A 144,179-nucleotide genomic window follows, 5' to 3' on the forward strand; every position below is an offset into this window, starting at 1 on the left:
CATTCCATTGAATTCCATTCCATTCCATTCCATTCCATTCCATTGAATTCCATTCCGTTCCATTCCATTCCATTGAATTCCATTCCATTCCATTCCATTCCATTCCATTCCATTCCATTCCATTCCATTCCATTGAATTCCATTCCATTCCATTCCATTCCATTCCATCCCATTCCATTCCATTCCATTCCATTCCGTTCTACTCGGGTTGATTCCATTCTATTCCATTCCATTCCATTCGATCCCATTTGATTCCATTCGATTCCATTCAATTCCATTCGATTCCATTCCATTCCACTCCATTCCATTCCATTGAATTCCATTCCATTCCATTCCATTCCATTCCATTCCATTCCATTCCATTCATTGAATTCCATTCCATTCCATTCCATTCCATTCCATTGAATTCCATTCCATTCCATTCCATTCAATTGAATTCCGTTCCATTCCATTCCATTCCGTTCCGTTCCGTCCCGTTCCGTTCCGTTCCGTTCCGTTGCGTTCCGTTCCTTTCTACTCGGGTTGATTAAATTCTATTCCATTCCATTCTATTCGATTCCATTCGATTCCAATCGATTCCATTCGATTCCATTCGATTCCATTGAATTCCATTCCATTCCATTCCATTCCATTGAATTCCGTTGCATTATATTCCATTCCGTTCCGTTCCGTTGCGTGCCGTTCCGTTCTACTCGGGTTGATTCCATTCCATTCCATTCCATTCCATTCCATTCCATTCCATTCCATTCCATTCCATTGAATTCCATTCCATTCCATTCCATTCCATTCCATTCCATTCCATTCCGTTCTACTCGGGTTGATTCCATTCTATGCCATTCCATTCCATTCGATCTCATTCGATTCCATTCGATTCCATTTGATTCCACTCCATTCCATTCCATTGAATTCCATTCCATTCCATTCCATTCCATTCCATTCCATTCCTTTGAATTCCATTCCATTCCATTCCATTCCATTCCATTCCATCCCATTCCATTCCATTCCATTCCATTCCATTCCATTCCATTGAATTCCATTCCATTCCATTCCATTCCATTGAATTCCGTTCCATTCCATTCCATTCCATTCCATTGAATTCCATTCCATTCCTTTCCATAGAATTCCGTTCCATTCCATTCCATTCCATTCCATTCCATTCCATTCCATTCCATTCCATTCCATTCCATTGAATTCCATTCCATTCCATTCCATTCCTTTCCATTGAATTCCATTCTGTTCCATTCCATTCCTTTGAATTCCGTTCCATTCCATTCCATTCCAATCCTTTCCGTTCCGTTCCGTTCCGTTCCGTTCCGTTGCGTTCCGCTCCGTTCTACTCGGGTTGATTCCATTCTATTCCATTCCATTCCATTCGATCCCATTCGATTCCATTCGATTCCATTCGATTCCATTCGATTCCACTCCATTCCATTCCATAGAATTCCATTCCATTCCATTCCATTTGAATTCCATTCCATTCCATTCCATTCCATTCTATTCCATTCCATCCCATTCCATTCCATTCCATTCCATTCTACTCGGGTTGATTGCATTCTATTCCATTCCATTCCATTCGATTCCATTCGATTCCATTCGATTCCATTCGATTGCATTCGATTCCATTCCATTCCATTCCATTCCATTCCATTCCATTCCATTCCATTCCATTCCATTCCATTCCATTGAATTCCATTCCATTCCATTCCATTCCATTCCATTCCATTCCATTCCATTCCATTGAATTCCATTCCATTCCATAGAATTCCATTCCATTCCATTCCATTCCATTGAATTCCGTTCCTTTCCATTCCATTCCATTCCGTTCCGTTCCGTTCCGTTGCGTTCCATTCCGTTCAACTAGGGTTGATTCCATTCTATTCAATTCCATTCCATTCCATTCTACACGGGTTGATCATTCCATTCCGTTCCGTTCCGTTCCGTTCCGTTCCGTTCCGTACCGTTCTACTCGGGTTGATTCCATTCTATTCCATTCCATTCCATTCGATTCCATTCGACTCCATTCCATTCCATTCCATTCCATTCCATTCCATTCCATTGCATTCCATTCCACTCCATTCCATTCCATTCCATTCCATTCCATTACATTCCATTCCGTTCCGTTCCGTTCCGTTCCGTTCCGTTGCGTTCCATTCCGTTCTACTCGGGTTGATTCCATTCTATTCCATTCCATTCCATTTGACTCCATTCGATTCCATTCCATTCCATTGCATTGAATTCCATTCCATTCCATTCCATTCCATTCCATTCCATTCCACTCCATTGAATTCCATTCCATTCCATTCCATTCCATTCCATTCCATTCCATTCCACTCCATTCCATTCCTCTCCACTGCACTCCACTCCACTCCACTCCACTCCATTCCACTCCCTTCCATTCCATTAAATTGAATTCCATTCCATTCCATTCCATTCCATTCCATTCCATTCCATTCCATTCCACTCCATTCCATTCCACTCCACTCCACTCCACTCCACTCCACTCCATTCCATTCCCTTCCATTCCATTCAATTGAATTGCATTGAATTCCATTCCATTCCATTCCATAACATTTCATTCCATTCCATTCCATTCCATTCCATTCCATTCCATTCCATTCCATTCCGTTCTACTCGGGTTGATTCCATTCTATTCCATTCCATTCCATTCGATTCCATTCGATTCCATTCGATTCCATTCGATTCCATTCGTTTCCATTCCATTCCATTCCATTCCATTCTATTCCATTGAATTCCATTCCATTCCATTCCATTCCATTCCATTCCATTGCATTCCATTCCATTGAATTCCATTGAATTCCATTCCATTGAATTCCATTCCATTCCATTCCATTCCATTCCATTCCATTGAATTCCATTCCATTCCATTCCATTCCATTCCATTCCATTCCATTGAATTCCATTCCATTCCATTCCATTCCATGGAATTCCGTTCCATTCCATTCCATTCCGTTCCGTTCCGTCCCGTTCCGTTCCGTTCCGTTCCGTTGCGTTCCTTTCCGTTCTACTCGGGTTGATTCCATTCTATTCCATTCCATTCCATTCGATTCCATTCGATTCCATTCGATTCCACTCCATTCCATTCCATAGAATTCCATTCCATTCCATTCCATTCCATTGAATTCCATTCCATTCCATTCCATTGAATTCCTTTCCATTCCATTCCATTCCATTGAATTCCATTCCATTCCATTCCATTCCATTCCATTCCATTCCATTCCATTCTACTGGTGTCCATTCCATTCCATTCCATTCCATTCCATTCCATTCCATTCCATTCCATTCCATTCCATTCCTTTCCATTCCATTGCATTCCATTGCATTCCATTCCATTCCATTCCATTCCATTCCATTCCATTCCATTCCACTCCACTCCACTCCATTCCACTCCACTCCACTCCGGTACATTCCATTCCATTCCATTCCATTCCATTCCATTCCATTCCATTCCGTGCTTCTCGGGTACATTCCGTTCCGTTCCATTCCTTTCCATTCCATTCCATTCCGTTCCAGTGCACTCTACTCCACTCCACTCCACTCCACTCCACTCCACTCCGGTACATTCCATTCCATTCCATTCTATTCCATTCCATTCCATTTCCATTCCCATTCCATTTCCATTCCCGTTCCATTTCCATTCCCGTTTCTTTTCCATTCCCGTTCCATTTCCATTCCAGTTCCATTACCATTCCCGTTCCATTTCCATTCCCGATCCATTTCCATTCCCGTTCCATTTCCATTCCCGTTCCATTTCCATTCCCGTTCCGTTACCATTCCCGTTCCATTTCCGTTCCCGTTCCGTTTCCGTTCCCGTTCCATTTCCGTTCTCGTTCCGTTTCCGTTCCCGTTCCATTTCCATTCCCGTTCCATTTCCGTTCCCGGTCCATTTCCATTCCCGTTCCATTTCCATTCCCTTTCCATTTCCATTTCATTCCATTCCGTTCTGCTCGGGTACATTCCATTCCATTCCATTGCATTCCATTCCGTTCTGCTCCTGTCCATTCCATTCCATTCCATTCCGTTCCATTCCGTTCTACTCGGGTAGATTCCATTCCATTCCATTCCATTCCATTCCATTCCATTCCATTCCATTCTACTGGTGTCCATTCCATTCCATTCCATTCCATTCCATTCCATTCCATTGCATTCCATTCCATTCCATTCCATTCCGTTCCGTTCTACTCGATTACATTCCATTCAATTCCATTCCATTCCGTTCTACTCGGGTAGATTCCATTCCATTCCATTCCATTCCTTTCCATTCCATTGCATTCCATTGCATTGCATTGCACTCAGTTCCATTCCATTCCATTCCATTCCATTCCATTCCATTCCATTCCATTCCGTTCCGTTCAACTCGGTTACATTCCATTCAATTACATTCCATTCCGTTCTACTCGGTTACATTCCATTCCATTCCATTCCATTCCAATCCATTCCATTCCATTACATTCCGTTCTACTCGTGTACATTCCATTCCATTCCATTCCTTTCCATTCCATTCCATTCCATTCCATTCCATTCCATTCCATTCCATTCCATTCCATTCCATTCCATTCCGTTCTACTTTGGTACATTCCATTCCATTCCATTCCATTCCATTCCATTCCATTCCATTCCATTCCGTTCTACTCAGGTTGATTCCATTCTATTCCATTCCATTCCATTTCATTCCATTCCATTCCATTCCATTCCATTCCATTCCAATCCATTCCATTCCATTGAATTCCATTCCATTCCATTCCATTCCATGGAATTCCATTCCATTCCATTCCATTCCATGGAATTCCATTCCATTCCATTCCATGGAATTCCATTCCATTCCATTCCATTCCATGGAATTCCATTCCATTCCATTCCATTCCATTGAATTCCATTCCGTTCCATTCCATTCCATTCCATTCCATTCCGTTCCATTCCATTCCATTGAATTCCGTTCCATTCCATTCCATTCCATTCCATTCCATCCCATTCCATTCCATTCCATTTCATTCCGTTCTACTCGGGTTGATTCCATTCTATTCCATTCCATTCCATTCGATCCCATTTGATTCCATTCGATTCCATTCAATTCCATTCGATTCCATTCCATTCCACTCCATTCCATTCCATTGAATTCCATTCCATTCCATTCCATTCCATTCCATGGAATTCCATTCCATTCCATTCCATTCCATTCCATTCCATAGAATTCCATTCCATTCCATTCCATTCCATTGAATTCCGTTCCATTCCATTCCATTCCGTTCCGTTCCGTTCCGTTCCGTTCCGTTCCGTTGCGTTCCGTTCCGTTCCGTTGTGTTCCGTTCCGTTCTACTCGGGTTGATTCCATTCTATTCCATTCCATTCCAATCCATTCCATTCCATTCCATCGAATTCCATTCCATTCCATTCCATTCCATTCCATTCCATTCCATTCCATTGAATTCCATTCCATTCCATTCCATTCCATGGAATTCCGTTCCATTCCATTCCATTCCGTTCCGTTCCGTCCCGTTCCGTTCCGTTCCGTTCCGTTGCGTTCCGCTCCGTTCTACTCGGGTTGATTCCATTCTATTCCATTCCATTCCATTCGATTCCATTCGATTCCATTCGATTCCACTCCATTCCATTCCATAGAATTCCATTCCATTCCATTCCATTCCATGGAATTCCATTCCATTCCATTCCATTGCATTGAATTCCATTCCATTCCATTCCATTCCATTGAATTCCATTCCATTCCATTCCATTCCATTCCATTCCATTCCATTCCATTCCATTCCATTCCGTTCCATTCCATTCTACTGTTGTCCATTCCATTCCATTCCATTCCATTCCATTCCATTCCATTCCATTCCATTCCATTCCTTTCCATTCCATTGCATTCCATTGCATTCCATTCCATTCCATTCCATTCCATTCCATTCCATTCCACTCCACACCACTCCAGTCCACTCCATTCCACTCCACTCCATTCCGGTACATTCCATTCCATTCCATTCCATTCCATTCCATTCCATTCCGTGCTTCTCAGGTACATTCCGTTCCGTTCCATTCCATTCCATTCCATTCCATTCCGTTCCAGTGCACTCTACTCCACTCCACTCCACTCCACTCCGGTACATTCCATTCCATTCCATTCCATTCCATTCCATTCCATTTCCATTCCCATTCCATTTCCATTCCCGTTCCATTTCCATTCCCGTTTCTTTTCCATTCCCGTTCCATTTCCATTCCCGTTCCATTACCATTCCCGTTCCATTTCCATTCCCGATCCATTTCCATTCCCGTTCCTTTTCCATTCCCGTTCCATTTCCATTCCTGTTCCGTTACCATTCCCGTTCCATTTCCGTTCCCGTTCCGTTTCCGTTCCCGTTCCATTTCCGTTCTCGTTCCGTTTCCGTTCCCGTTCCATTTCCATTCCCGTTTCAATTGCGTTCCCGTTCCATTTCCATTCCCGTTCCATTTCCATTCCCTTTCCATTTCCATTTCATTCCTTTCCGTTCTGCTCGGGTACATTCCATTCCATTCCATTGCATTCCATTCCGTTCTGCTCCTGTACATTCCATTCCATTCCATTCCGTTCCATTCCGTTCTACTCGGGTAGATTCCATTCCATTCCATTCCATTCCATTCCATTCCATTCCATTCCATTCCATTCCATTCCATTCCATTCCATTCCATTCCATTCTACTGGTGTCCATTCCATTCCATTCCATTCCATTCCATTCCATTCCATTCCATTCCATTGCATTCCATTCCATTCCATTCCATTCCATTCCGTTCCGTTCTACTCGGTTACATTCCATTCAATTCCATTCCATTCCGTTCTACTCGGGTAGATTCCATTCCATTCCATTCCATTCCTTTCCATTCCATTGCATTCCATTGCATTGCATTGCACTCAATTCCATTCCATTCCATTCCATTCCATTCCATTCCATTCCATTCCATTCCATTCCGTTCCGTTCAACCCGGTTACATTCCATTCAATTACATTCCATTCCGTTCTACTCGGTTACATTCCATTCCATTCCATTCCATTCCATTCCAATCCATTCCATTCCATTCCATTCCGTTCTACTCGGGTACATTGCATTCCATTCCATTCCATTCCATTCCATTCCATTCCATTCCATTCCATTCCATTCCATTCCATTCCGTTCTACTTTGGTACATTCCATTCCATTCCATTCCATTCCATTCCATTACATTCCATTCCATTCCATTCCGTTCTACTCGGGTTGATTCCATTCTATTCCATTCCATTCCATTCCATTCCATTCCATTCCATTCCATTCCATTCCATTCCGTGGAATTCCATTCCATTCCATTCCATTCCATTGAATTCCATTCCATTCCATTCCATTCCATTCCATTCCATTCCATTCCATTGAATTCCATTCCATTCCATTCCATTCCATTCCATTCCATTCCATTCCATTCTACTGGTGTCCATTCCATTCCATTCCATTCCATTCCATTCCATTCCATTCCTTTCCATTCCATTGCATTCCATTGCATTCCGTTCCATTCCATTCCATTCCATTCCACTCCACTCCACTCCACTCCACTCCATTCCACTCCACTCCACTCCGGTACATTCCATTCCATTCCATTCCATTCCATTCCATTCCGTGCTTCTCAGGTACATTCCGTTCCGTTCCATTCCATTCCATTCCATTCCATTCCATTCCATTCCGTTCCAGTGCACTCTACTCCACTCCACTCCACTCCACTCCACTCCGGTACATTCCATTCCATTCCATTCCATTCCATTCCATTCCATTCCATTTCCATTCCCATTCCATTTCCATTCCCGTTCCATTTCCATTCCCGTTTCTTTTCCATTCCCGTTCCATTAACATTCCAGTTCCATTACCATTCCCGTTCCATTTCCATTCCCGATCCATTTCCATTCCCGTTCCATTTCCATTCCCGTTCCATTTCCATTCCCGTTCCGTTACCATTCCCGTTCCATTTCCGTTCCCGTTCCGTTTCCGTTCCCGTTCCATTTCCGTTCTCGTTCCGTTTCCGTTCCCGTTCCATTTCCATTCCCGTTCCATTTCCGTTCCCGTTCCATTTCCATTCCCGTTCCATTTCCATTCCCTTTCCATTTCCATTTCATTCCATTCCGTTCTGCTCGGGTACATTCCATTCCATTCCATTGCATTCCATTCCGTTCTGCTCCTGTCCATTCCATTCCATTCCATTCCGTTCCATTCCGTTCTACTCGGGTAGATTCCATTCCATTCCATTCCATTCCATTCCATTCCATTCCATTCTACTGGTGTCCATTCCATTCCATTCCATTCCATTCCATTCCATTCCATTGCATTCCATTCCATTCCATTCCATTCCGTTCCGTTCTACTCGATTACATTCCATTCAATTCCATTCCATTCCGTTCTACTCGGGTAGATTCCATTCCATTCCATTCCATTCCTTTCCATTCCATTGCATTCCATTGCATTGCATTGCACTCAATTCCATTCCATTCCATTCCATTCCATTCCATTCCATTCCGTTCCGTTCAACTCGGTTACATTCCATTCAATTACATTCCATTCCGTTCTACTCGGTTACATTCCATTCCATTCCATTCCATTCCATTCCAATCCATTCCATTCCATTACATTCCGTTCTACTCGTGGACATTCCATTCCATTCCATTCCACTCCATTCCATTCCATTCCATTCCATTCCGTTCTACTTTGGTAGATTCCATTCCATTCCATTCCATTCCATTCCATTCCATTCCATTCCATTCCATTCCGTTCTACTCAGGTTGATTCCATTCTATTCCATTCCATTCCATTTCATTCCATTCCATTCCATTCCATTCCATTCCAATCCATTCCATTCCATTGAATTCCATTCCATTCCATTCCATTCCATGGAATTCCATTCCATTCCATTCCATTCCATGGAATTCCATTCCATTCCATTCCATTCCATGGAATTCCATTCCATTCCATTCCATGGAATTCCATTCCATTCCATTCCATTCCATGGAATTCCATTCCATTCCATTCCATTCCATGGATTTCCATTCCATTCCATTCCATGGAATTCCATTCCATTCCATTCCATTCCATTGAATTCCATTCCGTTCCATTCCATTCCATTGAATTCCATTCCATTCCATTCCATTCCATTCCATTCCATTCCATTCCATTGAATTCCATTCCATTCCATTCCATTCCATTCCATTCCATCCCATTCCATTCCATTCCATTTCATTCCGTTCTACTCGGGTTGATTCCATTCTATTCCATTCCATTCCATTCGATCCCATTTGATTCCATTCGATTCCATTCAATTCCATTCGATTCCATTCCATTCCACTCCATTCCATTCCATTGAATTCCATTCCATTCCATTCCATTCCATTCCATTCCATTCCATTCCATTCCATAGAATTCCATTCCATTCCATTCCATTCCATTGAATTCCTTTCCATTCCATTCCATTCCGTTCCGTTCCGTTCCGTTCCGTTCCGTTGCGTTCCGTTCCGTTCCGTTGTGTTCCGTTCCGTTCTACTCGGGTTGATTCCATTCTATTCCATTCCATTCCAATCCATTCCATTCCATTCCATCGAATTCCATTCCATTCCATTCCATTCCATTCCATTCCATTCCATTCCATTGAATTCCATTCCATTCCATTCCATTCCATGGAATTCCGTTCCATTCCATTCCATTCCGTTCCGTTCCGTCCCGTTCCGTTCCGTTCCGTTCCGTTGCGTTCCGCTCCGTTCTACTCGGGTTGATTCCATTCTATTCCATTCCATTCCATTCGATTCCATTCGATTCCATTCGATTCCACTCCATTCCATTCCATAGAATTCCACTCCATTCCATTCCATTCCATGGAATTCCATTCCATTCCATTCCATTCCATTGAATTCCATTCCATTCCATTCCATTCCATTGAATTCCATTCCATTCCATTCCATTCCATTCCTTTCCATTCCATTGCATTCCATTGCATTCCATTCCATTCCATTCCATTCCATTCCATTCCATTCCATTCCACTCCACACCACTCCAGTCCACTCCATTCCACTCCACTCCATTCCGGTACATTCCATTCCATTCCATTCCATTCCATTCCATTACGTGCTTCTCAGGTACATTCCGTTCCGTTCCATTCCATTCCATTCCATTCCATTCCGTTCCAGTGCACTCTACTCCACTCCACTCCACTCCACTCCGGTACATTCCATTCCATTCCATTCCATTCCATTCCATTCCATTCCATTTCCATTCCCATTCCATTTCCATTCCCGTTCCATTTCCATTCCCGTTTCTTTTCCATTCCCGTTCCATTTCCATTCCCGTTCCATTACCATTCCCGTTCCATTTCCATTCCCGATCCATTTCCATTCCCGTTCCTTTTCCATTCCCGTTCCATTTCCATTCCTGTTCCGTTACCATTCCCGTTCCATTTCCGTTCCCGTTCCGTTTCCGTTCCCGTTCCATTTCCGTTCTCGTTCCGTTTCCGTTCCCGTTCCATTTCCATTCCCGTTTCAATTGCGTTCCCGTTCCATTTCCATTCCCGTTCCATTTCCATTCCCTTTCCATTTCCATTTCATTCCTTTCCGTTCTGCTCGGGTACATTCCATTCCATTCCATTGCATTCCATTCCGTTCTGCTCCTGTCCATTCCATTCCATTCCATTCCGTTCCATTCCGTTCTACTCGGGTAGATTCCATTCCATTCCATTCCATTCCATTCCATTCCATTCCATTCCATTCCATTCCATTCCATTCCATTCTACTGGTGTCCATTCCATTCCATTCCCTTCCATTCCATTCCATTCCATTGCATTCCATTCCATTCCATTCCATTCCATTCCGTTCCGTTCTACTCGGTTACATTCCATTCAATTCCATTCCATTCCGTTCTACTCGGGTAGATTCCATTCCATTCCATTCCATTCCTTTCCATTCCATTGCATTCCATTGCATTGCATTGCACTCAATTCCATTCCATTCCATTCCATTCCATTCCATTCCATTCCATTCCATTCCGTTCCGTTCAACTCGGTTACATTCCATTCAATTACATTCCATTCCGTTCTACTCGGTTACATTCCATTCCATTCCATTCCAATCCATTCCATTCCATTACATTCCGTTCTACTCGTGTACATTCCATTCCATTCCATTCCATTCCATTCCATTCCATTCCATTCCATTCCATTCCATTCCATTCCATTCCATTCCGTTCTACTTTGGTACATTCCATTCCATTCCATTCCATTCCATTACATTACATTCCATTCCATTCCATTCCGTCCTACTCGGGTTGATTCCATTCTATTCCATTCCATTCCATTCCATTCCATTCCATTCCATTCGATTCCATTCCATTCCATTCCATGGAATTCCATTCCATTCCATTCCATTCCATTGAATTCCATTCCATTCCATTCCATTCCATTCCATTCCATTCCATTCCATTCCATTCCATTCCATTCCGTTGAATTCCATTCCATTCCGTTGAATTCCATTCCATTCCATTCCATTCCATTGAATTCCGTTACATTCCATTCCATTCCATTCCATTCCATAGAATTCCATTCCATTCAATTCCATAGAATTCCGTTCCGTTCCATTCCATTCCATTCCATTCCATTCCATTCCATTCCATTGAATTCCATTCCATTCCATTCCATTCCATTCCATTGAATTCCATTCTGTTCCATTCCATTCCTTTGAATTCCGTTCCATTCCATTCCATTCCATTCCTTTCCGTTCCGCTCCATTCCATTCCGTTCCGTTGCGTTCCGCTCCGTTCTACTCGGGTTGATTCCATTCTATTCCATTCCATTCCATTCGATCCCATTCGATTCCATTCGATTCCATTCGATTCCATTCGATTCCACTCCATTCCATTCCATAGAATTCCATTCCATTCCATTCCATTTGAATTCCATTCCATTCCATTCCATTCCATTCTATTCCATTCCATTCCATTCCATTCCATTCCATTCCATTCCATTCCATTCCATTCTACTCGGGTTTGCATTCTATTCCATTCGATTCCATTCGATTCCATTCGATTCCATTCGATTCCATTCCATTCCATTCCATTCCATTCCATTCCATTCCATTCCATTGAATTCCGTTCCATTCCATTCCATTCCATTCCATTCCATCCCATTCCATTCCATTCCATTTCATTCCGTTCTACTCGGGTTGATTCCATTCTATTCCATTCCATTCCATTCTATCCCATTTGATTCCATTCGATTCCATTCAATTCCATTCGATTCCATTCCATTCCACTCCATTCCATTCCATTGAATTCCATTCCATTCCATTCCATTCCATTCCATGGAATTCCATTCCATTCCATTCCATTCCATTCCATTCCATAGAATTCCATTCCATTCCATTCCATTCCATTGAATTCCGTTCCATTCCATTCCATTCCGTTCCGTTCCGTTCCGTTCCGTTCCGTTCCGTTGCGTTCCGTTCCGTTCCGTTGTGTTCCGTTCCGTTCTACTCGGGTTGATTCCATTCTATTCCATTCCATTCCAATCCATTCCATTCCATTCCATCGAATTCCATTCCATTCCATTCCATTCCATTCCACTCCATTCCATTCCATTGAATTCCATTCCATTCCATTCCATTCCATTGAATTCCATTCCATTCCATTCCATTCCATTGAATTCCATTCCATTCCATTCCATTCCATTCCATTCCATTCCATTCCATTCCATTCCATTCCGTTCCATTCCATTCTACTGTTGTCCATTCCATTCCATTCCATTCCATTCCATTCCATTCCATTCCTTTCCATTCTATTGCATTCCATTGCATTCCATTCCATTCCATTCCATTCCATTCCATTCCATTCCATTCCATTCCACTCCACACCACTCCAGTCCACTCCATTCCACTCCACTCCATTCCGGTACATTCCATTCCATTCCATTCCATTCCATTCCATTCCATTCCGTGCTTCTCAGGTACATTCCGTTCCGTTCCATTCCATTCCATTCCATTCCATTCCATTCCGTTCCAGTGCACTCTACTCCACTCCACTCCACTCCACTCCGGTACATTCCATTCCATTCCATTCCATTCCATTCCATTCCATTTCCATTCCCATTCCATTTCCATTCCCGTTCCATTTCCATTCCCGTTTCTTTTCCATTCCCGTTCCATTTCCATTCCCGTTCCATTACCATTCCCGTTCCATTTCCATTCCCGATCCATTTCCATTCCCGTTCCTTTTCCATTCCCGTTCCATTTCCATTCCTGTTCCGTTACCATTCCCGTTCCATTTCCGTTCCCGTTCCGTTTCCGTTCCCGTTCCATTTCCGTTCTCGTTCCGTTTCCGTTCCCGTTCCATTTCCATTCCCGTTTCAATTGCGTTCCCGTTCCATTTCCATTCCCGTTCCATTTCCATTCCCTTTCCATTTCCATTTCATTCCTTTCCGTTCTGCTCGGGTACATTCCATTCCATTCCATTGCATTCCATTCCGTTCTGCTCCTGTACATTTCATTCCATTCCATTCCATTCCGTTCCATTCCGTTCTACTCGGGTAGATTCCATTCCATTCCATTCCATTCCATTCCATTCCATTCCATTCCATTCCATTCCATTCCATTCCATTCTACTGGTGTCCATTCCATTCCATTCCATTCCATTCTATTGCATTCCATTCCATTCCATTCCATTCCATTCCGTTCCGTTCTACTCGGTTACATTCCATTCAATTCCATTCCATTCCGTTCTACTCGGGTAGATTCCATTCCATTCCATTCCATTCCTTTCCATTCCATTGCATTCCATTGCATTGCATTGCACTCAATTCCATTCCATTCCATTCCATTCCATTCCATTCCATTCCGTTCCGTTCAACCCGGTTACATTCCATTCAATTACATTCCATTCCGTTCTACTCGGTTACATTCCATTCCATTCCATTCCATTCCATTCCAATCCATTCCATTCCATTCCATTCCGTTCTACTCGGGTACATTGCATTCCATTCCATTCCATTCCATTCCATTCCATTCCATTCCATTCCATTCCATTCCGTTCTACTTTGGTACATTCCATTCCATTCCATTCCATTCCATTACATTACATTCCATTCCATTCCATTCCGTTCTACTCGGGTTGATTCCATTCTATTCCATTCCATTCCATTGAATTCCGTTCCATTCCATTCGATTCCATTCCATTCCATTCCATTCCATTCCATTCCATTCCATTGAATTCCATTCCATTCCATTCCATTCCATTCCATTCCATTCCATTCTACTGGTGTCCATTCCATTCCATTCCATTCCATTCCATTCCATTCCATTCCATTCCATTCCTTTCCATTCCATTGCATTCCATTGCATTCCGTTCCATTCCATTCCATTCCATTCCACTCCACTCCACTCCACTCCACTCCATTCCACTCCACTCCACTCCGGTACATTCCATTCCATTCCATTCCATTCCATTCCATTCCGTGCTTCTCAGGTACATTCCGTTCCGTTCCATTCCATTCCATTCCATTCCATTCCATTCCGTTCCAGTGCACTCTACTCCACTCCACTCCACTCCACTCCACTCCGGTACATTCCATTCCATTCCATTCCATTCCATTCCATTCCATTTCCATTCCCATTCCATTTCCATTCCCGTTCCATTTCCATTCCCGTTTCTTTTCCATTCCCGTTCCATTTCCATTCCAGTTCCATTACCATTCCCGTTCCATTTCCATTCCCGATCCATTTCCATTCCCGTTCCATTTCCATTCCCGTTCCATTTCCATTCCCGTTCCGTTACCATTCCCGTTCCATTTCCGTTCCCGTTCCGTTTCCGTTCCCGTTCCATTTCCGTTCTCGTTCCGTTTCCGTTCCCGTTCCATTTCCATTCCCGTTCCATTTCCGTTCCCGTTCCATTTCCATTCCCGTTCCATTTCCATTCCCTTTCCATTTCCATTTCATTCCATTCCGTTCTGCTCGGGTACATTCCATTCCATTCCATTGCATTCCATTCCGTTCTGCTCCTGTCCATTCCATTCCATTCCATTCCGTTCCATTCCGTTCTACTCGGGTAGATTCCATTCCATTCCATTCCATTCCATTCCATTCCATTCCATTCTACTGGTGTCCATTCCATTCCATTCCATTCCATTCCATTGCATTCCATTCCATTCCATTCCATTCCGTTCCGTTCTACTCGATTACATTCCATTCAATTCCATTCCATTCCGTTCTACTCGGGTAGATTCCATTCCATTCCATTCCATTCCTTTCCATTCCATTGCATTCCATTGCATTGCATTGCACTCAATTCCATTCCATTCCATTCCATTCCATTCCATTCCATTCCATTCCATTCCGTTCCGTTCAACTCGGTTACATTCCATTCAATTACATTCCATTCCGTTCTACTCGGTTACATTCCATTCCATTCCATTCCATTCCATTCCAATCCATTCCATTCCATTACATTCCGTTCTACTCGTGTACATTCCATTCTATTCCATTCCATTCCATTCCATTGCATTCCATTCCATTCCATTCCATTCCATTCCGTTCTACTTTGGTACATTCCATTCCATTCCATTCCATTCCATTCCATTCCATTCCATTCCATTCCGTTCTACTCAGGTTGATTCCATTCTATTCCATTCCATTCCATTTCATTCCATTCCATTCCATTCCATTCCATTCCATTCCAATCCATTCCATTCCATTGAATTCCATTCCATTCCATTCCATTCCATGGAATTCCATTCCATTCCATTCCATTCCATTGAATTCCATTCCGTTCCATTCCATTCCATTGAATTCCATTCCATTCCATTCCATTCCATTCCATTCCATTCCATTCCATTGAATTCCGTTCCATTCCATTCCATTCCATTCCATTCCATCCCATTCCATTCCATTCCATTTCATTCCGTTCTACTCGGGTTGATTCCATTCTATTCCATTCCATTCCATTCGATCCCATTTGATTCCATTCGATTCCATTCAATTCCATTCGATTCCATTCCATTCCACTCCATTCCATTCCATTGAATTCCATTCCATTCCATTCCATTCCATTCCATGGAATTCCATTCCATTCCATTCCATTCCATTCCATTCCATAGAATTCCATTCCATTCCATTCCATTCCATTGAATTCCGTTCCATTCCATTCCATTTCGTTCCGTTCCGTTCCGTTCCGTTCCGTTCCGTTGCGTTCCGTTCCGTTCCGTTGTGTTCCGTTCCGTTCTACTCGGGTTGATTCCATTCTATTCCATTCCATTCCAATCCATTCCATTCCATTCCATCGAATTCCATTCCATTCCATTCCATTCCATTCCATTCCATTCCATTGAATTCCATTCCATTCCATTCCATTCCATGGAATTCCGTTCCATTCCATTCCATTCCGTTCCGTTCCGTCCCGTTCCGTTCCGTTCCGTTCCGTTGCGTTCCGCTCCGTTCTACTCGGGTTGATTCCATTCTATTCCATTCCATTCCATTCGATTCCATTCGATTCCATTCGATTCCACTCCATTCCATTCCATAGAATTCCATTCCATTCCATTCCATTCCATGGAATTCCATTCCATTCCATGGAATTCCATTCCATTCCATTCCATTGCATTGAATTCCATTCCATTCCATTCCATTCCATTGAATTCCATTCCATTCCATTCCATTCCATTCCATTCCATTCCATTCCATTCCATTCCGTTCCATTCCATTCTACTGTTGTCCATTCCATTCCATTCCATTCCATTCCATTCCATTCCATTCCATTCCATTCCATTCCATTCCATTCCATTCCTTTCCATTCCATTGCATTCCATTGCATTCCATTCCATTCCATTCCATTCCATTCCATTCCATTCCATTCCACTCCACACCACTCCAGTCCACTCCATTCCACTCCACTCCATTCCGGTACATTCCATTCCATTCCATTCCATTCCATTCCATTCCATTCCATTCCGTGCTTCTCAGGTACATTCCGTTCCGTTCCATTCCATTCCATTCCATTCCATTCCGTTCCAGTGCACTCTACTCCACTCCACTCCACTCCACTCCGGTACATTCCATTCCATTCCATTCCATTCCATTCCATTCCATTCCATTTCCATTCCCATTCCATTTCCATTCCCGTTCCATTTCCATTCCCGTTTCTTTTCCATTCCCGTTCCATTTCCATTCCCGTTCCATTACCATTCCCGTTCCATTTCCATTCCCGATCCATTTCCATTCCCGTTCCTTTTCCATTCCCGTTCCATTTCCATTCCTGTTCCGTTACCATTCCCGTTCCATTTCCGTTCCCGTTCCGTTTCCGTTCCCGTTCCATTTCCGTTCTCGTTCCGTTTCCGTTCCCGTTCCATTTCCATTCCCGTTTCAATTGCGTTCCCGTTCCATTTCCATTCCCGTTCCATTTCCATTCCCTTTCCATTTCCATTTCATTCCTTTCCGTTCTGCTCGGGTACATTCCATTCCATTCCATTGCATTCCATTCCGTTCTGCTCCTGTACATTCCATTCCATTCCATTCCGTTCCATTCCGTTCTACTCGGGTAGATTCCATTCCATTCCATTCCATTCCATTCCATTCCATTCCATTCCATTCCATTCCATTCTACTGGTGTCCATTCCATTCCATTCCATTCCATTCCATTCCATTCCATTGCATTCCATTCCATTCCATTCCATTCCATTCCGTTCCGTTCTACTCGGTTACATTCCATTCAATTCCATTCCATTCCGTTCTACTCGGGTAGATTCCATTCCATTCCATTCCATTCCTTTCCATTCCATTGCATTGCATTGCACTCAATTCCATTCCATTCCATTCCATTCCATTCCATTCCATTCCATTCCATTCCATTCCGTTCCGTTCAACCCGGTTACATTCCATTCAATTACATTCCATTCCGTTCTACTCGGTTACATTCCATTCCATTCCATTCCATTCCATTCCAATCCATTCCATTCCATTCCATTCCGTTCTACTCGGGTACATTGCATTCCATTCCATTCCATTCCATTCCATTCCATTCCATTCCATTCCATTCCATTCCATTCCATTCCGTTCTACTTTGGTACATTCCATTCCATTCCATTCCATTCCATTCCATTACATTCCATTCCATTCCATTCCGTTCTACTCGGGTTGATTCCATTCTATTCCATTCCATTCCATTCCATTCCATTCCATTCCATTCCATTCGATTCCATTCCATTCCATTCCGTGGAATTCCATTCCATTCCATTCCATTCCATTGAATTCCATTCCATTCCATTCCATTCCATTCCATTCCATTCCATTCCATTGAATTCCATTCCATTCCATTCCATTCCATTCCATTCCATTCCATTCCATTCCATTCTAATGGTGTCCATTCCATTCCATTCCATTCCATTCCATTCCATTCCATTCCATTCCATTCCTTTCCATTCCATTGCATTCCATTGCATTCCGTTCCATTCCATTCCATTCCATTCCACTCCACTCCACTCCACTCCACTCCATTCCACTACACTCCACTCCGGTACATTCCATTCCATTCCATTCCATTCCATTCCATTCCGTGCTTCTCAGGTACATTCCGTTCCGTTCCATTCCATTCCATTCCATTCCATTCCATTCCGTTCCAGTGCACTCTACTCCACTCCACTCCACTCCACTCCACTCCGGTACATTCCATTCCATTCCATTCCATTCCATTCCATTCCATTTCCATTCCCATTCCATTTCCATTCCCGTTCCATTTCCATTCCCGTTTCTTTTCCATTCCCGTTCCATTTCCATTCCAGTTCCATTACCATTCCCGTTCCATTTCCATTCCCGATCCATTTCCATTCCCGTTCCATTTCCATTCCCGTTCCATTTCCATTCCCGTTCCGTTACCATTCCCGTTCCATTTCCGTTCCCGTTCCGTTTCCGTTCCCGTTCCATTTCCGTTCTCGTTCCGTTTCCGTTCCCGTTCCATTTCCATTCCCGTTCCATTTCCGTTCCCGTTCCATTTCCATTCCCGTTCCATTTCCATTCCCTTTCCATTTCCATTTCATTCCATTCCGTTCTGCTCGGGTACATTCCATTCCATTCCATTGCATTCCATTCCGTTCTGCTCCTGTCCATTCCATTCCATTCCATTCCGTTCCATTCCGTTCTACTCGGGTAGATTCCATTCCATTCCATTCCATTCCATTCCATTCCATTCCATTCTACTGGCGTCCATTCCATTCCATTCCATTCCATTCCATTGCATTCCATTCCATTCCATTCCATTCCGTTCCGTTCTACTCGATTAAATTCCATTCAATTCCATTCCATTCCGTTCTACTCGGGTAGATTCCATTCCATTCCATTCCATTCCTTTCCATTCCATTGCATTCCATTGCATTGCATTGCACTCAATTCCATTCCATTCCATTCCATTCCATTCCATTCCATTCCATTCCATTCCGTTCCGTTCAACTCGGTTACATTCCATTCAATTACATTCCATTCCGTTCTACTCGGTTACATTCCATTCCATTCCATTCCATTCCATTCCAATCCATTCCATTCCATTACATTCCGTTCTACTCGTGTACATTCCATTCCATTCCATTCCATTCCATTCCATTCCATTCCATTCCATTCCATTCCATTCCATTCCGTTCTACTTTGGTACATTCCATTCCATTCCATTCCATTCCATTCCATTCCATTCCATTCCATTCCATTCCATTCCATTCCGTTCTACTCAGGTTGATTCCATTCTATTCCATTCCATTCCATTTCATTCCATTCCATTCCATTCCATTCCATTCCATTCCAATCCATTCCATTCCATTGAATTCCATTCCATTCCATTCCATTCCATGGAATTCCATTCCATTCCATTCCATTCCATGGAATTCCATTCCATTTCATTCCATTCCATGGAATTCCATTCCATTCCATTCCATTCCATGGAATTCCATTCCATTCCATTCCATGGAATTCCATTCCATTCCATTCCATTCCATGGAATTCCATTCCATTCCATTCCATTCCATTCCATGGAATTCCATTCCATTCCATTCCATGGAATTCCATTCCATTCCATTCCATTCCATTCCATGGAATTCCATTCCATTCCATTCCATTCCATGGAATTCCATTCCGTTCCATTCCATTCCATTGAATTCCATTCCATTCCATTCCATTCCATTCCATTCCATTGAATTCCGTTCCATTCCATTCCATTCCATTCCATTCCATCCCATTCCATTCCATTCCATTTCATTCCGTTCTACTCGTGTTGATTCCATTCTATTCCATTCCATTCCATTCGATCCCATTTGATTCCATTCGATTCCATTCAATTCCATTCAATTCCATTCCATTCCACTCCATTCCATTCCATTGAATTCCATTCCATTCCATTCCATTCCATTCCATTCCATTCCATGGAATTCCATTCCATTCCATTCCATTCCATTCCATTCCATAGAATTCCATTCCATTCCATTCCATTCCATTGAATTCCGTTCCATTCCATTCCATTCCGTTCCGTTCCGTTCCGTTCCGTTCCGTTGCGTTCCGTTCCGTTCCGTTGTGTTCCGTTCCGTTCTACTCGGGTTGATTCCATTCTATTCCATTCCATTCCAATCCATTCCATTCCATTCCATCGAATTCCATTCCATTCCATTCCATTCCATTCCATTCCATTCCATTGAATTCCATTCCATTCCATTCCATTCCATGGAATTCCGTTCCATTCCATTCCATTCCGTTCCGTTCCGTCCCGTTCCGTTCCGTTCCGTTCCGTTGCGTTCCGCTCCGTTCTACTCGGGTTGATTCCATTCTATTCCATTCCATTCCATTCGATTCCATTCGATTCCATTCGATTCCACTCCATTCCATTCCATAGAATTCCATTCCATTCCATTCCATTCCATGGAATTCCATTCCATTCCATTCCATTCCATGGAATTCCATTCCATTCCATTCCATTCCATTGAATTCCATTCCATTCCATTCCATAACATTCCATTCCATTCCATTCCATTCCATTCCATTCCGTTCCATTCCATTCTACTGTTGTCCATTCCATTCCATTCCATTCCATTCCATTCCATTCCATTCCATTCCATTCCTTTCCATTCCATTGCATTCCATTGCATTCCATTCCATTCCATTCCATTCCTTTCCATTCCATTCCATTCCATTCCATTCCATTCCATTCCATTCCATTGAATTCCATTCCATTCCGTTGAATTCCATTCCATTCCATTCCATTCCATTGAATTCCGTTCCATTCCATTCCATTCCATTCCATTCCATTCCATAGAATTCCATTCCATTCTATTCCATAGAATTCCGTTCCGTTCCATTCCATTCCATTCCATTCCATTCCATTCCATTCCATTCCATTGAATTCCATTCCATTCCATTCCATTCCATTCCATTGAATTCCATTCCATTGAATTCCATTCCATTCCATTCCATTCCATTCCATTCCATTCCATTCCATTCTACTGGTGTCCATTCCATTCCATTCCATTCCATTCCATTCCATTCCATTCCATTCCATTCCTTTCCATTCCATTGCATTCCATTGCATTCCGTTCCATTCCATTCCATTCCATTCCTTTCCATTCCGCTCCGTTCCGTTCCGTTCCGTTGCGTTCCGCTCCGTTCTACTCGGGTTGATTCCATTCTATTCCATTCCATTCCATTCGATCCCATTCGATTCCATTCGATTCCATTCGATTCCATTCGATTCCACTCCATTCCATTCCATAGAATTCCATTCCATTCCATTCCATTTGAATTCCATTCCATTCCATTCCATTCCATTCTATTCCATTCCATTCCATTCCATTCCATTCCATTCCATTCCATTCCATTCCATTCTACTCGGGTTTGCATTCTATTCCATTCGATTCCATTCGATTCCATTCGATTCCATTCCATTCCATTCCATTCCATTCCATTCCATTCCATTCCATTCCATTCCATTGAATTCCATTCCATTCCATTCCATTCCATTCCGTTGAATTCCATTCCATTCCATTCCATTCCATTCCAATCCATTCCATTCCATTCCATAGAATTCCATTCCATTCCATTCCATTCCATTGAATTCCATTCCATTCCATTCCATAGAATTCCATTCCATTCCATTCCATTCCATTGAATTCCATTCCATTCCATTCCATTCCATTCCATTCCATTCCATTCCATTCCATTCCATTCCATTCCATTCTACTGGTGTCCATTCCATTCCATTCCATTCCATTCCATTCCATTCCATTCCATTCCTTTCCATTCCATTGCATTCCACTGCATTCCATTCCATTCCATTCCATTCCATTCCATTCCACTCCACTCCACTCCACTCCACTCCATTCCACTCCACTCCACTCCGGTACATTCCATTCCATTCCATTCCATTCCATTCCATTCCGTGCTTCTCAGGTACATTCCGTTCCGTTCCATTCCATTCCATTCCATTCCATTCCATTCCGTTCCAGTGCACTCTACTCCACTCCACTCCACTCCACTCCACTCCGGTACATTCCATTCCATTCCATTCCATTCCATTCCATTCCATTTCCATTCCCGTTCCATTTCCATTCCCGTTCCATTTCCATTCCCGTTCCGTTACCATTCCCGTTCCATTTCCGTTCCCGTTCCGTTTCCGTTCCCGTTCCATTTCCGTTCTCGTTCCGTTTCCGTTCCCGTTCCATTTCCATTCCCGTTCCATTTCCGTTCCCGTTCCATTTCCATTCCCGTTCCATTTCCATTCCCTTTCCATTTCCATTTCATTCCATTCCGTTCTGCTCGGGTACATTCCATTCCATTCCATTGCATTCCATTCCGTTCTGCTCCTGTCCATTCCATTCCATTCCATTCCGTTCCATTCCGTTCTACTCGGGTAGATTCCATTCCATTCCATTCCATTCCATTCCATTCCATTCCATTCCATTCCATTCCATTCCATTCTACTGGTGTCCATTCCATTCCATTCCATTCCATTCCATTCCATTCCATTCCATTCCATTCCATTCCATTCCATTCCATTACATTCCATTCCATTCCGTTCCGTTCCGTTCTACTCGGTTACATTCCATTCAATTCCATTCCATTCCGTTCTACTCGGGTAGATTCCATTCCATTCCATTCCATTCCTTTCCATTCCATTGCATTCCATTGCATTGCATTGCACTCAATTCCATTCCATTCCATTCCATTCCATTCCATTCCATTCCATTCCATTCCATTCCGTTCCGTTCAACCCGGTTACATTCCATTCAATTACATTCCATTCCGTTCTACTCGGTTACATTCCATTCCATTCCATTCCATTCCATTCCAATCCATTCCATTCCATTCCATTCCGTTCTACTCGGGTACATTGCATTCCATTCCATTCCATTCCATTCCATTCCATTCCATTCCATTCCATTCCATTCCATTCCGTTCTACTTTGGTACATTCCATTCCATTCCATTCCATTCCATTCCATTCCATTCCATTCCATTCCATTCCATTCCATTGAATTCCATTCCATTCCATTCCATTCCATTCCATTCCATTCCATTCCATTCTACTGGTGTCCATTCCATTCCATTCCATTCCTTTCCATTCCATTCCATTCCTTTCCATTCCATTGCATTCCATTGCATTCCGTTCCATTCCATTCCATTCCATTCCACTCCACTCCACTCCACTCCACTCCATTCCACTCCACTCCACTCCGGTACATTCCATTCCATTCCATTCCATTCCATTCCATTCCGTGCTTCTCAGGTACATTCCGTTCCGTTCCATTCCATTCCATTCCATTCCATTCCATTCCGTTCCAGTGCACTCTACTCCACTCCACACCACTCCACTCCACTCCGGTACATTCCATTCCATTCCATTCCGTTCCATTCCATTCCATTGAATTCCATTCCATTCCATTCCATTCCATTCCATTCCATTGAATTCCGTTCCATTCCATTCCATTCCATTCCATTCCATCCCATTCCATTCCATTCCATTTCATTCCGTTCTACTCGGGTTGATTCCATTCTATTCCATTCCATTCCATTCGATCCCATTTGATTCCATTCGATTCCATTCAATTCCATTTGATTCCATTCCATTCCACTCCTTTCCATTCCATTGAATTCCATTCCATTCCATTCCATAGAATTCCATTCCATTCCATTCCATTCCATTGAATTCCGTTCCATTCCATTCCATTCCGTTCCGTTCCATTCCGTTCCGTTCCGTTCCGTTGCGTTCCGTTCCGTTCCGTTGTGTTCCGTTCCGTTCTACTCGGGTTGATTCCATTCTATTCCATTCCATTCCAATCCATTCCATTCCATTCCATCGAATTGCATTCCATTCCATTCCATTCCATTCCATTGAATTCCATTCCATTCCATTCCATTCCATGGAATTCCGTTCCATTCCATTCCATTCCGTTCGGTTCCGTCCCGTTCCGTTCCGTTCCGTTCCGTTGCGTTCCGCTCCGTTCTACTCGGGTTGATTCCATTCTATTCCATTCCATTCCATTCGATTCCATTCGACTCCATTCGATTCCACTCCATTCCATTCCATAGAATTCCATTCCATTCCATTCCATTCCATGGAATTCCATTCCATGGAATTCCATTCCGTTCCATTCCATTGAATTCCATTCCATTCCATTCCATTCCATTCCATTCCATTCCATTCCATTCCGTTCCATTCCATTCTACTGTTGTCCATTCCATTCCATTCCATTCCATTCCATTCCATTCCATTCCATACCATTCCTTTCCATTCCATTGCATTCCATTGCATTCCATTCCATTCCATTCCATTCCATTCCATTCCATTCCATTCCATTCCATTCCATTCCACTCCACACCACTCCAGTCCACTCCATTCCACTCCACTCCACTCCGGTACATTCCATTCCATTCCATTCCATTCCATTCCATTCCATTCCGTGCTTCTCAGGTACATTCCGTTCCGTTCCATTCCATTCCATTCCACTCCGTTCCAGTGCACTCTACTCCACTCCACTCCACTCCACTCCGGTACATTCCATTCCATTCCATTCCATTCCATTCCATTCCATTTCCATTCCCATTCCATTTCCATTCCCGTTCCATTTCCATTCCCGTTTCTTTTCCATTCCCGTTCCATTTCCATTCCCGTTCCATTACCATTCCCGTTCCATTTCCATTCCCGATCCATTTCCATTCCCGTTCCTTTTCCATTCCCGTTCCATTTCCATTCCTGTTCCGTTACCATTCCCGTTCCATTTCCGTCCCCGTTCCATTTCCATTCCCGTTCCATTTCCGTTCTCGTTCCGTTTCCATTCCCGTTCCATTTCCATTCCCGTTTCAATTGCGTTCCCGTTCCATTTCCATTCCCGTTCCATTTCCATTCCCTTTCCATTTCCATTTCATTCCTTTCCGTTCTGCTCGGGTACATTCCATTCCATTCCATTGCATTCCATTCCGTTCTGCTCCTGTACATTTCATTCCATTCCATTCCGTTCCATTCCGTTCTACTCGGGTAGATTCCATTCCATTCCATTCCATTCCATTCCATTCCATTCCATTCCATTCCATTCCATTCTACTGGTGTCCATTCCATTCCATTCCATTCCATTCTATTGCATTCCATTCCATTCCATTCCATTCCATTCCGTTCCGTTCTACTCGGTTACATTCCATTCAATTCCATTCCATTCCGTTCTACTCGGGTAGATTCCATTCCATTCCATTCCATTCCTTTCCATTCCATTGCATTCCATTGCATTGCATTGCACTCAATTCCATTCCATTCCATTCCATTCCATTCCATTCCATTCCATTCCATTCCGTTCCGTTCAACCCGGTTACATTCCATTCAATTACATTCCATTCTGTTCTACTCGGTTACATTCCATTCCATTCCATTCCATTCCATTCCAATCCATTCCATTCCATTCCATTCCGTTCTACTCGGGTACATTGCATTCCATTCCATTCCATTCCATTCCATTCCATTCCATTCCATTCCATTCCATTCCATTCCATTCCGTTCTACTTTGGTACATTCCATTCCATTCCATTCCATTCCATTCCATTACATTCCATTCCATTCCATTCCGTTCTACTCGGGTTGATTCCATTCTATTCCATTCCATTCCATTCCATTCCATTCCATTCCATTCGATTCCATTCCATTCCATTCCATGGAATTCCATTCCATTCCATTCCATTCCATTGAATTCCATTCCATTCCATTCCATTCCATTCCATTCCATTCCATTCCATTGAATTCCATTCCATTCCATTCCATTCCATTCCATTCCATTCCATTCCATTCTACTGGTGTCCATTCCATTCCATTCCATTCCATTCCATTCCATTCCATTCCATTCCATTCCTTTCCATTCCATTGCATTCCATTGCATTCCGTTCCATTCCATTCCATTCCATTCCACTCCACTCCACTCCACTCCACTCCATTCCACTCCACTCCACTCCGGTACATTCCATTCCATTCCATTCCATTCCATTCCATTCCGTGCTTCTCAGGTACATTCCGTTCCGTTCCATTCCATTCCATTCCATTCCATTCCATTCCGTTCCAGTGCACTCTACTCCACTCCACTCCACTCCACTCCGGTACATTCCATTCCATTCCATTCCATTCCATTCCATTCCATTCCATTTCCATTCCCATTCCATTTCCATTCCCGTTCCATTTCCATTCCCGTTTCTTTTCCATTCCCGTTCCATTTCCATTCCAGTTCCATTACCATTCCCGTTCCATTTCCATTCCCGATCCATTTCCATTCCCGTTCCATTTCCATTCCCGTTCCATTTCCATTCCCTTTCCATTTCCATTTCATTCCATTCCGTTCTGCTCGGGTACATTCCATTCCATTCCATTGCATTCCATTCCGTTCTGCTCCTGTCCATTCCATTCCATTCCATTCCGTTCCATTCCGTTCTACTCGGGTAGATTCCATTCCATTCCATTCCATTCCATTCCATTCCATTCCATTCCATTCCATTCCATTCCATTCCATTCTACTGGTGTCCATTCCATTCCATTCCATTCCATTCCATTCCATTCCATTCCATTCCATTCCATTCCATTACATTCCATTCCATTCCGTTCCGTTCCGTTCTACTCGGTTACATTCCATTCAATTCCATTCCATTCCGTTCTACTCGGGTAGATTCCATTCCATTCCATTCCATTCCTTTCCATTCCATTGCATTCCATTGCATTGCATTGCACTCAATTCCATTCCATTCCATTCCATTCCATTCCATTCCATTCCATTCCATTCCGTTCCGTTCAACCCGGTTACATTCCATTCAATTACATTCCATTCCGTTCTACTCGGTTACATTCCATTCCATTCCATTCCATTCCATTCCAATCCATTCCATTCCATTCCATTCCGTTCTACTCGGGTACATTGCATTCCATTCCATTCCATTCCATTCCATTCCATTCCATTCCATTCCATTCCATTCCATTCCGTTCTACTTTGGTACATTCCATTCCATTCCATTCCATTCCATTCCATTCCATTCCATTCCATTCCATTCCATTGAATTCCATTCCATTCCATTCCATTCCATTCCATTCCATTCCATTCCATTCTACTGGTGTCCATTCCATTCCATTCCATTCCTTTCCATTCCATTCCATTCCTTTCCATTCCATTGCATTCCATTGCATTCCGTTCCATTCCATTCCATTCCATTCCACTCCACTCCACTCCACTCCACTCCATTCCACTCCACTCCACTCCGGTACATTCCATTCCATTCCATTCCATTCCATTCCATTCCGTGCTTCTCAGGTACATTCCGTTCCGTTCCATTCCATTCCATTCCATTCCATTCCGTTCCAGTGCACTCTACTCCACTCCACACCACTCCACTCCACTCCGGTACATTCCATTCCATTCCATTCCGTTCCATTCCATTCCATTGAATTCCATTCCATTCCATTCCATTCCATTCCATTCCATTGAATTCCGTTCCATTCCATTCCATTCCATTCCATTCCATCCCATTCCATTCCATTCCATTTCATTCCGTTCTACTCGGGTTGATTCCATTCTATTCCATTCCATTCCATTCGATCCCATTTGATTCCATTCGATTCCATTCAATTCCATTTGATTCCATTCCATTCCACTCCTTTCCATTCCATTGAATTCCATTCCATTCCATTCCATAGAATTCCATTCCATTCCATTCCATTCCATTGAATTCCGTTCCATTCCATTCCATTCCGTTCCGTTCCATTCCGTTCCGTTCCGTTCCGTTGCGTTCCGTTCCGTTCCGTTGTGTTCCGTTCCGTTCTACTCGGGTTGATTCCATTCTATTCCATTCCATTCCAATCCATTCCATTCCATTCCATCGAATTGCATTCCATTCCATTCCATTCCATTCCATTGAATTCCATTCCATTCCATTCCATTCCATGGAATTCCGTTCCATTCCATTCCATTCCGTTCGGTTCCGTCCCGTTCCGTTCCGTTCCGTTCCGTTGCGTTCCGCTCCGTTCTACTCGGGTTGATTCCATTCTATTCCATTCCATTCCATTCGATTCCATTCGATTCCATTCGATTCCACTCCATTCCATTCCATAGAATTCCATTCCATTCCATTCCATTCCATGGAATTCCATTCCATGGAATTCCATTCCGTTCCATTCCATTGAATTCCATTCCATTCCATTCCATTCCATTCCATTCCATTCCATTCCATTCCGTTCCATTCCATTCTACTGTTGTCCATTCCATTCCATTCCATTCCATTCCATTCCATTCCATTCCATTCCATTCCTTTCCATTCCATTGCATTCCATTGCATTCCATTCCATTCCATTCCATTCCATTCCATTCCATTCCATTCCATTCCATTCCATTCCACTCCACATCTCTCCAGTCCACTCCATTCCACTCCACTCCACTCCGGTACATTCCATTCCATTCCATTCCATTCCATTCCATTCCATTCCGTGCTTCTCAGGTACATTCCGTTCCGTTCCATTCCATTCCATTCCACTCCGTTCCAGTGCACTCTACTCCACTCCACTCCACTCCACTCCGGTACATTCCATTCCATTCCATTCCATTCCATTCCATTCCATTTCCATTCCCATTCCATTTCCATTCCCGTTCCATTTCCATTCCCGTTTCTTTTCCATTCCCGTTCCATTTCCATTCCCGTTCCATTACCATTCCCGTTCCATTTCCATTCCCGATCCATTTCCATTCCCGTTCCTTTTCCATTCCCGTTCCATTTCCATTCCTGTTCCGTTACCATTCCCGTTCCATTTCCGTCCCCGTTCCATTTCCATTCCCGTTCCATTTCCGTTCTCGTTCCGTTTCCATTCCCGTTCCATTTCCATTCCCGTTTCAATTGCGTTCCCGTTCCATTTCCATTCCCGTTCCATTTCCATTCCCTTTCCATTTCCATTTCATTCCTTTCCGTTCTGCTCGGGTACATTCCATTCCATTCCATTGCATTCCATTCCGTTCTGCTCCTGTACATTTCATTCCATTCCATTCCGTTCCATTCCGTTCTACTCGGGTAGATTCCATTCCATTCCATTCCATTCCATTCCATTCCATTCCATTCCATTCCATTCCATTCCATTCTACTGGTGTCCATTCCATTCCATTCCATTCCATTCTATTGCATTCCATTCCATTCCATTCCATTCCATTCCGTTCCGTTCTACTCGGTTACATTCCATTCAATTCCATTCCATTCCGTTCTACTCGGGTAGATTCCATTCCATTCCATTCCATTCCTTTCCATTCCATTGCATTCCATTGCATTGCATTGCACTCAATTCCATTCCATTCCATTCCATTCCATTCCATTCCATTCCATTCCATTCCGTTCCGTTCAACCCGGTTACATTCCATTCAATTACATTCCATTCTGTTCTACTCGGTTACATTCCATTCCATTCCATTCCATTCCATTCCAATCCATTCCATTCCATTCCATTCCGTTCTACTCGGGTACATTGCATTCCATTCCATTCCATTCCATTCCATTCCATTCCATTCCATTCCATTCCATTCCATTCCGTTCTACTTTGGTACATTCCATTCCATTCCATTCCATTCCATTCCATTACATTCCATTCCATTCCATTCCGTTCTACTCGGGTTGATTCCATTCTATTCCATTCCATTCCATTCCATTCCATTCCATTCCATTCGATTCCATTCCATTCCATTCCATGGAATTCCATTCCATTCCATTCCATTCCATTGAATTCCATTCCATTCCATTCCATTCCATTCCATTCCATTCCATTCCATTGAATTCCATTCCATTCCATTCCATTCCATTCCATTCCATTCCATTCCATTCCATTCTACTGGTGTCCATTCCATTCCATTCCATTCCATTCCATTCCATTCCATTCCATTCCATTCCTTTCCATTCCATTGCATTCCATTGCATTCCGTTCCATTCCATTCCATTCCATTCCACTCCACTCCACTCCACTCCACTCCATTCCACTCCACTCCACTCCGGTACATTCCATTCCATTCCATTCCATTCCATTCCATTCCGTGCTTCTCAGGTACATTCCGTTCCGTTCCATTCCATTCCATTCCATTCCATTCCATTCCGTTCCAGTGCACTCTACTCCACTCCACTCCACTCCACTCCGGTACATTCCATTCCATTCCATTCCATTCCATTCCATTCCATTCCATTTCCATTCCCATTCCATTTCCATTCCCGTTCCATTTCCATTCCCGTTTCTTTTCCATTCCCGTTCCATTTCCATTCCAGTTCCATTACCATTCCCGTTCCATTTCCATTCCCGATCCATTTCCATTCCCGTTCCATTTCCATTCCCGTTCCATTTCCATTCCCGTTCCGTTACCATTCCCGTTCCATTTCCGTTCCCGTTCCGTTTCCGTTCCCGTTCCATTTCCGTTCTCGTTCCGTTTCCGTTCCCGTTCCATTTCCATTCCCGTTCCATTTCCGTTCCCGTTCCATTTCCATTCCCGTTCCATTTCCATTCCCTTTCCATTTCCATTTCATTCCATTCCGTTCTGCTCGGGTACATTCCATTCCATTCCATTGCATTCCATTCCGTTCTGCTCCTGTCCATTCCATTCCATTCCATTCCGTTCCATTCCGTTCTACTCGGGTAGATTCCATTCCATTCCATTCCATTCCATTCCATTCCATTCCATTCCATTCTACTGGTGTCCATTCCATTCCATTCCATTCCATTCCATTCCATTCCATTCCATTGCATTCCATTCCATTCCATTCCATTCCGTTCCGTTCTACTCGATTACATTCCATTCAATTCCATTCCATTCCGTTCTACTCGGGTAGATTCCATTCCATTCCATTCCATTCCTTTCCATTCCATTGCATTCCATTGCATTGCATTGCACTCAATTCCATTCCATTCCATTCCATTCCATTCCATTCCATTCCATTCCGTTCCGTTCAACTCGGTTACATTCCATTCAATTACATTCCATTCCGTTCTACTCGGTTACATTCCATTCCATTCCATTCCATTCCATTCCAATCCATTCCATTCCATTACATTCCGTTCTACTCGTGTACATTCCATTCCATTCCATTCCATTCCATTCCATTCCATTCCATTCCATTCCATTCCATTCCATTCCATTCCGTTCTACTTTGGTACATTCCATTCCATTCCATTCCATTCCATTCCATTCCATTCCATTCCATTCCATTCCATTCCATTCCGTTCTACTCAGGTTGATTCCATTCTATTCCATTCCATTCCATTTCATTCCATTCCATTCCATTCCATTCCATTCCATTCCAATCCATTCCATTCCATTGAATTCCATTCCATTCCATTCCATTCCATGGAATTCCATTCCATTCCATTCCATTCCATGGAATTCCATTCCGTTCCATTCCATTCCATTGAATTCCATTCCATTCCATTCCATTCCATTCCATTCCATTTCATTCCGTTCTACTCGGGTTGATTCCATTCTATTCCATTCCATTCCATTCGATCCCATTTGATTCCATTCGATTCCATTCAATTCCATTCGATTCCATTCCATTCCACTCCATTCCATTCCATTGAATTCCATTCCATTCCATTCCATTCCATTCCATTCCATGGAATTCCATTCCATTCCATTCCATTCCATTCCATTCCATAGAATTCCATTCCATTCCATTCCATTCCATTGAATTCCGTTCCATTCCATTCCATTCCGTTCCGTTCCGTTCCGTTCCGTTCCGTTCCGTTGCGTTCCGTTCCGTTCCGTTGTGTTCCGTTCCGTTCTACTCGGGTTGATTCCATTCTATTCCATTCCATTCCAATCCATTCCATTCCATTCCATCGAATTCCATTCCATTCCATTCCATTCCATTCCATTGAATTCCATTCCATTCCATTCCATTCCATGGAATTCCGTTCCATTCCATTCCATTCCGTTCGGTTCCGTCCCGTTCCGTTCCGTTCCGTTCCGTTGCGTTCCGCTCCGTTCTACTCGGGTTGATTCCATTCTATTCCATTCCATTCCATTCCATTCCATTCGATTCCATTCGATTCCACTCCATTCCATTCCATAGAATTCCATTCCATTCCATTCCATTCCATGGAATTCCATTCCATTCCATTCCATGGAATTCCATTCCATTCCATTCCATTGAATTCCATTCCATTCCATTCCATTCCATTGAATTCCATTCCATTCCATTCCATTCCATTCCATTCCATTCCATTCCATTCCATTCCGTTCCATTCCATTCTACTGTTGTCCATTCCATTCCATTCCATTCCATTCCATTCCATTCCATTCCATTCCATTCCTTTCCATTCCATTGCATTCCATTGCATTCCATTCCATTCCATTCCATTCCATTCCATTCCATTCCATTCCATTCCACTCCACACCACTCCAGTCCACTCCATTCCACTCCACTCCACTCCGGTACATTCCATTCCATTCCATTCCATTCCATTCCATTCCATTCCGTGCTTCTCAGGTACATTCCATTCCGTTCCATTCCATTCCATTCCATTCCGTTCCAGTGCACTCTACTCCACTCCACTCCACTCCACTCCGGTACATTCCATTCCATTCCATTCCATTCCATTCCATTCCAATCCATTCCATTCCATTCCATTCCGTTCTACTCGGGTACATTGCATTCCATTCCATTCCATTCCATTCCATTCCATTCCATTCCATTCCATTCCATTCCATTCCGTTCTACTTTGGTACATTCCATTCCATTCCATTCCATTCCATTCCATTACATTCCATTCCATTCCATTCCGTTCTACTCGGGTTGATTCCATTCTATTCCATTCCATTCCATTCCATTCCATTCCATTCCATTCGATTCCATTCCATTCCATTCCATGGAATTCCATTCCATTCCATTCCATTCCATTGAATTCCATTCCATTCCATTCCATTCCATTCCATTCCATTACATTCCATTGAATCCCATTACATTCCATTCCATTCCATTCCATTCCATTCCATTCCATTCTACTGGTGTCCATTCCATTCCATTCCATTCCATTCCATTCCATTCCATTCCATTCCTTTCCATTCCATTGCATTCCATTGCATTCCGTTCCATTCCATTCCATTCCATTCCACTCCACTCCACTCCACTCCACTCCATTCCACTCCACTCCACTCCGGTACATTCCATTCCATTCCATTCCATTCCATTCCATTCCGTGCTTCTCAGGTACATTCCGTTCCGTTCCATTCCATTCCATTCCATTCCATTCCATTCCGTTCCAGTGCACTCTACTCCACTCCACTCCACTCCACTCCACTCCGGTACATTCCATTCCATTCCATTCCATTCCATTCCATTCCATTCCATTTCCATTCCCATTCCATTTCCATTCCCGTTCCATTTCCATTCCCGTTTCTTTTCCATTCCCGTTCCATTTCCATTCCAGTTCCATTACCATTCCCGTTCCATTTCCATTCCCGATCCATTTCCATTCCCGTTCCATTTCCATTCCCGTTCCATTTCCATTCCCATTCCGTTACCATTCCCGTTCCATTTCCGTTCCCGTTCCGTTTCCGTTCCCGTTCCATTTCCGTTCTCGTTCCGTTTCCGTTCCCGTTCCATTTCCATTCCCGTTCCATTTCCGTTCCCGTTCCATTTCCATTCCCGTTCCATTTCCATTCCCTTTCCATTTCCATTTCATTCCATTCCGTTCTGCTCGGGTACATTCCATTCCATTCCATTGCATTCCATTCCGTTCTGCTCCTGTCCATTCCATTCCATTCCATTCCGTTCCATTCCGTTCTACTCGGGTAGATTCCATTCCATTCCATTCCATTCCATTCCATTCCATTCCATTCCATTCTACTGGTGTCCATTCCATTCCATTCCATTCCATTCCATTCCATTCCATTCCATTGCATTCCATTCCATTCCATTCCATTCCGTTCCGTTCTACTCGATTACATTCCATTCAATTCCATTCCATTCCGTTCTACTCGGGTAGATTCCATTCCATTCCATTCCATTCCTTTCCATTCCATTGCATTCCATTGCATTGCATTGCACTCAATTCCATTCCATTCCATTCCATTCCATTCCATTCCATTCCATTCCGTTCCGTTCAACTCGGTTACATTCCATTCAATTACATTCCATTCCGTTCTACTCGGTTACATTCCATTCCATTCCATTCCATTCCATTCCAATCCATTCCATTCCATTACATTCCGTTCTACTCGTGTACATTCCATTCCATTCCATTCCATTCCATTCCATTCCATTCCATTCCATTCCATTCCATTCCATTCCATTCCATTCCGTTCTACTTTGGTACATTCCATTCCATTCCATTCCATTCCATTCCATTCCATTCCATTCCATTCCATTCCATTCCATTCCGTTCTACTCAGGTTGATTCCATTCTATTCCATTCCATTCCATTTCATTCCATTCCATTCCATTCCATTCCATTCCATTCCAATCCATTCCATTCCATTGAATTCCATTCCATTCCATTCCATTCCATGGAATTCCATTCCATTCCATTCCATTCCATTGAATTCCATTCCGTTCCATTCCATTCCATTGAATTCCATTCCATTCCATTCCATTCCATTCCATTCCATTTCATTCCGTTCTACTCGGGTTGATTCCATTCTATTCCATTCCATTCCATTCGATCCCATTTGATTCCATTCGATTCCATTCAATTCCATTCGATTCCATTCCATTCCACTCCATTCCATTCCATTGAATTCCATTCCATTCCATTCCATTCCATTCCATTCCATGGAATTCCATTCCATTCCATTCCATTCCATTCCATTCCATAGAATTCCATTCCATTCCATTCCATTCCATTGAATTCCGTTCCATTCCATTCCATTCCGTTCCGTTCCGTTCCATTCCGTTCCGTTCCGTTGCGTTCCGTTCCGTTCCGTTGTGTTCCGTTCCGTTCTACTCGGGTTGATTCCATTCTATTCCATTCCATTCCAATCCATTCCATTCCATTCCATCGAATTCCATTCCATTCCATTCCATTCCATTCCATTGAATTCCATTCCATTCCATTCCATTCCATGGAATTCCGTTCCATTCCATTCCATTCCGTTCGGTTCCGTCCCGTTCCGTTCCGTTCCGTTCCGTTGCGTTCCGCTCCGTTCTACTCGGGTTGATTCCATTCTATTCCATTCCATTCCATTCCATTCCATTCCATTCCATTCGATTCCACTCCATTCCATTCCATAGAATTCCATTCCATTCCATTCCATTCCATGGAATTCCATTCCATTCCATTCCATGGAATTCCATTCCATTCCATTCCATTGAATTCCATTCCATTCCATTCCATTCCATTGAATTCCATTCCATTCCATTCCATTCCATTCCATTCCATTCCATTCCATTCCATTCCGTTCCATTCCATTCTACTGTTGTCCATTCCATTCCATTCCATTCCATTCCATTCCATTCCATTCCATTCCATTCCTTTCCATTCCATTGCATTCCATTGCATTCCATTCCATTCCATTCCATTCCATTCCATTCCATTCCATTCCATTCCATTCTACTGGTGTCCATTCCATTCCATTCCATTCCATTCCATTCCATTCCATTCCTTTCCATTCCATTGCATTCCATTGCATTCCGTTCCATTCCATTCCATTCCATTCCACTCCACTCCACTCCACTCCACTCCATTCCACTCCACTCCACTCCGGTACATTCCATTCCATTCCATTCCATTCCATTCCATTCCGTGCTTCTCAGGTACATTCCGTTCCGTTCCATTCCATTCCATTCCATTCCATTCCATTCCATTCCATTGCATTCCGTTCTACTCAGGTTGATTCCATTCTATTCCATTCCATTCCATTTCATTCCATTCCATTCCATTCCATTCCATTCCATTCCAATCCATTCCATTCCATTGAATTCCATTCCATTCCATTCCATTCCATGGAATTCCATTCCATTCCATTCCATTCCATTGAATTCCATTCCGTTCCATTCCATTCCATTGAATTCCATTCCATTCCATTCCATTCCATTCCATTCCATTTCATTCCGTTCTACTCGGGTTGATTCCATTCTATTCCATTCCATTCCATTCGATCCCATTTGATTCCATTCGATTCCATTCAATTCCATTCGATTCCATTCCATTCCACTCCATTCCATTCCATTGAATTCCATTCCATTCCATTCCATTCCATTCCATTCCATGGAATTCCATTCCATTCCATTCCATTCCATTCCATTCCATAGAATTCCATTCCATTCCATTCCATTCCATTGAATTCCGTTCCATTCCATTCCATTCCGTTCCGTTCCGTTCCGTTCCGTTCCGTTCCGTTGCGTTCCGTTCCGTTCCGTTGTGTTCCGTTCCGTTCTACTCGGGTTGATTCCATTCTATTCCATTCCATTCCAATCCATTCCATTCCATTCCATCGAATTCCATTCCATTCCATTCCATTCCATTCCATTGAATTCCATTCCATTCCATTCCATTCCATGGAATTCCGTTCCATTCCATTCCATTCCGTTCGGTTCCGTCCCGTTCCGTTCCGTTCCGTTCCGTTGCGTTCCGCTCCGTTCTACTCGGGTTGATTCCATTCTATTCCATTCCATTCCATTCCATTCCATTCCATTCCATTCGATTCCACTCCATTCCATTCCATAGAATTCCATTCCATTCCATTCCATTCCATGGAATTCCATTCCATTCCATTCCATGGAATTCCATTCCATTCCATTCCATTGAATTCCATTCCATTCCATTCCATTCCATTGAATTCCATTCCATTCCATTCCATTCCATTCCATTCCATTCCATTCCATTCCATTCCGTTCCATTCCATTCTACTGTTGTCCATTCCATTCCATTCCATTCCATTCCATTCCATTCCATTCCATTCCATTCCTTTCCATTCCATTGCATTCCATTGCATTCCATTCCATTCCATTCCATTCCATTCCATTCCATTCCATTCCATTCCATTCTACTGGTGTCCATTCCATTCCATTCCATTCCATTCCATTCCATTCCATTCCTTTCCATTCCATTGCATTCCATTGCATTCCGTTCCATTCCATTCCATTCCATTCCACTCCACTCCACTCCACTCCACTCCATTCCACTCCACTCCACTCCGGTACATTCCATTCCATTCCATTCCATTCCATTCCATTCCGTGCTTCTCAGGTACATTCCGTTCCGTTCCATTCCATTCCATTCCATTCCATTCCATTCCGTTCCAGTGCACTCTACTCCACTCCACTCCACTCCACTCCACTCCGGTACATTCCATTCCATTCCATTCCATTCCATTCCATTCCATTTCCATTCCCATTCCATTTCCATTCCCGTTCCATTTCCATTCCCGTTTCTTTTCCATTCCCGTTCCATTTCCATTCCAGTTCCATTACCATTCCCGTTCCATTTCCATTCCCGATCCATTTCCATTCCCGTTCCATTTCCATTCCCGTTCCATTTCCATTCCCGTTCCGTTACCATTCCCGTTCCATTTCCGTTCCCGTTCCGTTTCCGTTCCCGTTCCATTTCCGTTCTCGTTCCGTTTCCGTTCCCGTTCCATTTCCATTCCCGTTCCATTTCCGTTCCCGTTCCATTTCCATTCCCGTTCCATTTCCATTCCCTTTCCATTTCCATTTCATTCCATTCCGTTCTGCTCGGGTACATTCCATTCCATTCCATTGCATTCCATTCCGTTCTGCTCCTGTCCATTCCATTCCATTCCATTCCGTTCCATTCCGTTCTACTCGGGTAGATTCCATTCCATTCCATTCCATTCCATTCCATTCCATTCCATTCTACTGGTGTCCATTCCATTCCATTCCATTCCATTCCATTCCATTCCATTCCATTGCATTCCATTCCATTCCATTCCATTCCGTTCCGTTCTACTCGATTACATTCCATTCAATTCCATTCCATTCCGTTCTACTCGGGTAGATTCCATTCCATTACATTCCATTCCTTTCCATTCCATTGCATTCCATTGCATTGCATTGCACTCAATTCCATTCCATTCCATTCCATTCCATTCCATTCCATTCCATTCCATTCCGTTCCGTTCAACTCGGTTACATTCCATTCAATTACATTCCATTCCGTTCTACTCGGTTACATTCCATTCCATTCCATTCCATTCCATTCCAATCCATTCCATTCCATTACATTCCGTTCTACTCGTGTACATTCCATTCCATTCCATTCCATTCCATTCCATTCCATTCCATTCCATTCCATTCCATTCCATTCCATTCCGTTCTACTTTGGTACATTCCATTCCATTCCATTCCATTCCATTCCATTCCATTCCATTCCATTCCATTCCATTCCATTCCGTTCTACTCAGGTTGATTCCATTCTATTCCATTCCATTCCATTTCATTCCATTCCATTCCATTCCATTCCATTCCATTCCAATCCATTCCATTCCATTGAATTCCATTCCATTCCATTCCATTCCATGGAATTCCATTCCATTCCATTCCATTCCATGGAATTCCATTCCATTCCATTCCATTCCATGGAATTCCATTCCATTCCATTCCATTCCATTCCATTCCATTCCATTCCATTCCATTCCATTCCATTCCATTGAATTCCATTCCGTTCCATTCCATTCCATTGAAATCCATTCCATTCCATTCCATTCCATTCCATTCCGTTCCATTCCATTGAATTCCGTTCCATTCCATTCCATTCCATTCCATTCCATCCCATTCCATTCCATTCCATTTCATTCCGTTCTACTCGGGTTGATTCCATTCTATTCCATTCCATTCCATTCGATCCCATTTGATTCCATTTGATTCCATTCAATTCCATTCGATTCCATTCCATTCCACTCCATTCCATTCCATTGAATTCCATTTCATTCCATTCCATTCCATTCCATTCCATTCCATGGAATTCCATTCCATTCCATTCCATTCCATTCCATTCCATTCCATAGAATTCCATTCCATTCCATTCCATTCCATTGAATTCCGTTCCATTCCATTCCATTCCGTTCCGTTCCGTTCCGTTCCGTTCCGTTGCGTTCCGTTCCGTTCCGTTGTGTTCCGTTCCGTTCTACTCGGGTTGATTCCATTCTATTCCATTCCATTCCAATCCATTCCATTCCATTCCATCGAATTCCATTCCATTCCATTCCATTCCATTCCATTGAATTCCATTCCATTCCATTCCATTCCATGGAATTCCGTTCCATTCCATTCCATTCCGTTCGGTTCCGTCCCGTTCCGTTCCGTTCCGTTCCGTTGCGTTCCACTCCGTTCTACTCGGGTTGATTCCATTCTATTCCATTCCATTCCATTCGATTCCATTCGATTCCATTCGATTCCACTCCATTCCATTCCATAGAATTCCATTCCATTCCATTCCATTCCATGGAATTCCATTCCATTCCATGGAATTCCATTCCATTCCTTTCCATTGAATTCCATTCCATTCCATTCCATTCCATTGAATTCCATTCCATTCCATTCCATTCCATTCCATTCCATTCCATTCCATTCCATTCCGTTCCATTCCATTCTACTGTTGTCCATTCCATTCCATTCCATTCCATTCCATTCCATTCCATTCCTTTCCATTCCATTGCATTCCATTGCATTCCATTCCATTCCATTCCATTCCATTCCATTCCATTCCATTCCATTCCACTCCACACCACTCCAGTCCACTCCATTCCACTCCACTCCACTCCGGTACATTCCATTCCATTCCATTCCATTCCATTCCATTCCATTCCGTGCTTCTCAGGTACATTCCGTTCCGTTCCATTCCATTCCATTCCATTCCGTTCCAGTGCACTCTACTCCACTCCACTCCACTCCACTCCGGTACATTCCATTCCATTCCATTCCATTCCATTCCATTCCATTTCCATTCCCATTCCATTTCCATTCCCGTTCCATTTCCATTCCCGTTTCTTTTCCATTCCCGTTCCATTTCCATTCCCGTTCCATTACCATTCCCGTTCCATTTCCATTCCCGATCCATTTCCATTCCCGTTCCTTTTCCATTCCCGTTCCATTTCCATTCCTGTTCCGTTACCATTCCCGTTCCATTTCCGTTCCCGTTCCGTTTCCGTTCCCGTTCCATTTCCGTTCTCGTTCCGTTTCCGTTCCCGTTCCATTTCCATTCCCGTTTCAATTGCGTTCCCGTTCCATTTCCATTCCCGTTCCATTTCCATTCCCTTTCCATTTCCATTTCATTCCTTTCCGTTCTGCTCGGGTACATTCCATTCCATTCCATTGCATTCCATTCCGTTCTGCTGCTGTACATTTCATTCCATTCCATTCCGTTCCATTCCGTTCTACTCGGGTAGATTCCATTCCATTCCATTCCATTCCATTCCATTCTATTCCATTCCATTCCATTCCATTCTACTGGTGTCCATTCCATTCCATTCCATTCCATTCCATTCCATTCTATTGCATTCCATTCCATTCCATTCCATTCCATTCCATTCCGTTCCGTTCTACTCGGTTACATTCCATTCAATTCCATTCCATTCCGTTCTACTCGGGTAGATTCCATTCCATTCCATTCCATTCCTTTCCATTCCATTGCATTCCATTGCATTGCATTGCACTCAATTCCATTCCATTCCATTCCATTCCATTCCATTCCATTCCATTCCATTCCGTTCCGTTCAACCCGGTTACATTCCATTCAATTACATTCCATTCCGTTCTACTCGGTTACATTCCATTCCATTCCATTCCATTCCATTCCAATCCATTCCATTCCATTCCATTCCGTTCTACTCGGGTACATTGCATTCCATTCCATTCCATTCCATTCCATTCCATTCCATTCCATTCCATTCCATTCCATTCCATTCCATTCCATTCCATTCCGTTCTACTTTGGTACATTCCATTCCATTCCATTCCATTCCATTCCATTCCATTCCATTCCATTACATTCCATTCCATTCCATTCCATTCCGTTCTACTCGGGTTGATTCCATTCAATTCAATTCCATTCCATTCCATTCCATTCCATTCCATTCGATTCCATTCCATTCCATTCCATGGAATTCCATTCCATTCCATTCCATTCCATTGAATTCCATTCCATTCCATTCCATTCCATTCCATTCCATTCCATTCCATTCCATTCCATTCCATTGAATTCCATTCCATTCCATTCCATTCCATTCCATTCCATTCCATTCCATTCCATTCTACTGGTGTCCATTCCATTCCATTCCATTCCATTCCATTCCATTCCATTCCTTTCCATTCCATTGCATTCCATTGCATTCCGTTCCATTCCATTCCATTCCATTCCACTCCACTCCACTCCACTCCACTCCATTCCACTCCACTCCACTCCGGTACATTCCATTCCATTCCATTCCATTCCATTCCATTCCGTGCTTCTCAGGTACATTCCGTTCCGTTCCATTCCATTCCATTCCATTCCATTCCATTCCGTTCCAGTGCACTCTACTCCACTCCACTCCACTCCACTCCACTCCGGTACATTCCATTCCATTCCATTCCATTCCATTCCATTCCATTTCCATTCCCATTCCATTTCCATTCCCGTTCCATTTCCATTCCCGTTTCTTTTCCATTCCCGTTCCATTTCCATTCCAGTTCCATTACCATTCCCGTTCCATTTCCATTCCCGATCCATTTCCATTCCCGTTCCATTTCCATTCCCGTTCCATTTCCATTCCCGTTCCGTTACCATTCCCGTTCCATTTCCGTTCCCGTTCCGTTTCCGTTCCCGTTCCATTTCCGTTCTCGTTCCGTTTCCGTTCCCGTTCCATTTCCATTCCCGTTCCATTTCCGTTCCCGTTCCATTTCCATTCCCGTTCAATTTCCATTCCCTTTCCATTTCCATTTCATTCCATTCCGTTCTGCTCGGGTACATTCCATTCCATTCCATTGCATTCCATTCCGTTCTGCTCCTGTCCATTCCATTCCATTCCATTCCGTTCCATTCCGTTCTACTCGGGTAGATTCCATTCCATTCCATTCCATTCCATTCCATTCTACTGGTGTCCATTCCATTCCATTCCATTCCATTCCATTCCATTCCACTGAATTCCATTCCATTCCATTCCATTCCATTCCATTCCATTCCATTCCATTCCATTCCATTCCATTCGATTCCATTCGATTCCATTCCATTCCATTCCATTGAATTCCATTCCATTCCATTCCATTCCATTCCATTCCATTCCATTCCATTCCATTCCATTGAATTCCATTCCATTCCATTCCATTCCATTCCATTCCATTCCATTCCTTTCCATTGAATTCCATTCCATTCCACTCCATTCCATTCCATTGAATTCCATTCCATTCCATTCCATTCCATTGAATTCCATTCCATTCCATTCCATTCCATTCCATTCCATTGAATTCCTTTCCATTCCATTCCATTCCATTCCATTCCATTCCATTCCATTCCGTTCTACTCGGGTTGATTCCATTCTATTCCATTCCATTCCATTCGATTCCAATCGATTCCATTCGATTCCATTCGACTCCATTCGATTCCATTCCGTTCCATTCCATGGAATTCCATTCTATTCCATTCCATTGAATTCAATTCCATTCCATTGAATTCCATTCCATTCCATTCCATTCCATTGAATTCCTTTCCATTCCATTCCATTCCGTTCCTTTCCGTTCCATTCCGTTGCGTTCCGTTCCGTTCTACTCGGTTGATTCCATTCTATTCCATTCCATTCCATTCGATTCCATTCGATTCCATTCGATTCCATTCGATTCCATTCGATTCCATTCCATTGCATTCCATTGAATTCCATTCCATTCCATTCCATTGAATTCCATTCCATTCCATTCCATTCCATTGAATTCCATTGAATTCCATTCCATTGAATTCCATTCCATTCCATTCCATTCCATTCTATTGAATTCCATTCCATTCCATTCCATTCCATTCCATTCCATTGAATTCCATTGAATTCCATTCCATTGAATTCCATTCCATTCCATTCCATTCCATTCCATTCCATTCCATTACATAGAATTCCATTCCATTCCATTCCATTCCATTCCATTCCATTCCATTCCATTCCATTCCACTCCATTCCATTCCACTCCACTCCACTCCACTCCACTCCAGTCCACTCCACTCCACTCTTTTCCATTCCTTTCCATTCCATTGAATTCCATTGAATTCCATTGAATTCCATTCCATTCCATTCCTTTCCATTCCATTCCGTTCTACTCGGGTTGATTCCATTCTATTCCATTCCATTCCATTCGATTCCATTCGATTCCTTTCGATTCCATTCCATTCCATTCCATTCTATTGCATTGAATTCCATTCCATTCCATTCCATTCCTTTCCATTCCATTCCATTCCATTCCATTCCATTGAATTCCATTCCATTCCATTCCATTCCATTCCATTGAATTCCATTCCATTCCATTCCATTCCATTCCATTCCATTCCATTCCATTCCATTCCGTTCTACTCAGGTTGATTCCATTCTATTCCATTCCATCCCATTCCATTCCATTCCATTCCATTCCATTCCATTCGATTCCATTCCATTCCATTCCATAGAATTCCATTCCATTCCATTCCATTCCATGGAATTCCATTCCATTCCATTCCATTCCATTCCATTCCATTCCATTCCATTCCATTCCATTGAATTCCATTCCATTCCATTCCATTCCATTCCATTGAATTCCATTCCGTTCCATTCCATTCCATTGAATTCCATTCCATTCCATTCCATTCCATTCCATTCCATTCCATCCCATCCCATTCCATTCCATTCCATTCCATTCCATTCCATTCCATCCCATTCCATTCCATTCCATTCCATTCCGTTCTACTCGGGTTGATTCCATTCTATTCCATTCCATTCCATTCGATCCCATTTGATTCCATTCGATTCCATTCAATTCCATTCGATTCCATTCCATTCCACTCCATTCCATTCCATAGAATTCCATTCCATTCCATTCCATTCCATTCCATTCCATTCCATGGAATTCCATTCCATTCCATTCCATTCCATTCCATAGAATTCCATTCCATTCCATTCCATTCCACTGAATTCCGTTCCATTCCATTCCATTCCGTTCCGTTCCGTTCCGTTCCGTTCCGTTCTGTTGCGTTCCGTTCCGTTCCGTTGTGTTCCGTTCCGTTCTACTCGGGTTGATTCCATTCTATTCCATTCCATTCCAATCCATTCCATTCCATTCCATTGAATTCCATTCCATTCCATTCCATTCCATTCCATTCCATTCCATTCCATTCCATTGAATTCCATTCCATTCCATTCCATTCCATTCCATTCCATTGAATTCCATTCCATTCCATTCCATTCCATGGAATTCCGTTCCATTCCATTCCATTCCGTTCCGTTCCGTCCCTTTCCGTTCCGTTCCGTTCCGTTGCGTTCCGTTCCGTTCTACTCGGGTTGATTCCATTCTATTCCATTCCATTCCATTCGATTCCATTCGATTCCATTCGATTCCACTCCATTCCATTCCATAGAATTCCATTCCATTCCATTCCATTCCATTGAATTCCATTCCATTCCATTCCATTCCATTCCATTCCATTCCATTCCATTCCATTGAATTCCATTCCATTCCATTCCATTCCATTCCATTCCATTCCATTCCATTCTACTGGTGTCCATTCCATTCCATTCCATTCCATTCCATTCCATTCCATTCCATTCCATTCCTTTCCATTCCATTGCATTCCATTGCATTCCGTTCCATTCCATTCCATTCCATTCCACTCCACTCCACTCCACTCCACTCCATTCCACTCCACTCCACTCCGGTACATTCCATTCCATTCCATTCCATTCCATTCCATTCCGTGCTTCTCAGGTACATTCCGTTCCGTTCCATTCCATTCCATTCCATTCCATTCCATTCCGTTCCAGTGCACTCTACTCCACTCCACTCCACTCCACTCCACTCCGGTACATTCCATTCCATTCCATTCCATTCCATTCCATTCCATTTCCATTCCCATTCCATTTCCATTCCCGTTCCATTTCCATTCCCGTTTCTTTTCCATTCCCGTTCCATTTCCATTCCAGTTCCATTACCATTCCCGTTCCATTTCCATTCCCGATCCATTTCCATTCCCGTTCCATTTCCATTCCCGTTCCATTTCCATTCCCGTTCCGTTACCATTCCCGTTCCATTTCCGCTCCCGTTCCGTTTCCGTTCCCGTTCCATTTCCGTTCTCGTTCCGTTTCCGTTCCCGTTCCATTTCCATTCCCGTTCCATTTCCGTTCCCGTTCCATTTCCATTCCCGTTCAATTTCCATTCCCTTTCCATTTCCATTTCATTCCATTCCGTTCTGCTCGGGTACATTCCATTCCATTCCATTGCATTCCATTCCGTTCTGCTCCTGTCCATTCCATTCCATTCCATTCCGTTCCATTCCGTTCTACTCGGGTAGATTCCATTCCATTCCATTCCATTCCATTCCAATCTACTGGTGTCCATTCCATTCCATTCCATTCCATTCCATTCCATTCCACTGAATTCCATTCCATTCCATTCCATTCCATTCCATTCCATTCCATTCCATTCGATTCCATTCGATTCCATTCCATTCCATTCCATTGAATTCCATTCCATTCCATTCCATTCCATTCCATTCCATTCCATTCCATTCCATTCCATTGAATTCCATTCCATTCCATTCCATTCCATTCCATTCCATTCCATTCCTTTCCATTGAATTCCATTCCATTCCACTCCATTCCATTCCATTGAATTCCATTCCATTCCATTCCATTCCATTGAATTCCATTCCATTCCATTCCATTCCATTCCATTCCATTGAATTCCTTTCCATTCCATTCCATTCCATTCCATTCCATTCCATTCCATTCCGTTCTACTCGGGTTGATTCCATTCTATTCCATTCCATTCCATTCGATTCCAATCGATTCCATTCGATTCCATCCGACTCCATTCGATTCCATTCCGTTCCATTCCATGGAATTCCATTCTATTCCATTCCATTGAATTCAATTCCATTCCATTGAATTCCATTCCATTCCATTCCATTCCATTGAATTCCTTTCCATTCCATTCCATTCCGTTCCTTTCCGTTCCATTCCGTTGCGTTCCGTTCCGTTCTACTCGGTTGATTCCATTCTATTCCATTCCATTCCATTCGATTCCATTCGATTCCATTCGATTCCATTCGATTCCATTCGATTCCATTCCATTGCATTCCATTGAATTCCATTCCATTCCATTCCATTGAATTCCATTCCATTCCATTCCATTCCATTGAATTCCATTGAATTCCATTCCATTGAATTCCATTCCATTCCATTCCATTCCATTCTATTGAATTCCATTCCATTCCATTCCATTCCATTCCATTCCATTGAATTCCATTGAATTCCATTCCATTGAATTCCATTCCATTCCATTCCATTCCATTCCATTCCATTCCATAGAATTCCATTCCATTCCATTCCATTCCATTCCATTCCATTCCATTCCATTCCATTCCATTCCATTCCACTCCATTCCATTCCACTCCACTCCACTCCACTCCACTCCAGTCCACTCCACTCCACTCTTTTCCATTCCATTCCATTCCATTGAATTCCATTGAATTCCATTGAATTCCATTCCATTCCATTCCTTTCCATTCCATTCCGTTCTACTCGGGTTGATTCCATTCTATTCCATTCCATTCCATTCGATTCCATTCGATTCCTTTCGATTCCATTCCATTCCATTCCATTCTATTGCATTGAATTCCATTCCATTCCATTCCATTCCTTTCCATTCCATTCCATTCCATTCCATTCCATTGAATTCCATTCCATTCCATTCCATTCCATTCCATTGAATTCCATTCCATTCCATTCCATTCCATTCCATTCCATTCCATTCCATTCCATTCCATTCCGTTCTACTCAGGTTGATTCCATTCTATTCCATTCCATCCCATTCCATTCCATTCCATTCCATTCCATTCCATTCGATTCCATTCCATTCCATTCCATAGAATTCCATTCCATTCCATTCCATTCAATGGAATTCCATTCCATTCCATTCCATTCCATTCCATTCCATTCCATTCCATTCCATTGAATTCCATTCCATTCCATTCCATTCCATTCCATTGAATTCCATTCCGTTCCATTCCATTCCATTGAATTCCATTCCATTCCATTCCATTCCATTCCATTCCATTCCATCCCATTCCATTCCATTCCATTCCATTCCATTCCATTCCATTCCATTGAATTCCATTCCATTCCATTCCATTCCATTCCATTCCATTCCATTCCATTCATTGAATTCCATTCCATTCCATTCCATTCCATTCCATTGAATTCCATTCCATTCCATTCCATTCCATGCCATTGAATTCCATTCCATTCCATTCCATTCAATTGAATTCCGTTCCATTCCATTCCATTCCGTTCCGTTCCGTCCAGTTCCGTTCCGTTCCGTTCCGTTGCGTTCCGTTCCTCTCTACTCGGGTTGATTAAATTCTATTCCATTCCATTCTATTCGATTCCATTCGATTCCAATCGATTCCATTCGATTCCATTCGATTCCATTGAATTCCATTCCATTCCATTCCATTCCATTGAATTCCGTTGCATTATATTCCATTCCGTTCCGTTCCGTCCCGTTCCGTTCCGTTCCGTTCCGTTGCGTGCCGTTCCGTTCTACTCGGGTTGATTCCATTCCATTCCATTCCATTCCATTCCATTCCATTCCATTCCATTCCATTCCATTCCATTCCATTGAATTCCATTCCATTCCATTCCATTCCATTCCATTCCATTCCATTCCGTTCTACTCGGGTTGATTCCATTCTATGCCATTCCATTCCATTCGATCTCATTCGATTCCATTCGATTCCATTCGATTCCATTCCATTCCATTCCATTGAATTCCGTTCCATTCCATTCCATTCCATTCCATTGAATTCCATTCCATTCCTTTCCATAGAATTCCGTTCCATTCCATTCCATTCCATTCCATTCCATTCCATTCCATTCCATTCCATTCCATTGAATTCCATTCCATTCCATTCCATTCCTTTCCATTGAATTCCATTCTGTTCCATTCCATTCCTTTGAATTCCGTTCCATTCCATTCCATTCCAATCCTTTCCGTTCCGTTCCGTTCCGTTCCGTTCCGTTGCGTTCCGCTCCGTTCTACTCGGGTTGATTCCATTCTATTCCATTCCATTCCATTCGATCCCATTCGATTCCATTCGATTCCATTCGATTCCATTCGATTCCACTCCATTCCATTCCATAGAATTCCATTCCATTCCATTCCATTTGAATTCCATTCCATTCCATTCCATTCCATTCTATTCCATTCCATCCCATTCCATTCCATTCCATTCCATTCTACTCGGGTTGATTGCATTCTATTCCATTCCATTCCATTCGATTCCATTCGATTCCATTCGATTCCATTCGATTCCATTCGATTCCATTCCATTCCTTTCCATTCCATTCCATTCCATTCCATTCCATTGAATTCCATTCCATTCCATTCCATTCCATTCCATAGAATTCCATTCCATTCCATTCCATTCCATTCCATTCCATTCCATTCCATTCCATTCCATTCCATTGAATTCCATTCCATTCCATAGAATTCCATTCCATTCCATTCCATTCCATTGAATTCCGTTCCTTTCCATTCCATTCCATTCCGTTCCGTTCCGTTCCGTTCCGTTGCGTTCCGTTCCGTTCAACTAGGGTTGATTCCATTCTATTCAATTCCATTCCATTCCATTCTACACGGGTTGATCATTCCATTCCGTTCCGTTCCGTTCCGTTCCGTTCCGTACCGTTCTACTCGGGTTGATTCCATTCTATTCCATTCCATTCCATTCGATTCCATTCGACTCCATTCCATTCCATTCCATTCCATTCCATTCCATTCCATTCCATTGCATTCCATTCCGCTCCATTCCATTCCATTCCATTCCATTCCATTACATTCCATTCCGTTCCGTTCCGTTCCGTTCCGTTCCGTTGCGTTCCATTCCGTTCTACTCGGGTTGATTCCATTCTATTCCATTCCATTCCATTTGACTCCATTCGATTCCATTCCATTCCACTCCATTGAATTCCATTCCATTCCATTCCATTCCATTCCATTCCATTCCACTCCATTGAATTCCATTCCATTCCATTCCATTCCATTCCATTCCATTCCATTCCATTCCACTCCATTCCATTCCACTCCACTGCACTCCACTCCACTCCACTCCACTCCATTCCACTCCCTTCCATTCCATAAAATTGAATTCCATTCCATTCCATTCCATTCCATTCCATTCCATTCCATTCCACTCCATTCCATTCCACTCCACTCCACTCCACTCCACTCCACTCCATTCCATTCCCTTCCATTCCATTCAATTGAATTGCATTGAATTCCATTCCATTCCATTCCATAACATTTCATTCCATTCCATTCCATTCCATTCCATTCCATTCCATTCCATTCCATTCCATTCCATTCCGTTCTACTCGGGTTGATTCCATTCTATTCCATTCCATTCCATTCGATTCCATTCGATTCCATTCGATTCCATTCGATTCCATTCGTTTCCATTCCATTCCATTCCATTCTATTCCATTGAATTCCATTCCATTCCATTCCATTCCATTCCATTCCATTGCATTCCATTCCATTGAATTCCATTGAATTCCATTCCATTGAATTCCATTCCATTCCATTCCATTCCATTCCATTCCATTGAATTCCATTCCATTCCATTCCATTCCATTCCATTCCATTGAATTCCATTCCATTCCATTCCATTCCATGGAATTCCGTTCCATTCCATTCCATTCCGTTCCGTTCCGTCCCGTTCCGTTCCGTTCCGTTCCGTTGCGTTCCGTTCCGTTCTACTCGGGTTGATTCCATTCTATTCCATTCCATTCCATTCGATTCCATTCGATTCCATTCGATTCCACTCCATTCCATTCCATAGAATTCCATACCATTCCATTCCATTCCATTGAATTCCATTCCATTCCATTCCATTGAATTCCTTTCCATTCCATTCCATTCCATTGAATTCCATTCCATTCCATTCCATTCCATTCCATTCCATTCCATTCCATTCTACTGGTGTCCATTCCATTCCATTCCATTCCATTCCATTCCATTCCATTCCATTCCAATCCATTCCATTCCATTCCATAGAATTCCATTCCATTCCATTCCATTCCATTCCATTCCATTGAATTCCATTCCATTCCATTCCATAGAATTCCATTCCATTCCATTCCATTCCATTGAATTCCATTCCATTCCATTCCATTCCATTCCATTCCATTCCATTCCATTCCATTCTACTGGTGTCCATTCCATTCCATTCCATTCCATTCCATTCCATTCCATTCCATTCCGTGCTTCTCAGGTACATTCCGTTCCGTTCCATTCCATTCCATTCCATTCCATTCCATTCCATTCCGTTCCAGTGCACTCTACTCCACTCCACTCCACTCCACTCCACTCCGGTACATTCCATTCCATTCCATTCCATTCCATTCCATTCCATTTCCATTCCCATTCCATTTCCATTCCCGTTCCATTTCCATTCCCGTTTCTTTTCCATTCCCGTTCCATTTCCATTCCAGTTCCATTACCATTCCCGTTCCATTTCCATTCCCGATCCATTTCCATTCCCGTTCCATTTCCATTCCCGTTCCATTTCCATTCCCGTTCCGTTACCATTCCCGTTCCATTTCCGTTCCCGTTCCGTTTCCATTCCCGTTCCATTTCCGTTCTCGTTCCGTTTCCGTTCCCGTTCCATTTCCATTCCCGTTCCATTTCCGTTCCCGTTCCATTTCCATTCCCGTTCCATTTCCATTCCCTTTCCATTTCCATTTCATTCCATTCCGTTCTGCTCGGGTACATTCCATTCCATTCCATTGCATTCCATTCCGTTCTGCTCCTGTCCATTCCATTCCATTCCATTCCGTTCCATTCCGTTCTACTCGGGTAGATTCCATTCCATTCCATTCCATTCCATTCCATTCCATTCCATTCCATTCCATTCTACTGGTGTCCATTCCATTCCATTCCATTCCATTCCATTCCATTCCATTCCATTGCATTCCATTCCATTCCATTCCATTCCGTTCCGTTCTACTCGATTACATTCCATTCAATTCCATTCCATTCCGTTCTACTCGGGTAGATTCCATTCCATTCCATTCCATTCCTTTCCATTCCATTGCATTCCATTGCATTGCATTGCACTCAATTCCATTCCATTCCATTCCATTCCATTCCATTCCATTCCATTCCATTCCGTTCCGTTCAACTCGGTTACATTCCATTCAATTACATTCCATTCCGTTCTACTCGGTTACATTCCATTCCATTCCATTCCATTCCATTCCAATCCATTCCATTCCATTCCATTCCGTTCTACTCGTGTACATTCCATTCCATTCCATTCCATTCCATTCCATTCCATTCCATTCCATTCCATTCCATTCCGTTCTACTTTGGTACATTCCATTCCATTCCATTCCATTCCATTCCATTCCATTCCATTCCATTCCGTTCTACTCAGGTTGATTCCATTCTATTCCATTCCATTCCATTTCATTCCATTCCATTCCATTCCATTCCATTCGATTCCATTCCATTCCATTCCATTGAATTCCATTCCATTCCATTCCATTCCATGGAATTCCATTCCATTCCATTCCATTCCATGGAATTCCATTCCATTCCATTCCATTCCATTCCATTCCATTCCATTCCATTGAATTCCATTCCGTTCCATTCCATTCCATTGAATTCCATTCCATTCCATTCCATTCCATTCCATTCCATGCCATTCCATTCCATAGAATTCCGTTCCATTCCATTCCATTCCATTCCATTCCATCCCATTCCATTCCATTCCATTCCGTTCTACTCGGGTTGATTCCATTCTATTCCATTCCATTCCATTCGATCCCATTTGATTCCATTCGATTCCATTCAATTCCATTCCATTCCATTCCATTCCATTCCATGGAATTCCATTCCATTCCATTCCATTCCATTCCATTCCATTCCATAGAATTCCATTCCATTCCATTCCATTCCATTGAATTCCGTTCCATTCCATTCCGTTCCGTTCCGTTCCGTTCCGTTCCGTTCCGTTGCGTTCCGTTCCGTTTCGTTGTGTTCCGTTCCGTTCTACTCGGGTTAATTCCATTCTATTCCATTCCATTCCAATCCATTCCATTCCATTCCATCGAATTCCATTCCATTCCATTCCATTCCATTCCATTCCATGGAATTCCGTTCCATTCCATTCCATTCCGTTCCGTTCCGTCCCGTTCCGTTCCGTTCCGTTCCGTTGCGTTCCGCTCCGTTCTACTCGGGTTGATTCCATTCTATTCCATTCCATTCCATTCGATTCCATTCAATTCCATTCGATTCCACTCCATTCCATTCCATAGAATTCCATTCCATTCCATTCCATTCCATTGAATTCCATTCCATTCCATTCCATTCCATTGAATTCCATTCCATTCCATTCCATTCCATTGAATTCCATTCCATTCCATTCCATTCCATTGAATTCCATTCCATTCCATTCCATTCCATTCCATTCTACTGTTGTCCATTCCATTCCATTCCATTCCATTCCACTCCATTCCATTCCATTCCATTCCTTTCCATTCCATTGCATTCCATTCCATTCCATTCCATTCCATTCCATTCCATTCCATTCCATTCCATTCCATTCCATTCCACTCCACACCACTCCAGTCCACTCCATTCCACTCCACTCCACTCCGGTACATTCCATTCCATTCCATTCCATTCCATTCCATTCCATTCCATTCCGTGCTTCTCAGGTACATTCCGTTCCGTTCCATTCCATTCCATTCCATTCCATTCCGTTCCAGTGCACTCTACTCCACTCCACTCCACTCCACTCCGGTACATTCCATTCCATTCCATTCCATTCCATTCCATTCCATTCCATTTCCATTCCCATTCCATTTCCATTCCCGTTCCATTTCCATTCCCGTTTCTTTTCCATTCCCGTTCCATTTCCATTCCCGTTCCATTACCATTCCCGTTCCATTTCCATTCCCGATCCATTTCCATTCCCGTTCCTTTTCCATTCCCGTTCCATTTCCATTCCTGTTCCGTTACCATTCCCGTTCCATTTCCGTTCCCGTTCCGTTTCCGTTCCCGTTCCATTTCCGTTCTCGTTCCGTTTCCGTTCCCGTTCCATTTCCATTCCCGTTTCAATTGCGTTCCCGTTCCATTTCCATTCCCGTTCCATTTCCATTCCCTTTCCATTTCCATTTCATTCCTTTCCGTTCTGCTCGGGTACATTCCATTCCATTCCATTGCATTCCATTCCGTTCTGCTCCTGTACATTCCATTCCATTCCATTCCGTTCCATTCCGTTCTACTCGGGTAGATTCCATTCCATTCCATTCCATTCCATTCCATTCCATTCCATTCCATTCCATTCCATTCTACTGGTGTCCATTCCATTCCATTCCATTCCATTCCATTCCATTCCATTCCATTCCATTGCATTCCATTCCATTCCATTCCATTCCATTCCGTTCCGTTCTACTCGGTTACATTCCATTCAATTCCATTCCATTCCGTTCTACTCGGGTAGATTCCATTCCATTCCATTCCATTCCTTTCCATTCCATTGCATTCCATTGCATTGCATTGCACTCAATTCCATTCCATTCCATTCCATTCCATTCCATTCCATTCCATTCCATTCCGTTCTGTTCAACCCGGTTACATTCCATTCAATTACATTCCATTCCGTTCTACTCGGTTACATTCCATTCCATTCCATTCCATTCCATTCCAATCCATTCCATTCCATTCCATTCCGTTCTACTCGGGTACATTGCATTCCATTCCATTCCATTCCATTCCATTCCATTCCATTCCATTCCATTCCATTCCATTCCGTTCTACTTTGGTACATTCCATTCCATTCCATTCCATTCCATTCCATTACATTCCATTCCATTCCATTCCGTTCTACTCGGGTTGATTCCATTCTATTCCATTCCATTCCATTCCATTCCATTCCATTCCATTCGATTCCATTCCATTCCATTCCATGGAATTCCATTCCATTCCATTCCATTCCATTGAATTCCATTCCATTCCATTCCATTCCATTCCATTCCATTCCATTCCATTCCATTGAATTCCATTCCATTCCATTCCATTCCATTCCATTCCATTCCATTCCATTCTACTGGTGTCCATTCCATTCCATTCCATTCCATTCCATTCCATTCCATTCCTTTCCATTCCATTGCATTCCATTGCATTCCGTTCCATTCCATTCCATTCCATTCCACTCCACTCCACTCCACTCCACTCCATTCCACTCCACTCCACTCCGGTACATTCCATTCCATTCCATTCCATTCCATTCCATTCCGTGCTTCTCAGGTACATTCCGTTCCGTTCCATTCCATTCCATTCCATTCCATTCCATTCCGTTCCAGTGCACTCTACTCCACTCCACTCCACTCCACTCCACTCCGGTACATTCCATTCCATTCCATTCCATTCCATTCCATTCCATTTCCATTCCCATTCCATTTCCATTCCCGTTCCATTTCCATTCCCGTTTCTTTTCCATTCCCGTTCCATTTCCATTCCAGTTCCATTACCATTCCCGTTCCATTTCCATTCCCGATCCATTTCCATTCCCGTTCCATTTCCATTCCCGTTCCATTTCCATTCCCGTTCCGTTACCATTCCCGTTCCATTTCCGTTCCCGTTCCGTTTCCGTTCCCGTTCCATTTCGGTTCTCGTTCCGTTTCCGTTCCCGTTCCATTTCCATTCCCGTTCCATTTCCGTTCCCGTTCCATTTCCATTCCCGTTCCATTTCCATTCCCTTTCCATTTCCATTTCATTCCATTCCGTTCTGCTCGGGTACATTCCATTCCATTCCATTGCATTCCATTCCGTTCTGCTCCTGTCCATTCCATTCCATTCCATTCCGTTCCATTCCGTTCTACTCGGGTAGATTCCATTCCATTCCATTCCATTCCATTCCATCCCATTCCATTCTACTGGTGTCCATTCCATTCCATTCCATTCCATTCCATTCCATTCCATTCCATTGCATTCCATTCCATTCCATTCCATTCCGTTCCGTTCTACTCGATTACATTCCATTCAATTCCATTCCATTCCGTTCTACTCGGGTAGATTCCATTCCATTCCATTCCATTCCTTTCCATTCCATTGCATTCCATTGCATTGCATTGCACTCAATTCCATTCCATTCCATTCCATTCCATTCCATTCCATTCCATTCCATTCCGTTCCGTTCAACTCGGTTACATTCCATTCAATTACATTCCATTCCGTTCTACTCGGTTACATTCCATTCCATTCCATTCCGTTCCATTCCAATCCATTCCATTCCATTACATTCCGTTCTACTCGTGTACATTCCATTCCATTCCATTCCATTCCATTCCATTCCATTCCATTCCATTCCATTCCGTTCTACTTTGGTACATTCCATTCCATTCCATTCCATTCCATTCCATTCCATTCCATTCCATTCCATTCCATTCCATTCCGTTCTACTCAGGTTGATTCCATTCTATTCCATTCCATTCCATTTCATTCCATTCCATTCCATTCCATTCCAATCCATTCCATTCCATTGAATTCCATTCCATTCCATTCCATTCCATGGAATTCCATTCCATTCCATTCCATTCCATGGAATTCCATTCCATTCCATTCCATTCCATTCCATTCCATTCCATTCCATTGAATTCCATTCCGTTCCATTCCATTCCATTGAATTCCATTCCATTCCATTCCATTCCATTCCATTCCATTCCATTCCATTGAATTCCGTTCCATTCCATTCCATTCCATTCCATTCCATCCCATTCCATTCCATTCCATTTCATTCCGTTCTACTCGGGTTGATTCCATTCTATTCCATTCCATTCCATTCGATCCCATTTGATTCCATTCGATTCCATTCAATTCCATTCGATTCCATTCCATTCCACTCCATTCCATTCCATTGAATTCCATTCCATTCCATTCCATTCCATTCCATTCCATGGAATTCCATTCCATTCCATTCCATTCCATTCCATTCCATAGAATTCCATTCCATTCCATTCCATTCCATTGAATTCCGTTCCATTCCATTCCATTCCGTTCCGTTCCGTTCCGTTCCGTTCCGTTCCGTTGCGTTCCGTTCCGTTCCGTTGTGTTCCGTTCCGTTCTACTCGGGTTGATTCCATTCTATTCCATTCCATTCCAATCCATTCCATTCCATTCCATCGAATTCCATTCCATTCCATTCCATTCCATTCCATTGAATTCCATTCCATTCCATTCCATTCCATGGAATTCCGTTCCATTCCATTCCATTCCGTTCGGTTCCGTCCCGTTCCGTTCCGTTCCGTTCCGTTGCGTTCCGCTCCGTTCTACTCGGGTTGATTCCATTCTATTCCATTCCATTCCATTCGATTCCATTCGATTCCATTCGATTCCACTCCATTCCATTCCATAGAATTCCATTCCATTCCATTCCATTCCATGGAATTCCATTCCATTCCATTCCATGGAATTCCATTCCATTCCATTCCATTGAATTCCATTCCATTCCATGGAATTCCATTCCATTCCATTCCATTGAATTCCATTCCATTCCATTCCATTCCATTGAATTCCATTCCATTCCATTCCATTCCATTCCATTCCATTCCATTCCATTCCATTCCATTCCATTCCATTCCGTTCCATTCCATTCTACTGTTGTCCATTCCATTCCATTCCATTCCATTCCATTCCATTCCATTCCATTCCTTTCCATTCCATTGCATTCCATTGCATTCCATTCCATTCCATTCCATTCCATTCCATTCCACTCCACACCACTCCAGTCCACTCCATTCCACTCCACTCCACTCCGGTACATTCCATTCCATTCCATTCCATTCCATTCCATTCCATTCCATTCCGTGCTTCTCAGGTACATTCCGTTCCGTTCCATTCCATTCCATTCCATTCCGTTCCAGTGCACTCTACTCCACTCCACTCCACTCCACTCCGGTACATTCCATTCCATTCCATTCCATTCCATTCCATTCCATTTCCATTCCCATTCCATTTCCATTCCCGTTCCATTTCCATTCCCGTTTCTTTTCCATTCCCGTTCCATTTCCATTCCCGTTCCATTACCATTCCCGTTCCATTTCCATTCCCGATCCATTTCCATTCCCGTTCCTTTTCCATTCCCGTTCCATTTCCATTCCTGTTCCGTTACCATTCCCGTTCCATTTCCGTTCCCGTTCCGTTTCCGTTCCCGTTCCATTTCCGTTCTCGTTCCGTTTCCGTTCCCGTTCCATTTCCATTCCCGTTTCAATTGCGTTCCCGTTCCATTTCCATTCCCGTTCCATTTCCATTCCCTTTCCATTTCCATTTCATTCCTTTCCGTTCTGCTCGGGTACATTCCATTCCATTCCATTGCATTCCATTCCGTTCTGCTCCTGTACATTTCATTCCATTCCATTCCGTTCCATTCCGTTCTACTCGGGTAGATTCCATTCCATTCCATTCCATTCCATTCCATTCCATTCCATTCCATTCCATTCCATTCCATTCTACTGGTGTCCATTCCATTCCATTCCATTCCATTCCATTCCATTCCATTCCATTCCATTCTATTGCATTCCATTCCATTCCATTCCATTCCATTCCGTTCCGTTCTACTCGGTTACATTCCATTCAATTCCATTCCATTCCGTTCTACTCGGGTAGATTCCATTCCATTCCATTCCATTCCTTTCCATTCCATTGCATTCCATTGCATTGCATTGCACTCAATTCCATTCCATTCCATTCCATTCCATTCCATTCCATTCCATTCCATTCCGTTCCGTTCAACCCGGTTACATTCCATTCAATTACATTCCATTCCGTTCTACTCGGGTACATTGCATTCCATTCCATTCCATTCCATTCCATTCCATTCCATTCCATTCCATTCCATTCCATTCCATTCCATTCCATTCCGTTCTACTTTGGTACATTCCATTCCATTCCATTCCATTCCATTCCATTCCATTCCATTCCATTCCATTCCGTTCTACTCGGGTTGATTCCATTCAATTCCATTCCATTCCATTCCATTCCATTCCATTCCATTCCATTCCATTCCATTCCATTGAATTCCATTCCATTCCATTCCATTCCATTCCATTCCATTCCATTCCATTCTACTGGTGTCCATTCCATTCCATTCCATTCCATTCCATTCCATTCCATTCCATTCCTTTCCATTCCATTGCATTCCATTGCATTCCGTTCCATTCCATTCCATTCCATTCCACTCCACTCCACTCCACTCCACTCCATTCCACTCCACTCCACTCCGGTACATTCCATTCCATTCCATTCCATTCCATTCCATTCCGTGCTTCTCAGGTACATTCCGTTCCGTTCCATTCCATTCCATTCCATTCCATTCCATTCCATTCCGTTCCAGTGCACTCTACTCCACTCCACTCCACTCCACTCCACTCCGGTACATTCCATTCCATTCCATTCCATTCCATTCCATTCCATTTCCATTCCCATTCCATTTCCATTCCCGTTCCATTTCCATTCCCGTTTCTTTTCCATTCCCGTTCCATTTCCATTCCAGTTCCATTACCATTCCCGTTCCATTTCCATTCCCGATCCATTTCCATTCCCGTTCCATTTCCATTCCCGTTCCATTTCCATTCCCGTTCCGTTACCATTCCCGTTCCATTTCCGTTCCCGTTCCGTTTCCGTTCCCGTTCCATTTCCGTTCTCGTTCCGTTTCCGTTCCCGTTCCATTTCCATTCCCGTTCCATTTCCGTTCCCATTCCATTTCCATTCCCGTTCCATTTCCATTCCCTTTCCATTTCCATTTCATTCCATTCCGTTCTGCTCGGGTACATTCCATTCCATTCCATTGCATTCCATTCCGTTCTGCTCCTGTCCATTCCATTCCATTCCATTCCGTTCCATTCCGTTCTACTCGGGTAGATTCCATTCCATTCCATTCCATTCCATTCCATCCCATTCCATTCTACTGGTGTCCATTCCATTCCATTCCATTCCATTCCATTCCATTCCATTCCATTGCATTCCATTCCATTCCATTCCATTCCGTTCCGTTCTACTCGATTACATTCCATTCAATTCCATTCCATTCCGTTCTACTCGGGTAGATTCCATTCCATTCCATTCCATTCCTTTCCATTCCATTGCATTCCATTGCATTGCATTGCACTCAATTCCATTCCATTCCATTCCATTCCATTCCATTCCATTCCATTCCATTCCGTTCCGTTCAACTCGGTTACATTCCATTCAATTACATTCCATTCCGTTCTACTCGGTTACATTCCATTCCATTCCATTCCGTTCCATTCCAATCCATTCCATTCCATTACATTCCGTTCTACTCGTGTACATTCCATTCCATTCCATTCCATTCCATTCCATTCCATTCCATTCCATTCCATTCCGTTCTACTTTGGTACATTCCATTCCATTCCATTCCATTCCATTCCATTCCATTCCATTCCATTCCATTCCATTCCATTCCATTCCGTTCTACTCAGGTTGATTCCATTCTATTCCATTCCATTCCATTTCATTCCATTCCATTCCATTCCATTCCAATCCATTCCATTCCATTGAATTCCATTCCATTCCATTCCATTCCATGGAATTCCATTCCATTCCATTCCATTCCATGGAATTCCATTCCATTCCATTCCATTCCATTCGATTCCATTCCATTCCATTCCATTGAATTCCATTCCATTCCATTCCATTCCATGGAATTCCATTCCATTCCATTCCATTCCAAGGAATTCCATTCCATTCCATTCCATTCCATTCCATTCCATTCCATTCCATTGAATTCCATTCCGTTCCATTCCATTCCATTGAATTCCATTCCATTCCATTCCATTCCATTCCATTCCATTCCATTCCATTCCATTCCATTCCATTGAATTCCGTTCCATTCCATTCCATTCCATTCCATTCCATCCCATTCCATTCCATTCCATTCCATTCCGTTCTACTCGGGTTGATTCCATTCTATTCCATTCCATTCCATTCGATCCCATTTGATTCCATTCGATTCCATTCAATTCCATTCCATTCCATTCCATTCCATTCCATTCCATGGAATTCCATTCCATTCCATTCCATTCCATTCCATTCCATTCCATAGAATTCCATTCCATTCCATTCCATTCCATTGAATTTCGTTCCATTCCATTCCGTTCCGTTCCGTTCCGTTCCGTTCCGTTGCGTTCCGTTCCGTTTCGTTGTGTTCCGTTCCGTTCTACTCGGGTTGATTCCATTCTATTCCATTCCATTCCAATCCATTCCATTCCATTCCATCGAATTCCATTCCATTCCATTCCATTCCATTCCATTCCATGGAATTCCGTTCCATTCCATTCCATTCCGTTCCGTTCCGTCCCGTTCCGTTCCGTTCCGTTCCGTTGCGTTCCGCTCCGTTCTACTCGGGTTGATTCCATTCTATTCCATTCCAATCCATTCGATTCCATTCGATTCCATTCGATTCCACTCCATTCCATTCCATAGAATTCCATTCCATTCCATTCCATTCCATTGAATTCCATTCCATTCCATTCCATTCCATTGAATTCCATTCCATTCCATTCCATTCCATTGAATTCCATTCCATTCCATTCCATTCCATTCCATTCCATTCCATTCCATTCCATTCTACTGTTGTCCATTCCATTCCATTCCATTCCATTCCATTCCATTCCATTCCATTCCATTCCTTTCCATTCCATTGCATTCCATTGCATTCCATTCCATTCCATTCCATTCCATTCCATTCCATTCCATTCCATTCCATTCCATTCCACTCCACACCACTCCAGTCCACTCCATTCCACTCCACTCCACTCCGGTACATTCCATTCCATTCCATTCCATTCCATTCCATTCCATTCCGTGCTTCTCAGGTACATTCCGTTCCGTTCCATTCCATTCCATTCCATTCCATTCCGTTCCAGTGCACTCTACTCCACTCCACTCCACTCCACTCCGGTACATTCCATTCCATTCCATTCCATTCCATTCCATTCCATTTCCATTCCCATTCCATTTCCATTCCCGTTCCATTTCCATTCCCGTTTCTTTTCCATTCCCGTTCCATTTCCATTCCCGTTCCATTACCATTCCCGTTCCATTTCCATTCCCGATCCATTTCCATTCCCGTTCCTTTTCCATTCCCGTTCCATTTCCATTCCTGTTCCGTTACCATTCCCGTTCCATTTCCGTTCCCGTTCCGTTTCCGTTCCCGTTCCATTTCCGTTCTCGTTCCGTTTCCGTTCCCGTTCCATTTCCATTCCCGTTTCAATTGCGTTCCCGTTCCATTTCCATTCCCGTTCCATTTCCATTCCCTTTCCATTTCCATTTCATTCCTTTCCGTTCTGCTCGGGTACATTCCATTCCATTCCATTGCATTCCATTCCGTTCTGCTCCTGTACATTCCATTCCATTCCATTCCGTTCCATTCCGTTCTACTCGGGTAGATTCCATTCCATTCCATTCCATTCCATTCCATTCCATTCCATTCCATTCCATTCCATTCCATTCCATTCCATTCCATTCTACTGGTGTCCATTCCATTCCATTCCATTCCATTCCATTCCATTCCATTCCATTCCATTGCATTCCATTCCATTCCATTCCATTCCATTCCGTTCCGTTCTACTCGGTTACATTCCATTCAATTCCATTCCATTCCGTTCTACTCGGGTAGATTCCATTCCATTCCATTCCATTCCTTTCCATTCCATTGCATTCCATTGCATTGCATTGCACTCAATTCCATTCCATTCCATTCCATTCCATTCCATTCCATTCCATTCCATTCCGTTCCGTTCAACCCGGTTACATTCCATTCAATTACATTCCATTCCGTTCTACTCGGTTACATTCCATTCCATTCCATTCCATTCCATTCCAATCCATTCCATTCCATTCCATTCCGTTCTACTCGGGTACATTGCATTCCATTCCATTCCATTCCATTCCATTCCATTCCATTCCGTTCTACTTTGGTACATTCCATTCCATTCCATTCCATTCCATTCCATTACATTCCATTCCATTCCATTCCGTTCTACTCGGGTTGATTCCATTCTATTCCATTCCATTCCATTCCATTCCATTCCATTCCATTCCATTCCATTCCATTCCATTCCATGGAATTCCATTCCATTCCATTCCATTCCATTGAATTCCATTCCATTCCATTCCATTCCATTCCATTCCATTCCATTCCATTCCATTCCATTCCATTCTACTGGTGTCCATTCCATTCCATTCTATTCCATTCCATTCCATTCCATTCCTTTCCATTCCATTGCATTCCATTGCATTCCGTTCCATTCCATTCCATTCCATTCCACTCCACTCCACTCCACTCCACTCCATTCCACTCCACTCCACTCCGGTACATTCCATTCCATTCCATTCCATTCCATTCCATTCCGTGCTTCTCAGGTACATTCCGTTCCGTTCCATTCCATTCCATTCCATTCCATTCCATTCCGTTCCAGTGCACTCTACTCCAATCCACTCCACTCCACTCCACTCCGGTACATTCCATTCCATTCCATTCCATTCCATTCCATTCCATTTCCATTCCCATTCCATTTCCATTCCCGTTCCATTTCCATTCCCGTTTCTTTTCCATTCCCGTTCCATTTCCATTCCAGTTCCATTACCATTCCCGTTCCATTTCCATTCCCGATCCATTTCCATTCCCGTTCCATTTCCATTCCCGTTCCATTTCCATTCCCGTTCCGTTACCATTCCCGTTCCATTTCCGTTCCCGTTCCGTTTCCGTTCCCGTTCCATTTCCGTTCTCGTTCCGTTTCCGTTCCCGTTCCATTTCCATTCCCGTTCCATTTCCGTTCCCGTTCCATTTCCATTCCCGTTCCATTTCCATTCCCTTTCCATTTCCATTTCATTCCATTCCGTTCTGCTCGGGTACATTCCATTCCATTCCATTGCATTCCATTCCGTTCTGCTCCTGTCCATTCCATTCCATTCCATTCCGTTCCATTCCGTTCTACTCGGGTAGATTCCATTCCATTCCATTCCATTCCATTCCATTCCATTCCATTCTACTGGTGTCCATTCCATTCCATTCCATTCCATTCCATTCCATTCCATTGCATTCCATTCCATTCCATACCATTCCGTTCCGTTCTACTCGATTACATTCCATTCAATTCCATTCCATTCCGTTCTACTCGGGTAGATTCCATTCCATTCCATTCCATTCCTTTCCATTCCATTGCATTCCATTGCATTGCATTGCACTCAATTCCATTCCATTCCATTCCATTCCATTCCATTCCATTCCATTCCATTCCGTTCCGTTCAACTCGGTTACATTCCATTCAATTACATTCCATTCCGTTCTACTCGGTTACATTCCATTCCATTCCATTCCATTCCATTCCAATCCATTCCATTCCATTACATTCCGTTCTACTCGTGTACATTCCATTCCATTCCATTCCATTCCATTCCATTCCATTCCATTCCATTCCATTCCATTCCATTCCATTCCGTTCTACTTTGGTACATTCCATTCCATTCCATTCCATTCCATTCCATTCCATTCCATTCCATTCCATTCCATTCCATTCCGTTCTACTCAGGTTGATTCCATTCTATTCCATTCCATTCCATTTCGTTCCATTCCATTCCATTCCATTCCATTCCATTCCATTCCAATCCATTCCATTCCATGGAATTCCATTCCATTCCATTCCATTCCATGGAATTCCATTCCATTCCATTCCATTCCATTCCATTCCATTCCATTCCATTCCATTGAATTCCATTCCGTTCCATTCCATTCCATTGAATTCCATTCCATTCCATTCCATTCCATTCCATTCCATTCCATTCCATTGAATTCCGTTCCATTCCATTCCATTCCATTCCATTCCATCCCATTCCATTCCATTCCATTTCATTCCGTTCTACTCGGGTTGATTCCATTCTATTCCATTCCATTCCATTCGATCCCATTTGATTCCATTCGATTCCATTCAATTCCATTCGATTCCATTCCATTCCACTCCATTCCATTCCATTGAATTCCATTCCATTCCATTCCATTCCATTCCATTCCATTCCATTCCATGGAATTCCATTCCATTCCATTCCATTCCATTCCATAGAATTCCATTCCATTCCATTCCATTCCATTGAATTCCGTTCCATTCCATTCCATTCCGTTCCGTTCCGTTCCGTTCCGTTCCGTTCCGTTGCGTTCCGTTCAGTTCCGTTGTGTTCCGTTCCGTTCTACTCGGGTTGATTCCATTCTATTCCATTCCATTCCAATCCATTCCATTCCATTCCATCGAATTCCATTCCATTCCATTCCATTCCATTCCATTGAATTCCATTCCATTCCATTCCATTCCATGGAATTCCGTTCCATTCCATTCCATTCCGTTCGGTTCCGTCCCGTTCCGTTCCGTTCCGTTCCGTTGCGTTCCGCTCCGTTCTACTCGGGTTGATTCCATTCTATTCCATTCCATTCCATTCGATTCCATTCGATTCCATTCGATTCCACTCCATTCCATTCCATAGAATTCCATTCCATTCCATTCCATTCCATGGAATTCCATTCCATTCCATTCCATGGAATTCCATTCCATTCCATTCCATTGAATTCCATTCCATTCCATTCCATTCCATTGAATTCCATTCCATTCCATTCCATTCCATTCCATTCCATTCCATTCCATTCCATTCCATTCCATTCCGTTCCATTCCATTCTACTGTTGTCCATTCCATTCCATTCCATTCCATTCCATTCCATTCCATTCCATTCCATTCCTTTCCATTCCATTGCATTCCATTGCATTCCATTCCATTCCATTCCATTCCATTCCATTCCATTCCATTCCATTCCATTCCATTCCATTCCATTCCACTCCACACCACTCCAGTCCACTCCATTCCACTCCACTCCACTCCGGTACATTCCATTCCATTCCATTCCATTCCATTCCATTCCATTCCGTGCTTCTCAGGTACATTCCATTCCGTTCCATTCCATTCCATTCCATTCCGTTCCAGTGCACTCTACTCCACTCCACTCCACTCCACTCCGGTACATTCCATTCCATTCCATTCCATTCCATTCCATTCCATTTCCATTCCCATTCCATTTCCATTCCCGTTCCATTTCCATTCCCGTTTCTTTTCCATTCCCGTTCCATTTCCATTCCCGTTCCATTACCATTCCCGTTCCATTTCCATTCCCGATCCATTTCCATTCCCGTTCCTTTTCCATTCCCGTTCCATTTCCATTCCTGTTCCGTTACCATTCCCGTTCCATTTCCGTTCCCGTTCCGTTTCCGTTCCCGTTCCATTTCCGTTCTCGTTCCGTTTCCGTTCCCGTTCCATTTCCATTCCCGTTTCAATTGCGTTCCCGTTCCATTTCCATTCCCGTTCCATTTCCATTCCCTTTCCACTTCCATTTCATTCCTTTCCGTTCTGCTCGGGTACATTCCATTCCATTCCATTGCATTCCATTCCGTTCTGCTCCTGTACATTTCATTCCATTCCATTCCGTTCCATTCCGTTCTACTCGGGTAGATTCCGTTCCATTCCATTCCATTCCATTCCATTCCATTCCATTCCATTCCATTCCATTCCATTCCATTCTACTGGTGTCCATTCCATTCCATTCCATTCCATTCCATTCCATTCCATTCCATTCCATTCTATTGCATTCCATTCCATTCCATTCCATTCCATTCCGTTCCGTTCTACTCGGTTACATTCCATTCAATTCCATTCCATTCCGTTCTACTCGGGTAGATTCCATTCCATTCCATTCCATTCCTTTCCATTCCATTGCATTCCATTGCATTGCATTGCACTCAATTCCATTCCATTCCATTCCATTCCATTCCATTCCATTCCATTCCATTCCGTTCCGTTCAACCCGGTTACATTCCATTCAATTACATTCCATTCCGTTCTACTCGGGTACATTGCATTCCATTCCATTCCATTGCATTCCATTCCATTCCATTCCATTCCATTCCATTCCATTCCATTCCATTCCATTCCATTCCGTTCTACTTTGGTACATTCCATTCCATTCCATTCCATTCCATTCCATTCCATTCCATTCCATTCCATTCCGTTCTACTCGGGTTGATTCCATTCAATTCCATTCCATTCCATTCCATTCCATTCCATTCCATTCCATTCCATTCCATTCCATTGAATTCCATTCCATTCCATTCCATTCCATTCCATTCCATTCCATTCCATTCTACTGGTGTCCATTCCATTCCATTCCATTCCATTCCATTCCATTCCATTCCATTCCTTTCCATTCCATTGCATTCCATTGCATTCCGTTCCATTCCATTCCATTCCATTCCACTCCACTCCACTCCACTCCACTCCATTCCACTCCACTCCACTCCGGTACATTCCATTCCATTCCATTCCATTCCATTCCATTCCGTGCTTCTCAGGTACATTCCGTTCCGTTCCATTCCATTCCATTCCATTCCATTCCATTCCGTTCCAGTGCACTCTACTCCACTCCACTCCACTCCACTCCACTCCGGTACATTCCATTCCATTCCATTCCATTCCATTCCATTCCATTTCCATTCCCATTCCATTTCCATTCCCGTTCCATTTCCATTCCCGTTTCTTTTCCATTCCCGTTCCATTTCCATTCCAGTTCCATTACCATTCCCGTTCCATTTCCATTCCCGATCCATTTCCATTCCCGTTCCATTTCCATTCCCGTTCCATTTCCATTCCCGTTCCGTTACCATTCCCGTTCCATTTCCGTTCCCGTTCCGTTTCCGTTCCCGTTCCATTTCCGTTCTCGTTCCGTTTCCGTTCCCGTTCCATTTCCATTCCCGTTCCATTTCCGTTCCCATTCCATTTCCATTCCCGTTCCATTTCCATTCCCTTTCCATTTCCATTTCATTCCATTCCGTTCTGCTCGGGTACATTCCATTCCATTCCATTGCATTCCATTCCGTTCTGCTCCTGTCCATTCCATTCCATTCCATTCCGTTCCATTCCGTTCTACTCGGGTAGATTCCATTCCATTCCATTCCATTCCATTCCATCCCATTCCATTCTACTGGTGTCCATTCCATTCCATTCCATTCCATTCCATTCCATTCCATTCCATTGCATTCCATTCCATTCCATTCCATTCCGTTCCGTTCTACTCGATTACATTCCATTCAATTCCATTCCATTCCGTTCTACTCGGGTAGATTCCATTCCATTCCATTCCATTCCTTTCCATTCCATTGCATTCCATTGCATTGCATTGCACTCAATTCCATTCCATTCCATTCCATTCCATTCCATTCCATTCCATTCCATTCCGTTCCGTTCAACTCGGTTACATTCCATTCAATTACATTCCATTCCGTTCTACTCGGTTACATTCCATTCCATTCCATTCCGTTCCATTCCAATCCATTCCATTCCATTACATTCCGTTCTACTCGTGTACATTCCATTCCATTCCATTCCATTCCATTCCATTCCATTCCATTCCATTCCATTCCGTTCTACTTTGGTACATTCCATTCCATTCCATTCCATTCCATTCCATTCCATTCCATTCCATTCCATTCCATTCCATTCCATTCCGTTCTACTCAGGTTGATTCCATTCTATTCCATTCCATTCCATTTCATTCCATTCCATTCCATTCCATTCCAATCCATTCCATTCCATTGAATTCCATTCCATTCCATTCCATTCCATGGAATTCCATTCCATTCCATTCCATTCCATGGAATTCCATTCCATTCCATTCCATTCCATTCGATTCCATTCCATTCCATTCCATTGAATTCCATTCCATTCCATTCCATTCCATGGAATTCCATTCCATTCCATTCCATTCCAAGGAATTCCATTCCATTCCATTCCATTCCATTCCATTCCATTCCATTCCATTGAATTCCATTCCGTTCCATTCCATTCCATTGAATTCCATTCCATTCCATTCCATTCCATTCCATTCCATTCCATTCCATTCCATTCCATTCCATTGAATTCCGTTCCATTCCATTCCATTCCATTCCATTCCATCCCATTCCATTCCATTCCATTCCATTCCGTTCTACTCGGGTTGATTCCATTCTATTCCATTCCATTCCATTCGATCCCATTTGATTCCATTCGATTCCATTCAATTCCATTCCATTCCATTCCATTCCATTCCATTCCATGGAATTCCATTCCATTCCATTCCATTCCATTCCATTCCATTCCATAGAATTCCATTCCATTCCATTCCATTCCATTGAATTTCGTTCCATTCCATTCCGTTCCGTTCCGTTCCGTTCCGTTCCGTTGCGTTCCGTTCCGTTTCGTTGTGTTCCGTTCCGTTCTACTCGGGTTGATTCCATTCTATTCCATTCCATTCCAATCCATTCCATTCCATTCCATCGAATTCCATTCCATTCCATTCCATTCCATTCCATTCCATGGAATTCCGTTCCATTCCATTCCATTCCGTTCCGTTCCGTCCCGTTCCGTTCCGTTCCGTTCCGTTGCGTTCCGCTCCGTTCTACTCGGGTTGATTCCATTCTATTCCATTCCAATCCATTCGATTCCATTCGATTCCATTCGATTCCACTCCATTCCATTCCATAGAATTCCATTCCATTCCATTCCATTCCATTGAATTCCATTCCATTCCATTCCATTCCATTGAATTCCATTCCATTCCATTCCATTCCATTGAATTCCATTCCATTCCATTCCATTCCATTCCATTCCATTCCATTCCATTCCATTCTACTGTTGTCCATTCCATTCCATTCCATTCCATTCCATTCCATTCCATTCCATTCCATTCCTTTCCATTCCATTGCATTCCATTGCATTCCATTCCATTCCATTCCATTCCATTCCATTCCATTCCATTCCATTCCATTCCATTCCACTCCACACCACTCCAGTCCACTCCATTCCACTCCACTCCACTCCGGTACATTCCATTCCATTCCATTCCATTCCATTCCATTCCATTCCGTGCTTCTCAGGTACATTCCGTTCCGTTCCATTCCATTCCATTCCATTCCATTCCGTTCCAGTGCACTCTACTCCACTCCACTCCACTCCACTCCGGTACATTCCATTCCATTCCATTCCATTCCATTCCATTCCATTTCCATTCCCATTCCATTTCCATTCCCGTTCCATTTCCATTCCCGTTTCTTTTCCATTCCCGTTCCATTTCCATTCCCGTTCCATTACCATTCCCGTTCCATTTCCATTCCCGATCCATTTCCATTCCCGTTCCTTTTCCATTCCCGTTCCATTTCCATTCCTGTTCCGTTACCATTCCCGTTCCATTTCCGTTCCCGTTCCGTTTCCGTTCCCGTTCCATTTCCGTTCTCGTTCCGTTTCCGTTCCCGTTCCATTTCCATTCCCGTTTCAATTGCGTTCCCGTTCCATTTCCATTCCCGTTCCATTTCCATTCCCTTTCCATTTCCATTTCATTCCTTTCCGTTCTGCTCGGGTACATTCCATTCCATTCCATTGCATTCCATTCCGTTCTGCTCCTGTACATTCCATTCCATTCCATTCCGTTCCATTCCGTTCTACTCGGGTAGATTCCATTCCATTCCATTCCATTCCATTCCATTCCATTCCATTCCATTCCATTCCATTCCATTCCATTCCATTCCATTCTACTGGTGTCCATTCCATTCCATTCCATTCCATTCCATTCCATTCCATTCCATTCCATTGCATTCCATTCCATTCCATTCCATTCCATTCCGTTCCGTTCTACTCGGTTACATTCCATTCAATTCCATTCCATTCCGTTCTACTCGGGTAGATTCCATTCCATTCCATTCCATTCCTTTCCATTCCATTGCATTCCATTGCATTGCATTGCACTCAATTCCATTCCATTCCATTCCATTCCATTCCATTCCATTCCATTCCATTCCGTTCCGTTCAACCCGGTTACATTCCATTCAATTACATTCCATTCCGTTCTACTCGGTTACATTCCATTCCATTCCATTCCATTCCATTCCAATCCATTCCATTCCATTCCATTCCGTTCTACTCGGGTACATTGCATTCCATTCCATTCCATTCCATTCCATTCCATTCCATTCCGTTCTACTTTGGTACATTCCATTCCATTCCATTCCATTCCATTCCATTACATTCCATTCCATTCCATTCCGTTCTACTCGGGTTGATTCCATTCTATTCCATTCCATTCCATTCCATTCCATTCCATTCCATTCCATTCCATTCCATTCCATTCCATGGAATTCCATTCCATTCCATTCCATTCCATTGAATTCCATTCCATTCCATTCCATTCCATTCCATTCCATTCCATTCCATTCCATTCCATTCCATTCTACTGGTGTCCATTCCATTCCATTCTATTCCATTCCATTCCATTCCATTCCTTTCCATTCCATTGCATTCCATTGCATTCCGTTCCATTCCATTCCATTCCATTCCACTCCACTCCACTCCACTCCACTCCATTCCACTCCACTCCACTCCGGTACATTCCATTCCATTCCATTCCATTCCATTCCATTCCGTGCTTCTCAGGTACATTCCGTTCCGTTCCATTCCATTCCATTCCATTCCATTCCATTCCGTTCCAGTGCACTCTACTCCAATCCACTCCACTCCACTCCACTCCGGTACATTCCATTCCATTCCATTCCATTCCATTCCATTCCATTTCCATTCCCATTCCATTTCCATTCCCGTTCCATTTCCATTCCCGTTTCTTTTCCATTCCCGTTCCATTTCCATTCCAGTTCCATTACCATTCCCGTTCCATTTCCATTCCCGATCCATTTCCATTCCCGTTCCATTTCCATTCCCGTTCCATTTCCATTCCCGTTCCGTTACCATTCCCGTTCCATTTCCGTTCCCGTTCCGTTTCCGTTCCCGTTCCATTTCCGTTCTCGTTCCGTTTCCGTTCCCGTTCCATTTCCATTCCCGTTCCATTTCCGTTCCCGTTCCATTTCCATTCCCGTTCCATTTCCATTCCCTTTCCATTTCCATTTCATTCCATTCCGTTCTGCTCGGGTACATTCCATTCCATTCCATTGCATTCCATTCCGTTCTGCTCCTGTCCATTCCATTCCATTCCATTCCGTTCCATTCCGTTCTACTCGGGTAGATTCCATTCCATTCCATTCCATTCCATTCCATTCCATTCCATTCTACTGGTGTCCATTCCATTCCATTCCATTCCATTCCATTCCATTCCATTGCATTCCATTCCATTCCATACCATTCCGTTCCGTTCTACTCGATTACATTCCATTCAATTCCATTCCATTCCGTTCTACTCGGGTAGATTCCATTCCATTCCATTCCATTCCTTTCCATTCCATTGCATTCCATTGCATTGCATTGCACTCAATTCCATTCCATTCCATTCCATTCCATTCCATTCCATTCCATTCCATTCCATTCCGTTCCGTTCAACTCGGTTACATTCCATTCAATTACATTCCATTCCGTTCTACTCGGTTACATTCCATTCCATTCCATTCCATTCCATTCCAATCCATTCCATTCCATTACATTCCGTTCTACTCGTGTACATTCCATTCCATTCCATTCCATTCCATTCCATTCCATTCCATTCCATTCCATTCCATTCCATTCCATTCCGTTCTACTTTGGTACATTCCATTCCATTCCATTCCATTCCATTCCATTCCATTCCATTCCATTCCATTCCATTCCATTCCGTTCTACTCAGGTTGATTCCATTCTATTCCATTCCATTCCATTTCGTTCCATTCCATTCCATTCCATTCCATTCCATTCCATTCCAATCCATTCCATTCCATGGAATTCCATTCCATTCCATTCCATTCCATGGAATTCCATTCCATTCCATTCCATTCCATTCCATTCCATTCCATTCCATTCCATTGAATTCCATTCCGTTCCATTCCATTCCATTGAATTCCATTCCATTCCATTCCATTCCATTCCATTCCATTCCATTCCATTGAATTCCGTTCCATTCCATTCCATTCCATTCCATTCCATCCCATTCCATTCCATTCCATTTCATTCCGTTCTACTCGGGTTGATTCCATTCTATTCCATTCCATTCCATTCGATCCCATTTGATTCCATTCGATTCCATTCAATTCCATTCGATTCCATTCCATTCCACTCCATTCCATTCCATTGAATTCCATTCCATTCCATTCCATTCCATTCCATTCCATTCCATGGAATTCCATTCCATTCCATTCCATTCCATTCCATTCCATTCCATAGAATTCCATTCCATTCCATTCCATTCCATTGAATTCCGTTCCATTCCATTCCATTCCGTTCCGTTCCGTTCCGTTCCGTTCCGTTCCGTTGCGTTCCGTTCAGTTCCGTTGTGTTCCGTTCCGTTCTACTCGGGTTGATTCCATTCTATTCCATTCCATTCCAATCCATTCCATTCCATTCCATCGAATTCCATTCCATTCCATTCCATTCCATTCCATTGAATTCCATTCCATTCCATTCCATTCCATGGAATTCCGTTCCATTCCATTCCATTCCGTTCGGTTCCGTCCCGTTCCGTTCCGTTCCGTTCCGTTGCGTTCCGCTCCGTTCTACTCGGGTTGATTCCATTCTATTCCATTCCATTCCATTCGATTCCATTCGATTCCATTCGATTCCACTCCATTCCATTCCATAGAATTCCATTCCATTCCATTCCATTCCATGGAATTCCATTCCATTCCATTCCATGGAATTCCATTCCATTCCATTCCATTGAATTCCATTCCATTCCATTCCATTCCATTGAATTCCATTCCATTCCATTCCATTCCATTCCATTCCATTCCATTCCATTCCATTCCATTCCATTCCGTTCCATTCCATTCTACTGTTGTCCATTCCATTCCATTCCATTCCATTCCATTCCATTCCATTCCATTCCATTCCATTCCTTTCCATTCCATTGCATTCCATTGCATTCCATTCCATTCCATTCCATTCCATTCCATTCCATTCCATTCCATTCCATTCCATTCCATTCCATTCCACTCCACACCACTCCAGTCCACTCCATTCCACTCCACTCCACTCCGGTACATTCCATTCCATTCCATTCCATTCCATTCCATTCCATTCCGTGCTTCTCAGGTACATTCCATTCCGTTCCATTCCATTCCATTCCATTCCGTTCCAGTGCACTCTACTCCACTCCACTCCACTCCACTCCGGTACATTCCATTCCATTCCATTCCATTCCATTCCATTCCATTTCCATTCCCATTCCATTTCCATTCCCGTTCCATTTCCATTCCCGTTTCTTTTCCATTCCCGTTCCATTTCCATTCCCGTTCCATTACCATTCCCGTTCCATTTCCATTCCCGATCCATTTCCATTCCCGTTCCTTTTCCATTCCCGTTCCATTTCCATTCCTGTTCCGTTACCATTCCCGTTCCATTTCCGTTCCCGTTCCGTTTCCGTTCCCGTTCCATTTCCGTTCTCGTTCCGTTTCCGTTCCCGTTCCATTTCCATTCCCGTTTCAATTGCGTTCCCGTTCCATTTCCATTCCCGTTCCATTTCCATTCCCTTTCCACTTCCATTTCATTCCTTTCCGTTCTGCTCGGGTACATTCCATTCCATTCCATTGCATTCCATTCCGTTCTGCTCCTGTACATTTCATTCCATTCCATTCCGTTCCATTCCGTTCTACTCGGGTAGATTCCGTTCCATTCCATTCCATTCCATTCCATTCCATTCCATTCCATTCCATTCCATTCCATTCCATTCTACTGGTGTCCATTCCATTCCATTCCATTCCATTCCATTCCATTCCATTCCATTCCATTCTATTGCATTCCATTCCATTCCATTCCATTCCATTCCGTTCCGTTCTACTCGGTTACATTCCATTCAATTCCATTCCATTCCGTTCTACTCGGGTAGATTCCATTCCATTCCATTCCATTCCTTTCCATTCCATTGCATTCCATTGCATTGCATTGCACTCAATTCCATTCCATTCCATTCCATTCCATTCCATTCCATTCCATTCCATTCCATTCCGTTCCGTTCAACCCGGTTACATTCCATTCAATTACATTCCAATCCGTTCTACTCGGTTACATTCCATTCCATTCCATTCCATTCCATTCCAATCCATTCCATTCCATTCCATTCCGTTCTACTCGGGTACATTGCATTCCATTCCATTCCATTCCATTCCATTCCATTCCATTGAATTCCGTTCCATTCCATTCCATTCCATTCCATTCCATCCCATTCCATTCCATTCCATTCCATTCCGTTCTACTCGGGTTGATTCCATTCTATTCCATTCCATTCCATTCGATCCCATTTGATTCCATTCGATTCCATTCAATTCCATTCCATTCCATTCCATTCCATTCCATTCCATGGAATTCCATTCCATTCCATTCCATTCCATTCCATTCCATTCCATAGAATTCCATTCCATTCCATTCCATTCCATTGAATTTCGTTCCATTCCATTCCGTTCCGTTCCGTTCCGTTCCGTTCCGTTGCGTTCCGTTCCGTTTCGTTGTGTTCCGTTCCGTTCTACTCGGGTTGATTCCATTCTATTCCATTCCATTCCAATCCATTCCATTCCATTCCATCGAATTCCATTCCATTCCATTCCATTCCATTCCATTCCATGGAATTCCGTTCCATTCCATTCCATTCCGTTCCGTTCCGTCCCGTTCCGTTCCGTTCCGTTCCGTTGCGTTCCGCTCCGTTCTACTCGGGTTGATTCCATTCTATTCCATTCCAATCCATTCGATTCCATTCGATTCCATTCGATTCCACTCCATTCCATTCCATAGAATTCCATTCCATTCCATTCCATTCCATTGAATTCCATTCCATTCCATTCCATTCCATTGAATTCCATTCCATTCCATTCCATTCCATTGAATTCCATTCCATTCCATTCCATTCCATTCCATTCCATTCCATTCCATTCCATTCTACTGTTGTCCATTCCATTCCATTCCATTCCATTCCATTCCATTCCATTCCATTCCATTCCTTTCCATTCCATTGCATTCCATTGCATTCCATTCCATTCCATTCCATTCCATTCCATTCCATTCCATTCCATTCCATTCCATTCCACTCCACACCACTCCAGTCCACTCCATTCCACTCCACTCCACTCCGGTACATTCCATTCCATTCCATTCCATTCCATTCCATTCCATTCCGTGCTTCTCAGGTACATTCCGTTCCGTTCCATTCCATTCCATTCCATTCCATTCCGTTCCAGTGCACTCTACTCCACTCCACTCCACTCCACTCCGGTACATTCCATTCCATTCCATTCCATTCCATTCCATTCCATTTCCATTCCCATTCCATTTCCATTCCCGTTCCATTTCCATTCCCGTTTCTTTTCCATTCCCGTTCCATTTCCATTCCCGTTCCATTACCATTCCCGTTCCATTTCCATTCCCGATCCATTTCCATTCCCGTTCCTTTTCCATTCCCGTTCCATTTCCATTCCTGTTCCGTTACCATTCCCGTTCCATTTCCGTTCCCGTTCCGTTTCCGTTCCCGTTCCATTTCCGTTCTCGTTCCGTTTCCGTTCCCGTTCCATTTCCATTCCCGTTTCAATTGCGTTCCCGTTCCATTTCCATTCCCGTTCCATTTCCATTCCCTTTCCATTTCCATTTCATTCCTTTCCGTTCTGCTCGGGTACATTCCATTCCATTCCATTGCATTCCATTCCGTTCTGCTCCTGTACATTCCATTCCATTCCATTCCGTTCCATTCCGTTCTACTCGGGTAGATTCCATTCCATTCCATTCCATTCCATTCCATTCCATTCCATTCCATTCCATTCCATTCCATTCCATTCCATTCCATTCTACTGGTGTCCATTCCATTCCATTCCATTCCATTCCATTCCATTCCATTCCATTCCATTGCATTCCATTCCATTCCATTCCATTCCATTCCGTTCCGTTCTACTCGGTTACATTCCATTCAATTCCATTCCATTCCGTTCTACTCGGGTAGATTCCATTCCATTCCATTCCATTCCTTTCCATTCCATTGCATTCCATTGCATTGCATTGCACTCAATTCCATTCCATTCCATTCCATTCCATTCCATTCCATTCCATTCCATTCCGTTCCGTTCAACCCGGTTACATTCCATTCAATTACATTCCATTCCGTTCTACTCGGTTACATTCCATTCCATTCCATTCCATTCCATTCCAATCCATTCCATTCCATTCCATTCCGTTCTACTCGGGTACATTGCATTCCATTCCATTCCATTCCATTCCATTCCATTCCATTCCGTTCTACTTTGGTACATTCCATTCCATTCCATTCCATTCCATTCCATTACATTCCATTCCATTCCATTCCGTTCTACTCGGGTTGATTCCATTCTATTCCATTCCATTCCATTCCATTCCATTCCATTCCATTCCATTCCATTCCATTCCATTCCATGGAATTCCATTCCATTCCATTCCATTCCATTGAATTCCATTCCATTCCATTCCATTCCATTCCATTCCATTCCATTCCATTCCATTCCATTCCATTCTACTGGTGTCCATTCCATTCCATTCTATTCCATTCCATTCCATTCCATTCCTTTCCATTCCATTGCATTCCATTGCATTCCGTTCCATTCCATTCCATTCCATTCCACTCCACTCCACTCCACTCCACTCCATTCCACTCCACTCCACTCCGGTACATTCCATTCCATTCCATTCCATTCCATTCCATTCCGTGCTTCTCAGGTACATTCCGTTCCGTTCCATTCCATTCCATTCCATTCCATTCCATTCCGTTCCAGTGCACTCTACTCCAATCCACTCCACTCCACTCCACTCCGGTACATTCCATTCCATTCCATTCCATTCCATTCCATTCCATTTCCATTCCCATTCCATTTCCATTCCCGTTCCATTTCCATTCCCGTTTCTTTTCCATTCCCGTTCCATTTCCATTCCAGTTCCATTACCATTCCCGTTCCATTTCCATTCCCGATCCATTTCCATTCCCGTTCCATTTCCATTCCCGTTCCATTTCCATTCCCGTTCCGTTACCATTCCCGTTCCATTTCCGTTCCCGTTCCGTTTCCGTTCCCGTTCCATTTCCGTTCTCGTTCCGTTTCCGTTCCCGTTCCATTTCCATTCCCGTTCCATTTCCGTTCCCGTTCCATTTCCATTCCCGTTCCATTTCCATTCCCTTTCCATTTCCATTTCATTCCATTCCGTTCTGCTCGGGTACATTCCATTCCATTCCATTGCATTCCATTCCGTTCTGCTCCTGTCCATTCCATTCCATTCCATTCCGTTCCATTCCGTTCTACTCGGGTAGATTCCATTCCATTCCATTCCATTCCATTCCATTCCATTCCATTCTACTGGTGTCCATTCCATTCCATTCCATTCCATTCCATTCCATTCCATTGCATTCCATTCCATTCCATACCATTCCGTTCCGTTCTACTCGATTACATTCCATTCAATTCCATTCCATTCCGTTCTACTCGGGTAGATTCCATTCCATTCCATTCCATTCCTTTCCATTCCATTGCATTCCATTGCATTGCATTGCACTCAATTCCATTCCATTCCATTCCATTCCATTCCATTCCATTCCATTCCATTCCGTTCCGTTCAACTCGGTTACATTCCATTCAATTACATTCCATTCCGTTCTACTCGGTTACATTCCATTCCATTCCATTCCATTCCATTCCAATCCATTCCATTCCATTACATTCCGTTCTACTCGTGTACATTCCATTCCATTCCATTCCATTCCATTCCATTCCATTCCATTCCATTCCATTCCATTCCATTCCATTCCGTTCTACTTTGGTACATTCCATTCCATTCCATTCCATTCCATTCCATTCCATTCCATTCCATTCCATTCCATTCCATTCCGTTCTACTCAGGTTGATTCCATTCTATTCCATTCCATTCCATTTCGTTCCATTCCATTCCATTCCATTCCATTCCATTCCATTCCAATCCATTCCATTCCATGGAATTCCATTCCATTCCATTCCATTCCATGGAATTCCATTCCATTCCATTCCATTCCATTCCATTCCATTCCATTCCATTCCATTGAATTCCATTCCGTTCCATTCCATTCCATTGAATTCCATTCCATTCCATTCCATTCCATTCCATTCCATTCCATTCCATTGAATTCCGTTCCATTCCATTCCATTCCATTCCATTCCATCCCATTCCATTCCATTCCATTTCATTCCGTTCTACTCGGGTTGATTCCATTCTATTCCATTCCATTCCATTCGATCCCATTTGATTCCATTCGATTCCATTCAATTCCATTCGATTCCATTCCATTCCACTCCATTCCATTCCATTGAATTCCATTCCATTCCATTCCATTCCATTCCATTCCATTCCATGGAATTCCATTCCATTCCATTCCATTCCATTCCATTCCATTCCATAGAATTCCATTCCATTCCATTCCATTCCATTGAATTCCGTTCCATTCCATTCCATTCCGTTCCGTTCCGTTCCGTTCCGTTCCGTTCCGTTGCGTTCCGTTCAGTTCCGTTGTGTTCCGTTCCGTTCTACTCGGGTTGATTCCATTCTATTCCATTCCATTCCAATCCATTCCATTCCATTCCATCGAATTCCATTCCATTCCATTCCATTCCATTCCATTGAATTCCATTCCATTCCATTCCATTCCATGGAATTCCGTTCCATTCCATTCCATTCCGTTCGGTTCCGTCCCGTTCCGTTCCGTTCCGTTCCGTTGCGTTCCGCTCCGTTCTACTCGGGTTGATTCCATTCTATTCCATTCCATTCCATTCGATTCCATTCGATTCCATTCGATTCCACTCCATTCCATTCCATAGAATTCCATTCCATTCCATTCCATTCCATGGAATTCCATTCCATTCCATTCCATGGAATTCCATTCCATTCCATTCCATTGAATTCCATTCCATTCCATTCCATTCCATTGAATTCCATTCCATTCCATTCCATTCCATTCCATTCCATTCCATTCCATTCCATTCCATTCCATTCCGTTCCATTCCATTCTACTGTTGTCCATTCCATTCCATTCCATTCCATTCCATTCCATTCCATTCCATTCCATTCCATTCCTTTCCATTCCATTGCATTCCATTGCATTCCATTCCATTCCATTCCATTCCATTCCATTCCATTCCATTCCATTCCATTCCATTCCATTCCATTCCACTCCACACCACTCCAGTCCACTCCATTCCACTCCACTCCACTCCGGTACATTCCATTCCATTCCATTCCATTCCATTCCATTCCATTCCGTGCTTCTCAGGTACATTCCATTCCGTTCCATTCCATTCCATTCCATTCCGTTCCAGTGCACTCTACTCCACTCCACTCCACTCCACTCCGGTACATTCCATTCCATTCCATTCCATTCCATTCCATTCCATTTCCATTCCCATTCCATTTCCATTCCCGTTCCATTTCCATTCCCGTTTCTTTTCCATTCCCGTTCCATTTCCATTCCCGTTCCATTACCATTCCCGTTCCATTTCCATTCCCGATCCATTTCCATTCCCGTTCCTTTTCCATTCCCGTTCCATTTCCATTCCTGTTCCGTTACCATTCCCGTTCCATTTCCGTTCCCGTTCCGTTTCCGTTCCCGTTCCATTTCCGTTCTCGTTCCGTTTCCGTTCCCGTTCCATTTCCATTCCCGTTTCAATTGCGTTCCCGTTCCATTTCCATTCCCGTTCCATTTCCATTCCCTTTCCACTTCCATTTCATTCCTTTCCGTTCTGCTCGGGTACATTCCATTCCATTCCATTGCATTCCATTCCGTTCTGCTCCTGTACATTTCATTCCATTCCATTCCGTTCCATTCCGTTCTACTCGGGTAGATTCCGTTCCATTCCATTCCATTCCATTCCATTCCATTCCATTCCATTCCATTCCATTCCATTCCATTCTACTGGTGTCCATTCCATTCCATTCCATTCCATTCCATTCCATTCCATTCCATTCCATTCTATTGCATTCCATTCCATTCCATTCCATTCCATTCCGTTCCGTTCTACTCGGTTACATTCCATTCAATTCCATTCCATTCCGTTCTACTCGGGTAGATTCCATTCCATTCCATTCCATTCCTTTCCATTCCATTGCATTCCATTGCATTGCATTGCACTCAATTCCATTCCATTCCATTCCATTCCATTCCATTCCATTCCATTCCATTCCATTCCGTTCCGTTCAACCCGGTTACATTCCATTCAATTACATTCCAATCCGTTCTACTCGGTTACATTCCATTCCATTCCATTCCATTCCATTCCAATCCATTCCATTCCATTCCATTCCGTTCTACTCGGGTACATTGCATTCCATTCCATTCCATTCCATTCCATTCCATTCCATTCCATTCCATTCCATTCCATTCCGTTCTACTCGGGTTGATTCCATTCTATTCCATTCCATTCCATTCCATTCCATTCCATTCCATTCGATTCCATTCCATTCCATTCCATGGAATTCCATTCCATTCCATTCCATTCCATTGAATTCCATTCCATTCCATTCCATTCCATTCCATTCCATTCCATTCCATTCCATTGAATTCCATTCCATTCCATTCCATTCCATTCCATTCCATTCCATTCCATTCTACTGGTGTCCATTCCATTCCATTCCATTCCATTCCATTCCATTCCATTCCATTCCTTTCCATTCCATTGCATTCCATTGCATTCCGTTCCATTCCATTCCATTCCATTCCACTCCACTCCACTCCACTCCACTCCATTCCACTCCACTCCACTCCGGTACATTCCATTCCATTCCATTCCATTCCATTCCATTCCGTGCTTCTCAGGTACATTCCGTTCCGTTCCATTCCATTCCATTCCATTCCATTCCATTCCGTTCCAGTGCACTCTACTCCACTCCACTCCACTCCACTCCACTCCGGTACATTCCATTCCATTCCATTCCATTCCATTCCATTTCCATTCCCATTCCATTTCCATTCCCGTTCCATTTCCATTCCCGTTTCTTTTCCATTCCCGTTCCATTTCCATTCCAGTTCCATTACCATTCCCGTTCCATTTCCATTCCCGATCCATTTCCATTCCCGTTCCATTTCCATTCCCGTTCCATTTCCATTCCCGTTCCGTTACCATTCCCGTTCCATTTCCGTTCCCGTTCCGTTTCCGTTCCCGTTCCATTTCCGTTCTCGTTCCGTTTCCGTTCCCGTTCCATTTCCATTCCCGTTCCATTTCCGTTCCCGTTCCATTTCCATTCCCGTTCCATTTCCATTCCCTTTCCATTTCCATTTCATTCCATTCCGTTCTGCTCGGGTACATTCCATTCCATTCCATTGCATTCCATTCCGTTCGGCTCCTGTCCATTCCATTCCATTCCATTCCGTTCCATTCCGTTCTACTCGGGTAGATTCCATTCCATTCCATTCCATTCCATTCCATTCCATTCCATTCCATTCTACTGGTGTCCATTCCATTCCATTCCATTCCATTCCATTCCATTCCATTCCATTCCATTGCATTCCATTCCATTCCATTCCATTCCGTTCCGTTCTACTCGATTACATTCCATTCAATTCCATTCCATTCCGTTCTACTCGGGTAGATTCCATTCCATTCCATTCCATTCCTTTCCATTCCATTGCATTCCATTGCATTGCATTGCACTCAATTCCATTCCATTCCATTCCATTCCATTCCATTCCATTCCATTCCATTCCGTTCCGTTCAACTCGGTTACATTCCATTCAATTACATTCCATTCCGTTCTACTCGGTTACATTCCATTCCATTCCATTCCATTCCATTCCAATCCATTCCATTCCATTACATTCCGTTCTACTCGTGTACATTCCATTCCATTCCATTCCATTCCATTCCATTCCATTCCATTCCATTCCATTCCATTCCATTCCATTCCGTTCTACTTTGGTACATTCCATTCCATTCCATTCCATTCCATTCCATTCCGTTCTACTTTGGTACATTCCATTCCATTCCATTCCATTCCATTCCATTCCATTCCATTCCATTCCATTCCATTCCATTCCATTCCGTTCTACTCAGGTTGATTCCATTCTATTCCATTCCATTCCATTTCATTCCATTCCATTCCATTCCATTCCATTCCATTCCAATCCATTCCATTCCATTGAATTCCATTCCATTCCATTCCATTCCATGGAATTCCATTCCATTCCATTCCATTCCATGGAATTCCATTCCATTCCATTCCATTCCATGGAATTCCATTCCATTCCATTCCATTCCATGGAATTCCATTCCATTCCATTCCATTCCGTTCCATTCCATTCTACTGTTGTCCATTCCATTCCATTCCATTACATTCCATTCCATTCCATTCCATTCCATTCCTTTCCATTCCATTGCATTCCATTGCATTCCATTCCATTCCATTCCATTCCATTCCATTCCATTCCATTCCATTCCACTCCACACCACTCCAGTCCACTCCATTCCACTCCACTCCACTCCGGTACATTCCATTCCATTCCATTCCATTCCATTCCATTCCATTCCATGGAATTCCATTCCATTCCATTCCATTCCATTCCATTCCATAGAATTCCATTCCATTCCATTCCATTCCATTCCATTCCATTGAATTCCGTTCCATTCCATTCCATTCCGTTCCGTTCCGTTCCGTTCCGTTCCGTTCCGTTGCGTTCCGTTCCGTTCCGTTGTGTTCCGTTCCGTTCTACTCGGGTTGATTCCATTCTATTCCATTCCATTCCAATCCATTCCATTCCATTCCATCGAATTCCATTCCATTCCATTCCATTCCATTCCATTGAATTCCATTCCATTCCATTCCATTCCATGGAATTCCGTTCCATTCCATTCCATTCCGTTCGGTTCCGTCCCGTTCCGTTCCGTTCCGTTCCGTTGCGTTCCGCTCCGTTCTACTCGGGTTGATTCCATTCTATTCCATTCCATTCCATTCGATTCCATTCGATTCCATTCGATTCCACTCCATTCCATTCCATAGAATTCCATTCCATTCCATTCCATTCCATTCCATTCCATTCCATTCCATTCCATTCCATTCCATTCCTTTCCATTCCATTGCATTCCATTGCATTCCATTCCATTCCATTCCATTCCATTCCATTCCATTCCATTCCATTCCATTCCACTCCACACCACTCCAGTCCACTCCATTCCACTCCACTCCACTCCGGTACATTCCATTCCATTCCATTCCATTCCATTCCATTCCATTCCGTGCTTCTCAGGTACATTCCGTTCCGTTCCATTCCATTCCATTCCATTCCGTTCCAGTGCACTCTACTCCACTCCACTCCACTCCACTCCGGTACATTCCATTCCATTCCATTCCATTCCATTCCATTCCATTTCCATTCCCATTCCATTTCCATTCCCGTTCCATTTCCATTCCCGTTTCTTTTCCATTCCCGTTCCATTTCCATTCCCGTTCCATTACCATTCCCGTTCCATTTCCATTCCCGATCCATTTCCATTCCCGTTCCTTTTCCATTCCCGTTCCATTTCCATTCCTGTTCCGTTACCATTCCCGTTCCATTTCCGTTCCCGTTCCGTTTCCGTTCCCGTTCCATTTCCGTTCTCGTTCCGTTTCCGTTCCCGTTCCATTTCCATTCCCGTTTCAATTGCGTTCCCGTTCCATTTCCATTCCCGTTCCATTTCCATTCCCTTTCCATTTCCATTTCATTCCTTTCCGTTCTGCTCGGGTACATTCCATTCCATTCCATTGCATTCCATTCCGTTCTGCTCCTGTACATTTCATTCCATTCCATTCCGTTCCATTCCGTTCTACTCGGGTAGATTCCATTCCATTCCATTCCATTCCATTCCATTCCATTCCATTCCATTCCATTCCATTCCATTCCATTCCATTCTACTGGTGTCCATTCCATTCCATTCCATTCCATTCCATTCCATTCCATTCCATTCCATTCTATTGCATTCCATTCCATTCCATTCCATTCCATTCCGTTCCGTTCTACTCGGTTACATTCCATTCAATTCCATTCCATTCCGTTCTACTCGGGTAGATTCCATTCCATTCCATTCCATTCCTTTCCATTCCATTGCATTCCATTGCATTGCATTGCACTCAATTCCATTCCATTCCATTCCATTCCATTCCATTCCATTCCATTCCATTCCGTTCCGTTCAACTCGGTTACATTCCATTCAATTACATTCCATTCCGTTCTACTCGGTTACATTCCATTCCATTCCATTCCATTCCATTCCAATCCATTCCATTCCATTACATTCCGTTCTACTCGTGTACATTCCATTCCATTCCATTCCATTCCATTCCAATCCATTCCATTCCATTGAATTCCATTCCATTCCATTCCATTCCATGGAATTCCATTCCATTCCATTCCATTCCATGGAATTCCATTCCATTCCATTCCATTCCATGGAATTCCATTCCATTCCATTCCATTCCATGGAATTCCATTCCATTCCATTCCATTCCATTCCATTCCATTCCATTCCATTCCATTGAATTCCATTCCGTTCCATTCCATTCCATTGAATTCCATTCCATTCCATTCCATTCCATTCCATTTCATTCCGTTCTACTCGGGTTGATTCCATTCTATTCCATTCCATTCCATTCGATCCCATTTGATTCCATTCGATTCCATTCAATTCCATTCGATTCCATTCCATTCCACTCCATTCCATTCCATTGAATTCCATTCCATTCCATTCCATTCCATTCCATTCCATGGAATTCCACTCCATTCCATTCCATTCCATTCCATTCCATAGAATTCCATTCCATTCCATTCCATTCCATTCCATTCCATTGAATTCCGTTCCATTCCATTCCATTCCGTTCCGTTCCGTTCCGTTCCGTTCCGTTCCGTTGCGTTCCGTTCCGTTCCGTTGTGTTCCGTTCCGTTCTACTCGGGTTGATTCCATTCTATTCCATTCCATTCCAATCCATTCCATTCCATTCCATCGAATTCCATTCCATTCCATTCCATTCCATTCCATTGAATTCCATTCCATTCCATTCCATTCCATGGAATTCCGTTCCATTCCATTCCATTCCGTTCGGTTCCGTCCCGTTCCGTTCCGTTCCGTTCCGTTGCGTTCCGCTCCGTTCTACTCGGGTTGATTCCATTCTATTCCATTCCATTCCATTCGATTCCATTCGATTCCATTCGATTCCACTCCATTCCATTCCATAGAATTCCATTCCATTCCATTCCATTCCATGGAATTCCATTCCATTCCATTCCATGGAATTCCATTCCATTCCATTCCATGGAATTCCATTCCATTCCATTCCATGGAATTCCATTCCATTCCATTCCATTCCATTCCATTCCATTCCATTCCATTCCATTCCATTCCATTCCATTCCATTCCTTTCCATTCCATTGCATTCCATTGCATTCCATTCCATTCCATTCCATTCCATTCCATTCCATTCCATTCCATTCCATTCCACTCCACACCACTCCAGTCCACTCCATTCCACTCCACTCCACTCCGGTACATTCCATTCCATTCCATTCCATTCCATTCCATTCCATTCCGTGCTTCTCAGGTACATTCCGTTCCGTTCCATTCCATTCCATTCCATTCCGTTCCAGTGCACTCTACTCCACTCCACTCCACTCCACTCCGGTACATTCCATTCCATTCCATTCCATTCCATTTCCATTCCCATTCCATTTCCATTCCCGTTCCATTTCCATTCCCGTTTCTTTTCCATTCCCGTTCCATTTCCATTCCCGTTCCATTACCATTCCCGTTCCATTTCCATTCCCGATCCATTTCCATTCCCGTTCCTTTTCCATTCCCGTTCCATTTCCATTCCTGTTCCGTTACCATTCCCGTTCCATTTCCGTTCCCGTTCCGTTTCCGTTCCCGTTCCATTTCCGTTCTCGTTCCGTTTCCGTTCCCGTTCCATTTCCATTCCCGTTTCAATTGCGTTCCCGTTCCATTTCCATTCCCGTTCCATTTCCATTCCCTTTCCATTTCCATTTCATTCCTTTCCGTTCTGCTCGGGTACATTCCATTCCATTCCATTGCATTCCATTCCGTTCTGCTCCTGTACATTTCATTCCATTCCATTCCGTTCCATTCCGTTCTACTCGGGTAGATTCCATTCCATTCCATTCCATTCCATTCCATTCCATTCCATTCCATTCCATTCCATTCCATTCCATTCTACTGGTGTCCATTCCATTCCATTCCATTCCATTCCATTCCATTCCATTCCATTCCATTCTATTGCATTCCATTCCATTCCATTCCATTCCATTCCGTTCCGTTCTACTCGGTTACATTCCATTCAATTCCATTCCATTCCGTTCTACTCGGGTAGATTCCATTCCATTCCATTCCATTCCTTTCCATTCCATTGCATTCCATTGCATTGCATTGCACTCAATTCCATTCCATTCCATTCCATTCCATTCCATTCCATTCCATTCCATTCCGTTCCGTTCAACTCGGTTACATTCCATTCAATTACATTCCATTCCGTTCTACTCGGTTACATTCCATTCCATTCCATTCCATTCCATTCCAATCCATTCCATTCCATTACATTCCGTTCTACTCGTGTACATTCCATTCCATTCCATTCCATTCCATTCCATTCCATTCCATTCCATTCCATTCCATTCCGTTCTACTTTGGTACATTCCATTCCATTCCATTCCATTCCATTCCATTCCATTCCATTCCATTCCGTTCTACTCAGGTTGATTCCATTCTATTCCATTCCATTCCATTTCATTCCATTCCATTCCATTCCATTCCATTCCATTCCAATCCATTCCATTCCATTGAATTCCATTCCATTCCATTCCATTCCATGGAATTCCATTCCATTCCTATCCATTCCATTCCATTCCATTCCATTCCATTCCGTTCTACTTTGGTACATTCCATTCCATTCCATTCCATTCCATTCCATTCCATTCCATTCCATTCCATTCCATTCCGTTCTACACGGGTTGATTCCATTCTATTCCATTCCATTCCATTCCATTCCATTCCATTCCATTCGATTCCATTCCATTCCATTCCATGGAATTCCATTCCATTCCATTCCATTCCATTGAATTCCATTCCATTCCATTCCATTCCATTCCATTCTATTCCATTCCATTCCATTCCATTCCATTCCATTGAATTCCATTCCATTCCGTTGAATTCCATTCCATTCCATTCCATTCCATTGAATTCCGTTCCATTCCATTCCATTCCATTCCATTCCATTCCATAGAATTCCATTCCATTCTATTCCATAGAATTCCGTTCCGTTCCATTCCATTCCATTCCATTCCATTCCATTCCATTCCATTCCATTGAATTCCATTCCATTCCATTCCATTCCATTCCATTGAATTCCATTCTGTTCCATTCCATTCCTTTGAATTCCGTTCCATTCCATTCCATTCCATTCCTTTCCGTTCCGTTCCGTTACGTTCCGTTCCGTTGCGTTCAGCTCCGTTCTACTCGGGTTGATTCCATTCTATTCCATTCCATTCCATTCGATCCCATTCGATTCCATTCGATTCCATTCGATTCCATTCGATTCCACTCCATTCCATTCCATAGAATTCCATTCCATTCCATTCCATTTGAATTCCATTCCATTCCATTCCATTCCATTCTATTCCATTCCATTCCATTCCATTCCATTCCATTCCATTCCATTCCATTCCATTCCATTCCATTCCATTCTACTCGGGTTTGCATTCTATTCCATTCGATTCCATTCGAATCCATTCGATTCCATTCGATTCCATTCCATTCCATTCCATTCCATTCCATTCCATTCCATTCCATTCCATTCCATTGAATTCCATTCCATTCCATTCCATTCCATTCCATTCCATTGAATTCCATTCCATTCCATTCCATTCCATTCCAATCCATTCCATTCCATTCCATTGAATTCCATTCCATTCCATTCCATTCCATTCCATTCCATTGAATTCCATTCCATTCCATTCCATAGAATTCCATTCCATTCCATTCCATTCCATTGAATTCCATTCCATTCCATTCCATTCCATTCCATTCCATTCCATTCCATTCCATTCTACAGGTGTCCATTCCATTCCATTCCATTCCATTCCATTCCATTCCATTCCATTCCATTCCACTCCACACCACTCCAGTCCACTCTATTCCACTCCACTCCACTCCGGTCCATTCCATTCCATTCCATTCCATTCCATTCCATTCCATTCCATTCCGTGCTTCTCAGGTACATTCCGTTCCGTTCCATTCCATTCCATTCCATTCCATTCCGTTCCAGTGCACTCTACTCCACTCCACTCCACTCCACTCCGGTACATTCCATTCCATTCCATTCCATTCCATTCCATTCCATTTCCATTCCCATTCCATTTCCATTCCCGTTCCATTTCCATTCCCGTTTCTTTTCCATTCCCGTTCCATTTCCATTCCCGTTCCATTACCATTCCCGTTCCATTTCCATTCCCGATCCATTTCCATTCCCGTTCCTTTTCCATTCCCGTTCCATTTCCATTCCTGTTCCGTTACCATTCCCGTTCCATTTCCGTTCCCGTTCCGTTTCCGTTCCCGTTCCATTTCCGTTCTCGTTCCGTTTCCGTTCCCGTTCCATTTCCATTCCCGTTTCAATTGCGTTCCCGTTCCATTTCCATTCCCGTTCCATTTCCATTCCCTTTCCATTTCCATTTCATTCCTTTCCGTTCTGCTCGGGTACATTCCATTCCATTCCATTGCATTCCATTCCGTTCTGCTCCTGTACATTCCATTCCATTCCATTCCGTTCCATTCCGTTCAACTCGGGTAGATTCCATTCCATTCCATTCCATTCCATTCCATTCCATTCCATTCCATTCCATTCCATTCCATTCTACTGGTGTCCATTCCATTCCATTCCATTCCATTCCATTCCATTCCATTCCATTCCATTGCATTCCATTCCATTCCATTCCATTCCATTCCGTTCCGTTCTACTCGGTTACATTCCATTCAATTCCATTCCATTCCGTTCTACTCGGGTAGATTCCATTCCATTCCATTCCATTCCTTTCCATTCCATTGCATTCCATTGCATTGCATTGCACTCAATTCCATTCCATTCCATTCCATTCCATTCCATTCCATTCCATTCCATTCCATTCCATTCCATTCCGTTCCGTTCAACCCGGTTACATTCCATTCAATTACATTCCATTCCGTTCTACTCGGTTACATTCCATTCCATTCCATTCCATTCCATTCCAATCCATTCCATTTCATTCCATTCCGTTCTACTCGGGTACATTGCATTCCATTCCATTCCATTCCATTCCATTCCATTCCATTCCATTCCATTCCATTCCATTCCATTCCGTTCTACTTTGGTACATTCCATTCCATTCCATTCCATTCCATTCCATTCCATTACATTACATTCCATTCCATTCCATTCCGTTCTACTCGGGTTGATTCCATTCTATTCCATTCCATTCCATTCCATTCCATTCCATTCCATTCGATTCCATTCCATTCCATTCCATGGAATTCCATTCCATTCCATTCCATTCCATGGAATTCCATTCCATTCCATTCCATTCCATTCCATTCCATTCCATTCCATTCCATTCCATTGAATTCCATTCCATTCCGTTGAATTCCATTCCATTCCATTCCATTCCATTGAATTCCGTTCCATTCCATTCCATTCCATTCCATTCCATTCCATAGAATTCCATTCCATTCTATTCCATAGAATTCCGTTCCGTTCCATTCCATTCCATTCCATTCCATTCCATTCCATTCCATTCCATTGAATTCCATTCCATTCCATTCCATTCCATTCCATTGAATTCCATTCTGTTCCATTCCATTCCTTTGAATTCCGTTCCATTCCATTCCATTCCATTCCTTTCCGTTCCGTTCCGTTCCGTTCCGTTCCGTTGCGTTCCGCTCCGTTCTACTCGGGTTGATTCCATTCTATTCCATTCCATTCCATTCGATCCCATTCGATTCCATTCGATTCCATTCGATTCCATTCGATTCCACTCCATTCCATTCCATAGAATTCCATTCCATTCCATTCCATTTGAATTCCATTCCATTCCATTCCATTCCATTCCATTCCATTCCATTCCATTCCATTCCATTCTACTCGGGTTTGCATTCTATTCCATTCGATTCCATTCGATTCCATTCGATTCCATTCGATTCCATTCGATTCCATTCCATTCCATTCCATTCCATTCCATTCCATTCCATGGAATTCCATTCCATTCCATTCCATTCCATGGAATTCCATTCCATTCCATTCCATTCCATTCCATTCCATTGAATTCCATTCCATTCCATTCCATTCCATTCCAATCCATTCCATTCCATTCCATTCCATTCCATTGAATTCCGTTCCTTTCCATTCCATTCCATTCCGTTACGTTCCGTTCCGTTCCGTTCCGTTGCGTTCCATTCCGTTCCGTTGCGTTCCGTTCCGTTCTACTCGGGTTGATTCCATTCTATTCCATTCCATTCCATTCCATTCCATTCCATTCCATTCCATTGAATTCCGTTCCATTCCATTCCATTCCCTTCCGTTCCGTCCCGTTCCGTTCCGTTCCGTTCCGTTGCGTGCCGTTCCGTTCTACTGAGGTTGATTCCATTCTATTCCATTCCATTCCATTCGATTCCATTCGATTCCAATCGATTCCATTCGATTGCATTCGATTCCATTCGTTGCCATTCCATTCCATTCCATTCCATTCCATTGAATTCCATTCCATTCCATTCCATTCCATTCCAATCCATTCCATTCCATTCCATTGAATTCCATTCCGTTCCATTCCATTCCATTCCATTCCATTGAATCCCATTCCATTCCATTCCATTCCTTTCCATTCCTTTGAATTCCATTCCATTCCATTCCATTCCATTCCATTGAATTCCATTCCATTCCATTCCATTGAATTCCATTCCATTCCATTCCATAGAATTCCGTTCAATTCCATTCCATTCCATTCCATTCCATTCCATTCCATTCCATTCCATTCCATAGAATTCCATTCCATTCCATTCCATTCCATTCCATTCCATTGAATTCCATTCCATTCCATTCCATTCCATTCCATTCCATTCCATTGAATTCCATTCCATTCCATAGAATTCCATTCCATTCCATTCCATTCCATTGAATTCCGTTCCTTTCCATTCCATTCCATTCCGTTCCTTTCCGTTCCGTTCCGTTCCGTTCCGTTGCGTTCCGTTCCGTTCCGTTGCGTTCCGTTCCGTTCTACTCGGGTTGATTCCATTCTATTCCATTCCATTCCATTCCATTCCATTCCATTCCATTCCATTCCATTCCATTCCATTCCATTCCATTCCATTGAATTCCGTTCCATTCCATTCCATTCCCTTCCGTTCCGTCCCGTTCCGTTCCGTTCCGTTCCGTTGCGTGCCGTTCCGTTCTACTCAGGTTGATTCCATTCTATTCCATTCCATTCCATTCGATTCCATTCAATTCCAATCGATTCCATTCGATTGCATTCGATTCCATTCGTTGCCATTCCATTCCATTCCATTGAATTCCATTCCGTTCCATTCCATTCCATTCCATTCCATTGAATTCCATTCCATTCCATTCCATTCCTTTCCATTCCATTGAATTCCATTCCATTCCATTCCATTCCATTCCATTCCATTCCATCGAATTCCGTTCCATTCCATTCCATTCCATTCCATTCCATTCCATTCCATTCCATAGAATTCCATTCCATTCCGTTCCATTCCATTCCATTCCATAGAATTCCATTCCATTCCATTCCATTCCATTCCATAGAATTCCATTCCATTCCATTCCATTCCATTCCATTTCATTGATTTCCATTCCATTCCATTCCATTCCATTCCATTCCATTCCATAGAATTCCATTCCATTCCATTCCATTCCATTGAATTCCGTTCCATTCCATTCCATTCCGTTCCGTTCCATTCCGTTCCGTTCCGTTGCGTTCCGTTCCGTTCCGTTGTGTTCCGTTCCGTTCTACTCGGGTTGATTCCATTCTATTCCATTCCATTCCAATCCATTCCATTCCATTCCATTGAATTCCATTCCATTCCATTCCATTCCATTCCATTCCATTCCATTCCATTCCATGGAATTCCATTCCATTCCATTCCATGGAATTCCGTTCCATTCCATTCCATTCCGTTCCTTTCCATCCCGTTCCGTTCCGTTCCGTTCCGTTGCGTTCCGTTCCGTTCTACTCGGGTTGATTCCATTCTATTCCATTCGATTCCATTCGATTCCATTCGATTCCATTCGATTCCACTCCATTCCATTCCATAGAATTCCATTCCATTCCATTCCATTCCATTGAATTCCATTCCATTCCATTCCATAGAATTCCATTCCATTCCATTCCATTCCATTGAATTCCATTCCATTCCATTCCATTCCATTCCATTCCATTCCATTCCATTCCATTCCATTCTACTGGTGTCCATTCCATTCCATTCCATTCCATTCCATTCCATTCCATTCCTTTCCATTCCATTGCATTCCATTGCATTCCATTCCATTCCATTCCATTCCATTCCACTCCACTCCACTCCACTCCACTCCATTCCACTCCACTCCACTCCGGTACATTCCATTCCATTCCATTCCATTCCATTCCATTCCATTCCATTCCATTCCGTGCTTCTCGGGTACATTCCGTTCCGTTCCATTCCATTCCATTCCATTCCATTCCGTTCCAGTGCACTCTACTCCACTCCACTCCACTCAACTCCACTCCGGTACATTCCATTCCATTCCATTCCATTCCATTCCATTCCATTTCCATTCCCATTCCTTTTCCATTCCCGTTCCATTTCCATTCCCGTTTCTTTTCCATTCCCGTTCCATTTCCATTCCAGTTCCATTACCATTCCCGTTCCATTTCCATTCCCGATCCATTTCCATTCCCGTTCCTTTTCCATTCCCGTTCCATTTCCATTCCCGTTCCGTTACCATTCCCGTTCCATTTCCGTTCCCGTTCCGTTTCCGTTCCCACTCCATTTCCGTTCTCGTTCCGTTTCCGTTCCCGTTCCATTTCCATTCCCGTTCCATTTCCGTTCCCGTTCCATTTCCATTCCCGTTCCATTTCCGTTCCCGTTCCATTTCCATTCCCGTTCTATTTCCATTCCCTTTCCATTTCCATTTCATTCCATTCCGTTCTGCTCCGGTACATTCCATTCCATTCCATTGCATTCCATTCCGTTCTGCTCCTGTCCATTCCATTCCATTCCATTCCATTCCAGTCCATTCCATTCTACTGGTGTCCATTCCATTCCATTCCATTCCATTCCATTCCATTCCATTCCATTCCATTGCATTCCATTCCATTCCATTCCATTCCATTCCGTTCCGTTCTACTCGGTTACATTCCATTCAGTTCCATTCCATTCCGTTCTACTCGGGTAGATTCCATTCCATTCCATTCCATTCCATTCCTTTCCATTCCATTGCATTCCATTGCATTGCATTGCACTCAATTCCATTCCATTCCATTCCATTCCATTCCATTCCATTCCGTTCCGTTCAACTCGGTTACATTCCATTCAATTACATTCCATTCCGTTCTACTCGGTTACATTCCATTCCATTCCATTCCATTCCATTCCAATCCATTCCATTCCATTAAATTCCGTTCTACTCGGGTACATTCCATTCCATTCCATTCCATTCCATTCCATTCCATTCCATTCCATTCCGTTCTACTTTGGTACATTCCATTCCATTCCATTCCATTCCATTCCATTCCATTACATTCCATTCCATTCCATTCCGTTCTACTCGGGTTGATTCCATTCTATTCCATTCCATTCCATTCCATTCCATTCCATTCCATTCCAATCGATTCCATTCCATTCCATTCCATGGAATTCCATTCCATTCCATGGAATTCCATTCCATTCCATTCCATTCCATGGAATTCCATTCCATTCCATTCCATTCCATTCCATTCCATTCCATTCCATTGAATTCCATTCCATTCCATTCCATTCCATTCCATTGAATTCCATTCCGTTCCATTCCAATCCATTGAATTCCATTCCATTCCATTCCATTCCATTCCATTCCATTCCATTCCATTCCATTCCATTCCATTGAATTCCATTCCATTCCATTCCATTCCATTCCATTCCATTCCATTCCATTCCATTCCATTCCATTCCGTTCTACTCGGGTTGATTCCATTCTATTCCATTCCATTCCATTCGATCCCATTTGATTCCATTCGATTCCATTCAATTCCATTCGATTCCATTCCATTCCACTCCATTCCATTCCATTGAATTCCATTCCATTCCATTCCATTCCATTCCATTCCATTCCATTCCATTCCATTCCATTGAATTCCATTCCATTCCATTCCATTCCATTCCATTGAATTCCATTCCATTCCATTCCATTCAATTGAATTCCGTTCCATTCCATTCCATTCCGTTCCGTTCCGTCCCGTTCCGTTCCGTTCCGTTCCGTTGCGTTCCGTTCCTCTCTACTCGGGTTGATTAAATTCTATTCCATTCCATTCTATTCGATTCCATTCGATTCCAATCGATTCCATTCGATTCCATTCGATTCCATTGAATTCCATTCCATTCCATTCCATTCCATTGAATTCCGTTGCATTATATTCCATTCCGTTCCGTTCCGTCCCGTTCCGTTCCGTTCCGTTCCGTTGCGTGCCGTTCCGTTCTACTCGGGTTGATTCCATTCCATTCCATTCCATTCCATTCCATTCCATTCCATTCCATTCCATTGAATTCCATTCCATTCCATTCCATTCCATTCCATTCCATTCCATTCCATTCCGTTCTACTCGGGTTGATTCCATTCTATGCCATTCCATTCCATTCGATCTCATTCGATTCCATTCGATTCCATTCGATTCCACTCCATTCCATTCCATTGAATTCCATTCCATTCCATTCCATTCCATTGCATTCCTTTGAATTCCATTCCATTCCATTCCATTCCATTCCATTCCATCCCATTCCATTCCATTCCATTCCATTCCATTCCATTCCATTGAATTCCATTCCATTCCATTCCATTCCATTCCATTCCATTCCATTCCATTGAATTCCGTTCCATTCCATTCCATTCCATTCCATTGAATTCCATTCCATTCCTTTCCATAGAATTCCGTTCCATTCCATTCCATTCCATTCCATTCCATTCCATTGAATTCCATTCCATTCCATTCCATTCCTTTCCATTGAATTCCATTCTGTTCCATTCCATTCCTTTGAATTCCGTTCCATTCCATTCCATTCCAATCCTTTCCGTTCCGTTCCGTTCCGTTCCGTTCCGTTGCGTTCCGCTCCGTTCTACTCGGGTTGATTCCATTCTATTCCATTCCATTCCATTCGATCCCATTCGATTCCATTCGATTCCATTCGATTCCATTCGATTCCACTCCATTCCATTCCATAGAATTCCATTCCATTCCATTCCATTTGAATTCCATTCCATTCCATTCCATTCCATTCTATAACATTCCATCCCATTCCATTCCATTCCATTCCATTCTACTCGGGTTGATTGCATTCTATTCCATTCCATTCCATTCGATTCCATTCGATTCCATTCGATTCCATTCGATTCCATTCGATTCCATTCCATTCCATTCCATTCCATTCCATTCCATTCCATTCCATTGAATTCCATTCCATTCCATTCCATTCCATTCCATGGAATTCCATTCCATTCCATTCCATTCCATTCCATTCCATTCCATTCCATTCCATTCCATTCCATTCCATTGAATTCCATTCCATTCCATAGAATTCCATTCCATTCCATTCCATTCCATTGAATTCCGTTCCTTTCCATTCCATTCCATTCCGTTCCGTTCCGTTCCGTTCCGTTGCGTTCCGTTCCGTTCAACTAGGGTTGATTCCATTCTATTCAATTCCATTCCATTCCATTCTACACGGGTTGATCATTCCATTCCGTTCCGTTCCGTTCCGTTCCGTACCGTTCTACTCGGGTTGATTCCATTCTATTCCATTCCATTCCATTCGATTCCATTCGACTCCATTCCATTCCATTCCATTCCATTCCATTCCATTCCATTCCATTCCATTGCATTCCATTCCGCTCCATTCCATTCCATTCCATTCCATTCCATTACATTCCATTCCGTTCCGTTCCGTTCCGTTCCGTTCCGTTGCGTTCCATTCCGTTCTACTCGGGTTGATTCCATTCTATTCCATTCCATTCCATTTGACTCCATTCGATTCCATTCCATTCCATTGCATTGAATTCCATTCCATTCCATTCCATTCCATTCCATTCCATTCCACTCCATTGAATTCCATTCCATTCCATTCCATTCCATTCCATTCCATTCCATTCCACTCCATTCCATTCCACTCCACTGCACTCCACTCCACTCCACTCCACTCCATTCCACTCCCTTCCATTCCATAAAATTGAATTCCATTCCATTCCATTCCATTCCATTCCATTCCATTCCATTCCATTCCACTCCATTCCACTCCACTCCACTCCACTCCACTCCACTCCACTCCATTCCATTCCCTTCCATTCCATTCAATTGAATTGCATTGAATTCCATTCCATTCCATTCCATAACATTTCATTCCATTCCATTCCATTCCATTCCATTCCATTCCATTCCATTCCATTCCATTCCATTCCGTTCTACTCGGGTTGATTCCATTCTATTCCATTCCATTCCATTCGATTCCATTCGATTCCATTCCATTCCATTCGATTCCATTCGTTTCCATTCCATTCCATTCCATTCTATTCCATTGAATTCCATTCCATTCCATTCCATTCCATTCCATTCCATTGCATTCCATTCCATTGAATTCCATTGAATTCCATTCCATTGAATTCCATTCCATTCCATTCCATTCCATTCCATTCCATTGAATTCCATTCCATTCCATTCCATTCCATTCCATTCCATTGAATTCCATTCCATTCCATTCCATTCCATGGAATTCCGTTCCATTCCATTCCATTCCGTTCCGTTCCGTCCCGTTCCGTTCCGTTCCGTTCCGTTGCGTTCCGTTCCGTTCTACTCGGGTTGATTCCATTCTATTCCATTCCATTCCATTCGATTCCATTCGATTCCATTCGATTCCACTCCATTCCATTCCATAGAATTCCATACCATTCCATTCCATTCCATTGAATTCCATTCCATTCCATTCCATTGAATTCCTTTCCATTCCATTCCATTCCATTGAATTCCATTCCATTCCATTCCATTCCATTCCATTCCATTCCATTCCATTCTACTGGTGTCCATTCCATTCCATTCCATTCCATTCCATTCCATTCCATTCCATTCCAATCCATTCCATTCCATTCCATAGAATTCCATTCCATTCCATTCCATTCCATTCCATTCCATTGAATTCCATTCCATTCCATTCCATAGAATTCCATTCCATTCCATTCCATTCCATTGAATTCCATTCCATTCCATTCCATTCCATTCCATTCCATTCCATTCCATTCCATTCCATTCTACTGGTGTCCATTCCATTCCATTCCATTCCATTCCATTCCATTCCATTCCATTCCATTCCTTTCCATTCCATTGCATTCCACTGCATTCCATTCCATTCCATTCCATTCCATTCCACTCCACTCCACTCCACTCCACTCCATTCCACTCCACTCCACTCCGGTACATTCCATTCCATTCCATTCCATTCCATTCCATTCCATTCCGTGCTTCTCAGGTACATTCCGTTCCGTTCCATTCCATTCCATTCCATTCCATTCCATTCCATTCCGTTCCAGTGCACTCTACTCCACTCCACTCCACTCCACTCCACTCCGGTACATTCCATTCCATTCCATTCCATTCCATTCCATTCCATTTCCATTCCCATTCCATTTCCATTCCCGTTCCATTTCCATTCCCGTTTCTTTTCCATTCCCGTTCCATTTCCATTCCAGTTCCATTACCATTCCCGTTCCATTTCCATTCCCGATCCATTTCCATTCCCGTTCCATTTCCATTCCCGTTCCATTTCCATTCTCGTTCCGTTACCATTCCCGTTCCATTTCCGTTCCCGTTCCGTTTCCGTTCCCGTTCCATTTCCGTTCTCGTTCCGTTTCCGTTCCCGTTCCATTTCCATTCCCGTTCCATTTCCGTTCCCGTACCATTTCCATTCCCGTTCCATTTCCATTCCCTTTCCATTTCCATTTCATTCCATTCCGTTCTGCTCGGGTACATTCCATTCCATTCCATTGCATTCCATTCCGTTCTGCTCCTGTCCATTCCATTCCATTCCATTCCGTTCCATTCCGTTCTACTCGGGTAGATTCCATTCCATTCCATTCCATTCCATTCCATTCCATTCCATTCCATTCTACTGGTGTCCATTCCATTCCATTCCATTCCATTCCATTCCATTCCATTCCATTGCATTCCATTCCATTCCATTCCATTCCGTTCCGTTCTACTCGATTACATTCCATTCAATTCCATTCCATTCCGTTCTACTCGGGTAGATTCCATTCCATTCCATTCCATTCCTTTCCATTCCATTGCATTCCATTGCATTGCATTGCACTCAATTCCATTCCATTCCATTCCATTCCATTCCGTTCCATTCCATTCCGTTCCGTTCAACTCGGTTACATTCCATTCAATTACATTCCATTCCGTTCTACTCGGTTACATTCCATTCCATTCCATTCCATTCCATTCCAATCCATTCCATTCCATTCCATTCCGTTCTACTCGTGTACATTCCATTCCATTCCATTCCATTCCATTCCATTCCATTCCATTCCATTCCATTCCATTCCATTCCGTTCTACTTTGGTACATTCCATTCCATTCCATTCCATTCCATTCCATTCCATTCCATTCCATTCCATTCCATTCCGTTCTACTCAGGTTGATTCCATTCTATTCCATTCCATTCCATTTCATTCCATTCCATTCCATTCCATTCCATTCGATTCCATTCCATTCCATTCCATTGAATTCCATTCCATTCCATTCCATTCCATGGAATTCCATTCCATTCCATTCCATTCCATGGAATTCCATTCCATTCCATTCCATTCCATTCCATTCCATTCCATTCCATTCCATTGAATTCCATTCCGTTCCATTCCATTCCATTGAATTCCATTCCATTCCATTCCATTCCATTCCATTCCATTCCATTCCATTCCATTGAATTCCGTTCCATTCCATTCCATTCCATTCCATTCCATCCCATTCCATTCCATTCCATTCCATTCCGTTCTACTCGGGTTGATTCCATTCTATTCCATTCCATTCCATTCGATCCCATTTGATTCCATTCGATTCCATTCAATTCCATTCCATTCCATTCCATTCCATTCCATTCCATGGAATTCCATTCCATTCCATTCCATTCCATTCCATTCCATTCCATTCCATAGAATTCCATTCCATTCCATTCCATTCCATTGAATTCCGTTCCATTCCATTCCGTTCCGTTCCGTTCCGTTCCGTTCCGTTCCGTTGCGTTCCGTTCCGTTTCGTTGTGTTCCGTTCCGTTCTACTCGGGTTAATTCCATTCTATTCCATTCCATTCCAATCCATTCCATTCCATTCCATCGAATTCCATTCCATTCCATTCCATTCCATTCCATTCCATGGAATTCCGTTCCATTCCATTCCATTCCGTTCCGTTCCGTCCCGTTCCGTTCCGTTCCGTTCCGTTGCGTTCCGCTCCGTTCTACTCGGGTTGATTCCATTCTATTCCATTCCATTCCATTCGATTCCATTCAATTCCATTCGATTCCACTCCATTCCATTCCATAGAATTCCATTCCATTCCATTCCATTCCATTGAATTCCATTCCATTCCATTCCATTCCATTGAATTCCATTCCATTCCATTCCATTCCATTGAATTCCATTCCATTCCATTCCATTCCATTGAATTCCATTCCATTCCATTCCATTCCATTCCATTCTACTGTTGTCCATTCCATTCCATTCCATTCCATTCCATTCCATTCCATTCCATTCCATTCCATTCCTTTCCATTCCATTGCATTCCATTGCATTCCATTCCATTCCATTCCATTCCATTCCATTCCATTCCATTCCATTCCATTCCACTCCACACCACTCCAGTCCACTCCATTCCACTCCACTCCACTCCGGTACATTCCATTCCATTCCATTCCATTCCATTCCATTCCATTCCGTGCTTCTCAGGTACATTCCATTCCGTTCCATTCCATTCCATTCCATTCCATTCCGTTCCAGTGCACTCTACTCCACTCCACTCCACTCCACTCCGGTACATTCCATTCCATTCCATTCCATTCCATTCCATTCCATTTCCATTCCCATTCCATTTCCATTCCCGTTCCATTTCCATTCCCGTTTCTTTTCCATTCCCGTTCCATTTCCGTTCCCGTTCCGTTTCCGTTCCCGTTCCATTTCCGTTCTCGTTCCGTTTCCGTTCCCGTTCCATTTCCATTCCCGTTTCAATTGCGTTCCCGTTCCATTTCCATTCCCGTTCCATTTCCATTCCCTTTCCATTTCCATTTCATTCCTTTCCGTTCTGCTCGGGTACATTCCATTCCATTCCATTGCATTCCATTCCGTTCTGCTCCTGTACATTCCATTCCATTCCATTCCGTTCCATTCCGTTCTACTCGGGTAGATTCCATTCCATTCCATTCCATTCCATTCCATTCCATTCCATTCCATTCCATTCCATTCTACTGGTGTCCATTCCATTCCATTCCATTCCATTCCATTCCATTCCATTCCATTCCATTGCATTCCATTCCATTCCATTCCATTCCATTCCGTTCCGTTCTACTCGGTTACATTCCATTCAATTCCATTCCATTCCGTTCTACTCGGGTAGATTCCATTCCATTCCATTCCATTCCTTTCCATTCCATTGCATTCCATTGCATTGCATTGCACTCAATTCCATTCCATTCCATTCCATACCATTCCATTCCATTCCATTCCATTCCGTTCTGTTCAACCCGGTTACATTCCATTCAATTACATTCCATTCGGTTCTACTCGGTTACATTCCATTCCATTCCATTCCATTCCATTCCAATCCATTCCATTCCATTCCATTCCGTTCTACTCGGGTACATTGCATTCCATTCCATTCCATTCCATTCCATTCCATTCCATTCCATTCCATTCCATTCCATTCCGTTCTACTTTGGTACATTCCATTCCATTCCATTCCATTCCATTCCATTCCATTCCATTCCATTCCATTCCATTCCGTTCTACTCGGGTTGATTCCATTCTATTCCATTCCATTCCATTCCATTCCATTCCATTCCATTCGATTCCATTCCATTCCATTCCATGGAATTCCATTCCATTCCATTCCATTCCATTGAATTCCATTCCATTCCATTCCATTCCATTCCATTCCATTCCATTCCATTGAATTCCATTCCATTCCATTCCATTCCATTCCATTCCATTCCATTCCATTCTACTGGTGTCCATTCCATTCCATTCCATTCCATTCCATTCCATTCCATTCCTTTCCATTCCATTGCATTCCATTGCATTCCGTTCCATTCCATTCCATTCCATTCCACTCCACTCCACTCCACTCCACTCCATTCCACTCCACTCCACTCCGGTACATTCCATTCCATTCCATTCCATTCCATTCCATTCCGTGCTTCTCAGGTACATTCCGTTCCGTTCCATTCCATTCCATTCCATTCCATTCCATTCCGTTCCAGTGCACTCTACTCCACTCCACTCCACTCCACTCCACTCCGGTACATTCCATTCCATTCCATTCCATTCCATTCCATTCCATTTCCATTCCCATTCCATTTCCATTCCCGTTCCATTTCCATTCCCGATCCATTTCCATTCCCGTTCCATTTCCATTCCCGTTCCATTTCCATTCCCGTTCCGTTACCATTCCCGTTCCATTTCCGTTCCCGTTCCGTTTCCGTTCCCGTTCCATTTCCGTTCTCGTTCCGTTTCCGTTCCCGTTCCATTTCCATTCCCGTTCCATTTCCGTTCCCGTTCCATTTCCATTCCCGTTCCATTTCCATTCCCTTTCCATTTCCATTTCATTCCATTCCGTTCTGCTCGGGTACATTCCATTCCATTCCATTGCATTCCATTCCGTTCTGCTCCTGTCCATTCCATTCCATTCCATTCCGTTCCATTCCGTTCTACTCGGGTAGATTCCATTCCATTCCATTCCATTCCATTCCATTCCATTCCATTCTACTGGTGTCCATTCCATTCCATTCCATTCCATTCCATTCCATTCCATTCCATTGCATTCCATTCCATTCCATTCCATTCCGTTCCGTTCTACTCGATTACATTCCATTCAATTCCATTCCATTCCGTTCTACTCGGGTAGATTCCATTCCATTCCATTCCATTCCTTTCCATTCCATTGCATTCCATTGCATTGCATTGCACTCAATTCCATTCCATTCCATTCCATTCCATTCCATTCCATTCCATTCCATTCCATTCCGTTCCGTTCAACTCGGTTACATTCCATTCAATTACATTCCATTCCGTTCTACTCGGTTACATTCCATTCCATTCCATTCCGTTCCATTCCAATCCATTCCATTCCATTACATTCCGTTCTACTCGTGTACATTCCATTCCATTCCATTCCATTCCATTCCATTCCATTCCATTCCATTCCATTCCGTTCTACTTTGGTACATTCCATTCCATTCCATTCCATTCCATTCCATTCCATTCCATTCCATTCCATTCCATTCCATTCCATTCCATTCCGTTCTACTCAGGTTGATTCCATTCTATTCCATTCCATTCCATTTCATTCCATTCCATTCCATTCCATTCCAATCCATTCCATTCCATTGAATTCCATTCCATTCCATTCCATTCCATGGAATTCCATTCCATTCCATTCCATGGAATTCCATTCCATTCCATTCCATTCCATGGAATTCCATTCCATTCCATTCCATTCCATTCCATTCCATTCCACTCCACACCACTCCAGTCCACTCCATTCCACTCCACTCCACTCCGGTACATTCCATTCCATTCCATTCCATTCCATTCCATTCCATTCCGTGCTTCTCAGGTACATTCCGTTCCGTTCCATTCCATTCCATTCCATTCCATTCCATTCCGTTCCAGTGCACTCTACTCCACTCCACTCCACTCCACTCCGGTACATTCCATTCCATTCCATTCCATTCCATTCCATTCCATTTCCATTCCCATTCCATTTCCATTCCCGTTCCATTTCCATTCCCGTTTCTTTTCCATTCCCGTTCCATTTCCATTCCCGTTCCATTACCATTCCCGTTCCATTTCCATTCCCGATCCATTTCCATTCCCGTTCCTTTTCCATTCCCGTTCCATTTCCATTCCTGTTCCGTTACCATTCCCGTTCCATTTCCGTTCCCGTTCCGTTTCCGTTCCCGTTCCATTTCCGTTCTCGTTCCGTTTCCGTTCCCGTTCCATTTCCATTCCCGTTTCAATTGCGTTCCCGTTCCATTTCCATTCCCGTTCCATTTCCATTCCCTTTCCATTTCCATTTCATTCCTTTCCGTTCTGCTCGGGTACATTCCATTCCATTCCATTGCATTCCATTCCGTTCTGCTCCTGTACATTCCATTCCATTCCATTCCGTTCCATTCCATTCTACTCGGGTAGATTCCATTCCATTCCATTCCATTCCATTCCATTCCATTCCATTCCATTCCATTCCATTCTACTGGTGTCCATTCCATTCCATTCCATTCCATTCCATTCCATTCCATTCCATTGCATTCCATTCCATTCCATTCCATTCCATTCCGTTCCGTTCTACTCGGTTACATTCCATTCAATTCCATTCCATTCCGTTCTACTCGGGTAGATTCCATTCCATTCCATTCCATTCCTTTCCATTCCATTGCATTCCATTGCATTGCATTGCACTCAATTCCATTCCATTCCATTCCATACCATTCCATTCCATTCCATTCCATTCCGTTCTGTTCAACCCGGTTACATTCCATTCAATTACATTCCATTCGGTTCTACTCGGTTACATTCCATTCCATTCCATTCCATTCCATTCCAATCCATTCCATTCCATTCCATTCCGTTCTACTCGGGTACATTGCATTCCATTCCATTCCATTCCATTCCATTCCATTCCATTCCATTCCATTCCATTCCGTTCTACTTTGGTACATTCCATTCCATTCCATTCCATTCCATTCCATTACATTCCATTCCATTCCATTCCGTTCTACTCGGGTTGATTCCATTCTATTCCATTCCATTCCATTCCATTCCATTCCATTCGATTCCATTCCATTCCATTCCATGGAATTCCATTCCATTCCATTCCATTCCATTGAATTCCATTCCATTCCATTCCATTCCATTCCATTCCATTCCATTCCATTGAATTCCATTCCATTCCATTCCATTCCATTCCATTCCATTCCATTCCATTCTACTGGTGTCCATTCCATTCCATTCCATTCCATTCCATTCCATTCCATTCCTTTCCATTCCATTGCATTCCATTGCATTCCGTTCCATTCCATTCCATTCCATTCCACTCCACTCCACTCCACTCCACTCCATTCCACTACACTCCACTCCGGTACATTCCATTCCATTCCATTCCATTCCATTCCATTCCGTGCTTCTCAGGTACATTCCGTTCCGTTCCATTCCATTCCATTCCATTCCATTCCATTCCGTTCCAGTGCACTCTACTCCACTCCACTCCACTCCACTCCACTCCGGTACATTCCATTCCATTCCATTCCATTCCATTCCATTCCATTTCCATTCCCATTCCATTTCCATTCCCGTTCCATTTCCATTCCCGTTTCTTTTCCATTCCCGTTCCATTTCCATTCCAGTTCCATTACCATTCCCGTTCCATTTCCATTCCCGATCCATTTCCATTCCCGTTCCATTTCCATTCCCGTTCCATTTCCATTCCCGTTCCGTTACCATTCCCGTTCCATTTCCGTTCCCGTTCCGTTTCCGTTCCCGTTCCATTTCCGTTCTCGTTCCGTTTCCGTTCCCGTTCCATTTCCATTCCCGTTCCATTTCCGTTCCCGTTCCATTTCCATTCCCGTTCCATTTCCATTCCCTTTCCATTTCCATTTCATTCCATTCCGTTCTGCTCGGGTACATTCCATTCCATTCCATTGCATTCCATTCCGTTCTGCTCCTGTCCATTCCATTCCATTCCATTCCGTTCCATTCCGTTCTACTCGGGTAGATTCCATTCCATTCCATTCCATTCCATTCCATTCCATTCCATTCTACTGGTGTCCATTCCATTCCATTCCATTCCATTCCATTCCATTCCATTCCATTCCATTGCATTCCATTCCATTCCATTCCATTCCGTTCCGTTCTACTCGATTACATTCCATTCAATTCCATTCCATTCCGTTCTACTCGGGTAGATTCCATTCCATTCCATTCCATTCCTTTCCATTCCATTGCATTCCATTGCATTGCATTGCACTCAATTCCATTCCATTCCATTCCATTCCATTCCATTCCATTCCATTCCATTCCGTTCCGTTCAACTCGGTTACATTCCATTCAATTACATTCCATTCCGTTCTACTCGGTTACATTCCATTCCATTCCATTCCATTCCATTCCAATCCATTCCATTCCATTCCGTTCTACTCGTATACATTCCATTCCATTCCATTCCATTCCATTCCATTCCATTCCATTCCATTCCATTCCGTTCTACTTTAGTACATTCCATTCCATTCCATTCCATTCCATTCCATTCCATTCCATGGAATTCCATTCCATTCCATTCCATTCCATTCCATTCCATGGAATTCCATTCCATTCCATTCCATTCCATTCCATTCCATTCCATAGAATTCCATTCCATTCCATTCCATTCCATTGAATTCCGTTCCATTCCATTCCATTCCGTTCCGTTCCGTTCCGTTCCGTTCCGTTCCGTTGCGTTCCGTTCCGTTCCGTTGTGTTCCGTTCCGTTCTACTCGGGTTGATTCCATTCTATTCCATTCCATTCCAATCCATTCCATTCCATTCCATCGAATTCCATTCCATTCCATTCCATTCCATTCCATTCCATGGAATTCGGTTCCATTCCATTCCATTCCGTTCCGTTCCTTCCCGTTCCTTTCCGTTCCGTTCCGTTGCGTTCCGCTCCGTTCTACTCGGGTTGATTCCATTCTATTCCATTCCATTCCATTCGATTCCATTCGATTCCATTCGATTCCACTCCATTCCATTCCATAGAATTCCATTCCATTCCATTCCATTCCATTGAATTCCATTCCATTCCATTCCATTCCATTGAATTCCATTCCATTCCATTCCATTCCATTGAATTCCATTCCATTCCATTCCATTCCATTCCATTCCATTCCATTCCATTCCATTCCATTCTACTGTTGTCCATTCCATTCCATTCCATTCCATTCCATTCCATTCCATTCCATTCCTTTCCATTCCATTGCATTCCATTGCATTCCATTCCATTCCATTCCATTCCATTCCATTCCATTCCATTCCATTCCATTCCATTCCATTCCACTCCACACCACTCCAGTCCACTCCATTCCACTCCACTCCACTCCGGTACATTCCATTCCATTCCATTCCATTCCATTCCATTCCATTCCGTGCTTCTCAGGTACATTCCGTTCCGTTCCATTCCATTCCATTCCATTCCATTCCGTTCCAGTGCACTCTACTCCACTCCACTCCACTCCACTCCGGTACATTCCATTCCATTCCATTCCATTCCATTCCATTCCATTTCCATTCCCATTCCATTTCCATTCCCGTTCCATTTCCATTCCCGTTTCTTTTCCATTCCCGTTCCATTTCCATTCCCGTTCCATTACCATTCCCGTTCCATTTCCATTCCCGATCCATTTCCATTCCCGTTCCTTTTCCATTCCCGTTCCATTTCCATTCCTGTTCCGTTACCATTCCCGTTCCATTTCCGTTCCCGTTCCGTTTCCGTTCCCGTTCCATTTCCGTTCTCGTTCCGTTTCCGTTCCCGTTGCATTTCCATTCCCGTTTCAATTGCGTTCCCGTTCCATTTCCATTCCCGTTCCATTTCCATTCCCTTTCCATTTCCATTTCATTCCTTTCCGTTCTGCTCGGGTACATTCCATTCCATTCCATTGCATTCCATTCCGTTCTGCTCCTGTACATTCCATTCCATTCCATTCCATTCCATTCCGTTCTACTCGGGTAGATTCCATTCCATTCCATTCCATTCCATTCCATTCCATTCCATTCCATTCTACTGGTGTCCATTCCATTCCATTCCATTCCATTCCATTCCATTCCATTCCATTCCATTGCATTCCATTCCATTCCATTCCATTCCATTCCGTTCCGTTCTACTCGGTTACATTCCATTCAATTCCATTCCATTCCGTTCTACTCGGGTAGATTCCATTCCATTCCATTCCATTCCTTTCCATTCCATTGCATTCCATTGCATTGCATTGCACTCAATTCCATTCCATTCCATTCCATTCCATTCCATTCCATTCCATTCCATTCCGTTCCGTTCAACCCGGTTACATTCCATTCAATTACATTCCATTCCGTTCTACTCGGTTACATTCCATTCCATTCCATTCCATTCCATTCCAATCCATTCCATTCCATTCCATTCCGTTCTACTCGGGTACATTGCATTCCATTCCATTCCATTCCATTCCATTCCATTCCATTCCATTCCATTCCGTTCTACTTTGGTACATTCCATTCCATTCCATTCCATTCCATTCCATGACATTCCATTCCATTCCATTCCGTTCTACTCGGGTTGATTCCATTCTATTCCATTCCATTCCATTCCATTCCATTCCATTCCATTCCATTCCATTCCATTCCATTCCGTTCTACTCGGGTTGATTCCATTCTATTCCATTCCATTCCATTCCATTCCATTCCATTCCATTCGATTCCATTCCATTCCATTCCATGGAATTCCATTCCATTCCATTCCATTCCATTGAATTCCATTCCATTCCATTCCATTCCATTCCATTCCATTCCATTCCATTCCATTGAATTCCATTCCATTCCATTCCATTCCATTCCATTCCATTCCATTCCATTCCATTCTACTGGTGTCCATTCCATTCCATTCCATTCCATTCCATTCCATTCCATTCCTTTCCATTCCATTGCATTCCATTGCATTCCGTTCCATTCCATTCCATTCCATTCCACTCCACTCCACTCCACTCCACTCCATTCCACTCCACTCCACTCCGGTACATTCCATTCCATTCCATTCCATTCCATTCCATTCCGTGCTTCGCAGGTACATTCCGTTCCGTTCCATTCCATTCCATTCCATTCCGTTCCAGTGCACTCTACTCCACTCCACTCCACTCCACTCCACTCCGGTACATTCCATTCCATTCCATTCCATTCCATTCCATTCCATTTCCATTCCCATTCCATTTCCATTCCCGTTCCATTTCCATTCCCGTTTCTTTTCCATTCCCGTTCCATTTCCATTCCAGTTCCATTACCATTCCCGTTCCATTTCCATTCCCGATCCATTTCCATTCCCGTTCCATTTCCATTCCCGTTCCATTTCCATTCCCGTTCCGTTACCATTCCCGTTCCATTTCCGTTCCCGTTCCGTTTCCGTTCCCGTTCCATTTCCTTTCTCGTTCCGTTTCCTTTCCCGTTCCATTTCCATTCCCGTTCCATTTCCGTTCCCGTTCCATTTCCATTCCCGTTCCATTTCCATTCCCTTTCCATTTCCATTTCATTCCATTCCGTTCTGCTCGGGTACATTCCATTCCATTCCATTGCATTCCATTCCGTTCTGCTCCTGTCCATTCCATTCCATTCCATTCCGTTCCATTCCGTTCTACTCGGGTAGATTCCATTCCATTCCATTCCATTCCATTCCATTCCATTCTACTGGTGTCCATTCCATTCCATTCCATTCCATTCCATTCCATTCCATTGCATTCCATTCCATTCCATTCCATTCCGTTCCGTTCTACTCGATTACATTCCATTCAATTCCATTCCATTCCGTTCTACTCGGGTAGATTCCATTCCATTCCATTCCATTCCTTTCCATTCCATTGCATTCCATTGCATTGCATTGCACTCAATTCCATTCCATTCCATTCCATTCCATTCCATTCCATTCCATTCCGTTCCGTTCAACTCGGTTACATTCCATTCAATTACATTCCATTCCGTTCTACTCGGTTACATTCCATTCCATTCCATTCCATTCCATTCCAATCCATTCCATTCCATTACATTCCGTTCTACTCGTGTACATTCCATTCCATTCCATTCCATTCCATTCCATTCCATTCCATTCCATTCCATTCCATTCCATTCCATTCCATTCCGTTCTACTCAGGTTGATTCCATTCTATTCCATTCCATTCCATTTCATTCCATTCCATTCCATTCCATTCCATTCCATTCCATTCCAATCCATTCCATTCCATTGAATTCCATTCCATTCCATTCCATTCCATGGAATTCCATTCCATTCCATTCCATTCCATGGAATTCCATTCCATTCCATTCCATTCCATGGAATTCCATTCCATTCCATTCCATTCCATTCCGTTCCTTTCAACTCGGTTACATTCCATTCAATTACATTCCATTCCGTTCTACTCGGTTACATTCCATTCCATTCCATTCCATTCCATTCCATTCCAATCCATTCCATTCCATTACATTCCGTTGTACTCGTGTACATTCCATTCCATTCCATTCCATTCCATTCCATTCCATTCCATTCCATTCCATTCCGTTCTACTTTGGTACATTCCATTCCATTCCATTCCATTCCATTCCATTCCATTCCATTCCATTCCATTCCATTCCATTCCGTTCTACTCAGGTTGATTCCATTGAATTCCATTCCATTCCATTCCATTCCATTCCATTCCATTCCATTCCATTGAATTCCGTTCCATTAGATTCCATTCCATTCCATTCCATCCCATTCCATTCCATTCCATTTCATTCCGTTCTACTCGGGTTGATTCCATTCTATTCCATTCCATTCCATTCGATCCCATTTGATTCCATTCGATTCCATTCAATTCCATTCGATTCCATTCCATTCCACTCCATTCCATTCCATTGAATTCCATTCCATTCCATTCCATTCCATTCCATGGAATTCCGTGCTTCTCAGGTACATTCCGTTCCGTTCCATTCCATTCCATTCCATTCCATTCCGTTCCAGTGCACTCTACTCCACTCCACTCCACTCCACTCCGGTACATTCCATTCCATTCCATTCCATTCCATTCCATTCCATTTCCATTCCCATTCCATTTCCATTCCCGTTCCATTTCCATTCCCGTTTCTTTTCCATTCCCGTTCCATTTCCATTCCCGTTCCATTACCATTCCCGTTCCATTTCCATTCCCGATCCATTTCCATTCCCGTTCCTTTTCCATTCCCGTTCCATTTCCATTCCTGTTCCGTTACCATTCCCGTTCCATTTCCGTTCCCGTTCCGTTTCCGTTCCCGTTCCATTTCCGTTCTCGTTCCATTTCCGTTCCCGTTCCATTTCCATTCCCGTTTCAATTGCGTTCCCGTTCCATTTCCATTCCCGTTCCATTTCCATTCCCTTTCCATTTCCATTTCATTCCTTTCCGTTCTGCTCGGGTACATTCCATTCCATTCCATTGCATTCCATTCCGTTCTGCTCCTGTACATTCCATTCCATTCCATTCCGTTCCATTCCGTTCTACTCGGGTAGATTCCATTCCATTCCATTCCATTCCATTCCATTCCATTCCATTCCATTCCATTCCATTCTACTGGTGTCCATTCCATTCCATTCCATTCCATTCCATTCCATTCCATTCCATTCCATTCCATTGCATTCCATTCCATTCCATTCCATTCCATTCCGTTCCGTTCTACTCGGTTACATTCCATTCAATTCCATTCCATTCCGTTCTACCCGGGTAGATTCCATTCCATTCCATTCCATTCCTTTCCATTCCATTGCATTCCATTGCATTGCATTGCACTCAATTCCATTCCATTCCATTCCATTCCATTCCATTCCATTCCATTCCGTTCCGTTCAACCCGGTTACATTCCATTCAATTACATTCCATTCCGTTCTACTCGGTTACATTCCATTCCATTCCATTCCATTCCATTCCAATCCATTCCATTCCATTCCATTCCGTTCTACTCGGGTACATTGCATTCCATTCCATTCCATTCCATTCCATTCCATTCCATTCCATTCCATTCCATTCCATTCCATTCCATTCCATTCCGTTCTACTTTGGTACATTCCATTCCATTCCATTCCATTCCATTCCATTACATTCCATTCCATTCCATTCCGTTCTACTCGGGTTGATTCCATTCTATTCCATTCCATTCCATTCCATTCCATTCCATTCCATTCCATTCCATTCCATTCCATTCCGTTCTACTCGGGTTGATTCCATTCTATTCCATTCCATTCCATTCCATTCCATTCCATTCCATTCGATTCCATTCCATTCCGTTCCATGGAATTCCATTCCATTCCATTCCATTCCATTGAATTCCATTCCATTCCATTCCATTCCATTCCATTCCATTCCATTCCATTGAATTCCATTCCATTCCATTCCATTCCATTCCATTCCATTCCATTCCATTCCATTCTACTGGTGTCCATTCCGTTCCATTCCATTCCATTCCATTCCATTCCATTCCATTCCTTTCCATTCCATTGCATTCCATTGCATTCCGTTCCATTCCATTCCATTCCATTCCACTCCACTCCACTCCACTCCACTCCATTCCACTCCACTCCACTCCGGTACATTCCATTCCATTCCATTCCATTCCATTCCATTCCATTCCGTGCTTCGCAGGTACATTCCGTTCCGTTCCATTCCATTCCATTCCATTCCATTCCATTCCGTTCCAGTGCACTCTACTCCACTCCACTCCACTCCACTCCACTCCGGTACATTCCATTCCATTCCATTCCATTCCATTCCATTCCATTCCATTCCATTCCATTTCCATTCCCATTCCATTTCCATTCCCGTTCCATTTCCATTCCCGTTTCTTTTCCATTCCCGTTCCATTTCCATTCCAGTTCCATTACCATTCCCGTTCCATTTCCATTCCCGATCCATTTCCATTCCCGTTCCATTTCCATTCCCGTTCCATTTCCATTCCCGTTCCGTTACCATTCCCGTTCCATTTCCGTTCCCGTTCCGTTTCCGTTCCCGTTCCATTTCCTTTCTCGTTCCTTTTCCGTTCCCGTTCCATTTCCATTCCCGTTCCATTTCCGTTCCCGTTCCATTTCCATTCCCGTTCCATTTCCATTCCCTTTCCATTTCCATTTCATTCCATTCCGTTCTGCTCGGGTACATTCCATTCCATTCCATTGCATTCCATTCCGTTCTGCTCCTGTCCATTCCATTCCATTCCATTCCGTTCCATTCCGTTCTACTCGGGTAGATTCCATTCCATTCCATTCCATTCCATTCCATTCCATTCCATTCTACTGGTGTCCATTCCATTCCATTCCATTCCATTCCATTCCATTGCATTCCATTCCATTCCATTCCATTCCGTTCCGTTCTACTCGATTACATTCCATTCAATTCCATTCCATTCCGTTCTACTCGGGTAGATTCCATTCCATTCCATTCCATTCCTTTCCATTCCATTGCATTCCATTGCATTGCATTGCACTCAATTCCATTCCATTCCATTCCATTCCATTCCATTCCATTCCATTCCATTCCATTCCATTCCATTCCGTTCCGTTCAACTCGGTTACATTCCATTCAATTACATTCCATTCCGTTCTACTCGGTTACATTCCATTCCATTCCATTCCATTCCATTCCAATCCATTCCATTCCATTACATTCCGTTCTACTCGTGTACTTTCCATTCCATTCCATTCCATTCCATTCCATTCCATTCCATTCCATTCCATTCCATTCCATTCCATTCCATTCCGTTCTACTTTGGTACATTCCATTCCATTCCATTCCATTCCATTCCATTCCATTCCATTCCATTCCATTCCATTCCATTCCGTTCTACTCAGGTTGATTCCATTCTATTCCATTCCATTCCATTTCATTCCATTCCATTCCATTCCATTCCATTCCATTCCATTCCATTCCAATCCATTCCATTCCATTGAATTCCATTCCATTCCATTCCATTCCATGGAATTCCATTCCATTCCATTCCATTCCATGGAATTCCATTCCATTCCATTCCATTCCATTCCGTTCCTTTCAACTCGGTTACATTCCATTCAATTACATTCCATTCCGTTCTACTCGGTTACATTCCATTCCATTCCATTCCATTCCATTCCATTCCAATCCATTCCATTCCATTACATTCCGTTCTACTCGTGTACATTCCATTCCATTCCATTCCATTCCATTCCATTCCATTCCATTCCATTCCATTCCATTCCGTTCTACTTTGGTACATTCCATTCCATTCCATTCCATTCCATTCCATTCCATTCCATTCCATTCCATTCCATTCCATTCCGTTCTACTCAGGTTGATTCCATTGAATTCCATTCCATTCCATTCCATTCCATTCCATTCCATTCCTTTCCATTGAATTCCGTTCCATTAGATTCCATTCCATTCCATTCCATCCCATTCCTTTCCATTCCATTTCATTCCGTTCTACTCGGGTTGATTCCATTCTATTCCATTCCATTCCATTCGATCCCATTTGATTCCATTCGATTCCATTCAATTCCATTCGATTCCATTCCATTCCACTCCATTCCATTCCATTGAATTCCATTCCATTCCATTCCATTCCATGGAATTCCATTCCATTCCATTCCATTCCATTGAATTCCATTCCATTCCATTCCATTCCATTGAATTCCATTCCATTCCATTCCATTCCATTCCATTCCATTCCATTCCATTCCGTTCCATTCCATTCTACTGTTGTCCATTCCATTCCATTCCATTCCATTCCATTCCATTCCATTCCATTCCTTTCCATTCCATTGCATTCCATTGCATTCCATTCCATTCCATTCCATTCCATTCCATTCCATTCCATTCCATTCCATTCCACTCCACACCACTCCAGTCCACTCCATTCCACTCCACTCCACTCCGGTACATTCCATTCCATTCCATTCCATTCCATTCCATTCCATTCCATTCCGTGCTTCTCAGGTACATTCCATTCCGTTCCATTCCATTCCATTCCATTCCATTCCGTTCCAGTGCACTCTACTCCACTCCACTCCACTCCACTCCGGTACATTCCATTCCATTCCATTCCATTCCATTCCATTCCATTTCCATTCCCATTCCATTTCCATTCCCGTTCCATTTCCATTCCCGTTTCTTTTCCATTCCCGTTCCATTTCCATTCCCGTTCCATTACCATTCCCGTTCCATTTCCATTCCCGATCCATTTCCATTCCCGTTCCTTTTCCATTCCCGTTCCATTTCCATTCCTGTTCCGTTACCATTCCCGTTCCATTTCCGTTCCCGTTCCGTTTCCGTTCCCGTTCCATTTCCGTTCTCGTTCCGTTTCCGTTCCCGTTCCATTTCCATTCCCGTTTCAATTGCGTTCCCGTTCCATTTCCATTCCCGTTCCATTTCCATTCCCTTTCCATTTCCATTTCATTCTTTTCCGTTCTGCTCGGGTACATTCCATTCCATTCCATTGCATTCCATTCCGTTCTACTCCTGTCCATTCCATTCCATTCCATTCCGTTCCATTCCGTTCAACTCGGGTAGATTCCATTCCATTCCATTCCATTCCATTCCATTCCATTCCATTCCATTCCATTCCATTCCATTCTACTGGTGTCCATTCCATTCCATTCCATTCCATTCCATTCCATTCCATTCCATTCCATTCCATTCCACTCCACACCACTCCAGTACACTCCATTCCACTCCACTCCACTCCGGTACATTCCATTCCATTCCATTCCATTCCATTCCATTCCATTCTATTCCATTCCATTCCGTGCTTCTCAGGTACATTCCGTTCCGTTCCATTCCATTCCATTCCATTCCATTCCGTTCCAGTGCACTCTACTCCACTCCACTCCACTCCACTCCGGTACATTCCATTCCATTCCATTCCATTCCATTCCATTCCATTCCATTTCCATTCCCATTCCATTTCCATTCCCGTTCCATTTCCATTCCCGTTTCTTTTCCATTCCCGTTCCATTTCCATTCCCGTTCCATTACCATTCCCGTTCCATTTCCATTCCCGATCCATTTCCATTCCCGTTCCTTTTCCATTCCCGTTCCATTTCCATTCCTGTTCCGTTACCATTCCCGTTCCATTTCCGTTCCCGTTCCGTTTCCGTTCCCGTTCCATTTCCGTTCTCGTTCCGTTTCCGTTCCCGTTCCATTTCCATTCCCGTTTCAATTGCGTTCCCGTTCCATTTCCATTCCCGTTCCATTTCCATTCCCTTTCCATTTCCATTTCATTCCTTTCCGTTCTGCTCGGGTACATTCCATTCCATTCCATTGCATTCCATTCCGTTCTGCTCCTGTACATTCCATTCCATTCCATTCCGTTCCATTCCGTTCAACTCGGGTAGATTCCATTCCATTCCATTCCATTCCATTCCATTCCATTCCATTCCATTCCATTCTACTGGTGTCCATTCCATTCCATTCCATTCCATTCCATTCCATTCCATTGCATTCCATTCCATTCCATTCCATTCCATTCCGTTCCGTTCTACTCGGTTACATTCCATTCAATTCCATTCCATTCCGTTCTACTCGGGTAGATTCCATTCCATTCCATTCCATTCCTTTCCATTCCATTGCATTCCATTGCATTGCATTGCACTCAATTCCATTCCATTCCATTCCATTCCATTCCATTCCATTCCATTCCATTCCGTTCCGTTCAACCCGGTTACATTCCATTCAATTACATTCCATTCCGTTCTACTCGGTTACATTCCATTCCATTCCATTCCATTCCATTCCAATCCATTCCATTTCATTCCATTCCGTTCTACTCGGGTACATTGCATTCCATTCCATTCCATTCCATTCCATTCCATTCCATTCCATTCCATTCCGTTCTACTTTGGTACATTCCATTCCATTCCATTCCATTCCATTCCATTCCATTACATTACATTCCATTCCATTCCATTCCGTTCTACTCGGGTTGATTCCATTCTATTCCATTCCATTCCATTCCATTCCATTTCTTTCCATTCGATTCCATTCCATTCCATTCCATGGAATTCCATTCCATTCCATTCCATTCCATTGAATTCCATTCCATTCCATTCCATTCCATTCCATTCCATTCCATTCCATTCCATTCCATTCCATTCCATTGAATTCCATTCCATTCCGTTGAATTCCATTCCATTCCATTCCATTCCATTGAATTCCGTTCCATTCCATTCCATTCCATTCCATTCCATTCCATAGAATTCCATTCCATTCTATTCCATAGAATTCCGTTCCGTTCCATTCCATTCCATTCCATTCCATTCCATTCCATTCCATTCCATTCCATTCCATTGAATTCCATTCCATTCCATTCCATTCCATTCCATTGAATTCCATTCTGTTCCATTCCATTCCTTTGAATTCCGTTCCATTCCATTCCATTCCATTCCTTTCCGTTCCGTTCCGTTCCGTTCCGTTCCGTTGTGTTCCGCTCCGTTCTACTCGGGTTGATTCCATTCTATTCCATTCCATTCCATTCGATCCCATTCGATTCCATTCGATTCCATTCGATTCCACTCCATTCCATTCCATAGAATTCCATTCCGTTCCATTCCATTTGAATTCCATTCCATTCCATTCCATTCCATTCTATTCCATTCCATTCCATTCCATTCCATTCCATTCCATTCCATTCTACTCGGGTTTGCATTCTATTCCATTCGATTCCATTCGATTCCATTCGATTCCATTCGATTCCATTCGATTCCATTCCATTCCATTCCATTCCATTCCATTCCATTCCATTCCATTCCATGGAATTCCATTCCATTCCATTCCATTCCATTCCATTCCATTGAATTCCATTCCATTCCATTCCATTCCATTCCAATCCATTCCATTCCATTCCATTCCATTCCATTGAATTCCATTCCGCTCCATTACATTCCATTCCATTCCATTGAATTCCATTCCATTCCATTCCATTCCTTTCCATTCCTTTGAATTCCATTCCATTCCATTCCATTCCATTCCATTCCATTCCATTGAATTCCATTCCATTCCATTCCATTCCATTCCATTGAATTCCATTCCATTCCATTCCATAGAATTCCGTTCAATTCCATTCCATTCCATTCCATTCCATTCCATTCCATTCCATAGAATTCCATTCCATTCCATTCCATTCCATTCCATTCCATTGAATTCCATTCCATTCCATTCCATTCCATTCCATTCCATTCCATTGAATTCCATTCCATTCCATAGAATTCCATTCCATTCCATTCCATTCCATTGAATTCCGTTCCTTTCCATTCCATTCCATTCCGTTCCTTTCCGTTCCGTTCCGTTCCGTTCCGTTGCGTTCCGTTCCGTTCCGTTGCGTTCCGTTCCGTTCTACTCGGGTTGATTCCATTCTATTCCATTCCATTCCATTCCATTCCATTCCATTCCATTCCATTCCATTCCATTCCATTCCATTCCATTGAATTCCGTTCCATTCCATTCCATTCCCTTCCGTTCCGTCCCGTTCCGTTCCGTTCCGTTCCGTTGCGTGCCGTTCCGTTCTACTCAGGTTTATTCCATTCTATTCCATTCCATTCCATTCGATTCCATTCGATTCCAATCGATTCCATTCGATTGCATTCGATTCCATTCGTTGCCATTCCATTCCATTCCATTGAATTCCATTCCGTTCCATTCCATTCCATTCCATTCCATTGAATTCCATTCCATTCCATTCCATTCCTTTCCATTCCATTGAATTCCATTCCATTCCATTCCATTCCATTCCATTCCATCGAATTCCGTTCCATTCCATTCCATTCCATTCCATTCCATTCCATTCCATAGAATTCCATTCCATTCCGTTCCATTCCTTTCCATTCCATAGAATTCCATTCCATTCCATTCCATTCCATTCCATTTCATTGATTTCCATTCCATTCCATTCCATTCCATTCCATTCCATTCCATTCCATTCCATAGAATTCCATTCCATTCCATTCCATTCCATTGAATTCCGTTCCATTCCATTCCATTCCGTTCCGTTCCATTCCGTTCCGTTCCGTTGCGTTCCGTTCCGTTCCGTTGTGTTCCGTTCCGTTCTACTCGGGTTGATTCCATTCTATTCCATTCCATTCCAATCCATTCCATTCCATTCCATTGAATTCCATTCCATTCCATTCCATTCCATTCCATTCCATTCCATTCCATGGAATTCCACTCCATTCCATTCCATGGAATTCCGTTCCATTCCATTCCATTCCGTTCCTTTCCATCCCGTTCCGTTCCGTTCCGTTCCGTTGCGTTCCGTTCCGTTCTACTCGGGTTGATTCCATTCTATTCCGTTCCATTCCATTCGATTCCATTCGATTCCATTCGATTCCACTCCATTCCATTCCATAGAATTCCATTCCATTCCATTCCATTCCATTGAATTCCATTCCATTCCATTCCATAGAATTCCATTCCATTCCATTCCATTCCATTGAATTCCATTCCATTCCATTCCATTCCATTCCATTCCATTCCATTCCATTCTACTGGTGTCCATTCCATTCCATTCCATTCCATTCCATTCCATTCCATTCCATTCCTTTCCATTCCATTGCATTCCATTGCATTCCATTCCATTCCATTCCATTCCATTCCATTCCACTCCACTCCACTCCACTCCACTCCATTCCACTCCACTCCACTCCGGTACATTCCATTCCATTCCATTCCATTCCATTCCATTCCATTCCATTCCATTCCGTGCTTCTCGGGTACATTCCGTTCCGTTCCATTCCATTCCATTCCATTCCATTCCGTTCCAGTGCACTCTACTCCACTCCACTCCACTCCACTCCACTCCGGTACATTCCATTCCATTCCATTCCATTCCATTCCATTCCATTTCCATTCCCATTCCATTTCCATTCCCGTTCCATTTCCATTCCCGTTTCTTTTCCATTCCCGTTCCATTTCCATTCCAGTTCCATTACCATTCCCGTTCCATTTCCATTCCCGATCCATTTCCATTCCCGTTCCTTTTCCATTCCCGTTCCATTTCCATTCCCGTTCCGTTACCATTCCCGTTCCATTTCCGTTCCCGTTCCGTTTCCGTTCCCGTTCCATTTCCGTTCTCGTTCCGTTTCCGTTCCCGTTCCATTTCCATTCCCGTTCCATTTCCGTTCCCGTTCCATTTCCGTTCCCGTTCCATTTCCATTCCCTTTCCATTTCCATTTCATTCCATTCCGTTCTGCTCCGGTACATTCCATTCCATTCCATTGCATTCCATTCCGTTCTGCTCCTTTCCATTCCATTCCATTCCATTCCGTTCCATTCCGTTCTGCTCGGGTAGATTCCATTCCATTCCATTCCATTCCATTCCATTCCATTCCATTCCATTCCATTCTACTGGTGTCCATTCCATTCCATTCCATTCCATTCCATTCCATTCCATTCCATTCCATTCCATTGCATTCCATTCCATTCCATTCCATTCCATTCCGTTCCGTTCTACTCGGTTACATTCCATTCAATTCCATTCCATTCCGTTCTACTCGGGTAGATTCCATTCCATTCCATTCCATTCCATTCCTTTCCATTCCATTGCATTCCATTGCATTGCATTGCACTCAATTCCATTCCATTCCATTCCATTCCATTCCATTCCATTCCATTCCGTTCCGTTCAACTCGGTTACATTCCATTCAATTACATTCCATTCCGTTCTACTCGGTTACATTCCATTCCATTCCATTCCATTCCATTCCAATCCATTCCATTCCATTAAATTCCGTTCTACTCGGGTACATTCCATTCCATTCCATTCCATTCCATTCCATTCCATTCCATTCCATTCCATTCCGTTCTACTTTGGTACATTCCATTCCATTCCATTCCATTCCATTCCATTCCATTCCATTACATTCCATTCCATTCCATTCCGTTCTACTCGGGTTGATTCCATTCTATTCCATTCCATTCCATTCCATTCCATTCCATTCCATTCCATTCCATTCCAATCGATTCCATTCCATTCCATTCCATGGAATTCCATTCCATTCCATTCCATTCCATGGAATTCCATTCCATTCCATTCCATTCCATTCCATTCCATTCCATTCCATTGAATTCCATTCCATTCCATTCCATTCCATTCCATTGAATTCCATTCCGTTCCATTCCATTCCATTGAATTCCATTCCATTCCATTCCATTCCATTCCATTCCATTCCATTCCATTCCATTCCATTGAATTCCATTCCATTCCATTCCATTCCATTCCATCCCATTCCATTCCATTCCATTCCATTCCGTTCTACTCGGGTTGATTCCATTCTATTCCATTCCATTCCATTCGATCCCATTTGATTCCATTCGATTCCATTCAATTCCATTCGATTCCATTCCATTCCACTCCATTCCATTCCATTGAATTCCATTCCATTCCATTCCATTCCATTCCATTCCATTCCATTCCATTCATTGAATTCCATTCCATTCCATTCCATTCCATTCCATTGAATTCCATTCCATTCCATTCCATTCAATTGAATTCCGTTCCATTCCATTCCATTCCGTTCCGTTCCGTCCCGTTCCGTTCCGTTCCGTTCCGTTGCGTTCCGTTCCTTTCTACTCGGGTTGATTAAATTCTATTCCATTCCATTCTATTCGATTCCATTCGATTCCAATCGATTCCATTCGATTCCATTCGATTCCATTGAATTCCATTCCATTCCATTCCATTCCATTGAATTCCGTTGCATTATATTCCATTCCGTTCCGTTCCGTTGCGTGCCGTTCCGTTCTACTCGGGTTGATTCCATTCCATTCCATTCCATTCCATTCCATTCCATTCCATTCCATTCCATTCCATTGAATTCCATTCCATTCCATTCCATTCCATTCCATTCCATTCCATTCCGTTCTACTCGGGTTGATTCCATTCTATGCCATTCCATTCCATTCGATCTCATTCGATTCCATTCGATTCCATTCGATTCCACTCCATTCCATTCCATTGAATTCCATTCCATTCCATTCCATTCCATTCCATTCCATTCCTTTGAATTCCATTCCATTCCATTCCATTCCATTCCATTCCATCCCATTCCATTCCATTCCATTCCATTCCATTCCATTCCATTGAATTCCATTCCATTCCATTCCATTCCATTGAATTCCGTTCCATTCCATTCCATTCCATTCCATTGAATTCCATTCCATTCCTTTCCATAGAATTCCGTTCCATTCCATTCCATTCCATTCCATTCCATTCCATTCCATTCCATTCCATTCCATTGAATTCCATTCCATTTCATTCCATTCCTTTCCATTGAATTCCATTCTGTTCCATTCCATTCCTTTGAATTCCGTTCCATTCCATTCCATTCCAATCCTTTCCGTTCCGTTCCGTTCCGTTCCGTTCCGTTGCGTTCCGCTCCGTTCTACTCGGGTTGATTCCATTCTATTCCATTCCATTCCATTCGATCCCATTCGATTCCATTCGATTCCATTCGATTCCATTCGATTCCACTCCATTCCATTCCATAGAATTCCATTCCATTCCATTCCATTTGAATTCCATTCCATTCCATTCCATTCCATTCTATTCCATTCCATCCCATTCCATTCCATTCCATTCCATTCTACTCGGGTTGATTGCATTCTATTCCATTCCATTCCATTCGATTCCATTCGATTCCATTCGATTCCATTCGATTCCATTCGATTCCATTCCATTCCATTCCATTCCATTCCATTCCATTCCATTGAATTCCATTCCATTCCATTCCATTCCATTCCATTGAATTCCATTCCATTCCATTCCATTCCATTCCATTCCATTCCATTCCATTCCATTGAATTCCATTCCATTCCATAGAATTCCATTCCATTCCATTCCATTCCATTGAATTCCGTTCCTTTCCATTCCATTCCATTCCGTTCCGTTCCGTTCCGTTGCGTTCCGTTCCGTTCAACTAGGGTTGATTCCATTCTATTCAATTCCATTCCATTCCATTCTACACGGGTTGATCATTCCATTCCGTTCCGTTCCGTTCCGTTCCGTTCCGTTCCGTACCGTTCTACTCGGGTTGATTCCATTCTATTCCATTCCATTCCATTCGATTCCATTCGACTCCATTCCATTCCATTCCATTCCATTCCATTCCATTCCATTGCATTCCATTCCACTCCATTCCATTCCATTCCATTCCATTCCATTACATTCCATTCCGTTCCGTTCCGTTCCGTTCCGTTCCGTTGCGTTCCATTCCGTTCTACTCGGGTTGATTCCATTCTATTCCATTCCATTCCATTTGACTCCATTCGATTCCATTCCATTCCATTGCATTGAATTCCATTCCATTCCATTCCATTCCATTCCATTCCATTCCACTCCATTGAATTCCATTCCATTCCATTCCATTCCATTCCATTCCATTCCATTCCACTCCATTCCATTCCTCTCCACTGCACTCCACTCCACTCCACTCCACTCCATTCCACTCCCTTCCATTCCATTAAATTGAATTCCATTCCATTCCATTCCATTCCATTCCATTCCATTCCATTCCACTCCATTCCATTCCACTCCACTCCACTCCACTCCACTCCACTCCATTCCATTCCCTTCCATTCCATTCAATTGAATTGCATTGAATTCCATTCCATTCCATTCCATAACATTTCATTCCATTCCATTCCATTCCATTCCATTCCATTCCATTCCATTCCATTCCATTCCGTTCTACTCGGGTTGATTCCATTCTATTCCATTCCATTCCATTCGATTCCATTCGATTCCATTCGATTCCATTCGATTCCATTCGTTTCCATTCCATTCCATTCCATTCTATTCCATTGAATTCCATTCCATTCCATTCCATTCCATTCCATTCCATTGCATTCCATTCCATTGAATTCCATTGAATTCCATTCCATGGAATTCCATTCCATTCCATTCCATTCCATTCCATTCCATTGAATTCCATTCCATTCCATTCCATTCCATTCCATTCCATTCCATTGAATTCCATTCCATTCCATTCCATTCCATGGAATTCCGTTCCATTCCATTCCATTCCGTTCCGTTCCGTCCCGTTCCGTTCCGTTCCGTTCCGTTGCGTTCCTTTCCGTTCTACTCGGGTTGATTCCATTCTATTCCATTCCATTCCATTCGCTTCCATTCGATTCCATTCGATTCCACTCCATTCCATTCCATAGAATTCCATTCCATTCCATTCCATTCCATTGAATTCCATTCCATTCCATTCCATTGAATTCCTTTCCATTCCATTCCATTCCATTGAATTCCATTCCATTCCATTCCATTCCATTCCATTCCATTCCATTCCATTCTACTGGTGTCCATTCCATTCCATTCCATTCCATTCCATTCCATTCCATTCCATTCCATTCCATTCCTTTCCATTCCATTGCATTCCATTGCATTCCATTCCATTCCATTCCATTCCATTCCATTCCATTCCATTCCACTCCACTCCACTCCATTCCACTCCACTCCACTCCGGTACATTCCATTCCATTCCATTCCATTCCATTCCATTCCATTCCGTGCTTCTCGGGTACATTCCGTTCCGTTCCATTCCTTTCCATTCCATTCCATTCCGTTCCAGTGCACTCTACTCCACTCCACTCCACTCCACTCCACTCCGGTACATTCCATTCCATTCCATTCTATTCCATTCCATTCCATTTCCATTCCCATTCCATTTCCATTCCCGTTCCATTTCCATTCCCGTTTCTTTTCCATTCCCGTTCCATTTCCATTCCAGTTCCATTACCATTCCCGTTCCATTTCCATTCCCGATCCATTTCCATTCCCGTTCCATTTCCATTCCCGTTCCATTTCCATTCCCGTTCCGTTACCATTCCCGTTCCATTTCCGTTCCCGTTCCGTTTCCGTTCCCGTTCCATTTCCGTTCTCGTTCCGTTTCCGTTCCCGTTCCATTTCCATTCCCGTTCCATTTCCGTTCCCGGTCCATTTCCATTCCCGTTCCATTTCCATTCCCTTTCCATTTCCATTTCATTCCATTCCGTTCTGCTCGGGTACATTCCATTCCATTCCATTGCATTCCATTCCGTTCTGCTCCTGTCCATTCCATTCCATTCCATTCCGTTCCATTCCGTTCTACTCGGGTAGATTCCATTCCATTCCATTCCATTCCATTCCATTCCATTCCATTCCATTCTACTGGTGTCCATTCCATTCCATTCCATTCCATTCCATTCCATTCCATTGCATTCCATTCCATTCCATTCCATTCCGTTCCGTTCTACTCGATTACATTCCATTCAATTCCATTCCATTCCGTTCTACTCGGGTAGATTCCATTCCATTCCATTCCATTCCTTTCCATTCCATTGCATTCCATTGCATTGCATTGCACTCAGTTCCATTCCATTCCATTCCATTCCATTCCATTCCATTCCATTCCATTCCGTTCCGTTCAACTCGGTTACATTCCATTCAATTACATTCCATTCCGTTCTACTCGGTTACATTCCATTCCATTCCATTCCATTCCATTCCAATCCATTCCATTCCATTACATTCCGTTCTACTCGTGTACATTCCATTCCATTCCATTCCTTTCCATTCCATTCCATTCCATTCCATTCCATTCCATTCCATTCCATTCCATTCCATTCCATTCCATTCCATTCCGTTCTACTTTGGTACATTCCATTCCATTCCATTCCATTCCATTCCATTCCATTCCATTCCATTCCATTCCGTTCTACTCAGGTTGATTCCATTCTATTCCATTCCATTCCATTTCATTCCATTCCATTCCATTCCATTCCATTCCATTCCAATCCATTCCATTCCATTGAATTCCATTCCATTCCATTCCATTCCATGGAATTCCATTCCATTCCATTCCATGGAATTCCATTCCATTCCATTCCATTCCATGGAATTCCATTCCATTCCATTCCATTCCATTGAATTCCATTCCGTTCCATTCCATTCCATTCCATTCCATTCCATTCCATTCCATTCCATTGAATTCCGTTCCATTCCATTCCATTCCATTCCATTCCATCCCATTCCATTCCATTCCATTTCATTCCGTTCTACTCGGGTTGATTCCATTCTATTCCATTCCATTCCATTCGATCCCATTTGATTCCATTCGATTCCATTCAATTCCATTCGATTCCATTCCATTCCACTCCATTCCATTCCATGGAATTCCATTCCATTCCATTCCATTCCATTCCATGGAATTCCATTCCATTCCATTCCATTCCATTCCATTCCATAGAATTCCATTCCATTCCATTCCATTCCATTGAATTCCGTTCCATTCCATTCCATTCCGTTCCGTTCCGTTCCGTTCCGTTCCGTTCCGTTGCGTTCCGTTCCGTTCCGTTGTGTTCCGTTCCGTTCTACTCGGGTTGATTCCATTCTATTCCATTCCATTCCAATCCATTCCATTCCATTCCATCGAATTCCATTCCATTCCATTCCATTCCATTCCATTCCATTCCATTCCATTGAATTCCATTCCATTCCATTCCATTCCATGGAATTCCGTTCCATTCCATTCCATTCCGTTCCGTTCCGTCCCGTTCCGTTCCGTTCCGTTCCGTTGCGTTCCGCTCCGTTCTACTCGGGTTGATTCCATTCTATTCCATTCCATTCCATTCGATTCCATTCGATTCCATTCGATTCCACTCCATTCCATTCCATAGAATTCCATTCCATTCCATTCCATTCCATGGAATTCCATTCCATTCCATTCCATTGCATTGAATTCCATTCCATTCCATTCCATTCCATTGAATTCCATTCCATTCCATTCCATTCCATTCCATTCCATTCCATTCCATTCCATTCCATTCCATTCCGTTCCATTCCATTCTACTGTTGTCCATTCCATTCCATTCCATTCCATTCCATTCCATTCCATTCCATTCCATTCCATTCCTTTCCATTCCATTGCATTACATTGCATTCCATTCCATTCCATTCCATTCCATTCCATTCCATTCCACTCCACACCACTCCAGTCCACTCCATTCCACTCCACTCCATTCCGGTACATTCCATTCCATTCCATTCCATTCCATTCCATTCCATTCCGTGCTTCTCAGGTACATTCCGTTCCGTTCCATTCCATTCCATTCCATTCCATTCCGTTCCAGTGCACTCTACTCCACTCCACTCCACTCCACTCCGGTACATTCCATTCCATTCCATTCCATTCCATTCCATTCCATTTCCATTCCCATTCCATTTCCATTCCCGTTCCATTTCCATTCCCGTTTCTTTTCCATTCCCGTTCCATTTCCATTCCCGTTCCATTACCATTCCCGTTCCATTTCCATTCCCGATCCATTTCCATTCCCGTTCCTTTTCCATTCCCGTTCCATTTCCATTCCTGTTCCGTTACCATTCCCGTTCCATTTCCGTTCCCGTTCCGTTTCCGTTCCCGTTCCATTTCCGTTCTCGTTCCGTTTCCGTTCCCGTTCCATTTCCATTCCCGTTTCAATTGCGTTCCCGTTCCATTTCCATTCCCGTTCCATTTCCATTCCCTTTCCATTTCCATTTCATTCCTTTCCGTTCTGCTCGGGTACATTCCATTCCATTCCATTGCATTCCATTCCGTTCTGCTCCTGTACATTCCATTCCATTCCATTCCGTTCCATTCCGTTCTACTCGGGTAGATTCCATTCCATTCCATTCCATTCCATTCCATTCCATTCCATTCCATTCCATTCCATTCCATTCCATTCTACTGGTGTCCATTCCATTCCATTCCATTCCATTCCATTCCATTCCATTCCATTCCATTGCATTCCATTCCATTCCATTCCATTCCATTCCGTTCCGTTCTACTCGGTTACATTCCATTCAATTCCATTCCATTCCGTTCTACTCGGGTAGATTCCATTCCATTCCATTCCATTCCTTTCCATTCCATTGCATTCCATTGCATTGCATTGCACTCAATTCCATTCCATTCCATTCCATTCCATTCCATTCCATTCCATTCCATTCCATTCCGTTCCGTTCAACCCGGTTACATTCCATTCAATTACATTCCATTCCGTTCTACTCGGTTACATTCCATTCCATTCCATTCCATTCCATTCCAATCCATTCCATTCCATTCCATTCCGTTCTACTCGGGTACATTGCATTCCATTCCATTCCATTCCATTCCATTCCATTCCATTCCATTCCATTCCATTCCATTCCATTCCATTCCGTTCTACTTTGGTACATTCCATTCCATTCCATTCCATTCCATTCCATTACATTCCATTCCATTCCATTCCGTTCTACTCGGGTTGATTCCATTCTATTCCATTCCATTCCATTCCATTCCATTCCATTCCATTCCATTCCATTCCATTCCATTCCATTCCGTGGAATTCCATTCCATTCCATTCCATTCCATTGAATTCCATTCCATTCCATTCCATTCCATTCCATTCCATTCCATTCCATTGAATTCCATTCCATTCCATTCCATTCCATTCCATTCCATTCCATTCCATTCTACTGGTGTCCATTCCATTCCATTCCATTCCATTCCATTCCATTCCATTCCATTCCTTTCCATTCCATTGCATTCCATTGCATTCCGTTCCATTCCATTCCATTCCATTCCACTCCACTCCACTCCACTCCACTCCATTCCACTCCACTCCACTCCGGTACATTCCATTCCATTCCATTCCATTCCATTCCATTCCATTCCATTCCGTGCTTCTCAGGTACATTCCGTTCCGTTCCATTCCATTCCATTCCATTCCATTCCATTCCGTTCCAGTGCACTCTACTCCACTCCACTCCACTCCACTCCACTCCGGTACATTCCATTCCATTCCATTCCATTCCATTCCATTCCATTTCCATTCCCATTCCATTTCCATTCCCGTTCCATTTCCATTCCCGTTTCTTTTCCATTCCCGTTCCATTAACATTCCAGTTCCATTACCATTCCCGTTCCATTTCCATTCCCGATCCATTTCCATTCCCGTTCCATTTCCATTCCCGTTCCATTTCCATTCCCGTTCCGTTACCATTCCCGTTCCATTTCCGTTCCCGTTCCGTTTCCGTTCCCGTTCCATTTCCGTTCTCGTTCCGTTTCCGTTCCCGTTCCATTTCCATTCCCGTTCCATTTCCGTTCCCGTTCCATTTCCATTCCCGTTCCATTTCCATTCCCTTTCCATTTCCATTTCATTCCATTCCGTTCTGCTCGGGTACATTCCATTCCATTCCATTGCATTCCATTCCGTTCTGCTCCTGTCCATTCCATTCCATTCCATTCCGTTCCATTCCGTTCTACTCGGGTAGATTCCATTCCATTCCATTCCATTCCATTCCATTCCATTCCATTCTACTGGTGTCCATTCCATTCCATTCCATTCCATTCCATTCCATTCCATTGCATTCCATTCCATTCCATTCCATTCCGTTCCGTTCTACTCGATTACATTCCATTCAATTCCATTCCATTCCGTTCTACTCGGGTAGATTCCATTCCATTCCATTCCATTCCTTTCCATTCCATTGCATTCCATTGCATTGCATTGCACTCAATTCCATTCCATTCCATTCCATTCCATTCCATTCCATTCCATTCCATTCCATTCCGTTCCGTTCAACTCGGTTACATTCCATTCAATTACATTCCATTCCGTTCTACTCGGTTCCATTCCATTCCATTCCATTCCATTCCATTCCATTCCAATCCATTCCATTCCATTACATTCCGTTCTACTCGTGTACATTCCATTCCATTCCATTCCACTCCATTCCATTCCATTCCATTCCATTCCATTCCGTTCTACTTTGGTAGATTCCATTCCATTCCATTCCATTCCATTCCATTCCATTCCATTCCATTCCATTCCATTCCGTTCTACTCAGGTTGATTCCATTCTATTCCATTCCATTCCATTTCATTCCATTCCATTCCATTCCATTCCATTCCAATCCATTCCATTCCATTGAATTCCATTCCATTCCATTCCATTCCATGGAATTCCATTCCATTCCATTCCATTCCATGGAATTCCATTCCATTCCATTCCATTCCATGGAATTCCATTCCATTCCATTCCATTCCATGGAATTCCATTCCATTCCATTCCATGGAATTCCATTCCATTCCATTCCATTCCATGGAATTCCATTCCATTCCATTCCATTCCATGGATTTCCATTCCATTCCATTCCATGGAATTCCATTCCATTCCATTCCATTCCATTGAATTCCATTCCGTTCCATTCCATTCCATTGAATTCCATTCCATTCCATTCCATTCCATTCCATTCCATTCCATTCCATTGAATTCCGTTCCATTCCATTCCATTCCATTCCATTCCATCCCATTCCATTCCATTCCATTTCATTCCGTTCTACTCGGGTTGATTCCATTCTATTCCATTCCATTCCATTCGATCCCATTTGATTCCATTCGATTCCATTCAATTCCATTCGATTCCATTCCATTCCACTCCATTCCATTCCATTGAATTCCATTCCATTCCATTCCATTCCATTCCATTCCATTCCATTCCATTCCATTCCATTCCATAGAATTCCATTCCATTCCATTCCATTCCATTGAATTCCGTTCCATTCCATTCCATTCCGTTCCGTTCCTTTCCGTTCCGTTCCGTTGCGTTCCGTTCCGTTCCGTTGTGTTCCGTTCCGTTCTACTCGGGTTGATTCCATTCTATTCCATTCCATTCCAATCCATTCCATTCCATTCCATCGAATTCCATTCCATTCCATTCCATTCCATTCCATTCCATTCCATTCCATTGAATTCCATTCCATTCCATTCCATTCCATGGAATTCCGTTCCATTCCATTCCATTCCGTTCCGTTCCGTCCCGTTCCGTTCCGTTCCGTTCCGTTGCGTTCCGCTCCGTTCTACTCGGGTTGATTCCATTCTATTCCATTCCATTCCATTCGATTCCATTCGATTCCATTCGATTCCACTCCATTCCATTCCATAGAATTCCACTCCATTCCATTCCATTCCATGGAATTCCATTCCATTCCATTCCATTCCATTGAATTCCATTCCATTCCATTCCATTCCATTGAATTCCATTCCATTCCATTCCATTCCATTCCATTCCATTCCATTCCATTCCATTCCATTCCGTTCCATTCCATTCTACTGTTGTCCATTCCATTCCATTCCATTCCATTCCATTCCATTCCATTCCATTCCATTCCATTCCTTTCCATTCCATTGCATTCCATTGCATTCCATTCCATTCCATTCCATTCCATTCCATTCCATTCCATTCCACTCCACACCACTCCAGTCCACTCCATTCCACTCCACTCCATTCCGGTACATTCCATTCCATTCCATTCCATTCCATTCCATTACGTGCTTCTCAGGTACATTCCGTTCCGTTCCATTCCATTCCATTCCATTCCATTCCATTCCGTTCCAGTGCACTCTACTCCACTCCACTCCACTCCACTCCGGTACATTCCATTCCATTCCATTCCATTCCATTCCATTCCATTCCATTTCCATTCCCATTCCATTTCCATTCCCGTTCCATTTCCATTCCCGTTTCTTTTCCATTCCCGTTCCATTTCCATTCCCGTTCCATTACCATTCCCGTTCCATTTCCATTCCCGATCCATTTCCATTCCCGTTCCTTTTCCATTCCCGTTCCATTTCCATTCCTGTTCCGTTACCATTCCCGTTCCATTTCCGTTCCCGTTCCGTTTCCGTTCCCGTTCCATTTCCGTTCTCGTTCCGTTTCCGTTCCCGTTCCATTTCCATTCCCGTTTCAATTGCGTTCCCGTTCCATTTCCATTCCCGTTCCATTTCCATTCCCTTTCCATTTCCATTTCATTCCTTTCCGTTCTGCTCGGGTACATTCCATTCCATTCCATTGCATTCCATTCCGTTCTGCTCCTGTCCATTCCATTCCATTCCATTCCGTTCCATTCCGTTCTACTCGGGTAGATTCCATTCCATTCCATTCCATTCCATTCCATTCCATTCCATTCCATTCCATTCCATTCCATTCTACTGGTGTCCATTCCATTCCATTCCCTTCCATTCCATTCCATTCCATTGCATTCCATTCCATTCCATTCCATTCCATTCCGTTCCGTTCTACTCGGTTACATTCCATTCAATTCCATTCCATTCCGTTCTACTCGGGTAGATTCCATTCCATTCCATTCCATTCCTTTCCATTCCATTGCATTCCATTGCATTGCATTGCACTCAATTCCATTCCATTCCATTCCATTCCATTCCATTCCATTCCATTCCATTCCGTTCCGTTCAACTCGGTTACATTCCATTCAATTACATTCCATTCCGTTCTACTCGGTTACATTCCATTCCATTCCATTCCAATCCATTCCATTCCATTACATTCCGTTCTACTCGTGTACATTCCATTCCATTCCATTCCATTCCATTCCATTCCATTCCATTCCATTCCATTCCATTCCATTCCATTCCGTTCTACTTTGGTACATTCCATTCCATTCCATTCCATTCCATTACATTACATTCCATTCCATTCCATTCCGTCCTACTCGGGTTGATTCCATTCTATTCCATTCCATTCCATTCCATTCCATTCCATTCCATTCGATTCCATTCCATTCCATTCCATGGAATTCCATTCCATTCCATTCCATTCCATTGAATTCCATTCCATTCCATTCCATTCCATTCCATTCCATTCCATTCCGTTGAATTCCATTCCATTCCGTTGAATTCCATTCCATTCCATTCCATTCCATTGAATTCCGTTACATTCCATTCCATTCCATTCCATTCCATTCCATAGAATTCCATTCCATTCTATTCCATAGAATTCCGTTCCGTTCCATTCCATTCCATTCCATTCCATTCCATTCCATTCCATTGAATTCCATTCCATTCCATTCCATTCCATTCCATTGAATTCCATTCTGTTCCATTCCATTCCTTTGAATTCCGTTCCATTCCATTCCATTCCATTCCTTTCCGTTCCGCTCCATTCCGTTCCGTTCCGTTGCGTTCCGCTCCGTTCTACTCGGGTTGATTCCATTCTATTCCATTCCATTCCATTCGATCCCATTCGATTCCATTCGATTCCATTCGATTCCATTCGATTCCACTCCATTCCATTCCATAGAATTCCATTCCATTCCATTCCATTTGAATTCCATTCCATTCCATTCCATTCCATTCTATTCCATTCCATTCCATTCCATTCCATTCCATTCCATTCCATTCCATTCTACTCGGGTTTGCATTCTATTCCATTCGATTCCATTCGATTCCATTCGATTCCATTCGATTCCATTCCATTCCATTCCATTCCATTCCATTCCATTCCATTGAATTCCGTTCCATTCCATTCCATTCCATTCCATTCCATCCCATTCCATTCCATTCCATTTCATTCCGTTCTACTCGGGTTGATTCCATTCTATTCCATTCCATTCCATTCGATCCCATTTGATTCCATTCGATTCCATTCAATTCCATTCGATTCCATTCCATTCCACTCCATTCCATTCCATTGAATTCCATTCCATTCCATTCCATTCCATTCCATGGAATTCCATTCCATTCCATTCCATTCCATTCCATTCCATTCCATTCCATTCCATTCCATTCCATAGAATTCCATTCCATTCCATTCCATTCCATTGAATTCCGTTCCATTCCATTCCATTCCGTTCCGTTCCGTTCCGTTCCGTTCCGTTCCGTTGCGTTCCGTTCCGTTCCGTTGTGTTCCGTTCCGTTCTACTCGGGTTGATTCCATTCTATTCCATTCCATTCCAATCCATTCCATTCCATTCCATCGAATTCCATTCCATTCCATTCCATTCCATTCCACTCCATTCCATTCCATTGAATTCCATTCCATTCCATTCCATTCCATGGAATTCCGTTCCATTCCATTCCATTCCGTTCCGTTCCGTCCCGTTCCGTTCCGTTCCGTTCCGTTGCGTTCCGCTCCGTTCTACTCGGGTTGATTCCATTCTATTCCATTCCATTCCATTCGATTCCATTCGATTCCATTCGATTCCACTCCATTCCATTCCATAGAATTCCATTCCATTCCATTCCATTCCATGGAATTCCATTCCATTCCATTCCATTCCATTGAATTCCATTCCATTCCATTCCATTCCATTGAATTCCATTCCATTCCATTCCATTCCATTCCATTCCATTCCATTCCATTCCATTCCATTCCGTTCCATTCCATTCTACTGTTGTCCATTCCATTCCATTCCATTCCATTCCATTCCATTCCATTCCATTCCTTTCCATTCTATTGCATTCCATTGCATTCCATTCCATTCCATTCCATTCCATTCCATTCCATTCCATTCCACTCCACACCACTCCAGTCCACTCCATTCCACTCCACTCCATTCCGGTACATTCCATTCCATTCCATTCCATTCCATTCCATTCCATTCCGTGCTTCTCAGGTACATTCCGTTCCGTTCCATTCCATTCCATTCCATTCCATTCCGTTCCAGTGCACTCTACTCCACTCCACTCCACTCCACTCCGGTACATTCCATTCCATTCCATTCCATTCCATTCCATTCCATTTCCATTCCCATTCCATTTCCATTCCCGTTCCATTTCCATTCCCGTTTCTTTTCCATTCCCGTTCCATTTCCATTCCCGTTCCATTACCATTCCCGTTCCATTTCCATTCCCGATCCATTTCCATTCCCGTTCCTTTTCCATTCCCGTTCCATTTCCATTCCTGTTCCGTTACCATTCCCGTTCCATTTCCGTTCCCGTTCCGTTTCCGTTCCCGTTCCATTTCCGTTCTCGTTCCGTTTCCGTTCCCGTTCCATTTCCATTCCCGTTTCAATTGCGTTCCCGTTCCATTTCCATTCCCGTTCCATTTCCATTCCCTTTCCATTTCCATTTCATTCCTTTCCGTTCTGCTCAGGTACATTCCATTCCATTCCATTGCATTCCATTCCGTTCTGCTCCTGTACATTCCATTCCATTCCATTCCGTTCCATTCCGTTCTACTCGGGTAGATTCCATTCCATTCCATTCCATTCCATTCCATTCCATTCCATTCCATTCCATTCCATTCCATTCCATTCTACTGGTGTCCATTCCATTCCATTCCATTCCATTCCATTCCATTCCATTCCATTCCATTGCATTCCATTCCATTCCATTCCATTCCATTCCGTTCCGTTCTACTCGGTTACATTCCATTCAATTCCATTCCATTCCGTTCTACTCGGGTAGATTCCATTCCATTCCATTCCATTCCTTTCCATTCCATTGCATTCCATTGCATTGCATTGCACTCAATTCCATTCCATTCCATTCCATTCCATTCCATTCCATTCCATTCCATTCCATTCCGTTCCGTTCAACCCGGTTACATTCCATTCAATTACATTCCATTCCGTTCTACTCGGTTACATTCCATTCCATTCCATTCCATTCCATTCCAATCCATTCCATTCCATTCCATTCCGTTCTACTCGGGTACATTGCATTCCATTCCATTCCATTCCATTCCATTCCATTCCATTCCATTCCATTCCATTCCATTCCATTCCATTCCGTTCTACTTTGGTACATTCCATTCCATTCCATTCCATTCCATTCCATTACATTCCATTCCATTCCATTCCGTTCTACTCGGGTTGATTCCATTCTATTCCATTCCATTCCATTCCATTCCATTCCATTCCATTCCATTCCATTCCATTCCATTCCATTCCGTGGAATTCCATTCCATTCCATTCCATTCCATTGAATTCCATTCCATTCCATTCCATTCCATTCCATTCCATTCCATTCCATTGAATTCCATTCCATTCCATTCCATTCCATTCCATTCCATTCCATTCCATTCTACTGGTGTCCATTCCATTCCATTCCATTCCATTCCATTCCATTCCATTCCATTCCTTTCCATTCCATTGCATTCCATTGCATTCCGTTCCATTCCATTCCATTCCATTCCACTCCACTCCACTCCACTCCACTCCATTCCACTCCACTCCACTCCGGTACATTCCATTCCATTCCATTCCATTCCATTCCATTCCATTCCATTCCGTGCTTCTCAGGTACATTCCGTTCCGTTCCATTCCATTCCATTCCATTCCATTCCATTCCGTTCCAGTGCACTCTACTCCACTCCACTCCACTCCACTCCACTCCGGTACATTCCATTCCATTCCATTCCATTCCATTCCATTCCATTTCCATTCCCATTCCATTTCCATTCCCGTTCCATTTCCATTCCCGTTTCTTTTCCATTCCCGTTCCATTAACATTCCAGTTCCATTACCATTCCCGTTCCATTTCCATTCCCGATCCATTTCCATTCCCGTTCCATTTCCATTCCCGTTCCATTTCCATTCCCGTTCCGTTACCATTCCCGTTCCATTTCCGTTCCCGTTCCGTTTCCGTTCCCGTTCCATTTCCGTTCTCGTTCCGTTTCCGTTCCCGTTCCATTTCCATTCCCGTTCCATTTCCGTTCCCGTTCCATTTCCATTCCCGTTCCATTTCCATTCCCTTTCCATTTCCATTTCATTCCATTCCGTTCTGCTCGGGTACATTCCATTCCATTCCATTGCATTCCATTCCGTTCTGCTCCTGTCCATTCCATTCCATTCCATTCCGTTCCATTCCGTTCTACTCGGGTAGATTCCATTCCATTCCATTCCATTCCATTCCATTCCATTCCATTCTACTGGTGTCCATTCCATTCCATTCCATTCCATTCCATTCCATTCCATTGCATTCCATTCCATTCCATTCCATTCCGTTCCGTTCTACTCGATTACATTCCATTCAATTCCATTCCATTCCGTTCTACTCGGGTAGATTCCATTCCATTCCATTCCATTCCTTTCCATTCCATTGCATTCCATTGCATTGCATTGCACTCAATTCCATTCCATTCCATTCCATTCCATTCCATTCCATTCCATTCCATTCCATTCCGTTCCGTTCAACTCGGTTACATTCCATTCAATTACATTCCATTCCGTTCTACTCGGTTCCATTCCATTCCATTCCATTCCATTCCATTCCATTCCAATCCATTCCATTCCATTACATTCCGTTCTACTCGTGTACATTCCATTCCATTCCATTCCACTCCATTCCATTCCATTCCATTCCATTCCATTCCGTTCTACTTTGGTAGATTCCATTCCATTCCATTCCATTCCATTCCATTCCATTCCATTCCATTCCATTCCATTCCGTTCTACTCAGGTTGATTCCATTCTATTCCATTCCATTCCATTTCATTCCATTCCATTCCATTCCATTCCATTCCAATCCATTCCATTCCATTGAATTCCATTCCATTCCATTCCATTCCATGGAATTCCATTCCATTCCATTCCATTCCATGGAATTCCATTCCATTCCATTCCATTCCATGGAATTCCATTCCATTCCATTCCATTCCATGGAATTCCATTCCATTCCATTCCATGGAATTCCATTCCATTCCATTCCATTCCATGGAATTCCATTCCATTCCATTCCATTCCATGGATTTCCATTCCATTCCATTCCATGGAATTCCATTCCATTCCATTCCATTCCATTGAATTCCATTCCGTTCCATTCCATTCCATTGAATTCCATTCCATTCCATTCCATTCCATTCCATTCCATTCCATTCCATTGAATTCCGTTCCATTCCATTCCATTCCATTCCATTCCATCCCATTCCATTCCATTCCATTTCATTCCGTTCTACTCGGGTTGATTCCATTCTATTCCATTCCATTCCATTCGATCCCATTTGATTCCATTCGATTCCATTCAATTCCATTCGATTCCATTCCATTCCACTCCATTCCATTCCATTGAATTCCATTCCATTCCATTCCATTCCATTCCATTCCATTCCATTCCATTCCATTCCATAGAATTCCATTCCATTCCATTCCATTCCATTGAATTCCGTTCCATTCCATTCCATTCCGTTCCGTTCCTTTCCGTTCCGTTCCGTTGCGTTCCGTTCCGTTCCGTTGTGTTCCGTTCCGTTCTACTCGGGTTGATTCCATTCTATTCCATTCCATTCCAATCCATTCCATTCCATTCCATCGAATTCCATTCCATTCCATTCCATTCCATTCCATTCCATTCCATTCCATTGAATTCCATTCCATTCCATTCCATTCCATGGAATTCCGTTCCATTCCATTCCATTCCGTTCCGTTCCGTCCCGTTCCGTTCCGTTCCGTTCCGTTGCGTTCCGCTCCGTTCTACTCGGGTTGATTCCATTCTATTCCATTCCATTCCATTCGATTCCATTCGATTCCATTCGATTCCACTCCATTCCATTCCATAGAATTCCACTCCATTCCATTCCATTCCATGGAATTCCATTCCATTCCATTCCATTCCATTGAATTCCATTCCATTCCATTCCATTCCATTGAATTCCATTCCATTCCATTCCATTCCATTCCATTCCATTCCATTCCATTCCATTCCATTCCGTTCCATTCCATTCTACTGTTGTCCATTCCATTCCATTCCATTCCATTCCATTCCATTCCATTCCATTCCATTCCATTCCTTTCCATTCCATTGCATTCCATTGCATTCCATTCCATTCCATTCCATTCCATTCCATTCCATTCCATTCCACTCCACACCACTCCAGTCCACTCCATTCCACTCCACTCCATTCCGGTACATTCCATTCCATTCCATTCCATTCCATTCCATTACGTGCTTCTCAGGTACATTCCGTTCCGTTCCATTCCATTCCATTCCATTCCATTCCATTCCGTTCCAGTGCACTCTACTCCACTCCACTCCACTCCACTCCGGTACATTCCATTCCATTCCATTCCATTCCATTCCATTCCATTCCATTTCCATTCCCATTCCATTTCCATTCCCGTTCCATTTCCATTCCCGTTTCTTTTCCATTCCCGTTCCATTTCCATTCCCGTTCCATTACCATTCCCGTTCCATTTCCATTCCCGATCCATTTCCATTCCCGTTCCTTTTCCATTCCCGTTCCATTTCCATTCCTGTTCCGTTACCATTCCCGTTCCATTTCCGTTCCCGTTCCGTTTCCGTTCCCGTTCCATTTCCGTTCTCGTTCCGTTTCCGTTCCCGTTCCATTTCCATTCCCGTTTCAATTGCGTTCCCGTTCCATTTCCATTCCCGTTCCATTTCCATTCCCTTTCCATTTCCATTTCATTCCTTTCCGTTCTGCTCGGGTACATTCCATTCCATTCCATTGCATTCCATTCCGTTCTGCTCCTGTCCATTCCATTCCATTCCATTCCGTTCCATTCCGTTCTACTCGGGTAGATTCCATTCCATTCCATTCCATTCCATTCCATTCCATTCCATTCCATTCCATTCCATTCTACTGGTGTCCATTCCATTCCATTCCCTTCCATTCCATTCCATTCCATTGCATTCCATTCCATTCCATTCCATTCCATTCCGTTCCGTTCTACTCGGTTACATTCCATTCAATTCCATTCCATTCCGTTCTACTCGGGTAGATTCCATTCCATTCCATTCCATTCCTTTCCATTCCATTGCATTCCATTGCATTGCATTGCACTCAATTCCATTCCATTCCATTCCATTCCATTCCATTCCATTCCATTCCATTCCGTTCCGTTCAACTCGGTTACATTCCATTCAATTACATTCCATTCCGTTCTACTCGGTTACATTCCATTCCATTCCATTCCAATCCATTCCATTCCATTACATTCCGTTCTACTCGTGTACATTCCATTCCATTCCATTCCATTCCATTCCATTCCATTCCATTCCATTCCATTCCATTCCATTCCATTCCGTTCTACTTTGGTACATTCCATTCCATTCCATTCCATTCCATTACATTACATTCCATTCCATTCCATTCCGTCCTACTCGGGTTGATTCCATTCTATTCCATTCCATTCCATTCCATTCCATTCCATTCCATTCGATTCCATTCCATTCCATTCCATGGAATTCCATTCCATTCCATTCCATTCCATTGAATTCCATTCCATTCCATTCCATTCCATTCCATTCCATTCCATTCCGTTGAATTCCATTCCATTCCGTTGAATTCCATTCCATTCCATTCCATTCCATTGAATTCCGTTACATTCCATTCCATTCCATTCCATTCCATTCCATAGAATTCCATTCCATTCTATTCCATAGAATTCCGTTCCGTTCCATTCCATTCCATTCCATTCCATTCCATTCCATTCCATTGAATTCCATTCCATTCCATTCCATTCCATTCCATTGAATTCCATTCTGTTCCATTCCATTCCTTTGAATTCCGTTCCATTCCATTCCATTCCATTCCTTTCCGTTCCGCTCCATTCCGTTCCGTTCCGTTGCGTTCCGCTCCGTTCTACTCGGGTTGATTCCATTCTATTCCATTCCATTCCATTCGATCCCATTCGATTCCATTCGATTCCATTCGATTCCATTCGATTCCACTCCATTCCATTCCATAGAATTCCATTCCATTCCATTCCATTTGAATTCCATTCCATTCCATTCCATTCCATTCTATTCCATTCCATTCCATTCCATTCCATTCCATTCCATTCCATTCCATTCTACTCGGGTTTGCATTCTATTCCATTCGATTCCATTCGATTCCATTCGATTCCATTCGATTCCATTCCATTCCATTCCATTCCATTCCATTCCATTCCATTGAATTCCGTTCCATTCCATTCCATTCCATTCCATTCCATCCCATTCCATTCCATTCCATTTCATTCCGTTCTACTCGGGTTGATTCCATTCTATTCCATTCCATTCCATTCGATCCCATTTGATTCCATTCGATTCCATTCAATTCCATTCGATTCCATTCCATTCCACTCCATTCCATTCCATTGAATTCCATTCCATTCCATTCCATTCCATTCCATGGAATTCCATTCCATTCCATTCCATTCCATTCCATTCCATTCCATTCCATTCCATTCCATTCCATAGAATTCCATTCCATTCCATTCCATTCCATTGAATTCCGTTCCATTCCATTCCATTCCGTTCCGTTCCGTTCCGTTCCGTTCCGTTCCGTTGCGTTCCGTTCCGTTCCGTTGTGTTCCGTTCCGTTCTACTCGGGTTGATTCCATTCTATTCCATTCCATTCCAATCCATTCCATTCCATTCCATCGAATTCCATTCCATTCCATTCCATTCCATTCCACTCCATTCCATTCCATTGAATTCCATTCCATTCCATTCCATTCCATGGAATTCCGTTCCATTCCATTCCATTCCGTTCCGTTCCGTCCCGTTCCGTTCCGTTCCGTTCCGTTGCGTTCCGCTCCGTTCTACTCGGGTTGATTCCATTCTATTCCATTCCATTCCATTCGATTCCATTCGATTCCATTCGATTCCACTCCATTCCATTCCATAGAATTCCATTCCATTCCATTCCATTCCATGGAATTCCATTCCATTCCATTCCATTCCATTGAATTCCATTCCATTCCATTCCATTCCATTGAATTCCATTCCATTCCATTCCATTCCATTCCATTCCATTCCATTCCATTCCATTCCATTCCGTTCCATTCCATTCTACTGTTGTCCATTCCATTCCATTCCATTCCATTCCATTCCATTCCATTCCATTCCTTTCCATTCTATTGCATTCCATTGCATTCCATTCCATTCCATTCCATTCCATTCCATTCCATTCCATTCCACTCCACACCACTCCAGTCCACTCCATTCCACTCCACTCCATTCCGGTACATTCCATTCCATTCCATTCCATTCCATTCCATTCCATTCCGTGCTTCTCAGGTACATTCCGTTCCGTTCCATTCCATTCCATTCCATTCCATTCCGTTCCAGTGCACTCTACTCCACTCCACTCCACTCCACTCCGGTACATTCCATTCCATTCCATTCCATTCCATTCCATTCCATTTCCATTCCCATTCCATTTCCATTCCCGTTCCATTTCCATTCCCGTTTCTTTTCCATTCCCGTTCCATTTCCATTCCCGTTCCATTACCATTCCCGTTCCATTTCCATTCCCGATCCATTTCCATTCCCGTTCCTTTTCCATTCCCGTTCCATTTCCATTCCTGTTCCGTTACCATTCCCGTTCCATTTCCGTTCCCGTTCCGTTTCCGTTCCCGTTCCATTTCCGTTCTCGTTCCGTTTCCGTTCCCGTTCCATTTCCATTCCCGTTTCAATTGCGTTCCCGTTCCATTTCCATTCCCGTTCCATTTCCATTCCCTTTCCATTTCCATTTCATTCCTTTCCGTTCTGCTCGGGTACATTCCATTCCATTCCATTGCATTCCATTCCGTTCTGCTCCTGTACATTTCATTCCATTCCATTCCGTTCCATTCCGTTCTACTCGGGTAGATTCCATTCCATTCCATTCCATTCCATTCCATTCCATTCCATTCCATTCCATTCCATTCCATTCCATTCTACTGGTGTCCATTCCATTCCATTCCATTCCATTCTATTGCATTCCATTCCATTCCATTCCATTCCATTCCGTTCCGTTCTACTCGGTTACATTCCATTCAATTCCATTCCATTCCGTTCTACTCGGGTAGATTCCATTCCATTCCATTCCATTCCTTTCCATTCCATTGCATTCCATTGCATTGCATTGCACTCAATTCCATTCCATTCCATTCCATTCCATTCCATTCCATTCCGTTCCGTTCAACCCGGTTACATTCCATTCAATTACATTCCATTCCGTTCTACTCGGTTACATTCCATTCCATTCCATTCCATTCCATTCCAATCCATTCCATTCCATTCCATTCCGTTCTACTCGGGTACATTGCATTCCATTCCATTCCATTCCATTCCATTCCATTCCATTCCATTCCATTCCATTCCGTTCTACTTTGGTACATTCCATTCCATTCCATTCCATTACATTACATTACATTCCATTCCATTCCATTCCGTTCTACTCGGGTTGATTCCATTCTATTCCATTCCATTCCATTGAATTCCGTTCCATTCCATTCGATTCCATTCCATTCCATTCCATTCCATTCCATTCCATTCCATTCCATTCCATTCCATTGAATTCCATTCCATTCCATTCCATTCCATTCCATTCCATTCCATTCCATTCCATTCTACTGGTGTCCATTCCATTCCATTCCATTCCATTCCATTCCATTCCATTCCATTCCTTTCCATTCCATTGCATTCCATTGCATTCCGTTCCATTCCATTCCATTCCATTCCACTCCACTCCACTCCACTCCACTCCATTCCACTCCACTCCACTCCGGTACATTCCATTCCATTCCATTCCATTCCATTCCATTCCGTGCTTCTCAGGTACATTCCGTTCCGTTCCATTCCATTCCATTCCATTCCATTCCATTCCGTTCCAGTGCACTCTACTCCACTCCACTCCACTCCACTCCACTCCGGTACATTCCATTCCATTCCATTCCATTCCATTCCATTCCATTTCCATTCCCATTCCATTTCCATTCCCGTTCCATTTCCATTCCCGTTTCTTTTCCATTCCCGTTCCATTTCCATTCCAGTTCCATTACCATTCCCGTTCCATTTCCATTCCCGATCCATTTCCATTCCCGTTCCATTTCCATTCCCGTTCCATTTCCATTCCCGTTCCGTTACCATTCCCGTTCCATTTCCGTTCCCGTTCCGTTTCCGTTCCCGTTCCATTTCCGTTCTCGTTCCGTTTCCGTTCCCGTTCCATTTCCATTCCCGTTCCATTTCCGTTCCCGTTCCATTTCCATTCCCGTTCCATTTCCATTCCCTTTCCATTTCCATTTCATTCCATTCCGTTCTGCTCGGGTACATTCCATTCCATTCCATTGCATTCCATTCCGTTCTGCTCCTGTCCATTCCATTCCATTCCATTCCGTTCCATTCCGTTCTACTCGGGTAGATTCCATTCCATTCCATTCCATTCCATTCCATTCCATTCCATTCCATTCTACTGGTGTCCATTCCATTCCATTCCATTCCATTCCATTGCATTCCATTCCATTCCATTCCATTCCGTTCCGTTCTACTCGATTACATTCCATTCAATTCCATTCCATTCCGTTCTACTCGGGTAGATTCCATTCCATTCCATTCCATTCCTTTCCATTCCATTGCATTCCATTGCATTGCATTGCACTCAATTCCATTCCATTCCATTCCATTCC

This window comes from Gorilla gorilla, chromosome 18 (assembly GCF_029281585.2).
Source record: "Gorilla gorilla gorilla isolate KB3781 chromosome 18, NHGRI_mGorGor1-v2.1_pri, whole genome shotgun sequence".
Lineage (NCBI taxonomy): Eukaryota > Metazoa > Chordata > Mammalia > Primates > Hominidae > Gorilla > Gorilla gorilla.